This window comes from Simochromis diagramma, unplaced genomic scaffold (genome assembly GCF_900408965.1).
Source record: "Simochromis diagramma unplaced genomic scaffold, fSimDia1.1 OVJJ01000150.1, whole genome shotgun sequence".
In the NCBI taxonomy this organism is placed as follows: Eukaryota; Metazoa; Chordata; class Actinopteri; order Cichliformes; family Cichlidae; genus Simochromis; species Simochromis diagramma.
Genome location: NW_024387083.1, coordinates 764,551 through 879,983, shown reverse-complemented (window position 1 = coordinate 879,983; position 115,433 = coordinate 764,551). Strand labels below are relative to the sequence as shown.

Here is a 115,433-nt window from a genome sequence, read left to right as displayed (position 1 = left end):
ACCGGTAGATACATTGGCTTTCGGTTGTCGGTACGCGGGGGGGTTATCATATTGTAATCTAAGGCTGAGGGTAACACATCAAATGGTTTGTTAATCTATTTATTCGAACTTTCCTGCTAGACGAGCGTGTGGGTCCGTGTGTTGCAGCCGCCTCAGTGAATCTGCGTTCGACTACTCCGCCTATGGCTGCACTGTCGAGCGCAAATCCGCTGAGCGCTCAAGCACAGGAATCAGCATAGGATATAAGGAAGAGTGCGGGCAACTAGCAAGACAGAAAGTTTAAGGCTCTCGTGGCAACATGGCCAAATCCCCCACCCTATTCAGATTCGGTGCGTTTGGAACTATTTTGGTTCATGTAACGTATGACCCGAAGGTAAGCGGTCATGGACAAAGTAAACAAGTTGTTTGGATGTGCCAACGCAATGCTCAATTACAGGGGTGGGAACTAGTGTTAGCGCAGTTTGCTCTTAACGGTGACCGTGTGGCGTCAGCCCCAAGCACGGGGCGATCCGCGGTAACTCTTACCGAGATTTGCCGTGTTGTGGGGCTTAGGTCATTTCAACGGGATTAACGCTGACAGCACTAGTGGGAACACAACGAATATGACTGGACATTTACCCTGACATCATCGCGAGTGCAGAAGACAAAAACAAACAAGCATCGCTACATACAAACGTACCGAGTCATTTAGACAGCCGTTTAGCACATGACGTCCCTCATGGCCTGATATGTTGAATATGCTGGCGAGAATGATGCCGCAGAAGAAGCGGGATAGTTAGAGATTTTATTTTGGAAAGAGCCATTTATCTCTGTAATAAGACCAAATCTCTTTTCCAAAGAGGAGGTATTTCCTCATCAGATACTAGAGGCGCTGGCAATAGACTCGACGAGCTCCCAGACGTCCTGGAGCTAGCGAGTTTTTCAGTCCGGCAACAACTGAGGCGGACCCAAAAACTCTATCTCTCCCTGGCGTCCAGTCGGGGGATTCTATTCGGAGGAACGAGCCGAAGTAGCAAGATCAAAATTCAAGTGAATAATAGCGCCAAGTATTGAGTTAAATCGCAACAGAAATATAACTGGCATGGGTCAGGAATGATTCTAACAACCTTCACGCAACAGGTCGGGGATGGGAAAAGGGGTTTAAAAACGTCGCCACCAATTGTTAACGGGAATAGGTCTCACAGTTCACAGCTGCCAATGTAAAGACAGGGGATAAAAAGACAAAAGAAAACCAGAAGGCGAAAAGTACAATTGAAAGTAAAGGACAACACTATACGGGGTGAAGAGTAGTTGTGTATTTTGAGTGGTAAAAAACGGTTCAAAGAATAAGTCGGACCATTTAACTGGTCCACAACCATAGCAAACTCACACACTTTATATGGCTCATATTTAATCATGCATCACAATGACAACTAAAAATTCCCCACAAAATGTTTGAAATTCCTTATATTTGACAAATTGCAGCACTCCTTTTTGTAGAAGATAAGAATGTACCGCTCACCGTATCGCTAGACCCTACAACCGAAGACCCGTGGACCCAACACACACGCTCGACCCCCCAAACGTGAACCCCCGTACAAAGCCCTTCTACTGTGATTTATCGAACATCGTAAATAAAATAAAGGCCAACAAGCCGCAATAAACGGCCCTGATTGACACCCAATCAACGGCGCCCCCCCGTCACCCGCCGCTCCAAATCAGCCTCTGTGCACCATATACACTACTTAGCCAATGCGGCTGGCAACTCCCCCCACCCCACAAAGAGCCACCCCTCCCAACCCAGCTTAGGGGAACCCCAACAATACCTCACCCATCCCTATGCTTAAACTCATACCGATTCCACCCGCCTTTGCCTGGCCAGAGTTCGCGGCTCACCGGTTCGACGTGCACTTCATAGCCTCAAGCACCCCCCGTTCGCCACGGGGAAATGACCAGCACAGGAGGAGAAAAAATTGACACAAATAGTACCTTTTGTATCAGCAAATGGGGAAGATAAACACGATAAAAACATCACACAAGGAGAATGCACAAACGCCCTACAGAAACAACACGAAAAACGTGCAAAACACAAACCACATCACAGAGTGTCCAAAAAAACAAATGCAACAACGAAAATTTTTTGCGAAAGAATGACGAAGTACCATCAGAAAAAGAGGAAAAACTCCAGACAAACACCTAACCACCACAAGATTGGAATATCATCAACAAAAAACAACCACAACCCAAGATGCTTCGCGTAAACATGTCAACCGACATGTATATTAAACACTGTGCCAACTCTTGAATGGAAAAAGCGGAAAGAAAAGCGAATTATTAGACGTCCATCAAAAAACAGTAAAGCGAGCAAGTAGAAAAAGAAAAAAATAAAAACTACAACATAGGGCGAAAAAGAACAGTATGATATAATAAAAACGTCAACTTCATAGACAAAATTTGGTACCATATACTAGAGAACATAATTAAGAATATCATTCAATTACATATTGAGTGTCGAGAAACGCCAATAGTAAACTACAATAATTATAACAAATAAGAGATACGGAAAGTGGGGGTGAAATCTACAGAGTGAACAGGTTACCAAGACATGCCATCTAGCGATTCTGACACACCCATGATGGCTACACCACACCGCCGCCCCACCAATTACAACCCACCTCGCCTTGACAACTGAATGTGCCAAAAAAAGTGAATCGTATGCCAATTACTTTTGCGTGTTTATTTTTATGTCTAAGATCTCTTTTTAATAGGTTTGTTATAAATAGTTGCTTATATGTGTTAAATACGGCCTGACAGAAACAGAGTTGTTAAAAATGAGGTTTATATGTTATATATCAAATTTTAAGCAGCTCTATGAATCTGCTTTATTGATACCTACATTATAAATCCAATCCAGTCCTTTTCGGCCACTTGAAGACACATCACATTTTTAAAGGACTGTGATTTTTTGTAACTTCTGCAGCCCTTCCAGGCCAGGACCTCGGTTTGAAATCCGACTTTTTAATGTCAGCGAACACTTTTTACCTGAATAAATGCAAAGCTGAATAAAAAGTCACATCTGATGGAAAGGAAGTTCTTTTTGGGATCAAAAATGAATTGATCTCAATTCCAGAGAAAGAAACTTTGACAGATTATATGACAGCAAGTCATTTACATCTGTTTACCATCAATTATCTTTTGGCAAATACCAGAAATCACTTTGGCAAACGATCACTTTTTGGCACAACACTGGGCACCGTTCATTCAGAGAACATGAATGATTATTGAATATTTAGTATGCAACAGAAGGACATAATCTCTAGCATTCTACACTTTATTCAAGGAAGGTAAAGTAATGTGTTGTCTATTAAAAGCAACAAAGGTGCGAGTGAATTAAAGTTGGATGTTATGTTTTGTTCACAGTGCCTGAATATATTCATGGTCAAGAAGGACTTCAAATGAGCCTTTTTGAGTCAGATAAAATAATAATATTGTAGTGATTTTTCAAAATAAAAGTCCTATGAGGTTTTATGAATTTTCTCAGCAGTGACCTTAAACAGTTTGTCAAAACACAACAGTGGAGAATATTCTATACGCACACACAAAAACTTCTGTGCCAGAAATTACTTTTAATCATCAAAGTCCACATGTGAACTATTTACAGAAACATTTGTCATATATTTACAGTGCTTTTATCTACAGTTGATTTGTGTGTTTCACAGTTTTTGATTGTATGTTTTGTAGCAGTGCTCCTGCTGCTCTACATTCACCTCTCCTTGGCTCTTTTGCTCGGTGGATGTTGAGGATTTGGCTAACTCGAAATGTCAAAATCATATTGTGGGATTTTGACTTTTTGCCCATACACAACGTCAATTTCTTCAAGTCCGTCCTCGTTTGTTGATGTCTCCCCATAGACGATTCAGTCTCTCCCACAGCTTTTTTTAATACTTCTCCCCAGCTCTAGACTGCAGGGACGTTTGCGGCCATTCTTGGACCTGCAAGAAGAAATTCAATCAAATGATGCATGTGGTCAAAAACCATACTGTAACCATTTTAGAGCTGGCGATTTTAAAAGTGACAGGACATTTGGAGACAAACGTACGTCAGCATGCTATCTACCACCTCATGGTAGACTCGCTGATAATCTTCCACTGAAAGGTTGTAGATTTTTAAAGTGCTGTCACTGGAGCTGGTTGGCTGGTGGTCAGTACTGCATGGCTCGGGTCTGGGGGGCAATTTTTTTGCCACTGGCAGGTCATCATGTGAGACTGCAGAGGGAGTCTTTGGAGGTCGGGAGAACTGGATGCTGGGCTTCGCTTCCTTTTCCGGGGCTGACTGACTTTTCTGTCACGGCGCCGGGGCCTCTGGGTTGAATTAACAACCTGGGGAAAGGTCAGAGCACACAAGGGAATGTCAGTAGTTAATAGCGACCTCATTTTATTCAAACAAAGACAAAAAACTAAATTTGGTGAACCACAATGAAGTCCAAACTCCAAACACCTCAAATGATTCTGAGCTCCTGCAAATTTTACACAACTCAACCTGGACCTATGCTAGCAACACACGTTGTTTTCTGCTGGCTGGGTTCCGTTGCATTCACGAGGCCCGGGCATTGCCAGTGTTTCTTCTCTACAAAATTAATGGTCTTTGAAGGTGATTGGGCAACCGTAAGTCTGCAGTATAACGGCAAAAATGACCAGTAATAGCAGACATCAGTTAGTAGTTCATGAAAATTTAAAAATACAACACCCTTCATATGATCACATAAACTACTTAAACCACTCCGCCATGGATTGATAACGTTGTTCCACAGTGATTGTAACAGACAAAAAATATGCCCAACATGTAATCCACATCAAAATCATGACGAACTAAAAACCAAGGACAATGCATCACAGAGTCGTGTCAATAAAAGACGTGTCACTTAGGGGCTCAGCGTTGTTAGAGCTTCACTGCTGCATACCCCCAATGACATGTCAAATAATAATTTTGCATTAGCTAAACAAACACCAAAGTCCATGTTGTATTAAACTCTAATTTCTGTTATAATCATTGCTGCTTTTTGCCGTTTTTGAACAATGCAGATGCACAAAAATACCTTTGTAACTGGCTAAGCTTGGTCACGTGTGGCACTTATATGGTTTAAAATTACGTGTAGGATATAAAGAAAAGCAAGCTGCAATAATAGGAGAGCCCTGCCTTGTGTGGGGGGGGGGGGGGTAATGAGTTCAAGATCATCATTAGGCTGTGGTGTAATGAGGGGACCTCTACCCAGAGGTGACTGTCTTATCAGGTGAATAATTGTAGCATAAGCCACAATGAAGAAGGAGATTAAAACTTTAGTTTAAAAAGCCCAAAAGCAGAAGCTTTGAGGATTTTAAAGATGATCACAGTTACATGTGGCTCCTGTAACATGTGACAGTGTGTGTACAGTTGAAAATTCAGATGATGCTGCAGAACATTGCTTGCAAATTTGTAAATAAACATTTTGGGGATTAGCTTTTCTACAGTGAATAAAGTCTCAGTGTTTACTTGTTTTATTCCCTGATTTTAGTTTTAAATACAAAATAAAGGCCCCCAATCAGGAACATGCACAGCCCACCCCCCCCAAAAAAGCTAGAAACAGGCCTGGTGATCATTATGCACTTGAGTTAATTGGAGATGTAAGATACTCTACTTATTAGCAAAAACTGAACATTTTTATCCCAGCTGCAAACTTTGGTGACATGTCTGCCCAAGATCATTTAATACACACAAAAGAAAACATTATTATAGGTAACATACTAGTTTAAATGACTTTATGCACAGTTTACCCGTTTACAGCTACAGTGCAACAGTCTAACATGCAGGTATAACTCCCAACGTGCACAGGCCTAAGTTTTTAATGCTTTTTATCCACATTTATGTCGTCTATATTTTTCATGTTGCCCTGTTGCAAGTGAACTCTTTCTGGCCGTCGAGTAAATATTCAAAACTTATTGAAAACGGTCATAAAATCTCACATTTTCCATGATGGATGATGGTGCTGGGTCGCTTTCCTCCGTGACATGGGAGTTGGACACTTGTAAGGCTGCAAGAAGTCTTGAGCAGAAAGTTGTCTTACTTTTGCAGAAATTTGCAGAAATCCCTTGTAGCTTTGCACAACACGCCGAGTGAAATCTGTCTGAACTATACCAAAAGATGCAATGCAAATCGAACCTGGAGACGCATAGCAACCACGCAACCTGTCATGTTAAATCACGCATTTTTGTACCTACTGTTAAAATCACTGTACTAATTGTTTTTAGTGAGTTTTTCCCTCAGTTCAACCTCAGTTATGGCGGCTTTTTTAATATTTAGGCATCCACATAATTACTCCATCAAAGTGGTGCGTAATGATCATACGAAAATACGTCAAAACAGAGCAAAAGTGGTTTTATTTGCCACAGCATATCACATTGTATTTGAAAACTACAGGATTTCATAAATTGTGCTTATTTTATAAATGGCCCGGAGAGTAGCAAATTCTCTCTTTCTACTCACTGTACTGAACCCGCTGCACTACCCACTTTCACCAATAGGTGTCCCCCTTTTACCGTGGAACCAGCTATGTACAGCTCCAAAGTCAATCGCTAGAGAGATCTGTTGCAGTAATAACTTCTTTCCAAAAGGTGTCTGTATAAAAATCTCTGTTATGCTCTGTCAGTTTGCAGTGCCTTAGTCTGTGGTGACATTTTTGTTGGCTCATGCTCATGAATCCACATGCAACGCACTGTCTGTCCCAGCCTCAGAAATGGATTTAAGACGTTTTAGTTTGATATATCGCCCTGTGGTCAGTTTTTGACATTCGTTTTGTTGCAGTCTTGAAAACAGAAAACAGTTACATCTGAAGAAGATTTTAAATAAAACAAAAAGGGACAATTATATAATACATAATAATACATAAATGTAAATTGTCTGTTTTTTATACAGCACTTTTCTGCTCCACTTGCACACTCAGAGCACTTTATGAAACATGCCTCATTCACCCATTCACACACACATTCATACCCTTTTATAGTGTTTTTTTAAATAACATTGACATGCATTCTCACTCTATACTGTTTATGGCATACAGTATCTGCTTTGTTGTTGTATCACTAAAGAACTTTTGCTTAAGCAACATGAACCCAGATGGTTTAAAAAACAAAAACAAAAAATCGAATGGCATTACATAACAAGAGAGAACAATGACTGGACTGTGCAATGTGGATTTCGGTAAGTGTATAAAGAGGCAACATTTCCTTGTTCCATGTGGTCATAAACAGGTTGCTCTTCATTCTAAGAAAGAGCTGGATGTTTACAAAAGATGTGACGGTGTCACCATTTAGTTAGAAAGTATTGGGCCAAACTCTTTGAATCTTTGAATTTAGATGTTTTCAGTCCTGTGGCCATAGGTGTGTAAAATGTAGTACCAAGCCATGCAGTCTGCCTTTATAACATATTGTTTGTGAATGAACGGGTTGTTCTTAAGAGCTCACTGAATTTGAGTGTGATAGTGTGATAGGATGCAACAGTTGCAACAAGTTAGTTTGTGAAATTTCTTTGGTCCTACATGTACAACAATCAGCTGTTAGTGCTATTGTTGCAAAGTGGAACCACAGCAACTTAGCCATGAACTTTTAGAACGTGTTCTCGCTGAGTGCTGAGTCTATAGTGTGTAAAAATCACCACGCTCTGTCAACTCAAAGCTGCAGAGTTCCAAACCTTCTGTTAGATTCCCAAAAGGTTGAAGAAGTCCCTTGGATGAGTGATGAAACGTTTCTCCCACTGAAAACGCTACGTCCAGTAGAGCAGAATCAACCTTTTGGGATTTACTTACCTGGATTATTGAGCAGGCATCAAGGCTCCTGTGAGATTAACATCAGCAGAGAAAATGTGTGCTGGGAGCTTCATTTATAGGTTTTCTGAGTTCCTACGTATGACTGAAATATAATGTGAAGTTTTTAGATGACATTACAGTGGTGGGTTTGATCACTGGGAAAAATGAGGTGGTTTACAGCAAGGAGCTGGAACATTAGGCTGCTTAGTGTGGAGATAACAATGTCACCCTTAACTCCATGAAGACCAAGCAGTTTATTGTGGACATCAGACAACAGAGGGAAAGCTCCATACTCCACTTAACATCAGAGGGAGAGAGGTGGAGTGTGTCTGTAGCTTTAAGCTTCTATGAGTCCACATCACAGAGAGCTGGGCATCTTGTATGCCCAGCTCTCCTCCACTCTCAACATACCCTGGAATAGCAGCTCGAAGAAGGCTCACAACACCATAAATGACTCCTCCCATCCAGACTACAAACTGGATCTAAACCAGGGATGTCAAACTTATACTACACTGTGGGTCACATACAGCGTACCTGATCTCAAAGGGCTCAGACTCTTTCTGTCAGCTTAAAGAAAGTTACCACCTTTAACTTAACATTTAATCCCAGAGATATTTTAATACAAGGAAACTGCATTAAATTGGCGGGCCTAATTATACGATGAAACACAGGTGAGAGTAATGACGATGGGGCTTTCAGTCAAAAATGAGAGGAACAAAGCAGGAAAAAGGCTTGAAAAAGACAGAAAAAAACCTAACCTACAGACTAAAACAGGAAATGACAAAAACATGAAAAACTAACACATGAAGACAAACGTTCAGGCCGGAGGCTGGAAAAACCATAAACACAGCCAATGTAACAAGGATCAAACAGAACAAATACACTGCAGAAACCTGAAACGATGACATGTTATGACATGACAGAGCGCTTTGAGTCCATTTATCATTTATCATTTAATCATTGTTGGCTCGCAGACAGACAGGCCTTCAGGCTGGTAGCAGAAGGGTAGAAAAACACATCTTCTCTCACAGGATGGTCACATAAATCAGTCAACCTCAAAGAGCAATTAATATTACTCCCCAACATTATCATATCTGCTATACATAATAATAATAATGATAATAATTAAAAGAATGCCAAATATATCCAAGATACTGACAGGTGAGGGGATAAACTTTCAACAGTTAAAGCAGCACATCATCTGCCAAAGCCAGTGGCATATTTTTCATATTTCAAGTAAGCAGTCTGAATCTGTACCAAGATGTCATTTCCTCATGCTCCACCTCTTCACCCACTTTCAGGAAATTCGCTGACAGATATACAAACAGACAAATAGCTCTATGTGTCTGATCATATTGTAATTAAAGCATGGGAAGCCCCAAGCATCCCGACAATATGGTAATTTTACTTTTGAACACTAGGTGTTCTAGTCTTTGTGGCTGTACTTCTATTAAACTTCTCAAAAGGGATTCATGTATTTTTTCTTAAACCAACAAGTATTTATTTGTACTTCATGCTCTGTGTTGATCAGTATATCAGTACTAGTGCTGGTATTAAATGGGTTCTGTGGAAACCATTCCACATGACTGAGCGAGAAGCAGTTTGCCTCTCAGTCTAATAAACCCTTCACTGCACAAGGAGCCATTTTTGGTAACTTAAACGGACATCAACATTGACCTCGTTATGACTCACTGTGATTTCGTAGAACCAGGTGAATTTCTTCCAGTCAATCAGCAAAGATCAGGTTATGTGGCAGATAATGCAGTGAGATCACTGCATCAGCTCGATCAGCCTGAAGTATTTCAAACGTCAGCGTTCTTCAAGAATTCAGGAAACTGGGTGTTTTTGGCCTTAGCTACTCACACACTTGTCATCATCAGAGATGGGCTGTAACACGTTACAAGTAATGTATCATTGTAATCCGATTACTTTTTTCAAGTAATGAGTAAAGTAAGGGAGTGTTTTACTTGCATCTATTTGAAAGAGTGAGTGTAAACAGAAAAAAATATATCTTGTTTTATATTCTAGAATATGCAGAAAATAGGTTTAATTGTCAACGACTGTTGCATATAATTTAATTTTTGCTTGATGCAATGTGCACAAAGTTAAAAGATTAAAACTAATAAAACAAGTTTTGAAAAGAGACTTTTTTTATTTGATTACATTTTGTATGATGGATTATGCAGAAAAAGTAGAATTGGGCTGAAAGGTCTGTATCATGTTTTTAAAAAGTAACTAAGTAACTGAGTAACTAACTACTTTTGAAAATAAGCAGTCAGTAAAGTAACGGCATTACGTTTTTTTGGAGAAGTAATCAGTAATTAGTTATCAATTTTTTTTTTCAAGTAACTTGACCAACACTGGTCATCATAACATCAAACAGGGGTAACTTAATGAAACCCTTGCATTAGAAAAACTTAAAAGATTGTTTAATTTTTAGAAATTAGTGAAATGTGTAGTATAAAGATGGTGACCTGTTTACTTAAAATTAGCAGCAGGTATTAGACATTGACCAGACGGATCTAAGGAGCCATGATATCTCCAAAACAAAAGAAAAGAAAAGAAAAGAAAACAAAACAAAACAAAACAAAACAAAACAAAACAAAACAAACAAACAAAAAAAACCTGCAGAAAAACAAAAAAACCTCCTAATAAATAAATAAATAAATAAATAAATAAACATAGAACATAGGTAAACAGGATATTTGATGTTGCCAGAACTTTGCATATCACTGCACAGTGATCCAGTGACAGATTTGACCCATTTATACATCATTTTCTTTATTCATTTATTTTTTGTGACCTTATAATAGTTTTATTATACTTAAATCACATATATTGGTGTTTACTTTTACTGTAAGTCTTATTACTGCTAAAATTAACGGAATAATTCAATATTTATAATTTATTTAGTTTTAATTGAGTTGCATACAAAAAATGTATGTACATTCTGTTATTACCGCATTATTAGAGCAGCGTCATCAAGTACTGTAACACTAGGACGTGCTACAGTTTGATACGTATGTTTGTATGTTATATTTATGAAAAATGCCAGTGAGAAGAAAAATGATGATAAATCAATGGTGCTGTAAAGGTTCTGTGTGTTTTCCCGAATGGTTTTTATACGTTTGGATGTTCTGCAATCGGAAGCCCTTAGAGTATGCTGTGGAGCTTTTAAGACGTCTCCAGTTGGTGCCCTACAGGTGGAGATGGGAGAAATGCCCCTAGATCTTAGGAGGAAGCAAGTGTCGGTGAATTACTGGGTTCATCTTGGTGGTCATGGTGACGCACATCCCACAAAGGAGGTACTTTTGGAATGCTGGGAGTATGGAAGAAGTCAGAAGGCTCATTTTGGAAAGGTGGGGAATCAGTGGGCTAAGGAGTGTCAGGTGTATGAACTTAAAATATGTCCTGTAGTAGTGTTCTCTGTGGTTCCCCCATGGTTATTGGAGACCCCTCCTGTGGACTGGTACTTGCTGGATCTGAAGAGAACATTGAAAGGCAGAGTCGATCTTGTTTCAGCATTTCATTTTCACAGCTTGACTGCATACCCTGAGTGTATTCATGTGTTCACGGATGGTGCTAAAAGTCCAGTTACTGGAAGTACAGGGTTTGGACAGTTCCGTCAAAAAATATTGGAATACACAGACACACTTCGGATGGACTGGCAGTATACACGGTTGAAATGGTAGCAATTTTGGTAGCATTGAAATGGGTAGAGTGTTCGAAAATCAGGCAGGTGGTAGTGTGTTCTGACTCGGCAGCTGTTCTTTCAAGTCTACAATCATTTTGTTCAAAGACAAGGCAGGGCGTGCTGTATGCTATTCTGGAGACTGTCAGCAGAATAAGGTGTTGTGGTGGCAATATTCACTTTCTTGTAGGGATCAGTAGAAATGAAAAGGTGGATAGGTTGGCGAAAAGAGCGTTGACTAAAAATAGGACTGAGATGGAAATTACAAGCAGTGGATCTGAAGCGAAAGGTGTTGTTTGGAGGCAGGTTGTTCAGGAGTGGCAGAAGCGGTGGGATTCAGGGAGTACGGGCAGGCAATTCTATCATCTTACGAAGGAGGTGGCAGTGAGTAGGTTGTATAGGGGTAATAGGAGAGATGAGGTGGTCATTAGCTTAGACTGAGACATTGTGCATTAAATAAAACACTACAGATGATAGGAGAACATGAGACGGGGCTTTGTGGAGTGTGCCAGGAGGAGGTGGAGATAGTAGAGCATGTAATACTGCAGTGCAAGGGTTATGATGTGGAGAGGTCAGTTCTGCAGAATAGATTGAAGGAGAAGGGAATTGGGGTCTTTAATCTGAAGAGTGTGTTGGAGGGTAGTAGGGCACATGTGAGGGAACTGGTGGGGTTTCTGAAGGCTATAGGTGTTTATGAAAGAGTGTAGGGTTTTGTTTTGGTTTTTTTGATACAGCTTGTGAACTCACTGTCTGACCCATACTCCAGAACAGTAGGAGGCGGTAATGCTCCTTTACGTTGGTTGCCAACCGCCGTTAAACACAAAGAAGAAGAAGAAGTCCACGAGGGCCGGTGACCCTGCAGGTTTTAGATCTCACCTTGGGTCAACACACCTGAATCACATGATTAGTTCGTTACCAGGCCTCTGGAGAACTTCAGGACATGTTGGGGAGCTAATTTAGCCATTTAAATTAGCTGTGTTGGTTCGAGGACACCGGCCCTCGTGGACTGAGATTGCCCACCCACCCCCAACCGATGGCAGCAGATGGCCGCCCCTTCTTGAGCCTGGTTCTGCTGGAGGTTTCTTCCTAAAGGGAGTTTTTCCTCCCCACTGTCGCCCAGTGCTTGCTCACAGGGGATCATTGGATTGTTGGGGTTTTCTGGCTTTTACTGTAGTATTTTCACCTTACAGTATAAAGCAGCTTGAGGAGACTGTTGTTTTGCCATGATGCAATATAGTATTAAATATTACTAAATTTTAAAAACATCTATTATAGCATCAAAGTAAAACAAAAAAACTAAAGTATACTTCAATGAAATTAATCAAAATGTCTAATCTGTTCAAAAAAAGAAAAAAAAAGGTTTCACCTTTAAATAAAAATCCAAATCACAAACACATTATGATTTTTGTTGTGTGTGGTGTTTTTTGTGTGTGTTGTCAAATATAAAATTTTTGCACTCTGTCATGGTCTCGGTGTCTGCCCGGCCGGCTCCGCAAGGCTACATATGTTTATTGTGTTGCTGCTTTCTTCCACTCGTCATTCTGCCTGGGTGGAGCTGAGGCCCACTCACCTGTCTGCAATTACGCTGCAACGTGTCCTGTCTGTATGGAGACTGAGAGCTGCCAGAGTAATAATGTAGAACATGTATGTTCCGTGTGAGACAAAGGTATCTTTACGAAAACAGCAACGTACAAGCTTCTTATGTTCGACACTTTTAATAATTTTAGCTACTTTTGATTAGTGTTTAGATGAAGTAGTTTATCTGTGCAATAGAAATTAGAAATTAGAAATGTGCAGTTTACACGAAATAAACACACACACACGTAGGATGACCATATTTTGATTTCCAAAAAAAAGAGGACACTCGGCCCAGTCATGATAAACTTTAATAATACTGTTTTCTTGAAGAAAATAAGATAATTTTAACACATTTAAACGATGCCTTCTCGGTGTGGTTAGTGAATGGTGAAACAAAAAAATGTCATATAGGCTTTTACAAGTCAACAAGGGCAAAAAAATAATAATAATAACTTAAAGCCAGTGGAATTAAATAATGGTAGAGAAATAAGGCCTAATCTGAATGAGAAAAACGACCAGTACCGGGACGGTACGAGGGAAATTTCTTTTGCAGCTCTGTCCCGTCTGTGAGCGCAGAACAACAACTCACAAAGCAGCAGCTCAGGGATGACGTCACACATATGGGTCCTCTGTAGGAAAACCCGGACATCTATCATCTATCTCGAAAATCTCGAAAAGAGGACGCTATATCAATAAAGCTGAATTGAATGCAGTACGTGCAGAGAGCTGTGCTACAGAGCAGAGGTTTAGTGAGACATCCTGAGGGTTGACCTGGATTTCCAGGTTTGCAGATGGGGTTCACATCAACACGGTTATGTGCCCCACACCTAATCTGTGTTTTAGCAGGTTATGGTCAGGATAAGTAATGATGTGTACAAAACTGCCACCTACTGGCCAGTCATTTGTATGGAAAAAAGTATCACCAATTATTATTGTGTCCCTTTCAGTTGTGTGCATATAACAGGTTACATGAAGACATTTCTTGTTTTATTGGTGTCAATAGAACAAACAATTTCTGTCTCTTTAATCTGTGTCACTAGTTGAAATTCCAATGATGACCAGGAGATGGAGACATTACAAAAGGAACACTGTTTGCTAAGTGTCAGCTCATATGTTTCCTTTTATTGCAGAATAAGAAGAACAAATTGTTACCCTTGTACTCGTTAGTGTGAGCTCCCCCGTTGATGTAGTGCAAGTCAGTCTGTTCATCAGTGGCGTGTTTTGTGTGTCTCTTCACAGTGGAGAAGTACAAAAACTGTCAGCCCCTGGCAGCTTCCAGTAACTGTGATAAAGCCTTGGACCCTCTGGTTAACCTCAAGAGTAAGTAAAACTCTGACTTGAGCTTCCTCTGTTCTGGAATTCTTTCTTCTTTCTCTCTTTAAATCTTCACAGGATAAGAGTTAAAACCACAATGTGTTTTTTTTCAGGTTTCTCCAGATTTCAAAGCAGGAGTTACAGCTTTGTCAAACATCCCCAACATACAGCGTCATGACGACTATCTGGTTATGCTTAAGGTGAGAGCGCTCTAAAGGGCGCTTTACTACTGTAGCAAAGCTCAGCTTGGCACAGAGAAAGAAAAAGTTGGTCAATAATCGGTATAGTTGGTGAAGTTTGTGTTTGCTTCACAATAAAAGCCCTTAAAATGCCTTTCATGTGAGCTGGCAACACGAGTAAAGCCCTAATTTGTTCTTTGAATGCAGATTAATGGTCAGATTGATAACAGAGACAAAAGTTGGTATTCTGATCCAAGAGAGACTTTCTCCAGAAGCCACCGCTAAAGCAACAATAGAGAGGTAAACTCAAAACATCCATCCATCCATCCATCCATCCTCTTCCACTTATCCAGGACCAGGGGCAGCAGCTTAAGCAGAGAAGCCCAGACCACCCACTCCTAAGCCACCTCCACAAAGGTGTTTTCAGGCCAGCCGAGAGATATAATCGCTTCAGCGTGTCCTTAAATACACTGGGAAATAACGAGAGGAATGAGACACAGAAGGGGAGCACAGGTAGGAGAAATCAGACATAACGAGAGCCAAGGGAATCGAAACACAATATATTCACGTAGGACACAGACCTTTAAAGTAAAACAGGAAATGTAACACAGAGACGCAGACTGGACTAGGAGATACAGCTGACAGGAGAGACAGAGCAACAAAGAAACACAGAGATCAACATAAAGGAGCACAGAGGGCAGCTACTAAATACTCAGAAAACTAAACAGAATACAAGAAACCCAAGACACTAGACTCTATAGAATAAACTGGGGCAACAAAGAGAACTTAGAACATACATCATAGTACAAAAACACTGAGATACAAGAAACTCAACACTGGGTCAGGAGACCCAGGATCCTGACACTTCAAAGTGAATAATACTAAGCGATCACCCTTCATGACACCATTTAAACAATTAGAATTCCAACTGTGCGTCTAAGAGGGCACTGCCAAATGTGGGTGTGCTTGGTGAACATCAAAACACATCTTTACCACGTCGTCCTACGCTGAAAGCTTTGTTAATCAAACGTGACATGTTTCTTGTGATCGGTTCAGTGGAAAATTTCATATTTCCTTCTGTGATCCATCCATCCATTTAGAGTTAAACTGTTCTAGTGAGCCTGTTGCATTTGTCAGAAATCAGCAGTTGTCATGAGGCATCTAACTGGTGAAAAATTTGAGGCATACTGCTAGAATGTATGTACATCTGCCCCAGATAATCCAAAAAAAATTCAAAGATTAGACAAAGATACTGGCAGAGTCAATACAAAATATGCTAGGCCACTCTAAAACTTCCATTTCATGAACTCTGACCTTAAATGAGGCAAGTGGAACCTGAAATGTTGTTGTGGGGGTTTTTGTCACCTCCTGAATGAATCTTCAATGAAGTCTTGATGCTGTAGATGCACTTGTGGTTGTTCATTGTTCATTGGGTAGTTTGGCGAGAGCAGTATCCCTTCATTATTTATGACTGAAGAACGACACTCTGCTGAAGACAGAGGATAGAAAGGAGACAATTAAAAAATGCACAATATTGAGACATTAGTTTAATTCTTAAGAGGCTTATAAGGATGTGGAGTGGTCATGTGAACCGGTTTTTGTTGTGCCACAAATTGACCTGCATTTAAAGCTTTAATGATAAACAAAAGCTGTGTTCTGCAGCTTACTAAAGAGGCTTGTGGCTTTTTAAAGTCCCTGGTCCTACCAGATAAAAGTTTTTGCCCATTTTCTGTGCAGCTAGGGGGAACGCAGGCTGTCCTCAGAGTAATAATCAGTGAAATTCCTTTGTTCTTAATATAAATGAAAAATGAGTCTCATGAGTCTCATTAGGGTTGTTTTTTATGTTTCTGTGTTCAACCGATGTAATAAAATATAACTGTAAAGCTTCTACAGCTTTTAAAACCTTAGTTGCTCCACTTTTTTTTACATGAGCAGTGTTACAAAAACTACAATACAAAAAATACAAAAACTATTTACATTTTAACTTTTAACTATTTAAATTTTCAGCTTTCTGTCACGGGTTGCCGGGGCAAGCCGTGTGAGAATTATTTAGGACCCAAAATGCGGCAGCTGTGGTGCAAGTGAGTTTTTTAAACCAAAAGAGGATACAAAAGGAATGGCGAGGGTGAACATGAAACTAAGCTAAACCTAAACTGGGAAAAACTAACAGAAACTAACCAGAAACAGATATGCAGGGAGGTACGGGGAAATTCACTTCAAAGATCTGGCTCTAAGATTTGTTTCGTTCGCGACCGACACATCACTAGTGCAGATAGTGGCAATGAGCTCTCCCTTGCAGGGCCCTTTCTAAGAAATTTGACATCATAATCTTACAAGTTTCATTGTAGGTTCAAAGTTATTTCCCCCAGTAAAAAGTTACAGTCAGTCAAAAAACTTTTTTTTTTTTATGCAGGAGTGGCACATGCTCAGCAGAACAGAGCTAGAGATATAACAAGTAGACAATTGTAAAAGGGAATTTTTTAATCAACGTGAGACCTAGCCAGGTTTTTGTATCTGTATTAAGTGGTGTCTTAAACTTTCTTGATTAATTTCTTTTCTAAAAGAATGAAAATACAGTTGAGATTTGAGCTTTCTCAGCAGAGACATGGAATAGACTACAAAACAGTTCATTTGATGCCAGTCCCACTCTCTCTCTGTATGTCACTCACTCGCTGATACTAACTGTCAACTCATTACTTTTTTTTCTCTGTCTTGCAACCCCCCCCCCCCTCCACACACACACACACACAACACACACACACACCACACACACACACACACACACACACACCACCACACACACACAAATTTAAATTTAATCATGTTTCAAATTTAATTTCAATCTGCATGTGTTTCAATATAAACTATTGGAAGTAAAACAGAATTTTAAAACAAAAAACCATAAAGAGAACTTAAAAGTATTCCAGCTGCCAATTTGTACACTAATGAGTCTAGTGTATTTCTCTCTCTCTCTCTCAGACACAGACACATTCAGACAAATGCGCGCTCACCCGTTATCATTTTATAACTCAAATTTCCGAGCACCTCCTGAACACCTCATCTTTCGCCGCGCCAACCGCCCTCATTCCACTTAGCTGACTACTGTGGTGAGTAAAAAACTCTCAGTGCTGTACTGTTTTATTTTTATGACCATAAAAATACAAGTTTGACATTTAAATTCACATGACAAGTCTTTTTAAAGTTAAACTGATTTCAAAGACAAAAGAGAGGGAAAAAAGAATAACCTTGCTTTTACCTTAGTAGTTTTATGAAAGATTACTGTTAGCTGCAGTGCTAACTTTAGCACTTTAAAAAAGTCGCTCCCTTGATGCTCGCTACTCCCTTGTAGGACTAGCTAGATGCTGAAGTAGCACAACCGCAACTTATGGTAACCTGCACTTCCAGCTCGTCTTGTAATCGGAAGGTTGCGGGTTCAAGCCCCAGCTCGGACAGTCTCGGTCGTTGTGTCCTTGGGCAAGACACTTCACCTACTGCCTACTGGTGTTGGCCAGAGGGGCCGATGGCGCGATATGGCAGCCTCGCTTCTGTCAGTCTGCCCCAGGGCAGCTGTGGCTACAACTGTAGCTTGCCTCCACCAGTGAGTGAATGAATAGTGGAATTGTAAAGCGCTTTGAGGATCTCGAAAAGCGTTATATAAATGCAATCCATTATTATTATTATTACCTGCACTTCCGTTCTGGTGTTGTGGCAAAAACAAAATGAAGAAACAAACATCAACAAAACACTGCTCCACTTTAACCCCTTACTTTGGCAGAAATCATCTCTCATTATCCTATAATATAGGCTGCTGCATAATAAACAAAGATTTTTGGAGGCTAATAGTAACGTGAAACAATAACTCCTCCGAAATGCATTAAAACAAAAGAGGCGCCTCTTTGAAAATGTAAGGAGCAGAAAGTACAAATATTTGTTTAAAAATGTATGGAGTAAGAGTAAAAAGTAGTGAGAAAAAACTACTCAAGTAAAATACAGATGTCTTTAAATTCTGCTAAGTGTGAAGAAATCGACCCAACACACACAATCTTTGCGTGCTCAGTGTGGCTTTTATTGAATACTCAGCAGCTGATACTGTTGTTTTCGGTACTCAGACGCAGGAAACAGGCACACCTTAGCTGCTGCAACCAATCCGCTCCTCCGGCTCCACCGTTACTAAATACACAGAAGGGGAAGAAAGATCACACACCCCGGCCACATTAAGTAAGTTACTTTAAGTAAGTACAGTAACAAAATATTTGCATTTCGTCACTTCCCACCTCTGCACTTAAGAGAATCAAGTACAGTAGCAGGCTCTTCTGTGTTTTCATGGCAGCATGGAAAACACTTATGCTTACTCCAAGCACTGCTGCGAGTTTGGCCGTCAGTGTCAGTTTTCGGATTCGCCTGCTGAGCTGCTGGTGGACATCCACCCGGACCCAAGCCTGGCCCTCAACTTCAGCCAGAAGAGCCACCGGGACCTGGCCACGCAGACAGGTGTGGAGATGTCAGAGCATGAGGTGAGCCTCACTCCCAAGAGATCATGGGATAATTATCAACTAAATTATCAAAATCAAATAATAAAATAATTATTACAGAAAAAGTTAAAAACAAAATTGTATGAATCTGAAGGGTCTTGATGCATGCAGACTGAAATGACTTATGTCAGTCTGAAATTACCTGCCACTTAAGTAACTTATTACTTAAACTTCATTCCAAAAAGTTTGAATAGAGGTACAAGACCACAATATGTTACCGTGATCTGCCAGAACTTCCCAGTCCCAGTTTGTTATGTGGCCCCTTGGGAGAATTAATTTCCTGCCCCATCATAGACTGTGAGCCTGAGGAGCCATGCTGATGGTTTTCTCCAATTTTCTACTGCAGTGTTTCTTTGTAGGTTGCAAAAATGGAGATGTTCTATTTTTCTGAAAACATCTCAGGCTATTGATGAGTTTTAGAAATTATTTATGAGTCGTGGACACTGTCAGATCAGCCGCCTTTACACAGAGAAATGTGAATACTCTAGAGCAGGGGTGCCCAATCCCGGTCCTCGAGAGCTACCGTCCTGCAGCTTTTAGATGCATCCTTGTTCCCACACACCCGAATCAAATGAATGGCTTGTTATCAGGCCTTTGCCAAACATGATGGCATGCTGAAGAGGTAATCAAACCATTTGATTCAGCTGTGTTGGAGTAGGGATGCATCTAAAAGCTGCAGGACGGTAGCTCTCGAGGACCGGGATTGGGCACCCCTGCTCTAGAGTTATGGGCAGGGATAGCTCAGTAGGTACAGTGGTGGCCCTATGATTGGAAGGTTGGGGGTTCAAATCCACTGAACGGCTCCCCCGAGGTACCCCTGAGCAAGGTGCTGTCTCTACGCACTGCTCTTTGGGTGCCCAGTGGCTTCCCACTCCTTCTCTGAGTGAATGGGTTAAATGCAGAGAGGGATTTTCCCTCGGGGATCAATACAGTATTCATTATTATTATCTTATTAGTATTGGGCTAGGATAAATCAAGCTAGAAGCAGTCCATGAGCTAAAATGAGTGTGACGCTCCTGCAGTAACTGATCACCTACACACATCTTGAACTGGATTGCCAGATGGGTTGAAATTACATACATAGTAAAGAGACTGGTTCTTATATACAGAACATGCCTCATTCACCCATTCATAAAAGCAACTTTTCTGTGTTTTTTATCACACTCTGATGAATGCATCAGAAAGCAATTCAGGGTTCAGTATCTTGCCCAAGGGATGCAGCCAAGGACTGAACCACCAACCTTCTGATTAGTGACCTGATTAACAGTGCACTGTGTGAATTACCTGTCTGTGTGAAGCTCAGGTGTTACTTGTTGTTTTCAGGTGAACACAAAACTTCATGAGACAAGAAGCTGTAGAGTAAACCAAGTGGTGGGGGGGTGGCCCAAGGACATCGACCCTGCTGAGAAGGAACAAACAAGCCTTTTCAGGAATAAGGTGGAAAAGGACGAGAGCTTCATCAACAGTGTTCTGCAGCTGGGCAGCGTAAGTTTCAAATGAATCCACAGCAGTCCACCTCGTCTTACTATGATGCATGCTGTCTGGTTGGAGTTTTGGGTTGATGCATGTTGGCGGGATGGTTGCTGGCTTTATGGATGTTTGGGTTGATGCATGTTGGTTGGCTGGATCGATATTGAATGGATGCATGTTGTTTATGGATGTTGTGTAGCCCACTGTAACAAACAGATAAAAGTAGAAGCCTTTTGTTGGAATTATTACTCAAGTAGTAAATGCATTTAAGTTAAAACATTCAAAGCTAAAAGAGCAACACTGGTTACGCTGGTGAGGCTGCTTAGCTCTACACTTGCTGTAGCTGTGCCTCTGACGTAAGAGGAACATTGTTGCTGTTGAAGCAGAGAAGCAGGTGAAAGCGTAACGTGTCTTTTGTTAGCTAGTAGATCTGGAGACCTGAAGCTCTTTCCTTATAAATACACAGTGTTTGCACTAACAGTTGCAGCTGCTTAAATGTTAAAGCTGTTCACTTGGTAAACAAATGTCAAAGATTACAGTTCTATGTGATTAGCTAACTGGTGCTGTCTAAACTCACACTCCTTTGTGTTAGTGTTTTGGTTTGGAAGTTGAGTTGTTGTTGTGAGTTGAAAGAAAATGAACATGCATGCCTATTTGCACTGAGTTGTTTTAAAGTAGTGTTTTTGTTTACCACTGGTGTTATTAATTGGTATAATGAATAGAATATAGCGAGTTTGCTGCCTTAAAGGAGCAGTATGGATTAGATCTATGAAACTAATTAATTTAGTTTCACAATTGGTAAGGACCATATTACTATGTAACATAAAAAAATGAATTTGATAGTTGTACAACACATTAGAAAAAAGAACTTGCATTTAAAATTTTCCGTTAGTCCTTAGTTCCTTAAGCAGCAATTTATGGATAATTGGTAGCATGCGTGTGAAGTAATCAAGTGGTGTCGTTATAGCAATGTGGCCAAATATTGCATCAATCACAGCAATCACATCAATCTGTTCCCAAAGTCAAGGTGTGTGTCACGCAGGAGCTAACCGCAGCCTTAGGCTGTATATTTTGCCCCTTTGTTTAATTTCCACTAGTCTTTGGCCAGTGTTATAGAAAGTTTGAGGCTCGCTTGCTGATGGTAGTGGACCCACTCCGCTGTTCCTGCCGGGAGCCCCTTCACAAATTGTTGCAGTACAAGGAGGTTTAGCAGTGGAGCTTCTTCCTTGTTGGCCCAGGCTGCATCTCTGGCTATTGCATTGTGCATTAGCATATGCAAAGGGCCTGTCCCCCGGCTCCATCCGTCCTCCTCAGAAACGGCGGTAGTGGCCCTCTGATGCCCTCTACCCAGTCGGTGTAGAATTACCTGGCAGACATTGTAAAAACAGCCCCTTGCTGATGCTGAAGGTTGAATGGCACTATTTGGGCCTCCCCCAACAGAAAAAGCAAGAACTGCGACTGTTCTCGCTCCCATCGGCTGCTCATGGTGCATGGCAGTCCGCAGCTCTCTCCTCCAGGCCCCAGCGTTCCAACTGAAGTAGGGGAGGCATGATTGAACAATGGCTGCCAGCCATGCTGAACCCACAGCACCACCCCTGGATGTTGCCTTGCATGGAGGGAGAATAAATAACAGACTGTGACACTTGCACTTCGATTAGTTGATTAGTAGTGTATGATGATAGCAATAAATCAACAAAAGGATCAATGAGTGCATTTCTGGCTCTGGTCACACCCCTCATTCTGTGATCTCATTCTAATGGTATGATGTTGTCCAGGTCATGGAGCACTGCATCAGACAGAACAAGGCTGTGGACATCTATCAGGAGTGTTTCGAGGATGAGGAGGTGGTGGAGGAAATTCAGGAGCCACCATCAGAATATAGCGTCAGCCACCATCAATGTCTTCAGGTATGGCTGACATGAGGGGTGTTTAGCATCATAGTCATTAATGTAAAGCATTCTGTCCTCCTCGTTTATGACATGCGGATGATGGATAACCTGAAGCTTCTTGTTTTTTGCCCAGAAAATTATGTACATATTGAGTTAATAAGCATCACTGTACCATGTCAACCAATCAAACAATTGCATGCATTTTTAGGTAAAAGATTGCATGTAACTTTGTTGTTTGCAAAACTTGTGGATACATTTTTAAATTAAAAATTTCTATTTGCATTTCAAGTTATGAAGATATTTTGTTAAAAATGTTTGTGGTGTTACAGTAAAAACGTAACTTTTTTCTACTGGTCTGACATTACCTCAAACTCTGACAGGCGATAACTTCCAGTTCAGGTTAGACCCAATCTCTCTGATTGGTCAAAGCAAGAGTCTGCCTATCTGAAATTGCTCTATTGATCACTGTTGTTTTTTTCAATGGTAAAGGGTAGGGCCACCTCTAGTTTAAATTGCTTTATCGCTGGATCGGGAGGAGGAGCCACAGCTCAGGGTTTGCTTCATGAGTCAACGAGATTGTCATTTTTACCTACACTGGCCGATGTGTGAAGACGCACCTGACTCTCTTGGGTATTCTCGCTCCAATACAATCACCTCACAATGTGTTGGAGCATGTGTAGACTGACTAATTCAGATTTTGTCATGGTCCGGGTGAGTTCTGGATTTTTCCAGCGTGCCGGTGGTCTCAAACATTCAGTGCCAGGATGTCGACTAACCCTCGTTAGTGAAGGCTTCACAGTCGTAGAACCTCGTCATAGTTAAACTCTGTTTTAATTCTGTTTTTCCCTCTGCTCTCAGCAGCCCGCTGGATGCCAGCTCTTCACCTCCATATTCCTGACCTCAGTCCGACGCCGGTCTGCTCGCAGCTTCTTTGTTCCACGCGCCTGCCTCTCTGCCCAGCTTGCAACAGTTTTTGTGTTTTCGGACTCCGTTCACGCCTCACCCGGACCCCTCTCCTTTCCCATCTACGTCTCGCCTCCGCCTGCACAACTAAGACTGTTACTAATCACTGCCCATCACATTTTAATACCTGACCCCACTTGCATTCCACTTGCATTCCTCCCTTCCCCTGCAGCATAGGGTTCACGCTCGGGATTTTACCCAGTGTCGGGTTCCTTAGCTGCTCCCCTTACAGCATGAGACTAATTCCCAGGACCTTTTTCACGGCACATAAAGCGTACGTCTAGTTCATGGTCATGTTTTTGTTGTGTGATTCTTTTAGTGATGTCTAGCTGTGCCATAGTGTGTATATAAGCTCATAACTTAACACAGAAACTTTAGCTTGTTTCATTGACCGAGTGTTTGATACTGTTCAAGAAGTTTTGTATGAATTAACTCATAGTGTACTTTTGTGGCCTGTGCCCACTAGTATTGCTTTAGTTAATACTTCTTTCTTAGTGGTTGTTTCCCTTCCAGAGGATTTTTCTACTTCTCGCCCTTAGTTCATAGTTTTAGGTCATTTGCATTTTGTTGTTCACCCCACAGTTTGTGTCACTCTATTTGCAGTAATAAACAGTTGCGTAACATCCACACCTTGCAACTCTGAGTGTTGTCTGCACCTGAGTCCATTTACCTGTTTTTGGCTGCTCGGCAGTGACAGATTTTCCTTTTTTGAATCAAAAAAACACAAGTAAAATGAATTAAAGCCTTCCAATGCCAGTGCGGCATGCAGCCTCCAGCTCCCTCCATCCTCACAGGCCTCTGTTGTTACAAAAGCACCGATTTAATTAAGAAAAACCTTTTTATTGTCGTTCAACACATTTTCACACATACACACAGCCCCCCAAAAGCAGTTGTCTTAATTTATTATTTTATTTATTATTTTTGGACATATGATTATTGATTAGTACCAAGTTCAGAAATATCATAATGTGATGATTTTCATAAAACGTTATAACTGTTATTAACTCTTACTACTTCCTTTATTATTTCCTCAGTTATAAACCAGGGTTATAAATCACTGGGTTGACATAAGGTACATAATATCCCTCCTGATGTGCCATCTCATGCAGTGTCCGGGGTTATCTGGGGAAGTAGCTGAAAACTAAATGAATCTTAACTAAAAGAGACACACAAGCCCCTTTCATCATCAAGAGAAAAAGGCAAAACTTAGAAGCTAAACAAATGTCAAGAAGATTAGATGAAAGCAGATACACTCCTCTCCACAGAGCATGAGTAAATCATCAAAACATATACAGCCACCACACTGCAAAGGGACGCTAACACTGGAGTTCTGCTGTCTCTTCCTAACTGCATAGGACAAACAGCTGCGCACAACAGCAGGAGAGGGAGCAAAAAAACTGGAGCAAAATCACAGTGTTTCATGCTAGGCCTGTACGCCACACACAAAATGACCAATGGGTCTAAAAACTACTGGTTATGGAATTGACCCGTCAGCGATGGTCAGTATACTCCTCTAATTCTCAACCCTGGTCCGATCTCTAGCCAATCAGCATCCTGACTGGTAATTGTTGTACTTTCTGTGTCCTCAGAGATCCTAATGAGATCAAACGTACTGTCACCAGCCTGTCCACAGGCTGACTTAACACCACATCAGGATCAATATGTTCACTGCACAATGTTTTGTGTTACAGGGAATCCGAACAGGAGTTGCCTGTCTGGAGTTTGAGTTTGAGGCCACCGTGGTGAGAGGTATTTCCGTTTTTAGGATTTAGAAAACAGTTCTCTGTTATGTGGCTTCAACTACATCATTATTACTGAACGTGTTTGATTCAGTTTGGTAAGCTCCAACAGTAGACTTATGAGTATCCCCACTGCTGCCTGCTGCCTTTCATTCTGGGAGTTTGGTTTTTGTGCTGGAGCTGTATGTAGGGTCATCCTGGGCACATCCAGTCTGGATCACTCCACTTCCTGCACCATGAAAACATTGAAAATGATGTGAGGAATCCTATTACTATTTAAACAAAGTAAAAGGTCTGATGACTGATTTTAGAAAATGTTTTGTATAGTCACTTTCACTTATTCTGGACAAAATCCCAGAGTATGGAAGAACAAGCGTTAGAAACAGTTTGGGTTCAGCAGCATCATTCTGCTGGACAAACCACAGCTTTCGTATCCTACATGACGCTGTGTGGAGCTTCAATGTAGTGAAGCTCCACACAGGACAGGACTGCTCGCATTTGGTCTGAGGACATCAAAGAGTCATCCATCATGTGTACCAAGTAGGAATCAGTGATGGCAAACCTCTGATTAAAATTAAAAACATACTTCCCAAAAAGGGGATTTTGTTCATCTGGACATGGTGTTTTGAGTGGGAGAACTGTTTCATCACTCATCTAAGTGACTTTTTCAGTTACTTATTTTTTCAGAGGTTACTTGGATATCACAATGATGCCATAAAGTTTAACAAAATACTATACTGACTGAATAATTCTTAAAATCTTAGGTTTTTATTGCTTGCTCAAAATTCTGCTCCAGTCATATGTGTAAAGGTAATAAAGTACAGCTGCCATGGGTTAAAAAAAGGATGAGGTGTTCAGGAGGTGCTTGGAAATTTGAGCATCAGTTTGAACAGCAAGCTATATAATGACAACGGTGGTGTCTGAGTGTGTCTGTGTCTGAGAGAGAGAGACAGAGAGAAAAATATACTAGACTCATGAGTGTAAAAATTGGCAGCTGAAATACTTGAAATTCTGGCGAGCACTCCCAGAAGTTTTGGACGCCGGGTGATCATTCGAGCTGGAAGTGTTCCCACGCTGGAGACAGCCTCAACTGCCGCTCATAAGCCGTCACCAGCTGCAGCTGATTGTTTATTAGAGACACAGATTAGAGCACAGATATGGAAACTGTTTATTCACTGTCACAAACACTCGCACTGTGTGGGGAGAATCGAGAAGATCACCTTGGAAAGCCACAATGCTGAAGATTTGTATATATTTGTTGTCATCACTGTTAATAAATTCACTGCTTTGTCTCGGAAGAGTCTTGCGTTGGGGTCTGCTTCCTGAACCCACACCCTGACAGCGATACATGTTAACAAAGAATATGCTTCGATTCCCTGTAGTGAACAACAGTTGTAACTCTAAATTTGCTTTAACAAGTAGGTCTTTCTATAAGGCTTAATTCTCCAAAGTGTGGATAAAAGAAAAAGTAGAAAAGATTAAAGTAATTCCTTGCTTGTATGTTTGCTTTTCAATCATGAACTGTGCTCCTTTCTGTGTGGTAGGAAATTTGTGATGGCAATTGGTCACGCTTCTCACACCTGACAAGCTTCCAGAAAGGTCAAAAGGTCAAAGGCAAAGTCCTGAGATCAAGGGTCACCATCAATCACACTCAGATTCTTGAGTGACATAATGTACCCACCTGTTTAAATGTTTAAATGCATTGAAATGCTGCCATGTGACTGGCTACGCAGGTACTCGTGTTAACAAACAGTTGAACAGATGTACCTAATAAAGTGGCCAGTGAGTGTAGCTGGAGATCTGCAAATAAACTATGCCTACTACTACCCTCAGCAAGTGACATCAATATAGAATAAATAGCAGTAGGCAGGAATCAGACAAAGTCAAATAAAAAACTCTGTTAAATGAGTAACGAATCCTCCTCCTGAAATGCCCTGTGACCTCTTAACCAGCTGGATTAAACACAGGTGAGGTGCAGGATTTACGGCTCAAGTATTTTTAGTTATTTTTTCTGTTGGTTGGTCACTGTAAACATTTCCTCACATCAGCAACTGTATTTGATAAGTGTTACTTTTTGTATGAATTATATAACATCAAAGCCCGGTAGTCAGGATGAAAGCGGTTTCCTATCGGACTCTTTGTGACTGAAGACCCACAAGGGGGCGCAACAACATTAAGAAACACGACTGTGCTGTGAAGCGTTGCTTAAAAACCGAAAGTGGAAAGGCCGGTTTTGGGCTCCTTTGATTGATTGATTTGTTTAATCCCCCCCTTTAGGCCTTTGGCTATTAGCTGCGTGTTTTCATTTATGTGGTTATGTAAGTTTCCTTTTTGTAAATATTGGAGGCGTATTTTGCTACAAAACTGTTACAATGGGAGTAGCTGACTCCCAATAAAAATAACTAACTAAATAAATAAATAAAAAATAATAATAATCATGTGTTGTTCAAAAGCAAAATGTGGCTTTTGTGTTTTCGAGATATTTCATTAATATTTATATATTTTACTATTATTCATTATTATTATTATGTATTTTCTGCTTAACATTTTAGGTAATTTTAGGCGCAAATAATAATAATTTTTGGGCATCGTCACGACCTGCAAAATAGTGCATTTTTTATATTAACTGGGAAAAAATAAATAAATAACTGAGGGTTGAGGAGGAGGGAGCTCTGAGGTGGTGGGATCAGGAGGGAAAAAAGGAGGAGAAGGAGACCGAGGAAAGGCAGACCTCAGACCAGCCCGCCTTACCTCACTCCCCCTGTCCGCGAGCCCGGTGTTCACGGGCAAATCTGACCGCAGATCAGCGCACTCGGGCTCCCTACACACTACGAGTTACACCAACTGGGACTGAGACCAGAGGAAATCGTGTTCGTCGGTAGCCAAGGTACGCACGCCAAGACTCATCCACAGCAGACCGAGGCGAGGGAACGGACAAGAAGGGAGAGAATTCAAGGGGAAAGCTGGTAGGAACCACAGAGGAGTTCACTGCAAAAGAAAAAATCCCCACGCGTTTAGGGGCGAGAGGAGAGGGTGACTGGCTGGCCCCGCAGAAGGAATAGTATTACGCGAAGCTAATTTCCAACATTTTCTATTCTTGGCAGCGAGAGTGTGCTCTCCGAGCCACATTTATAAAGAGAGCTAGCGGAATGTAATGCTAGCAGGCTAGCCGATGTTAGCTAGCTAATTAGCTTGTCAGGCATCCGAGAGTCGGACGTGTGATCTTTATTAAAATAGGACACTGTCGTCGTTTTTCTTTTTTCAGGGGGAAAAAAGAAAGAGAGGGACAACTGTACTTAATGTGCTTTGTGTTGGATTCTGCCATGGTTTTAAAGGGGTGTCTCGCATAGCTAAGGCTAAGTTAGACAATAAACAGTGCAAGCTTGTGTATATTGATGAAAATCCGTTCAATATTATCTGTCTGGGAAAAGCCAAATCCATTGTGAATATCGAGCCGTGGACAAACCAAAAGGAGAAGGCAAAGGTAACAAAAGAAAAGAAAAAGCCAAAGAGACTTTTGACTGGTGACTGTCTCCCGTCCAATGTTAATGTCGACCGACGTTGCATCTATTATGCTACCCGTTAGTCGGGGAATAATGGACCGGGAAAGGGACATTGATACAGCAGCCGGACCCCATGCAAACGCGGCCGGGGGTCCAGCCGTGGTCCGAGGGATGAAGAGAGGAGATCCGGAGCCCGACGCTCAGACTGCCGCTGCCCTCACTGACTTGTCCGGGGCGGAGTGCAAAAGACCAAGGATAGACGGGACCGGGAGTGTTGTCGGTGACATTGGCCAGGTATGAATGCAGTGTAAACACAAAAGATATGTTTCTCACATCTGTGTCTTTTTTGTTTCCATCTGTTACAAATGCTGCTCACTGAACTCAGTATCATCCGCCCTCCTTTTCCTTCTTCGCTGTTTTTTCTGTTTGTTTCTAAGCATCAGCTAGGAAGGATGATGATGTTTTTGACAGCCCCCCCCCTCCACGCGCGCATTTTCCCCTCTTGATAATCATGCATCGTTGCAACAGCAAATCCTTTAATTATAACAAGCGAAACGCAGGAAAAGTGTCTCAGTAGTAAACGCGTTGCTTGCTGTGATTATCGAGGCTTGCTGTTTGTTCCTCTTGGTGCTGCTCTTACCAAACCAGACAAAGGTAATATGATCCAGGCTCCATTGCTATGACAGTCCCAGACACCACGGCAAAGATCAGAGCCATTCATCATGCCTGCCTCACAGAAGGTAAACCAGTGCTTTGTCACATGTTGCGAGGGATTTTGTATTTTTATACTTATGTGGATGAAATTACTTTGAACTGTGCGGATAATTTGTCAGTGAGTCTTCAGAAATCCTGACACACACATGCAGGGCATTTAATGGCTCCGTGCCCCCCCATGATTGTCGCTAGGTGTTAAAAGAGAGAGGCAGACAAGGATTGGGGGAGGGGTCACCACAGAGAAAGACAAAGAACAGAGCCTTTTTTTTTTTTTTTGAGCTTGAAGGAGCGAAGGGTCTCTGGGGGCCCCTCCTTAACACGGGTCTTCCCTTGCTTTTATGACTCGACTGCTGAGACAGCAAAGCATCAGCGTCCGTTCCTGCCTCCCCGGACCAACCTGTGTACGTTACAGTAAACTAGAGAACTGCCGAGGCGCAGGGTGCACCTCTCACTTGTTCTGCCTGGATCTCTTGCTATTTATTTCTCTCTTGCAAACACACAGCACGCATCATTCCTACACCTACACACACATGCTTTGAAGTGCCCCTGTAATGCAATAGTACAAGAGAAAAATTTCAGCTGACGTCTGGTGGTTTTTTTTTTTTTTTTTCTTTTTCAAAGACCAGGGAAACTGCTCTAACGGTAGTCGAAGGGCAGGCGGACACGACTTGAGGTCGTCTGCAGGTAATTGAATCCTGGGGAAACTGGTAAAATGCTTCAATGGGCTGTGCAGCTGACCCGCTGCAAAGACAGAAAGGTCCAAGTGTGATGCTGTGATGCTCAGTGAGCCTCACAGAGGATGGATGTTGATGATGGGAAAAGGTTATAGCCCGCTGGCAAAGATGATGTGACAATGAGCAGGGCGGCATGTGATGGATTCTCGCTGCCCATCGGTTGTATTGATTGTTGGGGTCGGGGTGGGGTCGTGTAAATGGAATAAAAGGGAGGATGAGGCTACAGCAAGAGAAAGAGAGTGCGCCGAAGGTTGCACGTGGAGGATAAAGAGGGGAAAGCGAGGATCGTGGTTTAATTGGGCACAATGTGCGAGTGGATTAGAGGAGAGAGAGAGAGAGGTGTGACTGGGGACTGATAGATGGATAGATGTGGGGATTTTGGGGTGGGGGGGGGGAGGTGGGATAAAGGAGACTGATGGCAGAGTGAAAATCTGAGCGGTTAGTTTGCATCCATCAGGCGGCATGATAAAGTATGCGAGGGAAGTGATGGATGGCAGGCATGACACCATCAGTTGTGGGAGAGATAAGCATGAGGACAGGGCCTGAATGACGATAATCAGCTCAGTGACACTTTATGCAAAGGATAAATAAATCGGAAAATGACATTGAGGGGATGTATCGAGTAGCTCTCGGGCGCTGCATGGCTGCTCGCGATGGAGATGATGACTCCAGTGGATGTTCCTTGAACTAAATGCACCCAGCAATTACTGTAGGGCTCCCGCAGTGAGCTCGAGCTGGTATACTTCTGACCTTCCAGGCTGACTGTAAATCAGGACTGTAATAATAAACGAGAGTGCAGCCTCCCCTCTTTTGTTGTTGCTGCTCTCCTCCCCCGCTCCACCTCATACAAACTGCACCCCTTCCCACCCCCACCCTTATCTGTCCTCTGATTTGTCCCCCTCCTGCCTCCCCCCAGGCATATTTCCAGATTGCTAATTGACTCCTGGTTCACAGGCTTTCAGCGTGCCACTGAGGCAAGCCCCCCCCCCCCGGATTCACTCTTTCCTCTGTGCCGCCCCATCTATCTCCCCCACTGCCATCTTTGATAATGTCTTCATTTCTCAGCCCGTCTCCCATCACTCAAATCGGTGGAATATCCATTTCTTTTTCCCAGCTGTGTTGTCTTATTTTTCTCTCTCCTTTTCCCCCCTTCCCCCTCCGCTTCATCTCCCCCTATGCGCTCTTTCTTTGTATGTTTGGTACGCTCTGTTGGTCTTATTGATGCTTCCCCTTGAGGCAGCACTGTTGTCTGCGCTGAGGTAGTGGGAGTACAGTATCCAACTCTCCCTCTTTCCGCGTTTCTCGGAGAGCCGATTTGTCCTATCGTTGGTAGTAAAGAGGCTTTGTGTCGCGCTAACGAGATCAAAGCTCATTTAGGAGAGGGCATTAACCAGAGCGATCGCTTTAATGGGGCCAGGGTGGAGTTGGGGTGGGGGGTGTGGGCGGTATGTATGAACAGATCACTGAAAAAGATTATCAAGGATAGCGCACGTTTTTATTTTTTATTTTTTTATTCATAGTGTTCACCACAAGCAGCAGCCATAGCACTGAGAATCATTACTTCTCGTGGAACAAGTGAAGTTAAAGTTTAGTCTGCTGAGCAGCTTCAGAACTTATTGTGCTGCGAACATGAGAGCTGATGGTTGCCTGAGAAAAGAGACGTTAAAGAATACCCCCGAAGCCCAGGCAAGAAAGTAAATTGCAACAAGAACTTTAAAGTCTCATGAACCTTGGATATCACAACAATATTACATGTACCCACCGTAATTGCACCTCCTTTTTTTGTCCCCTTAGGCCCTCAAAGCCACAGGACAAAAACAATAAAAATGCATAAATATTTTAAAAATATGTAAAACTGAACATTTAACAATTTGTTTAAATAGTTTATATGCCCTTGTTTCATTTTAGTGCAGTGTAAAATTTTACTGCGTCTGTTATTTCTGCCGGCGGTAGTTTCTGTGCTTCTCTCTGCATGTGTGAGGAGTTTTGATTGGAGCTTACTGTAAGACCTGCGTTAGACTGCTGCGGGGGGTCTTTGTCAAACCTACAATGTAAACCATGTAAGTGGCTAATGTTGTTGCTCGCATTTATGCTTGTGTTGGTTCATTATGTGTTTAAAGTGTGGTTGTGGACTTTATTCCCTCCAGAGTCCCCGTGCTTGTTGTTTTTCTTTTTCTTTTTTTTGTGCATCATGGGCATGTGCATATTGGTCTTTGTGTATTTCCCTCATGTCCATTCCAATAGTTTTGGTGATCTTCTTTCCTTTGCTGACATTTGTGAGTCCATATATTATCATGTGTTATGATTATTATTCCTTATAGTGAGAGGATGATTGTTATTTTCTCACTGAAAAATTCATCAACTGCAGCAAAAGACGAGTCGAAAATGCACACGATGAATCAATTGTGCTGAACAGGCCAATCACAATAATGGGCCAATCCAACCTATAGTGACATTTCTGGGCAGGTACGCTTCAGATTATGCTGTAGGTTATGGAGGGGTTTGTGGTTGTGACGTAGCTACAGCAAAATTTTCCAGCTGAAGCATTCCCCAGCGAGATGTGTAAAAGCTGATCAACCCCAAATCCTTTAGCTATTAAAATCAATTATAAGTGTTGCCAAGTTACATGTGTGTTGCATGTATCCAAAGGTCTGCCTGGGTCCATGTGATTGCATTGTTGTCATAATGTGGTAAACACGAGGCTCCATGTGCACATCTGCATGCCCTCAATTTTGTCGCATACACTCTGCAGGCACTACTAAGACACCCTCTGTGCATGTATCCCCAAAGTGTGTAATAACTATTCATCCCTGCGTGTTTGCACGTGAGCGTAATCCCTGGATTTAACACTGACTTCGTTTGACTGGCACAGCTAGACTTATTAGTGGTTAGTAAAAGTGATGAAAAAAGAAATGCAAAGACAGGGAAAAGTGTCATTGAGGTAACAGGAAACCCTGTGTGGAAGAAACAAAATGATTTGTTGGCAAGTAATAAGTGAAGAGAAGATTAATCTGCATTTTTGTTTGATCATGATTTATCAGTAGTTTTCTCTTTTTTTCCATCCACCCCAATTGGGTTGATTTACTGCCTTTCTCCTTCATACATTATTGTAAACTGAAAGGGACAGAGGGTTTTTGTTTAGCTGCGATGCACATTTTTCAATTTTAAGACTATTAAAGCCTTAAAAGATGACTTGAGATAACAATAACACTCAGATTCAATGATAATGAAAAAAATCATTAGTCACAAGCAGCCAGAAGTCAGCAGCTGCCATTATGCTAAGAAGAAATATCCCCAGAAGTGGAAAGTGTTAGGAGGACGGGGAGGTGTGGGACCAGTTGTGTGTTCGGCACATACTAATGTGCTAACATGTGTTGCAGAGGGTCACACAGTCCCAACCTGGTCTCACATTAGGTGCTGTGCAGCTGTTAATGATTGCTGTTAAACTTTGAGCCACAGCACAGTGGACTCACCCTTGACTTTTGAACCAGCAACGATAAGCTAAAATTCCCCATATGCAGTTGCTCAACTCCTCTTTTCTCCCTCCCTTCTTGTGTTCAGCTCAGCTCACTACGCAACAGCATTATTACCCAAGCATCGACAGCAGACAAAAGAAGGACGCCACCATTCATAAAGAGATCAGAATAGGTTTGAGATCCCTTTCTCTCTCACTTGATTTCCTGGTTTCAGCTCCTTCAGATGGCACTTTCATGCTAGCACTCCCTTTATAGTCATCATGCCACTGCTCCCCCACCCAGCATAGCTCCTCCCCAAGGCTGCCCCCAAACTGTCACATGTGCTCCCATCTCCTCCCACACATACAGCCAAATGTCAATTCAGTGCTTCCCTTACATGGGGGTCATCTGCGATGTGCTGCCACAATACCCATCACAGCTGTCTATGAATGATACCCTGGTTTGCTATGTGAGTTTTCCCAACTTCAGCTGAATGCACTGCGATAGTTTTGTATTTCTTTGATTTTTATTTAGTTCTTTTAAAGCTTTTATTAATGAGGCCTTACAGCATAAAGCATGTCCACAGTGCACTAAGAGCTCTGCCTCGGCAGACTGAAACAATAATTAGATCTGACAGAGAAGAGTGAAGCAACCTGTGCAGGTTATTGGTGGAATTTATGGTGAATTTATGAATTGCGTTTAACGTGGTGGCTTAGTCCAGTACCAGTTAATTTACAGTTTGACCTTTGAAGTTGTGCCACATTAACAGTTGGATCCTTTTGCTATTGTGTTGTGTTATTTACAACATTCATCAAATCTTTTTTAAATTCTCGGCTTTACTTTGTGATAAAGGCAACAAAGAGTTCACATCTGTTAAATCACTAACTGGACATTTGTCCAGTAAACACTTTTGGCACTTGCAATATTTAGATAGTTACACAACTGCCTTGTCTGTCCAAACTTGACATGTGACCTTTTCAAATAAATTGTAAATGCCTTTAGAAGGTTATTTTAAACACCACCATTTTGACCTAATAGATGTTTGATTGTAATCTCAACATTATTTGGAATGAATGGACAAACAGTTGTGAGATACAGGGGTGTAGGACCATTGAGCGGTAAAATTAAATCGCTTCATCCTTGAGTTCAAAGGTGACGCTTGTTCTAGATGTAGTGAAATTTCCTTCACGTGTTCTTGATACTGTGCAAAAGTCTTGGGCCATTTCTTTATATTTCACTTCCAAAGGGCCAGACTTTTTTGTAATTAAAAAAAAAAAAAAAAAAAAAGGTAGTCTTGAGTAGTTAGCATGGGTCTATACACTTACATGAAAAGTCCTGAGCCCCCCCTACTTATGGATTCCAAATCCAAAAAAAGAAAAGTTGAAGAGGAAAATGGAGAATTTAACAGTATGTGCACAGATTTGTTTGTTTTCACCACCAACGCTGCTGGCTTAGAATAGAATAGAATAGCTTACCGGTATACTCAAACTGTGGCTGGTCTTTAGCCAAAATTAAACTGAAACTGGCCTCTCTCGCTTAACTTTTGCTATTCTTAAAACTTTGAGGCTCCTAAATGTTTTGTTTATTATCAAGGTAGCCCACTTTTGTGATTCATTTGCATAAAAACAGGATAATGAATCATACGTTCTCAGTCTGGTTTTGAAAGCTGACTCAAAGCTGGCCTGCAGAGCTTTAGAGCTGCTCTGTTTCAAAGGAGGCTTAAACATGCTAATTGAATTTTTCTTCCTCCACTTTTTAGTAGTTGCATTTTATGTTTCTTATTTAGACAGTTTTATAATTGAAAAAAGGACTGGAATTCTTTATAGTATTGTAATGAGTACCAAATAATGATAAGATTTTTCTTTGGTCAAAAATGTGGTGGTAAAGTTTGCAGATGCTTTCTTAAACTTTAACCACCCAAATCTGACTGGTTTCTCCTTGAGTTTAAGTGAGCAGGTGTGATCTCGTTTACAAGATTAGGACAGGTTTATCGACAGATGGGCAAACAGATAATATAACTCAGTGAAATAACAATATGGTCCAGCTATAGATGAGTGCTTTCTTGTGCAGGAACCTTCATCCGGAGACGTACAGGGACCTGCATAATTCCCAATTCCTAGGTCATCTGTTTTTATTAGCAATCCACACAGTCGGTACAGAGGAAACAGTCATCAATAAATCCACCCAGTAAAGTGCCCTCGAGCTTTATATTTTATTAAAGTCGGAACCACCACCAAAAAAAACCAAAAAAAAAAAAGTGTCCAGTTCACATCAGAGGTGTTGAAGACTCCTACTCTTTTAGAAAATACATCGCTTAAAAGAGAGAAACTCGGGTAGTTGTAGCGGTGCCATTGTGTGGGCACAGTTTGGTCTGTAAAGTGAAAAAGATGCCGTTGTGATAAATGAGCCTTCAGTTCTCGGGAAAGCTTGTGTTTCATCTTGTCTTTCTGCGCTTCCTCTCGGTCTTTGTCCTTATGTCCTCACATATTGACTACCTCCAATGCATTTGTCATTCTGAGCGTCGTCTCTCGGCTTTAATACACCCGTCTCGAGTCCACCATATCCATCACTTTGTGGCTCTTCTGCACTTTTCTCCATAGCTATAATACGGTACGCTGGTGTCTACGTTTCCTCCTCCATGGTTGGGTTTTGTTGACTTGATAGAGCTGGTTGTGGAGCTGATCAGATGTTAGCATAGCTGTGATTTGACATTAGTCAAATCACCCCTCCTAGATTATTTTGCCACACCTCAGACATAGGCATGCAGCAGCAGATATATCAAAAAAGTCTTTTTCATGATGATTTGGAGGGAGCAGGTGTGTTTTTTATTTCCCCCCCCCCTAACATTTGGTGATATGAGACCACAAAGCCACCTCCTCGGGCTGTTCTGTTTGGGACCGCTGGAAGCCTGCAGCGGCCTGCCTAATTACCGTCTCCCCTCCTCCCTTAGTCTCCCTCCCCTCTCACCATCTGTTGACCTCATGTCATTTTGTCTTCCTTCACCACTGCTGCTCCATTTTTTTTTCCCTTCCTCCCTTGCTTCTACCCATTTGCTCCAGCAACTTCCCAACTTCTTTCCTTCTCCTCTTAAAATAGCAAGTCAGAGACAGAGAGAGAGAGAAAATAAACAAGAGAGACGCCCTTTAGTTTTTACCCTCTGTCGAGTCAGTGTTTATGAGCGTGTGACTGGTTTTTCTGTGCTTTTGCTGATCCCTGCCAGCGCAGACTGAAGCCCTCCACAGTCAGCCGGCCGGCGCCTTCAAAGGCTCCTCCTCGCTCGCAAACTATATGGAATTAACTTAATGGAAAGTTACAGAAGTGAGGCATGAAAGCACAGCTCTGAACCTGCACGGGCTCAGACCGAGCGAAGCAACACAGCTGCGTTCATTTTTATTTATTTTATAAAAAGCTGTCGGGAATAAACTTTTGTATACCTTTCAGCAGCCACGTGATGTAAAGCCATATGGCAAAGGCAGTGTGTGCTTGTGTGTGCCTGGGTTTGTGTGGGGGTAGGTAAACGAGTCTGTAAAAACTAGGTATCAAATTCAACCCCTCGAGCTCCTTCCCCCACCCTGCTTTAAGAAAATATAAATCACATGGCATTCTTCACTTATGACTCATCGTCTCCATTTTGCGAATACTTTACTGCTTTATTTCTCTCCCCTTTCTTGGCTTTGGCTCTCTTATTACCCACATTCCTCTTTCTCCTGTGTGTCTGTCCTTATTTTCATCTGGTTCTTTTCTTCTTCTTCTGCTTCTTTCTTTCCTCCCCATCCGTCTCTTCCAGTCCCTCCTCTCTTGCAGACAGATTGATTCCAGATGTTGCTAAACTTCCTCCCCCTCTTCTCCCCTCCTTCTGTTCTTCTACGTAAACTCCTTCTCCTCCTCTTTCTCTTTCTCTCTCGCTTTTTTTCTTCTTCCCAAAGTAGAACCAGCAGCGACTCTGCAATTTGATGGTCACGGGTAATTTTGGTTTGGATTTCAGTGGCATTCCAGTTGTCCTCCTTGGTAGTGCAGTGCCTACACCCTTACTTTGACTGGGAGTGTGATGAGAATGCACATTTACGTCATTAATCACCAGTAGTTGGGTGTAATTTTTTTTTTTTCTCATATGGCTAAATTACCACCATTTAAAGAATAAATAAGCAGTGCAGCTCCAGTTTTAAACCGCATCGTCACTTCAGGCCTTTTTTGAAACACACTGCAGTGTGGGTTGTTGTTTTTTTTTGTTTGTTTTTTTTAAATTCAAAAAAGGAAAGTTTTGTCATTCCCACCGACATCGCCTGGGGCTTTGTGGACTTTAAATTCTGCTCTGAACGGGCCTCCTTTACTGCATTTCCATATGCGCTGCATCGAGCACCAGCAGCTCGCCACGCGGTCAGTATGTCGTTCGATGTAAGCCTGCCCATTCCCACTGTAAGCGCGGCGCACCAAGGAGAGTGATCCCCCTGGGGACAAGGCACGAGGGGGAAATTGGTTCCAGATGAAACAGGAAGTGGGGAGAGGAGACAAAGAAAGGGCTGTTTCAAGCAAGGGGGGGACGGGCCCCGAGTCTGGACAGACCCGCCCAGAGTTAAGAGTTTACAGCTCATGCATCAAAAGAAAAAAAGAAATGGTTTCTTATTTCCATTCTTTACATCTGGTCCATATTTTTTTTTTTTTTTTTTTTTTAAACCAAAACATCATACTCACTTTTCCCCATTTGGCTTCCCTCTATCCCCCTCTCTGTCTAGACACTACTTCTTTCCATTTCTTCATTCTCTCGTGTATCATCATCATCATCCCATCTGTGTTTTGGTCTTAGCCTTCATATCTCTAACCTCTTCAGATTAAAAGCTGTTTGTCTTTCTGTTTACGCAATCTGCTGCGGTCCTACCGGCCCCTTCTTCCTCACGAAGGCTTGCCCTCGATTGGCCGAATGAACGTTTGAAGCGATGGAGCAATTCCCGCGGCAGGCAGCATCGGGGTCAGGGCCGGGAGGTTAACTCTGTTGACACTCTTCAGAAGCCAAATCTGCCCCTTCTCATTGCTGCGGCATTACGGGGCCCACCCTCGAAGTGCTGGCCGAACTGAGGGGCGCGTTCATGCCAAAGTGTAGGGGGTTGATGACCAGCACATGGATTTGGAATATTTTGCTGATTAAATGTAATGAAAACATCAGCAGTTCTAAAAAAGATTTCAAACTCACCCCCACCCTCTAACATGTACACATACACATCTTTCTTTCTTTTCCCCCCTCGGAGGCCTTTCCCCTTATCCTCCTCCCTTCCCGCTTTCTCCCTCCAGTGAGACTCATGCCTCAGCTCCTTATCGAGAGCAGAGGCATGAGTCTCGCTAGGCGGTCATGTTTTCTCTTCGAGGCATGCCAGCAGGCTAGACTGTACCGGAGTGATCTCTCTCACTGCTGTCAAAATATCATCATTTAGTTAACTTTCCCCATTGTTCCAGTCCTCCCCCATCTCCCGCCTCCTTTTTGTCTTTTCATTTTTGCCCCTTCCTCTTCACCGAGCTCTGTAGCAAACAATGGCTCTTCTTGCCGGGGCAAAATGACACAGAGGGGGGAAAATAATAGTCACAGAGAAAATGGAGCGAAAGAGACAGAAATAATCTAATTAAAAGTAATTACAGAGCAATTAACCACAACACTGGTTTCTGAGCAGGGGCGATGAGGGATGGGCTCGGTGGATTTTGATTGGTTGGTGGGACTGGATAGAAAAGTTTGCGAAGTTGCAGTGATGGTTCATCAGTCACGGCATCCACAAGAATGTTAACTGTTAACTTCATTCACTCATCAGTTGTTTTCCCACGCAAGAACGTCGTCTTTGCTCGTTTGAACTTTAGTCCCCTGCTAGTGTTCGGGTGTCATTTAAGGTCTCAAAATGCTTGAAGTACTTTGACTTGTGCTTTTAGATTACAGAAAAGGGTTGTGACAGTATAAATCCTCCTGCTTTCACAAGTTAGGATGAGATTTTTTTGTCATCTAAAACGCACAAGTTTCTTTGGAGCGCCATTGCTGCATCCACTCACTTCTCAAAAGCACAGCCACTTACGCTGCTCTCATCCCTCCTGTTGTCTCTTGCAGAACAATGAGCCTTTAAATCCCGGTTTCCATGGATACCAACCTCACAGTCAGGTAAGAGACGAGTGACTGCTCGCAAATCTCTGTTACAATAAATTGCCAAAAAAAAAAAAAAAAAAATTAATGAAATACAAAACCTTGACTTACTCAACAGTACGCCTGCTTTCAGTCGTCTGATGGTAAAAAGCTGGAAGTGAGTTTGTAAAGTCCACTTGAATCAAACACTGTTTGTTCATGGGATAAATAAAACATTTTGGTATTCTTCAAATGGGACCTGTTATGTTTATGTTGACCTCCATATTCTTGTTCACTGCTAAAATAGTTTTGTTTACAGTTTAATAATCCCTGATCGTCGGTGCAGCTCCTTTAAAACAAGCTGATCTCCATTTTAAACCAGCCTTATTCTGATTGGCTGCACCTCACAGGCACAAGGTTGGACACGACTGTGCGCCTTTGGTGTCCCTATGAGCGATAGCCGCTCTCACTGACGTCACACAGAGCAAGAGTTGAAAACACTGTCTGAGTAGGATGATGCCTGATCTTACTTTTAAACTTCTTTTATCAATTTATACTATACGTGGCATATGATAAGGATAGATGGACTGGCTCAGCCCCCTTTTAAATTGAAAGTTACACTTGTGATAGTCCACTTTCATGTCATTCTTCTTGCACAGTAAAAACTAGCAGTGTTGTTCTCACCATCCTCACATATGTAGCAGGATTCAGTCTGTTTTTACGACCACATTATTATCTAGACGGTAATGAAAGCCTTGCCTCACCTTTGGTAGCTCATCTCTCTTCGAGGAATCGATGGAAGAGAAACCAGTGATGACTGAGCTTCTCTTTCAAAGACTTGATTCTTAGAAAGTGGAGAGAAATTATGCTATCACCTTCTTCGCTTTGCACGCTCTGTATGCGGAGCTTTTCTCACAACGCCGTTCACATCCCCTTCGCACTTCTCTCTCTGTCTTTATGCCTCTCTCTCATATTCTCTGTTTCGTTCTCATTCTGAATGTCTCACCAGCATATTGCTCTCAGTAATTAGTGACTTATATGTGCAGCGGCAGGGTTGCTGACTATTTTCTTATCTACCTCCAAGCAGCAGAGCGCATTGAGCAGCTCAAACCAGCTCAGTGCCCGTGTGTGTGCATGCACACGTGCCATTTGAGTATGTTTATGGGTGTGTGTGTGTGTGTGCGCGCTTTTTGTCTTCGTGCGAGCGTTTGTGCATCTGAGGGCTGTGTTTTGGGACGTGCAGCTCTCTGGCAGTGCCACAGGAGGGAAGTGTTGGCCTGTGAGCTTTCTCGCCCCCCAGCCTCCCTCCTCGCATCACAATATGGAGATTCTCACAGACCTCATCCTCTCATTTAGTCTCCTCTCCCTCCTCTGCTCCCTGCACTCCACTCCTGCTCTACCCCTGGTAACATCTCTCGTGGGAGTGCAGCTCTCTGAGAACGCGAGGGGAGACACCAAAAGAATTTCAGGCTTTCGTGCTTCAAATCAAATTTATTACAATTTCTGGGTGGATGTCAACCTGACGATTAAAAACAAATGTTGTGCAAGAGATTAAAGGCGAGACAGGAAGACGAGAAATAAAGCAGGGAAGTGGCACAGAGCTAAAACTGAAATGGAAGCAAGTTATTTAAGATGGCTTGCCCGCAGGGGCACACAATCAGTTTCTTAGTTAGAGCAAGCTTGTATTCCAGTCTCGGCTCTCCTCTGCCCGAGTCCATCTGTTTGTAAGACAAACACCTGGGCAGAGAGATCACTTCTGATCTGCAGCGTGTGTGAACTCTCGCCCGGTGTTAAATTCAGAGCCACGGCATACCTCTGCATTTGTTTTATAAATGATTTAAAAAGTCGTCCCTGCTAATGTATTCTGCCCTTGAGCACACACATTAGGAGTCTCCAGCACACTGCTGGTTATCATGCAAATGGAGTTAGCCAAGCCTAGCTTTGCAAGATTGGCTTGTTCACCGCTGCAGTGCATTTGTCTCTGTAATGCGTCTGTCTTATGTTATTTATGCACATTTGAACTGCCTGCAGGTCTGCCCGCGTCAACACGAATGCGTTTAACTGGGGACGCCGCTGCCATAGGTCTCCTGTTCTCTAAGGGGGGGGGGGCGGTCAGTCCTCTGGGGCCGCGGTTTCCTGATGTTTAGAGTTGATGATCAGAGTTAAAGACACACATACAAACAAGACAGAACCAGCACACCTAAGCGTTTCTTTGGCATTTAGAAGTAGATGTAATAACCTGCACACACGAGGTGCAGTTGTTGTGAACATGTCCTGCAGAGTAGTTGAGCAGGGCTGCTGATCATCTGTAGATACCGTGTTTGGAGAACAGGCCTTTGTTTGGACGAGCTGGTGAGCGCTGGATGGATATAGCCCTTTGTTTGAATCCATGTGTGTCTGTTTTCCAGCCAAGGTGCAGCAGCATGGATATGATCAGAGCGCATCTGCGTGTGTACGTTCGGTGCATGTGTTTGTGTGTGACTGCATGTGTTTATCGCAGTGTTTCAGCCTGTGTACTTAATCCCAGGATCATCCCCTATTCATCCTCTCATCCTCCTCACTTACAGCCCTAATCCTGTCATCCCTCGCTCTTTTTTTTTTTTTCCCCCTCCACCCAACGTTTTTATCCATTTATCTCCCAATCCTGTTATCTCTCGCTCACATCCATTGCCCCCTTCAGTCCCTGTCCCCCTCTACTTCATCCCAGCTCCTTTTCCGTCTCACCCCCTCTCTCTGCCATCACCACCACCACCTCCGTCCATTCACTTTATCTTTCCTTCCCAACATCCCTCCATCCCTCTGGACCCAGTTCTAGCCAGACTCAGCAGATGTCTGAATGCTTGGCATCAGGGCTTTTTTTTTTTTTTTCTTTTTTTTTTCCCCCTGCAGAGTTCAGTCCCTCCCATATGAAAATGCAGCGCAAGGAACTGCACTCTCATCCCTGCAAATTAAACGCCTCCTAACAATACAGTGTTGGAAAGTGACGGAACTGAGCCAAGAAGAAAAAGGTGCAATGCAGCGTAATGTTCAGGTTGAGGTTTAGGTAGTGGAATCGGGGCTGGCGCTTGCTCAGTTTTGTGAGACTTCCATCTGTGTGAGGAAGACAGCTGCAGCAGAGAGATGGTGATCTAGGAGCCTACCCACGCAGCTAGCTACCTAGCTGTCTACCGGCTGGCCTACCTACCACTGCTTTTTTGGAGCTGACAGGCTGCCACGCAATAAATAAATCATCAAAAAAAAGCTGCAATGCAGTGGGGGTCGCATTCGTGTTCTGTACTCTCAGGCAGCCAGTGCGTGGATAGAAGGCAGCATCTTCTTCCTTTCCCGTTTCTTGTCTCTCTCCGGGGGCTTTAGGAGACGGCAACAACATCAGCTTTCTGACTCCATCCAGACACAGGGTTAGATTGCTATATGGAAGGATGGATAGGAGGGATTGAGACTGAAAGGGAGGGAAAGTTTTAAAAAGAGGGGCGGGAACAAGAGGAAGCAAGGGGGGGAGAAGAGCAGGAGGACGTGTAAGGCGAGTGTGTGAATGACAGACGCAGAGCAAAGAGAGAAGAAGAGAAGAGACTCGGGCTGGCAGGAGGAGAGAGACGGAAAGGCCCGAGGGGGATCAGAGCAGCAGGGCCGGAGAGACGAGCAAAAGCGAGGCAGAGAGTGACAGGCTGACGAGGCTCGCGTGCTGGAGAAGTAGAAGAAGCAACACCGGCAGGAGGAGGAGGAGGAAGAGGGAGTGAACGAGGGAGAATTTGAATGTGTGAGGCAGACGTGGACTGAAGCCATCGTCAGCTCATGGTCCTCGAGCACAGACACGGGAGAGGAGGAATAGGAGGAGAACGAGAGACACAGACGGAAAAGGAGAGGAGAAGGAACGGGAAAGTGGAAAGCTGGTCAGCAGTTGTTCCTTTAGATCAGACAATGATGGGGCTGTACTACCAAGCTATGCTACCGGTGAGTTCGCATCTCAAGCAAGAGCTTCTTTCTCTCAAGTAGCTTTTTAGTATCGCGAGGGCCAAACTAACAAAACAAGATACAATGTAAATGATTTTTTTGTTGTTATTTATTTATTTTAATTTGACGTGATGAAGCAGTAATTGCTTTGCTGTTCATGGTGTGGCCTGCTCTGGTTAGCTGTGTCTTGGCCCAGGTAAGGCCTTTTTCAGATAGTTGGCAGAGCATCAGGCCGACAGCAGGGCTTGTCCCTGCAGCTCTGCTCATTTCACTTTTTTTAACTCTTTGCACCCATCTGTGATTGTTTTGATAGAAACGAAATAATTTTTTTTTTCTTTCTGTTAACCATACAGCATTTTGTCCTGGTGACACTGAAGTGCCGACGATACACAGGAGCAAAGCGTGTGCTTGCAGGGTATCAGCGCACTTGCATTAATAGTTACTTAACACCACAGATTATAATGTTTATACAGTTGATGTGTTGTGCGCAAGGCTGCTCTTAACATATGGTGGGCGTGTCTGTGCTACTTTAGCTCAAAGACAGCCTCAGGATGAGAGCTGTTCTCTGGCTCTGTTCTAGCATGTCCTGCTCTCTGGTCTTGGGTTCCTTTGGGCCTCAAGGCGGGTGTCGGGAATTGGGGGAGATGTCTGTGAGGCACACGCGTGCAGACGCGAAGTAGCAACTGCTGCTTGGATTGCCTGTGCTGACATGTATGTACATTGGGCACTGCGAGCCTTCTCCATGCTGACTGCACACAGTGTCAGATTATATTCCATATGGATGTGTGTCTGTGTGTGCGTCGTGTCGTGTTGTGTCATGTCACTTGCAGAGGGGTGGAGGCTGAGATTTTCTTCAAGCTGTCCATGCGGTTTAAACTTCATCTTTGGATTGAGGAAGACAGGTGCTGAAGCACAGTTGTTACTTTATACACACACACACACACACACACACACACACACACACACACACACACACACACACACACACACACACACACACACTCTCTCTGCAGTTCCTGGAGTACTTTACTAGCACCCCCTCCTTTTCTAATGGCAAAACTCAACTCTATGCATTTTAACCCTTCATAGGTCCACAGCATAATCTGTATATTCTTAATAGCTACAGTAACAGTAGCTACTACAGAGTTAATACTGTCAACTTCATAGAGTAGGACGACATTTGTAGTGTGGGGAAAAAGCAGCATTTCTTTTGTTTTTAAACACAGAGGAAGTCGTTTTGCATTATGAGAATAACAATGGAGATGTTAAGAATGAGGTCAACTTGTTTGAGGTGACTTTAGTTTGAAAATGTCAACTTTTTATTTTGACATTTCTTCTTTCTGTTGTTTCAAAATGAAAAAAAAAACTTTAGTAATTTTTTTTCCAGTTCAACTTCAGTCTGCAAATGTCAAATTAAATTTTTGACATTTCAACTTAATTCTCAAAATTCAAAATAAAGATAAACTCCTTCCTAAACTTCCTTCCCTTGCTTTTCCCTGACCTTTTCTCAGTTAATATGTCATTTGTACTCCTGTAAAATTCAGTACTGACGTTGTAGTTTTTTTTACATTTATTTTTCAAAATTTATTCAGTGACTGCAAAGTTGTGCTAACCTATACATTTTTCTTTAAAAGCTCTTAAAAAAACCATTACAGTAAAGACGCTACTACTAACCCTGCTGCTGTTCACACCAAGGCAGTGCGAGAGCCAACCTTTTATGGTCATTGAGGCTGAATGTAAATACAGACCTCTGCTGTGTTACTGTGCACATATGATGACACAGTGACTGCATATAAGACTCCCAAAAACCAGTGAAGGTTCTTCTCCCTCCAGACCTCCAAAACGTCATGATCAACTCTCATTTTCCCACATGAGCCGTCTCTTTCTCCCCCCCCGTGTTTCTGCTGTTTTTTTTCTTTCCCCCCCTCCTCTGTAAATCTTTGCTTTGCAAGCTTGCGCAGCTGTGAGGCAAACACGTTATTCGTCTTTTAAAGAGAGTATTGCCAAATGGAGAATTGAGGTAATGACTTGAAGGGTGTGAGAGCAGGGGGGGCCGTGCCTTAGTCCCATGTGGGAATGCACTTTGAAGGTGACACATCACCAGTCACACCGGCTTCTGCAAAATTTATGGCAATGCTCTCTATTTTTGGTGACACGTCTCTATAGCATACTGTGGATAAACATCAGCTAGTGACCGCAGTGCAGTTGATGAAATACTAAAGGTTTGCCATAGCAAGACTTAGCTTCAGTTAGAACTTGTCACTGACTGGATCTGACTAGCTTGATGGTGCATTTGGTGGAAAATACGCTTCATTTCTCGGATTCTGTTTTGCCAGCGGGGCACCTTATCTGGTGATGGTGGTTCGAGCCACGAGAGTCAACTGATCAGCGTGTGGATTAGACTTTGTTCAGTCTGTTCGTTCCCTACACGCTGGGCAGCTAACGCGAGCTAGCCAGCAGGTATCTGCAGATATGAGGCTGATGTCAACAAACACAAACAGCAGGAGCAGATGAATTAGGCAGCAGACTTTGTTCTTACTGTGTCAAAACTAGACTGGTCTATAGTTGTACGAGCCTGCATTTGAAAACTGTGCAAAATGATGAAAAGCTTCCAAGCTCTCCAGCTGTTTTGCTCATGTAGGCCCAAAAATATGTTTATGTCTTAGTTTATTGAGCATGCAGGGAAAAAGATCAAACTTGAATCAAAATTTAAATTTGGTGATGATTTGTTTGCAGCTGTATTGCCCGGCCGTGCGTCGTGTTAGTCGAGGCATTTAATTGGCAGCCCGTTTTTGCATTGCACACTGGACACGATCATGTGACTGTGCAGGCTCTGTCACAGCAGCACATGGTCCCCCAACTTGGCTGCTTATGTGCCAGTCCTAAAACATCTTCTGTTTGCAAGAGAGTACTCAGTTAGTGCCATGCAGCGACAGATCTTCAGGGAAACTGGAGGGGATTCACACCCAAGTCTTTAATCCTCTGGGTTCTGTGTGCATGTTTGTCTGTGGGAGACAGCTGCCTGTGTGTGTGCTGAGAGTATTACAGTACAACAGCAGACAGTTTATTCTAGGTAGCTGCATGCTTAGCTTTATTCATTATTGTTATCATTTTTGATTATGGGTGTTTCTTTGTGCTTTGCAAGTCTCAAAATAGAAACTTCCAGAGAAAACTAATTTCCCAATTTTACAGAGGGATACACATCGTGCATGTTACCAAAATAAACACTGAGCCAGAGTCCTCCATATTGGTGGTCTAATGCACTGTGTGAAACTGCTCCACCTGAGGGTTAACTGTTCTCCCACCGCCTGTAAAAGCCACCGTGATGCTGTCCGACACTAATGCTGCTGCTCTAAATGCCATTGCCCGAGGCCTGTGCGATGCGGGTTGAGGTGTGAAAGCACTCCGCATGTTACCTCACAGCAAATACGTGCACACAGAACACCACGAGTGTCGTTGTGCAGAAGAAGCCGAAATGTATGCGGTACTGTATCTCCTAGGTTACCTTCCCCTGCATGATAAACAGCAGTGTAACACTGGGTGTCTGCACACACACCATACCCTAGCTTACACTGCAGCAGGAAGTCAGTGCTGCTGGGCTTTTACATTTCATCATCTTCTGCAAAAGGTATGGCAGCAGGGAACGAATGGTCCATCTTGTAGCATTTTTTAGTGTTTGCAATCTAAGATTTATCCAAGAGTAGATTAAGATTTTCGATTTCTGAACTTATGTGATTTTTAGATTTTTATTGGTCCTTTTAATGTTTGTAAATTGTCAGTGATCGAGGTTTAACAGATGATTTTACTGCTGAATGCTCTGTAAATCGGTTGAAATGAACGAGTCGGGAGGCTTTAATTTTTTAAGTGTTAAGTGCAGCGATGAGATGAGTGCCATAATGACATAAAAGTCAGCATACTTCTTAGAAATATTGTTATTATGATTTGGAAATTGGTGAAATGCATAATGCAGCAGATCACATGTCAGGCTGAGAAATGGGCAGATTAAGTGTTTGGACTGAATTATCATGCAGTAGAAAGATTGCAGACAGTGTGCAGCGAATTTGGACACATTAACCTGAAATTGGCATCCAAGTTCCTCACTGAAATATATCAGTGTTGTTCTCCATTTTTGGCTTCTTTCTTAAGGGTCCACACAGTAAATTATCTGCTTTCATCTCAGCCTGTTCTTCCATCCTTTGTCTTTTCCCAACAGTGGCATATTTTCCACTGACCTGCTGCTTCAACCGATTTGATACGGAAAGGTCATTTTTCACGATCCGCATTTTTGATCTGGCACAGATTTTTAAGCTGGACGCACGCCCTGATGCAACCCTCCCAATTTATCTGAGCTTGGGACCAACGCTGGCTCGAGGCCTCCATGGCTGGGTTTCACTGGAATATCTCAATGAGGGATTTAATGAAATTTTATGGTTTATATTTTAATTTAAACTGCTCTTGAAATTGCTCATAATATTAAATATTTTTGGAAAAATATTATTAAATCATTATAAAATCATATTATAGCCTCAGTCGCTGCTGTGGGACTTTAACATAGCTTTCATCATTAATTATTCTGCAGTTCTGTTGATGCTTTGTTTAAAAAAAAAAAAAAAAAATGAAATCCCTGTTATAATTTCATCCGAGCCAAAAGTTGTTTTGCAAATGTATTTTTTTCTGATCAATAGTTTAAACCCTTTAATATCAACTCACTGTCATTATTGACAATTAAAACATCAAATCCAGTCATCTAAATAAATGGAACCTAATAACGTGTTATTACTATTATTGAGGAGTAATTGATTATCACGATAATTATTGTGATTCATTTTTCGACCTTCATATAATTGACCAAATACTCAGACGGTGATGGTTTTACTTCAGCACAGCGATGGTGCTCCAGCTGCTCTTTATCAACTGTCATAAAAACACTGACAGTCTTGCACGTGATGCATTATTGTATGCGCAGGCCAACTTACTGCACAACACACTGCCGATATTGACTGTTGCAGTTTTTCTAAAGGAAAACAATTTTGGTTGGTTATTTTTAGGACACATCGCCCAAAGTGAGTGCGAGTGTTTGAGAGAAGTCTGTGTGATTATGGTAATGATACTGATGGTGATGTTGATCAGAGCTGTCAAAAACCGACAGGCTGCATGTCACAGATCTCAGCGGAGCTGCGGAGCCGCTGACACTGACAGACAGCGTGGGGTTAGTCTGTAGTTCATACAGCGGGTTAGGTATTTGGTTTATGTTAATTTTTTATTTTAAACGAGTGGAAATCGACACCACCTCAGCTTGGATATCTCCCTGATCCCCAACCGTCATCGTTACTCAGTTACTTAGCTTAGTTTTTCCCAACTTGACAACTCTTTGGAGTTTGTTATTTTTTCCTCCTTAGCAACAACTAGCCATCGAACATGGGGTCACTCTCTGCACCTCTCTGTTAGTCATCTCTGTGCAGTTTTTGGAAGAGAAAAGCAAAAAGGCACATGTGCAATGTTGTTCTAGTAGTTTGTTACCAAAATGGAGGCAGTGCAATTTGTGATATTAATAAAAAATAAAATACTTTTTTTTTTTTTAGGCTGTGTCTAATTTTAAAACAGTTGTAAAAATAGCAAAGCTGCGTGTGGTCATTTTTGTCAGATGACGTTGTGGTTATAAAACCAGAGTCCTTAAGAGAAAATGCCTTTTAATTAAATATAAAGTTGTGTGTCCTGCTTTCATCGTCTTCAGCAGCACCCCACCCACTGCTCTCCCACTCAAGAGCTCCAACCAAAGCATTAAATATTCGCCGTTGATCACTCCGGAAGCTCCTGAAAGCCTTAACAGGAGTCGGTGGTTACGGCTAACCTACGAGCTGCTTCTGATTACAGTTATAGCTGCAGCATATGGAACGGGAGCTTCGACTTAAGGTTCTGTGTTGAGGCACTTTTGTTGCCAGATATCTATCTATGTGTCCTCTGGATGTGAGCCAGTGCACTATGGATGTACCTCTAAATGACAACTGGCGCACATTCAAGAGAGAGAGGCAGTGTCTGCATAGAGGCAGCTGTATAAGGAGATGGGGCTGTGGCCTGTTTGATGGACATATCAGTGCAGTTGGGGCTTTGAGTGACTGGAGAGGAGAGAGAGCCAGTGGGTTTGAAAGAAGGCGAAAAAATATGGCCCTCTTGCTTTCATCAAGCGTGGCAGGCAAGAATGAAGGGAGGGAAGAGAGGGAAGGGTGGGTGGACGGGGGAGATAAACACAGGCACACTGACTTCAGCTGAAGGGAAAGGAAAAATAGATGGACTGCAGTTGGAGAAGAATCTGTGAGTAGTATTTCTGCCTTCAGCCAGACAACTTAGTAGATAGTTGCAATAGACAAATTGTCATGAATTTTTCAGCATCATCGCAATTTGGGTGTTGACTCTGTGGCTGGTGTCAACACCTAAGCTGACCCCCCCCCCCCCCCCGCCAGAATCCTCTGTGTGTATGTAAAAACACAGTCTCAGGTCTCTCAAGTAAATCGCCCACTGTGTGTTTTGGGATGAATATGTCGTGGTTTCTTATTTGCGATATCAGGTTTTAATTTTGCGAGCTTTTCAGCTGATACTTGAAGCTACTCTGTTTTCACCTTTGCTCAGATTGCTTTTCATGACACTTTAATAAGAAGCATATCCTGTTTAATCTTATCTTACAGCGTCAAAATTCTTCCTTTGGAAAGTTTTTCTTGAAACCAGACGTAACTCTAATGCAGTGTCTCATTATTTCCTATAATTCCTCTCTCCCCACTAAGTCCCCCTTTCATTTTTCCACGGTTTTCTTTTTCCTTTCCCCCCTCTCTCCTTTTTTCAGTATGTGACGCTGCCATGTAGGGCAGCACTGCTCCTTAGTCAGCGGGTCGGGAATGCCTGTGTCACCCTAACACTGTAGTCTTATCCAGTCTGATCTGGATCCAGTGACAGCTTTATTCCTTGTCCTGTTTATTAGTTCATTTATTTATCCAACAATTCATTTAAAAAAACTGTATCTTTTAATTTGGTATCTGAGTCCACAAACATGGTCATAAGTACTCTGTTTGTTTTGTTAAGCCTCAGCAGCAGGATGATGAATGGTACAATACTTCAAGATGCTTTTTTTTGTATGACTAATTATGCTACAAGCAGGCGGCGGCATTAGAAGAGGTCAGCTGGTCCATTGTTTGGTTGATATGCTCTCATCCGACCAAATTAATATTGGTCTGCCATTACCGTGGATTTATGCTTCAGCCGGAAATCTACGCCGTGGCTACTGCTGGAAATAGTCAGTGTGGCTGTGTTTTGTGAGAACAGATGACCAGAAAGTCAAGTGTAAACTTTTGCACATCACAGCTCAGCAAACAACAAAACCTATCATGCAAAAGCACTCAGCTAACCCGTCAGTGTTGTTCTACCAATGTTTGTGTGAAAGGCTCAAGGCTTTCAGTGTAAACGCACCAGGATTGGTTTATTTGAATGTTTGGATTCTCGCATGCAGCCACAGCTTCACCGAGCCCCGCTGTCTGTTAGTAGCAGCAGGTCCACAGCAGCCCAAACTGGATGTGAAGCTTGGTTTCTCAACAACATGGAAAAATAGTTAGGGATTCCCTTTAAAATAACAATAGCTTTTATGAGTATTTATAGTAATGTAGACTAAAAAGAATTACTCCCCCTCTCACAAAAGCAGTTCATTGGTTGCCGAGTAGGTGTGACCGTCTTTGGCTGACTACGGCAGCTTGAGTTGTTAGCATTGCATAAATGCACGTAGTCCAGTTTTTTCAGGCCCGATCTAATTCCCCTTTCCTCCTTGCTATGTTGTCACTCTTTCCTTTCTCCACTCAGTCTTCCTCCTTTCTGCACTATGAGTGTGTTTTTGTGACTCAGCCATGGGTCGGGATATGCCTGAGGAACACACCCTTTGGTGGCTTAACACAGGCTACTGCACGTTTATGAGCTCACATGCCCTAACAAGAACGCTTAAGCTTTGATTTAACATAGCCAGGCTAAGGCCCAGCTAATGAATTTTAATGGCGCGTTATCTCTTTTTGAACAGGTTTTTGATGGGCCGTCTTTATCACAAGGTGACAAAGACCGTAGTTGGATGCAAAACACAGTTTTCTTTTTTCCTTTTCCCCTAACATGCATTTCCTGCAGTCAGAACAGTAGTGGACGAGTTCCCCAGATTTTTCCAGCCTGTTTGTGGATTACGCAGTCTCCTCTGATTCCTCCACTATCAGCTGGGCTCAGACTCCAGGAAGCTGCTTGTGTTGCAGATGGGCCTTTTAGCCTCGGTTGACTGTTTACAGCCACTGCGGCTGTGACTGCAGAAGAACAGTAAGCAGTCGGGCTATAGGATTAGAGAAAGGGAAAGAGCCCATTTGCTTTGCGGCATCTTAGTTACTCTGCCTAATTAAAAAGGCTGTCTGGAGACAGAGTGTCTCTAGGCGTCACCCAGCCCAGATACAGCCCATGGCAGAGACCAGACCAGTGGTTAATGGTGTTGGATGCGGTGTGTCATCCTGCCTAGCTTGGTAGAAAAAAAGCAGCCCTGACCCCAAACTTGATGGCCTTTTTTTTTTTTTTTTTTTTTTTAAATAAATCCATCTTTTCTTTCAGCCTACCTACTCATTCTGCTTCTCCCCGTCCATCCTCTACCTTTCTTTTACTCTGGCTTTGCTGTAAATGCCCTTGAGTGTGTGAAATGATTGAAGCAAGCAATAGTGCAGAGTCACCACACACCCAAACACACACAACATAAAGATATATATGTGTGTGTATTTGTGAGCGTGCTGGAGCAGCAGCAGCAGCTTTAAAGAATCTGTAGGTGATCCTGCTGCTGATACAGAGCCATAGGCAGTGAAGCTCCCGCATCTAATCTGAAGTACAGCTTATCTTCCCAAGTAGTCACACAATGCAGCAGTGTATGTAAATATGTCACAGTTTACATGCCGCTGTTAGTATTTATCTACCGACTTGTCGGTCCATCCTAGAAGCATCTTTGTATCTCAAACCTTGTATCAAATTTCGCAACTTAATAATAGATGATCCCCTCCTTATCGGGGTCGCTATTCCAGCTGGCACAGGGCGAGAGGCAGGTCACCAGTCTATTGGGGAGACAACCATTCGCACTCACATTCATACTTAGATTAATCTAACCCCAGTAATAATGACTTGGGACTGTGGAAGGAAGCAGGGCTACCCACAGTCCACATAGAAAGGCTGCAGCTAGATGTTGGGAGTCAAACACAGGACGTTGTTGCTGTGAGGCAGCAGTGCTAACCACTGCGCCACCATACTGCCCTAATAATAGATCTGTTTGCTGTAAATATTTCATGGTCGGCTGACTGAAAACACATGCCTGTCAGAGATATGGAGGTAAAGCGAGGCAGGGAATGAAGTAGTGACTGCGTGGTAAAGGAGAGAGAGAGAGAGAGAGGAAGAGAGAGTGAAATTTGATAGGCAGGATTTTAACCCCCTCATTCTCTCTCCGTCAGGGAGCTGCAGTCGCTGTAAAAAGCTCACTGAGAATATATGTTAAGTTGTCTCTGTCTCCCCCCTCCCCCTCCTTCCCCCGCTCCCGCAGGGCTCTCAGGATTCGACAGGAGGACAGGAGGGTTTGGTGGCCCCACCCTTTACAGCATTCCCACCTCCACCCCCTCCTCAAAACGGTCTACCGGGAACAGAGTTTGGCCCTGGGGCCATGTTTGGTGCTGGAGGCCAAGGTGCAGCAGAGGTAGGGGCTGGTGCAAATGGAGCCCCCACCTCCACCAACAACAACAGCAGCAATGTAAGCACCACGATTTCATTTCCCTTTGTTTTTATATATATATATGTATATATACTTGATACCTTGTAGAGGTGGGCGGACGGATTCAAATATGAATAGTTTGTATAGCAAAAACTGGTATTGGTATCAGATCGATTGATACTATCCTCTAAGTTCAGTGTGTAGTCCACTGAACTGTATTACAACATTTTTGGAAATGAAACCGTATACCTTAAATATCCATGGAAAATGTCTGAACCTATTTTTTCTATGTTGTCTATTTTTTTAATACCCTAAAGCACATTTAAACAACAGACGTTGACCCAGAGTGCTTTAGAGACGGGCACATTTATACTTCACGTCTCCAAAACAAACCCAGTTTCAAAATACATGAATACATGAAAAGCTGAGAGGTGTGTTTTGTTGACTAATTATTATAGAAAATTAAAAACACAGTGATTTAGTGATCATTAAAATGTGTTCAGAATTTACAAGTTGATAATGATTCATCTCATAAACCACGACACGCTGTGCTGCCACAATAATATTAACTCTCTCAAATCTGAGGTAACAGTGGCTGCCTGCTCAGTTTTTGGCATTCCTCAGCAGACTTCATTACCGACACCTGACGGTTAGTTGACTTTCCTCTAACAGCAGTAAAGTAATCGTCAGGTGATTTTAGTTTTAATAGCAAGGAGCTACGGATCTAAATTCCCATGTTGTGTTTATATTAGCTTAGCTTGAATGTCAACAGCCAAATCTAATAAAATAAAAACATCTCACTGCATTTGCTAAAAGTCAATATGATCACATTGCCTCCCTAAAGATACTGGCATGAAATGAGCATTCATCTCATCTTCATCTGATCAAACTGAGACATTTCTGTTGTAATCTTTTTCGCTTTATATGCAGATGCAAAAAACTGTGCTTTTACTTGGAGTCTAAACTTTTAGACTGCAGGATATGTGAATTTGGGTGACCCCTTTCTACAAACATTTAATTACGAACAAACCTGAACACATCCTGTGTAGACAGGCATAAGAGCGAGGCTGCCGGCAAAACTGTGTGGACGCACCTCTTCTCATTTCTCAGCTTGTTTCATTGTTTATTCCTAGTCCCTCCCATCTGGGTTACTAGCTGAGGCTAAAAAACCCCAAACGCCTGATCAAAACGAGAAACCGCCAGTCAAGTTGGACTCACGATCCCCACGGGCTTTTACTTTGAAGGATTTTGCGTGTATCTTATCAGAAAACAGGGCATAAAATGCAACGGGCGCTCTTTATTTTCGCTATAGTTGACTTGTTATTTTAAGAAACTTTGATCAGTTATTTTGTTTCTTCTTCTTATTTTTTTTAGAAGTAGGAGGAGCTTTTCACACTGATCACATCAGTGCCTCTGAACATAGCCGCTGCCTCTTTGAGGAACACGCTTTCTTATGATGATGTCTGGCATTTTGACCCCTCAGTTAAATTTAACTTTAAATACATAATGTTAAGTACACCTATTGATATGATGATCAAATAACAGCGGTCTAACATGTCGCTACTGAGCTAATGAGTAGATTTTAATCTAAATATAAGAATGTATTAAGACTCACATTGAATCTTTATTTCATTATTCAAATTCATGTCTTCTTTTTTGTTTACCAATGTGTTAAAAACATAAAAAATTGAGTATTATATAAATAAAAAAAGCTCAAGTCACCATGCAGCTCACACCTGGATAGGAGGGCAGTATTTTCTGGTTACCACAGCTTGACCAGATACGTAGTGTCATATCTTTATTTTAATTTTTTTTGTAACTTTTGAGTTCTTTGACTTGCTGTACTGAAGAGGAAAGGAGAGAGGAGTTGAGGCAACAGGCATTTAAATAAAATAAAAATAAATTGCTTGTCTTTTTTTCCATTTCGGTTTATTCTCCATTGTTTCTTCTTCACTGCTATCTATACAGCGCTATAACTTGACTCCATCTGTCTCGCTCTCCTCTTCTTCCCACAAACAGGTAAAGACAGAGGAGACGTCTCAGGGTGAGGCGGGTGTACAGTGCGGCGCAGGAGGCACAGGAGCGGGAGGCTCAGCAGGAGACTCGACAGAGGCCAAAGGGACCCCCAAACGCCTCCATGTTTCAAACATCCCCTTCCGCTTCCGGGACCCAGACCTCAGGCAGATGTTTGGGGTAAGAACTGTTGGAGCCTCATTTTTAAGGTGGGGATCAATAAATCAGTCTAGACACCCTGCGTCCTCCATATAAGGGGCTGCCTCAGAGCGAATGACAAAAGAGTGAAACGCTCATAAAGAAAGGAGACTGATGGGTGTTCTCTTATCTGTGTCATCATGTTTGTATGAGTGTCAAAGTAGGAGGAAAGAAATGGAGCAGAGTTCAACGCAAAGAAATGCACATTAAAATGCAAATGTTGTCTTTTGTGTAACAGTGACCCCTAGTGTAAAGTAGCTTTAATTCAAATAGCTTTACATGGCCCTGAATGACTTTTATTAATTAAGCACAGAATCGTGAGATCCCTTATTGATATAAGATTGTTGGCTAATATTTCTTTCCTCAAATTTCTTCGCAGCAATTTGGGAAGATCCTGGATGTTGAGATTATTTTCAATGAGAGGGGTTCAAAGGTAAGTGCGCATCAAGCATCTGATACTCAATGCTGTGACCGGCTTACTGCTGAATGATTTCCTGTGTAACTGTGACTGTTTGTCATGTGGTATTAGCAGTCCGCGTGAGAAATCGCTGTTCCAGAACTAAAGTCATCTGTTTAACAGTGTCAGAATGAGTCCCGCAGATTGTCCTCTACCGGTCGGCAATCCCTTCTGACATGCCCCTCACTCACCATCAACCTCTCTAACCTCTGCTGCGTACCACAGGGTTTTGGCTTTGTGACATTTGAGAACAGCGCAGACGCAGAGAAAGCCAGGGAAAAGCTCCACGGCACACTGGTGGAAGGTCGTAAGATTGAGGTAATTTTGCTCTCTCCCTTTCTCTTCCTTCTTTTCTTGTCTCCTCTCTCTACTCCCACCATAATTCTGCTTGATCACTGACGTGCTAGCTAGCTCCCATCCTCCCTTTAGTGATATGCTCTGATGCAGCCCAGTGGTATCCCACACCGGTCCTCTGCAATATGTTTCTTGTTTTTAAAACCCAAAAGACTTGATTTATTATTTTGATGTTTTGTTTTTGTGGTGGGAATGATTAGGGGTGCAAGAACACTACACTAAGGCATGCTGGGTACTTTTCCTCTGAAGTGTTTCCCCCCCTGCCCTCTGTATATTAACCTGTTGTCTTTTTACCTGCCCCCCCTCAACCGATGCACAACTTGCAGCCACGCTAACGTTACAACTTCTCGTGCAACAATTGGAATGAGATTTGTGCATTTTGCACCGGAGGGCACAAGTGGAACGCAGTGAAAGGACGATGCATGGCAGATTGCTGTCAGATGCTCTTATTTTTCTCCCCCAGCATAGAGAAATCCTTCTGTATTCCCCTCTCCCGGTGCTGTGGCTAAGTGGTTGTGACAGCTTTTGGCTCCTGATGCAACAGCAGCATGCTGGGAATCACAGCAACACTGACGCATGCTCACTTTATGGAAGTCTGGGTTCTTTCTGATGAAATGTACACTTGATTTTATTTATTTTTTGGTTTTTGTGGTTTGAGGTTGTGTGTTTTTTGTGTGACATATTCTTTCCCATGTTTTACCTGAAGCATGTGCTTAGTTTTTGAATTGAGTTTTTCTTTTTTTTCCCCTTCCCTCTTTATTTTAATTGGGGTTTCAATCAGCCAGTTATCCATATTGGATCACTTGACTTGTGCCATCGTAAGCCAGGATTTGTGCATGGGCTTACTGTGGTGATTTCCTTGTGACGAGTATGTATGTGTGTGTCTGTCTGTGTGTGGGTGTGTGCAAGGCAGTTCCTGCATGATGGATGAGGCTGGAACCTTTTTAGTTATGTACTCTCAGTTCTGCTGCAGTGTGGTGGAGAATGAGAAACATCCACCTGCATCCACTGGTACAACATTATATTCCCCTCCGCCACCTCCACCTTCAGTCAGTCAGCAAGCTGAATGGATACTGATGGAGCCAGTTTACCATGCATCAGTTTTTCCTTTTGTATATCAACAACCTGTGCCATTCCTGGCATCACTTTAACCTGATTCTGTGACTCTTCCCAGATTTTTGCATGATGTAAGTCACTTGTCAAACAGCAAGACATCTTTGTTTTCAGTCGTCACTCTGCATGTGTTTTGTTGAACTCCAGTAGCAGCGATGGCCTCGTAGTGAGTCACGTATCAGCCGCATGGTGGGTCAGCAGCAGGAGTCTGTAGAGCAGCCTCTCTCTTTCTGTCTGTTTATGGTGCATGGGCTTGAAGACAAAAGGCTGGCGCAGGACAAACAGTGGATTTGTGTTTATACATTCTTCCAGCCAAGGAAAAACGGCCGGACATTTCTATTTCAGGCAATGCTCTCTGGCAGTTCTCCTTTCTCGCAGATGTCGCTGCAGTAACTCACGCTTCAACCGGTCGTATGATTTCAGAGTTTGTTGAAGTTTGTTTTCAGAGACAAATATGGTAAAAGAGCAACAGTGAAATCTCACATTTCTTTTATAATTCAGAAACTCTGAAATATAGGCCTGTGCGACTGTTTAGACATAAATATTTCACTATTACGTGTGTGACTAGAGTTTACTGCTATCCAGTGGCCTGGGTTTAGCTGATGTAGATTTAGTTGTGCATGATTTATATTTTAATCTGGTAATTTGGAGCCTCGCTGAGGCAGTACTGCTGACAGCTGGATGTTTATTCTTGCATGTTTATTATGTATGGCTATTTTGTTGAATTAGTTGTGGTGACGGGCTGTTAATTTACTTGTTCGGTTGGCATGAACTGAGTTACACCTGAGTGCTTATAGCTTGTTTCACTTACTGGGGGAAAAAGGCTTGATAGCTGAACTCCTAGACTGATTTTGACTCAATGATTGATAAAGGAATGCTGTACTGTACTCGAGTGCTGGCTTGTTTTTATTCTTGGTGCATGCAAGTGGAATTGGGTAGTCTTATTTTATTTCCTTTTTGTTTTCCTACTAGCTCCCCATAGTGTGCATGTATGTGGATTAAATGAAAGAGAGTAGAAACAGAGTTGTTGTACTTAAAGTTACACTGTACTTCTCTTTGTCTGGAATAAAACTCTGCGCTTTGAAGAAGTCAGTTTCCTGTATGCTTCCAATGTATCCATGTAAGTGGCCCAACTACAGTTCTCTTTGTCTATACCTGCTTCTTCCCATCTCATCACCATTTACTCTATATATAGACCATTGAGTGCTATAGGCCTATATATAGTTGTGACAATGTGGATCTTGTACACACTTTCAAACATGCGCATCTTCATCTATCCATGGCTGTCTTTCTGATTGTGTGTATGCCCTGACATAAAGCAGCCCACACTCCAAGCATCTGTCTGACTGTACCATTTTGGCTGTCATTAACGTGTTGTTTTATCTACATTTTAGTCACATGTTGTATGTGCTATCACAGGTTTATTCTACTTGTAGTTAGTGGCTGTAAGCGGAGTTGATTCGGGTCCAATCATAGTCTCAGTTCCAGTTACAGAAAAATTAAAGGGAGTCTTTTTCTTATTTTCTTATTTTCTGTCTCTAAAGGTGGATGCTTATGTTAAACATAGCTAAAATTTCAAATAATAAGGTTTAGTGTCATCCCTGCACATACAAGTCCTCTCAATGCTCACTGTTCAGATATTTGTTTGTTTTTTAATTGTCTTTGATTTGTATGTTGTCAGCCAGGAGCTTATATCCTTATATGGTCATCTCAAGCAGACCACTGCTGTTTGGGAGGGGCAGCCAATCAGATGAAAGTCAGTTTACAGGGATAGGATGAATAAAGATAGGGCTGGAATAAAATAAATAAAAATATATATTTTTTTAATGTAAATCACACAGCCACTCTGGTAGAGCTTGGAATGAACATAATGGGTCCACTTTATTTTTAGGCTGGTGTACACATCTGGTGTGCGCCTCGCACATTTTGAAACAATGCAGCTGTCGTAACTGTGCTTCTGGCTGATGATTGGATTCTGCTCTGTGTGAATAACAGCTGCTGGTCACACAGAGCAATTTTCATTTGTTCAGGGAGCTAAGTTTTAATGTTTCCTTCTTTGTTTATTTATACGGGACCGTCTGAAGGTGAAGATGTATGATGCTAGGCTATTAACTTTTTGATTAATCCTAATAATCATGATCGAAGCACACTTTGATCGCACACGCAAAATTAAGTTGTTGCAAGTATCATATTTTACAGGTCTTCACACATCCATAGAAGAAATGGTATTGAGACAGAGACCATGTTGGACCCTGCAAACTCCCATTCACTAACCCTCGCTCTAGAATTGTGCGTTTGCGATCGATCTGTGTTGCTGGAGTGTTATGGGAAGTGAAGGCTCCTCCGCGGCGCAGAGTTTTAGTCAGATATAACACAAGAGCACAGAATGGCTGACACGTGTGTGTCTCTCTGTGCCACGAACGGTGCAGCTTTGCATGCAAAGTAGGGACTCGAGTCGGGGGTGCAAGCGAGCCCGAGGAGTGTCGTCATCGCTGCATGGATGTGTGCGGGTGAAAAGGGAGGAGAAGCAGTTGTGTCTGTTTCTGCATGCCTGACAACGCATATTCTCACCAAACGGTGCTGCTGCCACACGCTCCTCTAACAGACACAGTTGGGCCTTCAATCAGTCGTTTCCCCGTGAGAATTTCATTTGAATGAACTCGAATGCGAGTCACAGGATCAGCCACGGTCTGATTCGAAGGCTCACCTGTCATAGATGACCACGGCCCCCCACCCCGCACGTACACACACACACACACACACACACACACACACACACACACACACACACACACACACACACAGTATTTGATCTGTTATTTAAGCTTTCTGTTACTGCATGAGTCACCACGGCCAAGATTAATGAATGAAATGTGAGCGTGTCCGTGTGTGTTTACGAAGAAAGTGCTTGAAAGAAACGGGGAAAGAGAGTTTGCACTTTGCCCTTTTCAACCCTTGATCTGTCGCTGTGTGTCTGCTCTGTTCTTTCTCTTCAATATCCCTTCATTCTCTTTTCGCCAGTCACGTTTGTCTTTCTGTCATTTCGTATTGATTAGTTTGGAATAGACGAAAAGATGTTTGGTCGGTTTTCTTTGTTTTTTTTGCCTTATTTTATTTTATTTTATTTTATCATCCATCTAGTTTTTCTTGTTTGACTGGCCTTCAGTGTGCTCTTTTGTGGTGACTGGATAAAAGTGGAAATTATAGTCACTCAGTGTCCAAACACACATTTCTTCCTTCTGTGGCGTAACTTTGCTACACAAGAATCAGTCCATTTCTATCCAAAAATGTCCCTGCTTGCCCTTTTGACTGGAAATAGACCCAGGCAGCAATAAACTGACTTTTGCTATTCTGCTCTAACGATGGAGGGTGGTGTTATTTGGTGTCTTCTTTTCTTTTCCTTGGAGGTGTTCCATTTGCTCCTTAGTTATTTTGTGGCTAAGGTCCCCCTCCCCAGTTACCTCCATTCTTCTGGACCATGTTCTCTAGAGCGCCGAACACCTTGCTGCCACGTGTTTGTTGTTACAATGGTGAGAGCATCGAGAGCTAGCATCCTCTCTCCTTTCTCTTCCTCTTTCTCTCGTACTCTGCTCTGAGCTCTAACTATGCTGCTATCAGGTTTGGGGCAAAAACAGGTGGTGGTTGGTGGGGAGGGCGGGGAGGGGCATTTAGGTTTCTTTTGTTCCTGGGATTATTTGTTCCTTTATTTATTATATTTTTTCTGTTTCCCTGACGACTTCTGTGTGTTGTTGTCAGTCTCCACGGTAACCACTCGCTGTTTCTACGGTAACGGTAAGTTGTGTACAAACATCTATCACTAAAATTGATCCCCTTTCCCACCCACCCTTCAAATGGGTATTTATCTATTGTTACATTAACACTATTAATCTTTACATTTCTCTATACCGATGCTTTTAATGCGATAGGCCCATGCAGTGTGAGGCCTTATTGGTATTGTCATTTTTCAGTGCACACTGCAATATCACAAACACACACACACACTCTCACACACACACACACACACACACACACACACTCACACAAACAGACTGACACAGCATCTTCCAACAGACCTGATCTTTTTTAGCAGTAATATTTCCTCCACATGGCCGTCCCCCACCCCCTCGCTCCCTCCTCCACCACGTCATTAACACCTCACTGGGAATGACCGAATGTAATCACCCTCCTCTTTTATTGCAATGACACGGCTATCTACAATCCCATCTTATTAATTCTCCATTGGACTCAATGCATATAGCATCCATTTCTTGATTAATAAAAAAGAAATCAGCAGAAATGAAACAAAGCTTTGCTCCCTGTGCTGCCTACGATCGCTTTGACTGAATGCAGAACTTGCAGGGCAATTTAAGGCTACCCTGGTTTTCAAGTTTTTGTTTCTTTTTCTTTAATTTCTTTTTTTTAATTTCACCGGTCTGTCTGATTTTCGGGGAGAGCACATTTATCAGATATTTGCCAATTGGACGCGGTGTTTTGAAAAATGATTTGCCGCTCACACAGGCCGAGGCCTAATGCTGAACATGTGGCGAGGCAGGATCTTGGCATATCATACTGCAGACAGTCGCTATGCCAGGAGAGCCCTTTCTGTGTTTACTGCCAAGGCAAAGATTTCACAAATGTACATACCGAGGCTAGCACACTGGCTTTGCCTTGACGTTAAAAAAACAATTGGAACAATAAACATATATATATATTGGGATGTTTTCTTCAATTGATGTACAAGTAAAACCATTAGGAACCATCCAGACACAGTTGCACCAGTTTTTCATACAAGTTTGGCTGGAAAGTTTCTTATTTCCAGTCCAGCAGTTGAATAAAATGGGTTGCACCATTAAAACTTGTTACTATCCAATTAAGACCTGTTAGCCTTTTTCAACAGGAACTTCACAGATGTTTGTGATATACCTTTTAAAGTTTGCAGTATGTTGTTTTTCTTGTAAACACTTCACACACGAGGTAGCTGGAAGGGGTTTTTGCAGTTAAACTATATATCAGATGATGCCACAGCAGCAACTGGATCAGACTGAAAAACTGAGGACATTCCACACCATTCTGTATAAACCCTAGAGATGCTTGGGTTGTAAAATCCCAGTAGATCAGCAGTTTTTGTGAATTCCTCAGCCTGCCTGGCACTAACAAGCATGTCACATTTGAAGACACTTATATCACATTTCTACCTCATTGTGATGCTCAGTTTGAACCAGCAGGTAACCGTGACTATGCCTAAATACATTAAGGCCAAATAGGGCCATAAGTGAATTATTTCTTAATAATTAAGTAAGCTTAATTTCCTCATATTAAATTCTGACCGGAGGCATCGCCCCCTGCTGGCCACTGGAAAGATGCACTTGGTTTCACTTTTTTGGTTGGTTCTGTTACACAACAGCAATGCCTGGGAGTGTTTAGCTGTGAATGTAGTGTTTTATTCTGTTTAGATTTTAAATGAAACCTAAATAAGAAGTAGTTTATTTGGTGCAACTCATTTTAAAGTGACTGCCTTCAATAAACTAACAACAACAAGTTTGAGTGAATGAAAAGCTGATGCAGCCCCCAGCTTGTTATCACTTACTGAATCAGCGAGTTTTGTGTAACCATATGCATCTCTAAACCGATATGGGGTTTACCTTGCTGTTTTTTGGGTCTCTATTATGCTGCCTTTTCTTTTACTTTTCTTTTTTGTTCCTTTGGTTTGGTTTTCTTGTAGTGGACTGTCTGTGTGTTAGTAGTTGTAGTAGTAGTTGTAGTGTACTGGTCTTTCAGTTTGTGACACACAGTTTTAATGCCTGGCATAGTGTCTCGTGTTTATTTTATTTCTCTCCTTTTTTGGGAATGAGGATTGCTCTCTCTACTCTCTCTCTCTCTCTCTCTCTCTCTCTCTCTCTCTCTCTCTCTCTCTCTCTCTCTCTCTCTCTCTCTCTCTCTCTCTCTCTCTCTCTCTCTCTCTCTCTCTCTCTCTCCTCTCTCTCTCTCTCTCTCTCTCTCTCTCTCCTCCCTCCATCCTTTGGTGCTCTGTTTCTCAACCCACCACATACAGTGAGATTTTTCAGGAGAATGGTCACCAAAACTGATTGCTTTTTTTGAATGATGCACCTTGGTATATATATATATATATGTTTTATTTTAAAGAGTAATTGTTTTTAGTTTGTTTTTTTTCTGTGTGTGTGTTGCTCATGTAAAAATTTCTCCCTTGTTCTCGTTTTTCTTCACTCCATCTTTTCGTTCTCCTGTTTATTTCGTACATGGACTGGCTCTGTCTCTTTACTTCTCACTTTTGCATCCCGTACTCTTAACCTCCATCCTTGTCTCGTACGTGTTTGGTGTGGGAGTGCTGCGATTGTTTTGATTGGTCTCTATGCTGCATCCGACGCTTGCTGATTGGCTGAAATTTTCCTTTTTTAAAATGTTTTTTTTTTTTTTTTTTTTTAAATTTTGTTCATTCTTTTCTTTTTTTTTAGTTTGTTACTCACTCTTGGTCATGTGATGCGCCCGTATTTGGCTGCGTGTAATTTCTGTGTTATATGATTATTAATTTTGTCGAACAAATGTTTTTTACCCCACTCTTTCTCCCCCTCTCTTTTGAATTTTATTTTTAAAACTATTTTCTTTTTAGGTACGTAAACCCCACAAGTTTGGTTTCATATGGAAATGTGACTTTGTTTTTGTCTGGTTTTACTGTCCGGGTCCGACTGGGAGGGCAAAAGTGGGCTGAGAAAGGATGAATGTTTGATTAATCATTAACACTTAAGATTTGCCTTCCGTATTGGTCTCTGCTGATTTGCATGTGTTTCTGCCGATCGTTTACCCAGTTTCATTAATTGCGCATGACACAAACCACACAAACACACACACAAAATAGCTATATATTTAGATTTCTCATGCAATGTCATGCACATAATGGAAAAACGAAGATTTGTCTGCCCTATTGGATGTGATACAACCAGTATTTGTATTCCCCGACTGATTTGGCTGTGCTTCCTTTATGTTTCAGATGCAAACACCTTGTGATTGCTTTGGTTGCTAAGAGATTGATGCATTTCTCGGCGGGTTTTCATGGTTGTCTGCAAATGCTGGCTAACCACCAGCTACGTGGTAGTTAAACTTGAAAAAGTGCTAATCGGAAATGGCAAAGTTTTTGCCTTCATGCAGCAACAAACACGTTTCAAAAGGTGTTCAAAACTTTTTGAACTGGGAAATGCTCATTTGTCTCCTGTGAGTTGTGGCTGTGAGACGGTTGTGGATCTAACTCTAGGCCTTATTGGCCTGATCCTACACTGCCAACGTGATTGTCACACGTCCAAAATGGCAGACAAGTTAACGTCACATGGTTAGAGGTCACATTTCTTGCAAAACCTCAGTAAACAAATAGATTATTAGAGTAGCTTAAATGTTCCGTTGCTACAGGGTAAAGGCCTTTGCACACAGCATATCCATCCAAATATATTGTGCTAGATATCTTTTAGACTCGTCTATTCATAATTGAAACGTTCACACCGACTGCGTGATTTCACTGGATGAATTTGAAGCATTTTTCTAACAGTGACCAATCAGATCACTGTATTTGGCAAAAAGTGCACTGTAGGTCAAAAAGCACACTGATACTGAATATACATATAGTAAAAAGTTTTGTGTCGCTTTTTTTTTGCAGTGCGCTCGCTATATAATGGCCTTAAGTGTAGTGTTACCTTCAAGCTTAAAGCCTCTGGGAAATTTTCCCTCTTGTAACACAACGTTTGCATAAATTTGATTCATTGACTAAACTGAGATTTCAGAATGTTTCCACTCAGACACCAGCACACAGTTGTGTGAGAGAGGTAGCCGGGCCCGGCTAATTGAATCATTTGCCACTGACCTTGTCATTTGCAATGAGGGAAAAATGAGGTAAACCTCATTTCCATTTGAATGAAGCTCTGCAGATAAAGAACATGACTCACTGAGAGGGGCGATGCGAAAGGCAGCCTTAATGGTCTTATAAATTGGAGTGAAGCGTGCATGCGCACACAAGCACTCTCATTCCTCAAGCTCTCTCGCTCTCTCTCTCTCACACACACAAGCAGAGGCTCTTCGCTGGGCAAAAGGTCATTAATCTTTAGCTTGCCACACAGTCAAATGTGCAACTTCAACAGCACACTTGGACAGTATGGGTTATTACAGGGAGCTACAATCTCCCTCTCTTAAAGCCCATCAAAGGAAGATGAGGATAGATCAAGGGACCGGAGTAGAAGCCTTTGAAGCTCAGAGAGGAGATTATCAGCCGTCTTGGATTGAAAGGCCGGAGCATTAGTCTGAAATGTCAGCGAGCATGCACAGAACACGCACGCCCCTTTAAAAAAAAAAAAGAAGAAGAAGAAGAAAAAGCCACAGTACTTGCCAAAAATTAAGTACAGCTCAGTTTCCTTTGCTGTATCCCCACCCCTGTTTATGCGCACATCAACAATACAACCAGTGTCACCAGTGGCACTCCTTGTATCTGTTCATAGCGAATCACTAAATCTCTACTGGGCAACCTGCTTTTTATTGCATGATGACTAAAAAGTCCCCTAACAATCTCCATCCAGTTATACACACAGACACACACGTGCTACATAAACAAGAGTCAGCAGCCTCGTCGCTGATGAAATGCAGCAGCACTCACTTTTATTTTCCAGCCTGTGATGTTGTGTTTCATTATTCTGCAGAGGCAGATTTCTCTATAATGTGCACAATATTTAACATGTGGTGCCAGCAGAAGAAAATATTGTTTGACCTTCAAGGGTGCATTTTGATGATAATTATTATAATAAAGAAATGTGGCAGACTAGGAAAGGCTGATTGGGGGAAGAAGATAAGCTACAATGTTGGCACAACTAAATTGCTTAACCATAATCCCAAATGACACCGCTATTTCCTTTTTAATAACAAAGTCAGCCACATGATGAGCAGAGACTATTATAATAACTCAACACAGCAGCAGGCTTTTTCAATCTACTGTACAAAACACCACGCATATCAGCCCTGGCCTTGAGATTTACATTTCAGACTATGTGCTACTTTTCCTCTGCTGAGCTGTTGTGTCTGTGCCTCTGACTGTTGGCTCCTCCATCCCCCAGGTGAATAACGCCACCGCCAGAGTGATGACTAACAAGAAGATGGTCAGCCCTTATCCTAATGGAGAAGCTCTCAGCACACTACCCTATGGTAACACACACTGTGATGTGCACAAACAATGAACCCAAGCCTGTCTAAAAATACAAACATCATAGGTACATGCGGAGAATAGTTTATAGCTTCGCAGTCCATTAAGTTCATTTCCAGCTCTGCGTTCTTATTCTTCTTATTCTTATTCTGGTTTTTAGTCCATTTGAATCGGACTCTGGCACAGTTTTCTTACTTGTTGCGGGGTCGTTTGAGCAGATGCAAACAAATTGGCACTCGGGTGTAGACCAAAACAACTGCACCGAGACACATCAGAGGTGGTGGTCTGTATGGTTTGTTTACAGTGTGAAAGCGAGCTGAACCAGCAACCTGCAAGTTTGAGTGATAGCGAGGTATGCTTTGCATTCTGGGATGCAGCAGCTACCATCAATGCATAGAGTGTATAAACGGTCATTGCGAGCTAGCAACAAGCTGTAAAATGAATCCATATTCCCCACGTTTACTTTTGTTTCTCCTGCCTCAGACACACCTGATAATCTGACTGAACGTGGTTTGTAATGATGCATTTTTTGTAAAAGAAACCAAACTAAAGGGAAAAGCTACAAACTCATTAACTGATTCAGATCAAACTAAACAAACTGCAGGTGTGAAAACACTCTGAGCTCTGCGTCATTCACAGTTCACAAAAGAAACTTTAATAATCAAAATGTATTTTATAATCGGTCCTGGTGCAGTCGGTCAATTCATCCAAAAAAACGAATAACACAAGAATTGTATTCTTTATGTTTTGATTGGTTGCCGTTGCAAACAGGAGGTTTGAATAGCAGCTTCTTCTCGTAGATTTACCAGCAACTGATCTTTATAGCAAGCAACTGATGACAGCAGTAAAAGGGAATATCAGAACATATCCACAGTACACCATATGTAATATACTGGATAAACCATTTTTGCTGTAAAAACAGATGGGGTACTGTTATCATACCGTAAGTGCTTCTACAAGGACGCTGAGGGGTAGCACTATGCATGCGACAGGCATTAACACTTTAAAGACGGCTCCTGTTTATCATTTGCTCTTTCCCTTCTCTGTGTGACTATTAGCAGGGTGGAAGTTGAGTCCTGTGGTGGGAGCTATGTATGGACCAGAGATCTACGCAGGTAAGGCCCATCTCTGTCTCTTCAAGCCACACTAAAAATGGTCTGTCTGGCTGTAGAGTGACAGCCCCACTTTACATTTTAGTCACACTGTGATTGTTAATCTGTATTAATGCACTGCTCACCCAGCATTCTTCCTCACTGACAGTTTTATTGATACAGTCCTCTGTGTTATAGTTGGAATGTTCCTCTGCCTTTCTTTCAATTTATTCCGAGTGTCACTTTGTTTTATATACTGTCATCCCATTTCCTACCTGGGTTGTCATCTTTCCTCCTTTAATCCTCTCCTGTCCTCTTTATCTGCTTCCTCGCCTACAGTTCCAGGGTTTCCCTACCCTACAGCAGCAGCAGCAGCCACAACAGCGGCAGCAGCATTTCGCGGTGCCCACCTCCGGGGCCGAGGCCGGCCCGTCTACAGTGCTGTGCGGGCCGCTGTGCCGCAGCCTGCCATCCCTGCCTATCCTGGGTGAGGATAACCTGCCTCTTTATAAACAAGAGCTGTTGCTGTTGAAGCTCATTCTGGATATAGAAAAAGAAACCAGGATCTGTTTTGTTTAGTGCTTCGGTAAATCCGCCGAGCATCACCTCATGAGTCATTTTCCAAATTCTGTTTGACCAGGTCTCTGCTTAACACAGCTGTGCTCATTCACTCCTCATGCTCAAACATTATTCACACTTCACTCTCTTCAGCAGTCCAACTGGCACATTGTCAGTCCGTTTACAAGCTATTCAGTGGAGTGTGACACACTGATGGGATTGCACCATTGAAGCCTCATTTGAATAAACACATAGATCCTACCGTCAGCAGATTTGCATAAACACACACGGACCACATGCAGACATTATACAGCAGCAGTCACCTTGCGCACAGATTTGCTTTAGATTATTCATGTTTACCATGATTTGTTTTTGCGTTTTTTGTTCCCTCGGTGTGTGTGCACTGTGCATGTTGTTGCTGTGCTGCGATGATTGGCTAATGGGGGTTGCGACTGCGAACGTATTCAGTTCAAAGCCAAATTGACCGGTGGCTTGTCTGTACATGACATTTAAATAAAGCGAAACGAGATGAAATTGTGCGTGGGGTGGGTGAGGGATGCAGGAAATACCTTCTCCATACGTGCTCCACTGAAAACTACACCTCCCAGACATCGTTCCTCATAAAACGATCTATTCAAAATGGCCTTTATTGGCCAGATTTTCTACTCGCTGGGGAGCAATAGCCGTTTATGGTCTCATTTCAGTTCAATAACCTTTATGTATTAGCCCCACGAGTGTATTGTTTAATGTTTTTGAGATGCAGTTGTGGAGCTTAAATGGAACTTGTATTTCCTCTGCATGCTGCATGGGTGTGAAATAACTACTTTTCTCTCTCTCTCTCTCTCCCTCTTTCTTCCTTTTTCTCCCTCTCTCTACCTGGTCCCTCTTTTTCTCTATTTTGCTGTGTTGTGACCTCCATCCACCCTGGGTTTCTGGGACCGTGCACCACTCTGTTCGCACTGCACCCTCCACTTCCTGCTCTTCTTCCGCTCTGTCCCCCTCTCTCTCTCTCCCCCTCCCATGTTCTCCTCCTCCTCCTCCTCTCAGCGTGGTGTATCAGGATGGGTTTTACGGAGCCGCAGACTTATATGTAAGTAAATTCACCTCCAACCGACACACCATCTCTGTCCCTCCCCTCACGGCTTTCTCCTGCTCTTTTTTTTTTTTCCTTCTTGGGGTGATTCTGCATGTGTGTCCGGTCATGCGCTGCACAGAGCTGCCTCCATAATGGTGAATGGTGAGAACTCTTTAGAAGCACGACATGCCACATACCTGCACAAGGTCCTTTGTCTTTTGTGCATGAGCGTTGTTTTTCGTCGACAAACGTGCTGGTTATCACACAACTGAGCACCAGCTGTGTTCATTTAAAAATGAAATAAAACTGAATAAATGACATCATGTGATGGGATCCACAACACCACTACAAAGGCTGCTCTGTAGGCGGATGCGGCAGCGTGCGTCAGTGAATGAGTGTGTGCGTGCGTGTGTGCATCCAGGTTGACAACGGTTGTTTCTGTTCTCTCTATAGACTAGTGTTTCAGGACTCAGTCCTTAGTCCCAGATTGCCTCAGGTAGGGTCAACTCAACACCAAACCCTGAGTGTGCATTGTTTTACTGTACTACCTCCTCTGATCTTATGAATCATCTTCTGATCTGATCTGGAACATGTTGTCTTTTAGTTGTTTTAAAAATTACCGCTGCTTTGAATTTTGCTTTATTCTTTTACTAACTCACTGATTTTTCTTTTTTGTTCTTGCTTTTCCAGTTGTGGGAAAGAGCTTTGTTTTTGTTTTGTTTTTTAACTAAAAGTACTAAATTGTATGGAGTGCTTTTCTTCCTGCTCAAAAGAGAACCTGGTCTCTTTTGTCTGGTTGGCTAGTTTTGGTGGAAAATGACACCTGCTCTTATTTTGTTCTCGTGTTGGAAAAGATGGCAGTATGCATACAGTTGTAAAAGTTCTGGTCAAATGTTTGCATTCACTTGTCAGACACACTTATATCACTGCAGTTTGGGCTCCTTAATTATTTCTACAGCTGCTCTTTATTTGAGACGGCAGGAAATCGACTTTTTATGTCACTTGAAAAACAAGTGAGGGTTTTTTTTTTAACGTTCTTTTTTAGATCCCTCAGTAGATACAAGGAAAACTCAGACTGGTCAAAAATAAGCTACAAAAGCTGACTGTATTTTTAGTAAGTATCAGTGGCCTACAGTCATGTAGAAAAGAGAAGTTTTCACTCGGTGCAGTCCTCTGAAGAAATCCGCCAACTTTAGCAATAACTGGATCGTTTTCTGTTTCCCTCGGCTGTTTACTGAGATCAGGCTCTCACATCGTCGTGGAGGAATTTTGGCCTGTTTTTCTTCACAACGTTGCTTTTATTCATCTAGATTTGCAGGCATTTTGCTCATACTTCTCTTTTTTTTCAGCCATTCTGCTGATTTGCTCCTTTTCCTGCTGAGTGATGAGTGACTCTGTGACTCCACGGTGCAAAGAAACCCAATTCACAAAACGTGGTGCTGTGGATTATGGCCAAAAATCTATATGGAGACAAAGTTGCCTCAAAAGGTTTACAAACGTGCACAAATGAGTGATTTGTGTTTAACTGTTGAGGACTCACAAGCACGTCTCAATCCACACACAAATACAAAGCAATCTAACTGGGATGTAACACTATTTCACAAATGCATAGACCCAAACTTTGAATATCATCACATGATTGGCGTGAGGGCCTGTGCAGACTCATCCATGGATAATTTATAATGGATTGGATTTATATAGCGCTTTTCAAGGCACCCAAAGCGCTTTACAATGCCACTATTCCTTCACTCTCACATTCACACACTGGTGGAGGCAAGCTACGGTTGTAGCCACAGCTGCCCTGGGGCAGACTGACAGAAGCGAGGCTGCCATATCGCGCCATCGGCCCCTCTGGCCAACACCAGTAGGCGGTAGGGTAAAGTGTCTTGCCCAAGGACACAACGACCAGGACAGAGAGCCCGGGGATCGAACCGGCGACCTTCCGGTTACAGATACGCTTCCCAACCCCCTCAGCCACGGTCGCCCCATAACTAATTTACATCGCAACACACCAACTACACGTGCGCCCAGAAACATAACAGGTATAACTACTCGGCCAGCGGCTTATAATCCAGGCTTTAATGGAAGCATAACACTGAACATTTCACAGCACTGCATAGAGTCCAGTAAACAACGCTGCTTTTCACATGACTGTACAGTACAGGTTAACCTCATGAGACTGACTCGTGCTATTTTGAAACCAGAGGTAAGGGATGAGGCGTGCACTGAGCATGCTCATATGGTAGCAATGTCCCTTTTTATTTATTGTTTATTTTAATCTACTGAGGCCTCTAATTTACTCAGTGAAAATCATGCTGAATCTAGTGATTCAGATCATAACTCAGCAGGAAGTGGTTTGCTGAGATTTCCCCCTCCACATCACCACCAAGCAGACATCTGGTTGTCCTGTGCTTCTGTTTTTTGACCTGTCATCACTCGTTTTTTTTTTAAAGAAAGTTTGACCTAAAATGCAAATAAGAGTGCAATGATTTGTAAATGATTTAAAAGGAAACAGAAATGTAGTTTGAAAAGTTTGTAGTTTTGAATTTTAGGCAAGAAACCTTTCTGTTTTGTTTTGGAGCAGGTACAACAAGTGATTGGAAAAATTGTGTAACGCTAGAAAACCAACTAAAGGAATATCTCACAGCTAACGAGGTAGATTAGTGGCTTAGTAAGTACAACATCTGTCGAGTAATTACTCAGTATATGGTGCAAAATGTAGTTGAAAGCATACTCGGAGCTCGACGTGGCCCACTAAGCCACTAATTATGGTTCATAGTACACCCCTCTGGTGCTAAACTGACCTCCCTGCAGTCCAGACACAAAACAGTTTTTTTACAGGACAAGGTGATGCAGCATGGTGCAACATTCCCCAGTTTCAGTATTTCATGTTTTGTATCGAAAATAAGCCGTAAATGATTTACAAATCATTGTATTTTGCACCTTTTCCATAAGGCGGTGAATGCAGATACTCTAGTGCTACTTTGTTTCAGAAATGTTGTTTTAATATATGCTTTCACATAATCCGGTTTATTTAAACTTGGCTGCAGAAATAATTGTCCCCAATACTGCTTTAATATACCATAGATGTCTTTTACAAGTATATCTAAACCTTTGACTGTACTGCGTTTTCCAAAAACTAAAACACAAACTATATTTCCAATTGGATGCCACCATATTATTATTATCAGATTATCATAAACTCGAAGTTCCTTGTGTTGTAAACTTTTTGTTTCTAAATCTGAGGCTGTGATTTTACAGCAGTGTCCCGTGAACGTTAGTCAGTGCCCTGAAAGCCTTCTGCCCAGAGGGGGCTCAAGCTGAAATGGAGAACATGGTCTCTTCCTGAATTAACTGCACACCCCCAGGATGATTATTGAAGCATGTGCTGATCAGCTGCTGCATGCCGGCGTGCTGTTTTACTGCTCCTTCTTTCCCTCCACTTACCCAGAAAGCCTTGCTCTCTCCCACTAATAAACATTTTGTACCCCACCTGCCTCCCTCTGGTCCGTGTCTCGTAGCCATCGCTGAGAATGCTGGGATGTTTCTGTTGTGCTTGGATATTCTCCATTCTGATCAGGTCCAAATGCAGTGGGATTGTTTTGTTTCTTTTTATTTGGTTTTCTTTTTTTAAGGAGGTCTGGATTGTAATTTTGGGTCATGCATGCAGTCTCAGTGCAAGGAGATGATTTTAGTGTCAGTCTAGGCTTGTGTGGGTGTGTCAGTGTGTGTGACCTTTTTGTTTCCTTCTTTTTTTCAGTCTTTCTCTCTGTTGTCTTTGTTCTAAATCCATGCAAAAGAAACACTTCTAATAACAAATATTGTTTTTGTCATAAGCAAATACTCTCCATCACCACTGGAAATGCAACACTAGCATCCGTTAGTGTCCTTAGAGCTGTAGGAGTCCTCTTGATGTATCTGTTCATTACTTTAATCTTCCCAAGACACTGAGGTTTCTATACGGCCTCAGATGTGTGAGCATTTTATCTTCCACTACTTGTTTTTTTTTTTTTTGTTTTTTTTACCTCCCCCTCTCCCGTAGCGGTAATAATACAATCTAACTCTACTTCGACAGTCCAATTTCCTCTCCCTGTCTCACTGATAAAACATTTCCTCCATCACGCCCCACCACCTCCTCCTTTTCCCCCTATGCATATGCAATATACTGACACAAACTGTATGTTTATCGTAGACGATAAGAAAGTAATTGTGCTCTGAATACACAGAAGAAAGTATTCGTAACTTCTGAACCAAATGTCAGTTTGTTGCATCTCTCCCGCCCCTCCTCCTTGACACACCGTAGCTCAGGTATCTTCCTCCTCAGAGGCGTGCGAGTTAGCTCTGCTGTATGTGTCTTTCTCAGGGAGGCTACCCGGCTGCTGCTGCAGCCGCCGCCGCCGCTTATCGCTACGCCCAGCCTGCGGCTGTAACCGGGGCAACCGCTGCAGCTGCTGCCTACAGTGACAGGTGAGGTCAAGGCAGGACACAAATATACACGTAGACACGCTAAACTGTACGGCAGAGCTCCCGAGGTGAAGCGTTAATACTCTGAAAGGCTCTGATCCTTCATTGTGTTTTAGGGGCTTTTTATTTATTTTTTATTTTTTGGATAAGAGAGAAAACTTTTAATCGAGTTTGGGGATTTAAGGTTCACTTATGTTGGATAACAGTTTGATAAGATAACAGTAAGAGTTGTATGTAATCTTGTATCTGAGGGTTTTTGTCATTGGGACGCAGTGGGGGGAGCATTTGCACTTTCAAGCCAATGTTTGCACAATGTGTGGCTCCTTATGTGCGCAGGAGAGCCAGAAAAGATGAAAGAGGGGAAAGAATAAAATGTTGACATGAAGAATTATCATTTGACTGTACTAGGACTTTCCCCTCATCCGCTTTTCATTCATTTAATTTTATTAGAGTTAATCGAATTCTGCAGGCTGGTTAATGTCAGGCAGCGCACAGGTATTGCATGGCAGGACGTTGATTTGCATTAGCTGACGTGCTGTTGGCCTATGCGAAGCTTTTAACTGGATAGAAATAAAATATATTTTAAAGTGTGTGATGGATTAATGCTGCAGTTGCCTGGGTTGTAGCACAATGAGGAAATAACTTTGATATATGACTGAAAATGGGCTCTTCTACAGATGCTCATCAACCAGTTTTATTTTTGTGCGTAAAAAAAGTAATCGTCCACTTCTATTTGTGCTGAAGCAACTGCAAAAGATGCATTTATTCTTTCTGTGGATTTTAAACCTGCGTTTAAGTTTCAAAATTAGGCCGCCTGCTAGGGTTCAAAGGGAGACTAGAAAGGAAGCTCTCCAAAACAGGACAACAGCAAAGTTCATAGTTGCCAGACTTATTTTGACCTTGTTAAGTAATCTCTTGTGTTTTTGTTCCCAGTTATGGCCGGGTGTACACTACAGATCCATACCATGCTTTAGCTCCGGCGGCTGCTGCTTACGGAGTGGGAGCCATGGTGAGTAAACGGACACAAGCTCTACAACATAAGTAGAACAGTAGGGAGGGAATAATGGAATAAGTGGGTGTGCGACACATTATGTTCAGTTTAGTTCAGTTTTGTTTATGTAGCACCAGCTCATAACAATCTATTGATGAGGTGACTGTTGGAACGAAGAACTCCCTGTTTAAAGGAAGTGGAGGGAGCGTGAAGTCAGTCAGCCAGCAGTCTGAGCCTACAGCAGTATGACCCTGATGGTTCAGGGTCACCTGATCCACCATGGCTGAAAGTTTGAAGACTAATCTTAACAAGAGTCTACCAACTCCAAAATAGGAGCTGGTTCAGCAGCAGAGGGGCCTGAAAGCTGAAGCTTTGCCTCAAATTCTACTTTTAGAAACTCTAGAAACACCAAGTTAGCCTGCAGCATGAAGGTCATGTGGTGTACTGGGAAAATGTGATAGTATATGGCGTTATTTTTGTGCCACTATTCTGAGCGCACGTAAAAAAAAAAGTTTGCAGGTGCAAGTGTTGCATTTTGAGGAGAAATTTATTTTAAGCGAAGAAAAGCTGAATTTGAGTGAACAAAATTCATTGCTGCGTGCAAAAGATGCATTTCAGTGTTTGCTATTATCCACACACACACACACACACACACACACACACACACACACACACACACACACAATAGCAGCTCCTCTTGCTCAGTTTTTGTATTTGCGCTCGCTCGCAATGTGTTGCTCGCGCTCTCAACATTTCTGCCCGTGCGCGTTCAACTCTTTCTGAACACTGTTATATTTGTGCCACAAAAACCAGCCAATCACAGACTTGGATGCAAAAATATCTGATTGGCTGTTCTGGTCTCCAATCAGCTCGAAATGACGAAATGCAATATCCCAGAATGCATTTTGTCCAAAACTCAGGCAGTGGCGGAGGAACACAAAGTGGCGGAGTTTGAAATATTACTCTTTCTGGGTCACAAAATAAACTTTAAAGATATTTTCATGTGAGAATGTTGCTGTGTAAACTTCTAATATCTGCTCGATTTATCAAGACATATTTGCTCTAAACGTTTTCAGAGATGCCTGAGTTTTGGACGAAATACAATAAATTTCTCCTCAAAATGCAACACTTGCACCTGCAAACTTTTTTTTTTTACGTGCGCTCAGAATAGTGGCACAAAAATAACGCCATAATAGTATGATGTCTTTAAAATAAGATGGGTCCTGACTGTTAAAGACTTTGTGTGTCAGGAGAAGGACAAATATTATGTGCCTTTTCTTGTCACTGCAGTGTTTTGGATCAACTGAAGGGTTTTGGATAAGATAACGAAGTTATCACGATGCAGTGATTCTGAGATATTTGACAAACATCTGTGTAAGTGAACAAGAAAAACTCTTGGGGAAAAAATGAGGAGTTAGATATTTAATCTGCACGTTGTGGCGTCATTGTGGACTTTTCTTTTTTTTTTTAATAAAAATTTTGCAATTCAATTTATTAGCTATTTCACTTTGTGAGTTTGATAAAAGCCTCCATGAGGAAGCTAGAATCAGGGACTCTGAGGTGTGATTGGTTGGGAGAATCATCAGCTGTATTTTTTAAATAAAATATTTTGATATTTGAAACCAGCTATAAAATGTGTTGCCCCCCCATCAAGACCATAAATGGGTTTTATTTTTAAAGAGAGCATCAAAATGTGTAAGTGTTGACAGTGACATATTGTAGTTTTGATGATAGCATTGTGTGTTTTTTTTTTTTTTGACCGTGTTAATCATGAATTGAAAATCCTACGTCGTGACCTCACTCGACTTTTTTCTCGTCCATCTTTTTGCAAGATGTTGCGCCGCATTTATGTCACTGAATTTTTCTGAAGAACAAATAAATGGAGGCGTTTGCGGTCTTGGGTGAATTCTAGTTCAGTCAGTACGTTTCTTGTAAGCGGTGTAATAGCAGCTTTTTATAGATGCATTCAGCACCTTTTTTCTTCTTCTTAAATTATGTGTATATCTCTACTTTCATGACTCTGTTGTCCCTTCTGTGTCTTTCAGGCCAGTTTATACCGGGCGGGATACAGTAGGTTTGCTCCTTACTAAAACCACAAATCACATCCAAGGAATTTCACTTTGGTCCAAAACCCTTTTTCAGGCTCTTTGCTTGGCAGGAGCTCCCCTACATTTTTTTCTGCAGGCAGATTATAGCAACAACCCCTTTTATTATTTTCTTTTCCCTTTTTTTGTCTTGTGGCGAGAGAAGTCATTGCCACATCATCAACTGAAACTCAGTTCCTGTACTTTTGTGTCCGTCACTGACATGGAAAAGATGACAAAAACCCCCAAAACAAAAAAACTGCCAGGAGTGTATCCCTTGTATAAAGAGCTGGAGCAACAGGACACAGTTTGGGATGCTTTTTTGTTAGATTTGTTTTTGTTTTTTTTAAGAAAAAACACTACAGGACCTGGAAGGAGACAGACTGCTGTTGTTCCTATGACATCCTGCACACTACAAAATCTTTTTTTTTTTTTAAATTTTTTTGTCCCTAAAAATATCCAGACTTCCAGTTTATCCACTGCCCTGTCAGACCTAACCACACACACACTCTTACATTAAACACCAAGTATAGATTCCTCTACACTTTCCTTTAGTGTCAGACTTCACTAAATGATACTAGAAAAAGGTACTTCTGTTTTTAAACACTACGTTGACATAGAGCTGCTCCCCCCTACATCCTTCTGATGTTAGTATCATGTAATACTGAAAAAAAAAAAGAATCAAATGCAGAGGATGTAGGAGCTATTCTTGTTTTTGCCACGCTGGAACATCCAACTTTCAGCTGGAGGAAACTTCTGACAGAAACCACTTTTTTTGTTCTCTTAATAACTTCGAACTTATATGGCATGTCTTTTGGGGGGGGGTCATTTTTCTAACGTTTAAAACGTCCTGGCCAAATGTAAAAGGAAACACAAAGACACTGTTTAAAAAAGACAAGGAAAAAAAGGTCTTTTTTTTTTCTGCAGTACCTCGTTTGTTTTGCCTGCCGCAGACGTGTCATCATGTCGGAAAAAACAAACAAAAAACACCACGTGGCTCAGTGATTTTGAGTTTTTGTCCTTAATGCTCGCCTGCACATACTCCAGTCATTACTGCAAGTGCAACTCCAACATGGAGACATCACGACCGTCTTTTTAAAGGCCTCGTCCTCAAGTCTGCTTCTTCCAAAAGGAGAAATAAAGGACTCGTTTCTATCTCCTAAACCGTCAGACGTTCCTGCCGATCACATCAAAAAGATCCACAGGACACGAGTGGAACTAGCTTCAGCACCCGCACCACCCGCGTTGGGAAACAAATAACCTGTCAGTCGAACGGACGCCGATCCCCCCTGGCCGTCGTTCGGGAAATGGTGTGTGATCTCGACTCGGCAGAGCAGAGAGAGTGCAGGGAAGCACAGAGACGGGATTCATTATCGGTTTTGTTTCTATTTATATGCAGTGTTTTCACTAGGTTTTCACATCATTATGTAACTCTTAGGCCCCTCATCATGCTCTCTGGGATGGTTCACTCTGAATACTTTCAAAGCTTTCCTGGTGCACCTGAAGGCACAGCAGGACCTGTATGTGTTGCATCTGCATTTACTCTCACGTGGTTGTTGTCGTTATTGCTATTATTTGCCTTTTTTTCAGTTCCAAAGATTTTCAGAGGAAAGCACATTTCTTTTTTTTGTGTGTCCTTGTGTATTTTGTTTTTATTTTTGTGTTTTTCTGCCTTTATTCTTTAGCTGTAATTTTTATTTTTTTTAATGTGTGGGTTGAAGCTGTACAGCGTCGTAGCAGCACCCCTGGGAAATGTCATAAAAGCAATGTCTGCAAGACAGGGAATACACCTTTAATCCAGCCTGCAGAATATAATGACACTGCTGGGTTTAATTTGGTCTTAAGTGTCATTTATTAGCTTTTCTTTTTTCTTTTTTTCTTTTTTTTGCACTAACACATGAGCACACAGTGCAGATGCAGAGGTGTTTGCTGCAGACAAGGGAAATCAGAGCAGATGGAGTCATGAGGGATGCACGGAGAGGCAGGTAGACCGAGAGGATATTTCAAAGTGCATTTTCCTGAAGGGCCAAATTAAAAAGTAAATTAGGAGGGGAGGGTGGGGGGCGGCACGATGTCAAAAGGGGTCCAGAGGCCCAGCAGTGTTCACCTTTTTTTTGAACAATGAAACAATGTGTGGGCGGTCAGTGAAGGGACTTTGTGGCAGTGTTGGTGAAGGTGAGAAGCTGAGCCATTAATCATCAGCTGACAGAATCACAGCGTCCCCCACTGTCTCTCCCTCTCACTCTGCTCCTTTCTTTGGGGGGAAGGCGGGGTAGTACAGTGCAAGGACAGGGTGGGTGGGGGGAGTATTTTGTTTTTGTATGATTGTGAAACTGTGTGCAGTGGGTCCAATGAGTATTTTTGATGAGCATTACCTCCTTGTTTTTTTTGTTTTTCTTATTATTCCTTACAAGTATTACCACAAGTGTTGCTATGCATGCATGCTTTTTGCGAGAGAGGAAGGGTGTCGAGTCTTTCTTTTCTTTTTTGTGCATGAACTCAAATCGCAGTGCTGGAGGAGGAAGACGAGGTGGGGAGTACACAGCGGGGGGAGTAAGAAAGAGAGAGAACCTGGGATGATGTGTGATGCGGGGTGACAGCAGTGACGGCTGCTCTCGGTTCAGGCCCTGCACAGTGTCTGGATTGTGGGGGAGGGTTGGGGGGGGGGGGCAGTCCAGTCCAGTCCACTTCAGTCCACCTGGGTTATCTATGCTCTCTGCTGTGTGGTCCTCATGGTAATCACCTGTCTGTCCCCCCTGTGGGTTTTTTTTTTTTTTTTTTTTTTTTTTTTAGATTAAAACCCTTAAAATGTTAAGAGTAACAGCATTAGTCCACCCCGGTGAAAAGCTTCTGCGCAGAGCCGTGTTAGTGTTGTTATTATGAACCTGCCCACAGAGATGCTCATTTAGAAAGCTCTCCGCCTCGCTCATCCAGCTGGCAACAAGCTGCAGTCACGGCGCCGTTGTTGAGCAGCGACCGCGGCGCAGCTGCTTTCGCTCGCTTTTTTTTGGTTTGTTTGTTTGTTTGTTGTTGTTGTTTTTGGTTTTTTGCCTCCTCTAATTGGGAGTTAATCTTATTTTGAAAAGCTGCGAAGTAACCGCACAGGTGCGCTCGAGGAACACGGACTGAAAACAAAAGTCATCCTCAGCTGCTGGCTGCCGATGCCCCCCACCCCACACCCCGACTCCCTGCACTGCACTCAAGAAGTCAGCCCAGTGGGAGTTTTTGTACAGCAGTTTAATAAATGGGTTTAAATTGCATGTGAAGTTTTTTTCCCTTTCCTCCTCCCTGTCACATGCTCTCAAAGGCTCATTTATCCAAGTGATTTTTTTTTAAAAATTAAGTAAGTGACTTGTATTTTCTCACAATGTTTTATTTTGCCATTCTTGTGTCTGCCTTCTGTTTATTCTCTTCATCATTATTGAATGTATATAATAATAAACTGTTTGGTTTTTATACCCGTCTTTGATTTGTTATTAGCTTTTCTGGCCTTTAGTGTCGCAGGCCCTCACACTCATACCTGCCTCTCGCTCCGTAAACGATCACCCAGTTCTGCTCCCACATGACCTCCAGTAAATTTAGTGTATTTAATGAAACTAAGCAAATCCTGAGTAATTTCCGAGCTGCAGTTCCTTAAAGCGCACAGAGGTGGGTTGGAAACTGGAGATGCTTGCTGTGCATTATTTCTGAAGTGCAGGAGAAAGCTGCGTGAAGCTGAGGGTTGAAAACACATTTAAGCTCTGTTTAAAAACTGCAACCGAATCAACTTTACATCCACTCTGCATCACAATCTGAAGCCAGGAACTTTTTCTTCCCCAAACATCCAAATTTGAGAATTGCATATAGTACTGTGCAAAAGTTTTGAGCTGTCCTTCATTCCTTTTTTTTTTTTTTTTTTTTTAAATATTTTGCTAGGAAATTCAAAATAGGTGCAGTGACTTGTGAAAACATACATGTAACTACAGTCTATAAGGCAAAAACAGAGTTTGTACGATTCTAACAAGCTTGAAAGTCGATATTTGGTGTGACCACCTTTATTCAACACTTTCTTGTCATTTCTTTAAGTAGTCTTCAGGAATAGTTCTCCAGGCTTCTGGAAGGATATTCAAAGGTCGTCTTGGGATGTTGGCTTTGTTCTGTTCTCTGTCAACATGAGCCCACACTGCTTCAGTAATGTTGAGGTCCGGGCTCTGGGGGAGGCCAATCCATGACTGACGGTGCTCCACTGTGTTTTTCTCTATCCAGGTCTGCTTTTACTGCATTGGCAGTCTGTTTGGGTTCATTGTCGTGCTTTAAAATGAAGCCGTTGCCAATCAGACATTTTGATCTAAATCTCGTGGCACTTTTCTGCATCCACAGTTTCCTTCAGCTTTGATAAGCTCCAACACCACTGGCTGAAATGCAACCCAACCATGTCAGAGCCACGGCCGGCTGTAGACACTCTGTTATACATTCGTCCTGACGACCTCTCTGCATATAAACAATTTGGACCAGTGATGTCAAATTTGGATCCATCACTCCATCAGACCAGTTGCCACTGATTTCCAGTCAGGTTCTTGTGTATTTTGGCGACCTCAGCTTTTTCTCCCTCGTTTCACAAACAGCAGACTGATCAACTGAAGGGCTAGATGCATCTCTCAGGTCCTGCATCATGTCTGGATCTTTTTTCATATGTCTCAAGGACCTGACTTTCACATACTGCTCATCTGGCGTATATATTTTTACAAGCCTTGCCACTTCTTTGGTCCTCCACTTGTCCATTTTTAAGGACACTGTTATCTATGTTATCTATTTTTCATAGATTCAACTAAACAAGTTCTGTTTTTTAAAAGGACTGAGCTGAGAATGAGTGAAGAAGGCAGGCATTGTCTAAGGAAACACTTTGAAGGATCCTCAGAAATTGAAGGCACTCACTGACTCCCTTTTCTTGATGCAGTGACCCTCTTACCTCACAGTTATCAGGAGGTGATAGAGCACATTCTCAGATAGGGTTCTGGATTTGTTGAGCTGGCAGCCATTATGCTATTTCCTTCCCATGATTGTGTCAGTCTTATCATTTTCTTTGCAGTGTTTGTCTAAAGTGAAGTTATCCAATCAGGAGCGAGCTTGCTTTAAATAGAACAAAACCCTATACCAAGCAGAGATAAGGGAGTTTCTCATTAGACATGAGAAGTTGGGGAGTCAACTGAATGCTGCAATATTTAGATAACAAGCTTCCAAAGAATCCCTGCTCAGACAGTCCAGAAACGTGGCCTCCTCTGTGGGGCGCGAGCCGGGTGATTGATGGAGGCGCCACATGCCCACCGTTTAACGCAGCTCAGCGGTGCTACGTTGCAGTTAACTCTTGACTTTTCTTTTCTTTTTGTTTTTACTCCTCCAGACCAAATTTACTGTGTGATAAGCTCTTCCACCACCTCCAAACTTGCTCATCACTGCCAAGGGGGAAACAAACTGGAACAATCTTTAATTGCATCTAGAGTTAATGGCCGTAAATGGGTTGGATGTGGCAGGAAACCTCATATCCCTGCTAATTGCACTAATGCACAAGAGGCCAATTGCCAATTTGATGGCATGCTCTCGCTGAGTAATTGAAGTTGGGCTAATTGGAAGAATAGGCAGAAGCCTGACAGAGGAGGAGGTGTGTGAGAGATTGCATCTTTTGAAGTGGGGGACTGACCTTTTGTGGATGGCAAATCACTACAGGCCATCGGAGGGAGGAAGGGAGGGGGCAAGAAAATAAATGGCACACTGAATCATCTTCTCTCCCGTGTATTACAGAGGGACGAATTTCTTATTGCACATTCTGCCTCTTGTAAATGAAACCGTGACTATGATAGTTGCTACTAAAAAGGTTTTACATCTACCTAGTCATCTACTATGACTTGTTACGACGTTGCCCCCTGGTGGCTGCTCCCTGTACACAAGTGTTTGTTTACTGCAAGGAGGCATTCAAATTATTAAGTGGACATAAAAAAAAACTGAGCTCTGACAGAATGAAATCCTTTATGTAGAAGTCTTTTTTTTTATTGAGCACATTATGCAAGCATTTGTAAAATAAAGGTTACACTTTATAATAAGTGACTAAGAGCGTAATTCTCCTGTAATTGAATGGACTTTTAGTGCATTTTTTTTTAAAAGTTACAGTGTAATTACATTTAGTTACAAATACTTAGAGGTAGGCACACTAGAATAAGGTGAGAACAAGTTGGGTTTTTACAGAAAAAAACAAAAATCACATGTCATAAACACACTGTAGTTTTCAGCACAGGCTGTATTATGGAGTGGATTAATCTTGCTTTTCTTGCCTGTTTATTTAATATTCATTATGTTGATTTGCAGGATGGATGTTCTGTTATTCAACTGTGCTATTCCTGTGTGCCTACCTTTAAGTATTTGTAGGTAAATATAATTACGTTATAATAAAGTATTGACATTCCGTTTAATCACAGAGGAATTACGCACTTGGCCTCAGGCCGTATTCTAAAGTGTTACGGGGTAAAAAAAGATGCCTATGTTGTATCTTTCTACATCACTCCAGTTGTTTTGCAGAAACGTGTAACTGTGACGTAACTTTGAATATGAAGATGCTGATCAGTGATGGCACGAGCCCTCCCACAGCGCTGACGGATCTCCTGTCCTATCTCCTCCTGTCTTGTCTCATTTCGTCTGATCCCACCTTCCTTTCCTTTCTCACCTCGTTCTCTCTTCTCGTTCCTCTCAGTTGTCCTCTCGCTCCTTCGTGGATGTCTCTGCTCAGCAGTTTGGCACCTTCAAAGCGACACTTTCACGCCTCCTGTCACCTCAGGGCTATTATCTGCCATCTCCGAGTAGCAACACACACACCGTGACTGAGACGCCCCACTGTTGAGAATTCGCCCCGTGGATTTGCCAGAACAAAGCTGGACTATCTGAACCCGTCCAGCCTCGATGATGAAACTCAAGCAGATGAGTCATGCTGCTGAGCCTGCTCTCTTTGGGGGCGACATATGATTTTAAATCCTACTAACACACTTAAAACACCATTTCTTATAATACTAAAAATATTTACATTTTGCACATTAAAGTACAAATTAGGCCATGAGGTGTGTAAGGCCTTATTCAGATAAGGTTTTATTCACGTCCATAATATTCATCGTAGGGTTCATTGTAGTTGGTGGTCTGAGGGCGAGGAATGGTGTAATCTTTGTCGGTGTCGATTTCCTGAAACACAAAACATCGCTGCAATTAATACCCTCGATAAAGTCCAATTAATCCTACAATATAGCTCAGTCACGTAGTTAAAAGGTCACACTGTTGAATGTTGGACCAGCAGGAGTCGGATGGTTTATCCTTCAGTACTCACCGTCATGGAGAATCCCGACTCGTAGGGCGATCGCAGCGATTGCTCAGCTCTCCGGCCTGAAGGGAGACGCGTTACACAGTCAGCTAATTATATACATTATATGCGTTCATCGTAAAGGCGCACAGTGAGAGCTGAGCTGACAGATAGCAGGAGTCATTTTCTAAGGTTGGGTTCATTTTTACCTCATGTTTGAGGAAAGCCATTTGGCTAATGTGTCCTTATTGATCATAGTTAGTCTATTCTGTTTTTTTCCTGGTTTTGCGCCTTTAAAATGAGAATGAAACAACATCCTTTATGGATCTGTGGTGCACGCAAACTTTAGATAGATGATGTAGATTTGGCTCCTAATCTAAGGAGTCGTAGTAAACTAATGAGGAAGTAATAAGGAACCAGTGAGATTTTGATTAGGACACATCACGTTACTTAAGGAGACATAATGAAGTACTTACACCTAACACTAAGTAATGAGTAATGCTAACTGGTGCAGTTGATTTTGAATGAGTAGTTCCTGCTTCGTGGCCCTTTGTGTTTGGATCAGAGGAAGCCTGATGAGGAGTGCAAAAAAGTGGGGCATTAAATTGATTAAAAAGAAATAATCATTGCCGATTAGAGTGGATCCCAGGTGGTCTTTTATTAAATAATCATCATATCCTATAAAGTCCTGAGAGTAATAGGCTTGTACTGATGAACATCTTTTAAACTTTCAGGTCGATCCTGAATTCTTCCGTACACGTGACTTAGTATAAATCCTTAAATGCGAAAATTCTAGTTTACCAGCTCTATTGTACATATGTGAATATTTACTGGTATTTTTAGGTCTTTGTCAAAGAAAATGAGATATCTCTTGGATTGCTAGTCAACCAGGTGTGGTTAGGAATGCGGTGAGGATTTAAATAGTCAATTTCAAAAGATAATTTCAATAATCATATTATCTTTATGTCCCAAATCATCTAACTGTAAGTCACACTTTTTTTAATCAACACAACAGCATCTCACCTCTCTTGTTCTCCAAGTCATTCTCAAAACTTCCGTTGTCTCTCCCCTCCTTCTGGCTTCCTAGTCCTGGCATATCAGCATTGGGGCTGGTCCATCCTGCAAAGCTCAAAGGGAGATCCTTGGACTTCACCTCCCCATTGCAGAAGAAGGCGACCTGGGACAACCCATGCCCAATCAGTAACACCCAGCCATTTGCTACCAAGGCAATGCTAATTACTGGGTCATCCCAATTTGGCCGACGGCCCAGCTCCGGGTTCCCCTTGGTGAACATAGTGATCCACACCACCCAGATGCAGGCAGAGAGAAGCAGTGTGACGAAGACCAGCCCACTGTGCAGCTTCCCTTGCTGGTTGATGGGTCCTGTGTAGCTGTAGCTGTAAGTGCAATAATTGCGGCACAGGAGGTGCAGGGAAAGAATCAAGCTGATAGCCAGTAAGCACAGGACGTAGATCAGTAGCATGACGAATTCCCCCTGGCTGTACTCGCAGCGCTTGTTATCCCGGACCAACACGATGATCAGCCACTCTGTGGCAATGATAACTTGCACAGTGAAGAGCCCCAGAGCCACAGCAGGCTCTCCCCAGCCTCGAGCTGCTGCAAAGCCCAACAGAGCAAGGCAGCGAGCCAGCAGGCAGGAGAAGGCCAGCGAGAAGAGCACGCCAAAGAGGAACAGCCTAGTGGGGCATGTCTGCGGGGTGAGACTGATGATGAAAGAGAAGGTGATGCCAAAGATCCCCGCTGTGGCCAACAGGAACAGGGACATGGAGGCCACCATGCCTCCGATGTTGCTTTTTCGATAATGGCGGGATGAGATGCAGACACACAGGGACCAGATCAGCAGGGTTAAGAGGAGCCCTATACTTAGCAGGAAGCCCGCAGTGGCCAGGGTCTCCAGCACAATCCCCCATGCTGCCCGGCGGTCACACAGATACCTGTACATGGGATGCAGCCCATTGCCGCAGCCTCGGACTCCGATCAGGGATGTAACATTTGAGGAAACAGGTTGTGGTGGTGGTTGTGGTGGTGGTTGTGGTACTGGTTGAGGTGCTGTTGGCTGACTGGCACAGACAGGTGAGAGGGGCATAAAAGAGGAACAGGAGGGGAGAAAGGGATTTCAGGTTCTTGGATGAAAGGGCCATATTCATTATAGTAATCCACACGAGGATTCGGTCCTCCTTTGTTTAACCGTCCTTTGATGTGGCAGGTCTTTAATCCTGAAACAAAAAAGAGTAAAATACATTTCACGCATGTTTGACTGCAAAACTGTCAGTCGGGAGGAGAAGTTTGTCCGAAACGCATTAAAAGTCTGCAAATCAAGCATGGCGAAATGGAAGCTAATATGACAGAGGTCACAGCATGGAAGAGACAAAAGGAAGAAGAGGTTTGACAGTAGCTCGTGTGAAGAGCACAGGAGGAGAAGGGAGTGTATAAACATGCCAGAACAAAGCAGGGAAATGAATGAGCCGTTGCAAAGCTTGGAGGAAAAACCAGCTGCAACATGGAGGCGAGGCCGGGACAGAAAAGGAGACGTAGCGAGCGCCGTCACACAACACGATTGCCGGTTATAACCAGTTAAGATTAGAGGTGAGAGACAGTCAGATAGTCACTTGTGATAGCTGAGGAGCACTTCCCGCATTACACAGTGGAGTCTTTGTTCCAGCACCAGAGATTTAAATATGACCTTTTTGGCAGTTTTAGCACAGGATAAAAAGGCCTCGGGTCCTCAACTTTGCCCCATCACTTGCTCACAGGGGGTTACAGAGGTTTTTTACCAATTCCAAACATTATTTTGATGTCTATTATTAGACATCAAATCAAAATATAAATAGATTCACAAGCCTGACCCAACCTTTATCGAATACGCTTACCTTTTATCCTCTGGGATGCAAGTATAAGCAGATCCACCTCCTCTGAATTACACTCAACTAGTCTCAGTCTGACGTTCAAGCTGCGGTAAACTCTTGTTGATGTTCTGCACCTCTTATCTTGATGATGTGCTCATTTCTCTGCCAGCAAGAGAAATGAGCACAAGGGAGAAGAGGGGGAAAAAAGGACGAGGTCCAAAAGCACCACCAGAGAGGATTGTTTTCAACTTGCTTAGAAGGTTGGAAACCTGTACCTCCACAAATTCGTGGCTTTTAGATCCCTCCCGTCTGCTGTGCTTCGCTGCGTCCCTCCCTGTGATTAAGGTGGGGCTCCCGCACACCTGGAAGCGATGAGAAGTCACACCTCCCAGATTTATGAATCTCATTTCCCATAAGAATTTGCATCCCGTCTGTTGATAATGTGGTCATGTGTTTCACCTGAGGTGCAGGGTCACAGCTCAGCAGAAGTAAGAATCAAGGGCGTTAGGGCGAGCCCGCCTGACTCATCCCACCATCACCTGGATACAGAACAGGAGCAGCAGTCTCCTTGGTTACTAGTAAATCACAGCCATAACACTTGAAATTGGCGAGTTCGCCACAAGTAGGGTTGCATCAGGAACAGAGAACGCTTTTCACCGTTGCAAGCCCATACGTAACACCTCCACTCATGCCTGCACACGCACATTGTTTAAGGGTGTGTTCAGCTGAAGCTTAAGTCACTCTTCAACTAAAGTTTGCTCTAAAGCCCAGAGGGACTTTTTCCATTTGTAAGCTGGTTTGTTGCAGGAGCAGGGTGTGTGCACACGGATGTTGGCCAATGTAAACGTCTCCTTCGAATAAATGTTTCAAAGGCACCAATATGTTGTACATGGAGTGTCTGTGTGCATATTAGACACTCGGCAACCCCGCTGTCTGGGAAGCGCGACAGTGTTGAAGGATGCTGACAGAAAGTGTGTCTTTAAGACTTTTTGGGGCCTTTCTTGCTGCATTGAGAAGGTAAACTTGTATTTTAGGTGCTCCACCAACTTGGATCTGATTAAACTCTCTCGCACTGGATGGAGAGCAATGACGGAGCATATTCCCAGTTTTATTAGTCCAAGGAATCCGAATCCATGTTTAGCGACCCGATGGTTTCCTTGTACTGAGACCTTGTCGAGGTTTACATTGAGACTCTACACAACATCCTCAACAGTGTTTGTTTTGAGCACAGTTGTGTTTCGGTTGTTTTTCTCTCTCTCGGGTTTGCGAGTTTCACTTTAGAGTCTGTTGGGTGTAGCATTTTGATTTCTAATGTTTGCCAGGAGCAAGTTTGAAGACGTTTGGAGTACAACACAAACACAGTCAGAGCTGACTCACTGTCATGTGGTCATACCAGTCTCAATAAACATATTCACCAAAGCCTAAAACTAAAGTCTTTTAGTGTAGATAATTTTAATTTATTTTGATTAGTTTCTCTTTTTTTTTAATGTTTCATTTAGTTTTTTTTTTTTTTAAATCTAAATACAGTGAAATTTTGTGATGGCTGGTGGATTCGTGCCCCAGTTTTTTGTAATCTGCAGACTTTGATACGACTGTAACACCAGATTCAAAAATCTTCCTAGCTGTGCTAATGAGCACATTAAAACCTCAACACAAATAAAATAACCATTTTTCATGTGAGAGCACAAATATTTGCATTTAAATTGGGACTTGCTGTCTGTAAGCAAAACGTCATGAAGTCTTTTTAAAAGCCTGCAAAGAAGTTTCATTAGTTATACAGTGTATTTTGTATACTGTATAATGTTTAGCATATCAGTTGCTCTATGGGACATGAAGTGTTTAAGGGGGACACTAAAATAGTCTAATGAGTATTGTGATCATCTTCTCTGGCAAGGAGAGCAAATGAAGCGAGACGAAGGTTTTAGATTAATTTATCTTTCATCAATACATTTTTCTTTAACTTATATTAATTATTTATACAGCACCAACTCAAAGCAACAGTTGCATCAGGGTGCTTTACGTTGTAAGGTTAAGATCCTACAGAAGATCCCTATGGGCAAGCACTTGGAGACAGCGAGAAGGAAAAACTCAATTTGAACAGGAAAAAAACCTCCGGTAGAACCAGGCTCAGGGAGGGGGAGGGGCAGCCATCTGCTCCAACCAGTTACATTGGAGAAAAGGGATGAAAAAGGAGAGCATAGAGAGGCAAGAACAAACACAAACTAATGCATCAGTACTTCAATATTCTGGATCAACTAGAATCTTTTTAGCGAGCTTTTAGAACAGCCTGAAAATAAGGAAACAAAAAGTCCAGCCTAGAGGAAATGGGTGGACTAGCTTTTCAGCATCACTCTGAGACAAGATGTTTCTAATCTTAGAGATACTGCACAGATAAAAGAACACAGTCCTACATACCTGTTTATATGCACATTGTTGGGCATATCCTGATTAAAAATGACTCACAGCATTACTGGAGGCTGAGGTAGTGCCATCCAGAGTAAGTATCTGGTTAGACATCATTAAATTTTTAGGGCAGAGTAGAATAACCTCAGTTTTGTCATAATTTAGAAGCAGGGATTTCGAGGTAATCCAGACCTTTGTATCTTTAAGACATTCCTGTAGTTTGACTAATTAATTTGTGCCATCTGGATAGCAATAAAAATGTAAGCAACATTTCCTAATGATACTGTCTAAACAAAGCATGTATAATGTTAAAAAAAGAGCTGCCAGCACAGAACCCTGACTCCCTGTTTACATGAAAAAACTGGAGTCTGTCAGATAGGTCTGATTCAAACCGTATACCAGCAGCGTACTCTAGTTACTGTTGTAAAATGATGTGATCGACAGTGTTTGATATCTATACATAACAAAATTTAAGTACTACAGTGGTCCCTCGTTTATCGCGGGAGTTACGTTCTAAAAATAACCCGTGATAGGTGAAATCCATTAAGTAGCCAGCTTTATTTTTTTATAACTACTACTATTATTATTGTTATACGTTACACACTTTATACACTTTTCTCAGACAGGCATCAACATTTTCACATTTTCTCTCTTGTTTAAACTCTCAAAGTTCAAACCTTGGTAGAAAAATAAGTCCAGCATTATAGAATGAAACCAAAGCCCCCACGGTTGCCTTTGATGGTGCAAAATGTTTAATCGACATTGTTGTGTTTGTTGGGGAGAAAACTTACAAACATACAGTGCAGCACTTCAGAGTCACACTGCTAGCGGTCGAAGATTTATGTAAATTTGACAAGCTGAACTCATTCTGTACTGTACTGGAGACACGAGGAGATTGATTGACAGTGGTCTACAGCCAATCACGACGCAGAACACAATGCACTTCCCAAAAAAACAAAAAAAAAAAACCATGCAAAGTTGCACAAATAAAATCTGTGAAACAGGAAGGCCGCGAATGGTGAACCGCGTTATAGCGAGGGACCACCGTAACTGCTTTACACCGTTTAGCAGGAAGACATATCATTGACCTGTCAATCAGAAATCATCAGCCAATGGGTGCATGGTGTTTATAGTCAGATCCACCTTTCCTGTTTACCACAGTGTTTTTGTAACCAACATGGTGATAAAGAAATGTTCATCTCGAGGCTTCAAAGCAGGATGTCTCATTTTTTGCGTCCTTCTTTTGTAGTGTTTTAAATTGATGTAGCATTCTTTCTTATCGGCTGATAAAAAGAAGCCTGATTATCAAGTATAAAAGAGAAAAAAATCCCACTCCTCAATTGATCTCTTCAATGAATGCTTGTTTAAACCTTGTTTTATACAACATGTCATTCATTTTATAAATTGTTGCTCCCATTTAGCAGGAAATGGGTGATAAAGCAAGATACACTCAAAACAGTGGGTGATGTCATGCTGCCAGGTCCATCATTTATGTACAGTCTATGATTTAATAGTGATTTGATATTATTTTTCTTTTACTGATTTAAAAAAAATGCCATGTTACTCTGTTTATGTCTTTCAGAAAAAAAAGATGAGGGTAGTAAAAGTAGTGAAAATAAACTGATTTTTATTTCAGCTATTTGGACATACCAGTTCACAACACATCTTCCATAATATTGTGTTTGCAAACACAAAACTTATTTGCCTTTAACTTCTCTAAGGAGGGAAGTGCAGGTAGCAGCAAGGACAGAAAGAGATGGAAAGCAGGACAAAAAGGAATTCCTCCTCAATGATCGCGTGAAAGAGCATTGTAGTTTTTCACCATTACAGCATGTTGCACACCCACACTGCATCCCTTGGTGTTCACAACAACCTTGTGCACAAGGAGTAGAAAATACAATGCAAAACAAAAGAGGGAGGAAGTACAAAAGGAAGATGGAAGATAAGGTAAAAAGGTTTAACGCTTAGAACAAATTATTTACATTTCAACAGGCAGCTAGAAGCAAATACAAGCTAGTGTTGACAAGTGTTTTGCTTGCATCCATTGCCGTGGGTCGGGAGTGGCACAGGGAGGCAGGGAAGTCCACATGAGGAGGGGGGAGGAGTCAGGAGGAGACTACGCTAGGTGGGTGAAGGGGAAAGGAAAAAGGTAGGTGGAGATGGTTTTCTCGTCTTTTCATTTCAAGTATATATATATACTGTAAACAGTATCATATTATAATATAAAAATAACAACATCATTATGCTTTCCGTCCACTTAGTGGCGCAAAGCAAGAGGTAGATAGACGAGAGGGCATTAGGGGGTTTGCTGGCAGCCTTATCACGACGTGCCAAGCTGAGGTGGAGAGAAGGCCAGGTGGAAAGGATTAGACAGAGGAAGGGTGCAGGCAGGCGAGGAAGGCTGGAGGCAGTGGGTTTAAATGATGCCGTATTTGGCCAAGTCGCTGAGCTCCATGTCGCCGAAGGCTTCCCATGGGCACACCACTGTGAAGTCTGTGCCAAGACCCTCCATGCCAGGGATATCATCACCAAAGCTGGAGAAAGAGGAAACAAAGAGGTGAGCGTCCAAAGTCCTGATCTGTTCCCTAATCTATACATTTAAATATCACAAAAACTGTGTTTTACCCCTTCTGGCCTGGCTTTGGGGCCTTGCTCTTGAATGTGCGGGTCTGCCTCTGCTTGAACTTGGGTGGCCCCTTCTTGGGTGTAGTGGGGCCTGTGGCTCCACCGGGGGCCAGGGCGCTTCCTGCTGGGGGGCTGGCGTTCATTTCTACTGCGGATCTCTGAAGGCAGAAAGACATTGATAAAGCCTCGCATTGCCTCCTGCTGCCCTCGTGCTAATCCTGTTTGCTTCCAGCGCTCGGTGCCAATCCATGGAGATTACACAGATTATCTTTACAGACAGATTAGCTCTAATCCCACTGTAATCCACAGTGGACTAATTGCCCTTCTTGGACAGCAAGAATGACATGTGCAATAAGGGGAAGACCTTCATTCTTGACCTCCAACTTTTCCATTTGCTCTTTCATCCACCTGACAGTTTGGAAACCAGACTCGAAAACAAGTTTGTCTTAACTTTGATAATCTTGATATAAGGTTTTTTTCTTGTTGTTGTTTTGGCTGTTATTGTCAAATCACATCACGGCGTTGTCTTCACTGTATTGAAAACGCCTTGACCAAAACATCCCTGCCTGTTCCCTTTGCTCTCGTCTTAAGCCGTGTCCTTTCTGAGCCCCCCTTTCCTCTGACTGCTAACACTGTTAAGGCATTCTGACAGAGGTGGAAGAACACCCTGGCTTGTGATGTTATGCGCCACCTGCAGATACAGACAGCCTGCGGATGCAGAGGCTCTCCTGATCTTTCAGCTGAACGGTGATGCAGAGACGCTGCCCGGCAGGCTCACGACCATCTGTTTGCTTTGACTGAACGTTTTGCAAATCCAGTGCATCTTTGTTAGCCCAGAATAGATGTAGATTTTATTTTTTTATTGCCTTGTTGTCTTACCTACTTGTCTTTCTTCCTGCTTTCCTTGTATTCGTTTACAATTTTAGCAGATACATTATCATCACACTAAATTATCATTGTTATCTTTCCAGCTGTCAGTTATCCACGTACAATCTCTACTGCTACTTTTATCCTTATTATATGTTACATTGTAGCGCCACCCGGGTAGTTTCATCACTAAACAAAGTCAATAAAGTTGCAGCTGCAGAGTTTGCACTTACCTGCAGTCACAGATTTCCCAGTCGCTGCTCAGAGCTGCTTCTCTCTGCTCCTTGAGTAAGTGAAGTGTGTTGTCTGTGTTGCACTTTTATACTATTAATTCTAATCCCCACATCAGCCTTTTTCCAGTCACATGGTCACCAGAGAAGGTCAGCCAAACTTCTCCACCCATCCAGGATCTTCTGCTCCCCGCCCTCCCTGCCTCTGTCCCCGATTCTCAGCTCCCTTGTTCCCATTGGCCCCGCCCCACTGCTGTCCTACCTGCCATGGGATGGAGGTGGTGCAGCCTGCTGGAACAGATCAATCAAAGATCAATCTGGAAGGACTTTTATCTCACTTATCCCTCTAAACCCCAGCACGCCTGCATTTAGCTTTGTCGTGAGAAGACAGCCGGTCGCGTTTCAGGCCCATGTGAGACGTTGTTTTCACATGTGGGTCTGTGCAGCTACACCAGTAAACAAAGAGCAACCCGACCTTGAGGAAATTTAACCATACCAACAGCTCAAATACAATTAAAAGCAACTTTAATATGAGAGGTATGAAATTTGAAAAAACAAACAACAACAACACTCATTGACTCAGGTTCAGGCCCAAAGTCAAAGATCCAGCCTTTCTAGACTCTCCAATAATGCTTCTATGATACCAAGAAGTATCATAGTAAACTCGGCTATTTACCTTTAATTACACATGATATATGCATGAAGATTTAAGCAAAAAAAAAAAAGTGCATTTCAGTTTTATTGTGGGAATTTGATAATGTCACATTTGCAGCCTGGAAAATGACAACATGTTTACACATTAAGTTTCTGTAGCCATGTTTGGTTTAACAGGTATTCCTGGAATCAGCGTTAACTACGCAACCGTTTCGGTCCGAACCTTCACAGCGTGAGTTTGGCAGCTTCACTCTCAGAGACCTGCAGCAGCGTGGGAGGTCCACTTGAACAGTAAATGAACTCATTAACACCAATAAAAAACAAAAGACCTCCCTCCTGCCAGTTCCGTTCTTTTTAATGAACATAAAAAAAATCTAGAACTTGATGAAGAGCAAGATGAGCAACCTTCGACTTCATGCTTCTGAATATTTTTTCTACAGAGTGGAGATGAAATAAGAGGAAATGTTAAACTGAGCCTCGCTGGGGTACCTGATATCTTTTTTTTATTATTCAAATATCCCAAGGGAGGAAAATGACAGGAAAAACTGCAATTCTTAATCGACACTTCTCTAAGCCATTAACATTTAAATGCTTTATTAATTCAGCCTCACTCATCTGGAAAAGAACGTCCACAGTTGATTTAATACTTTAGATTTGCTCATGAAAACTTTCACATGAGAAACAACTTGCATGAATAAATCATAACACAAGATGTGTAAGTCTTGAGAGACTTATATATATAACATATAAATATTTACTGTTTGAGGGAGAGCGAAACTTTCTCGTCTTTTCCATACGGGCTGTGTGTGGAAAGTGTTGATCTAAAGGTCAGATCCCAGATTAGACTGCTTGGAAGCGGGATAAAATAAGAGAAAGACACAACACAACCACATAACGCTGACTCAAAACATAGGAAGACATCGTCTAATTTCTGCTAATTTAACATAAAGTCAAGAGGCATTTACTGCAAACTTAACCACACAGACATACACTCCTATATTTATCCAAAAACAAGTAAAAGTCTGATTTAATTGAAAATCTTTTCATTAAAAAAAGGAAAAAAGAGAGAGACCTGGAAAAGAGGGCAGTAGAAATTGTAACAAAGATACAACTATACACAATACAAGACAGTGAACACAGCATCCAGATCATAAGCAGTTTATTACAGAAATATTTCAAAGATGTTTTTAGGATTCTGTTAATCACAACAGTCACCATAACAAGTCACAAATATGAACCTCACAGGGTTGATGGCAGCGGGAAAAAGTACATTTTAACATGTAAACTGAGAGCCGGCTCAGCAGACCAGCCTTTCATCCTGTGCACTTACAGAGGAACCAGAGGAGCTCTCAATAAGAAATGAGAACATGATTTATGAAGTCTTGAGGCATGCTAAAATATTGACAATATGTTCTTTTGTATGGATGACCTCAAATCAACAATTAATGGAATTTTATGCGAACAGTGGCGCTCGCTCATTCTCTCGCTAACGGCTTCATCTTTTATCATATGCCTGTTATTAATAACACTAGTCATTTAATGCTAATGCTACAGTATTGTTTGGCCAGTTGAATGCTATTAGCAAACTGTTATACTTACTCACCCTGAGAAACATAGGTTTACCTGAACATATTAATAACATGCACCTCACAAAAAAGATTTTTGTGGTCTGGACTGTTTCACATGGTTTGAAATCCAAATACTTTTGCACATATACAGTTATACAGTTTCTTTTTATTTCACAAATGTGTCAAATGATGTAATTTAATATGGATACTATAAACCTGGTGTGTATATTTGTAGATTAAAAATAAGTATGTCCAATACTTTCTAAACCAGATGTTATTTTGGTGAAATTAAACTGATATGAGGCTTTTATAAACTTTTACAGTCGCAAAAACTACAAATGGGTCATTTTAGTCTCTAGTAGGTGGTTGCTCTGCAACACTATGACATTATATCTAGATAAGAACCAGGGGGGTGAGGTGTATTGGTGTGCCAGGTTTGATTGCTCAACTACTGATGAGGTAACTCACAGACAGACAGAGATTTCATGTATTAAAAGATTATAGATTACACTGTCCTTCATTTGTAAATAAAGAGCTCAGACACATTCATAGTTACTCATAGTTATTAAAGATTGGATTTAGTAACCAATGTAAAGGTCACGCTCAGATTTTTTTTTTAAATAGTCTGAATATGGGGGTGATCACATCCTGTGCAATGATCAGTTGCACCAGTGCATGCACCTGCTCCTAAAAGAGGACACGATAATGGCTAAGCCTCTTTAAATGTATGTAGGGTGTAGAAGGGAAGGAGGACAGACCTGTCCTCTTTACCACAGACTGCACGTCTGTGCTGTGTAATGTAAGTGTGGATCTTACTCTACAGGTGGGGAAACACGGGTTTGTTTCATTTAGGACATTAAAGATTGATTTTAGGGTCTTTTCATTTGTCTATGAAGCCATGCATTTCACACCTCTATTGCTCCACATTAGCTCTTTTAGATCCTCTGAAGGACTGATCAAAGACTCTGTAATATTCTAATATTCTTTAAAATCTTCCCCCTTTTGAGACACTTTTTACACATACATTCTGAGCATGTATTGGATGTTTCTTTTCAGTGCCCTTCGGTTATTCTTAGTGATAGTTTGGTAGTTATTTTATTTTACCAGTGACTTGATTTGCTTGGATTACACATCTGTTTCTGTGGTGTTGATTCATTTTTGTTTTTTATTTTTATTGCTTTTCAAACCTTATTTATTTTATTTTGATTTTTTTTTTGTTGATTTCCTTATTCCATTCCACCTTTTAAATGGTCTTCTACTACTTTTTATATTTGTATTTATAAATGATGATTTTTTTTCACTTTTTTCTTTTTAATTTTTCACAGTTTTTCATTCCACATTTTGATTTGATTTGTTTATTCTGTTTTATTTTTAAATAACCTAATTTACTAAAAAAAAATAGGTTAAAATATGAGAAATAATACTTATTTATTTCTCATAAAAGTTTTTGTTTTTTTCTCTTTTTTCATGCTCTGGTATTTCGTTGCACTTGTGATGTTTATCTTGAAAGGTCCTATAGAAATAAAGTTTTAATTTACCTACTGTTGGCTGCTGTATCATTTTAACTTTTAGGATAAATAATGACTTGACACTGTGTTGAGCGATCAGGTTTGTTTCTTAATTTAAAGACTTTTTATTTAACTTCTTCGGAAATTTAACATGAAAAGCTTCAAAATATGAAACCGTATCATCTGCATACAGAAGCCCAAAGAGTCTTAGATAGACCTCCACACCACCATCACTCGTGTCCACAGCAATGACAGCCCCTTATGATGTCCACTTATTGTATATTTAAAATAATTCCAGAAAGCAAAGGTGATAAAATCATCACCTTATCGAAACCCATTATTGTGATTCAGACAATCACATATTTTGTTATTTATAAATTATACACAACCTATTAATAAACCTATTTCCACTCAATTAAAAGCTCTTTTTGTAATAAATGAAAGCACAGTGCAGTCATTCTTACAGTGCACATACAAACCAGTTACATTATGTAAAACAAAGATTGTTGAGTAACCAGCCTGCTCTCCCAGAAAACCCACTGTGGTTAAAGTAGAAGTCAGACACTGATTATTTACATAAATAAACAAAAGACATAAGGAGTGCAATTCCTCTGTAATTTGCTATACAAGTTTAATTATTCCTAATGTCCATTTTGTTGGTGTGATCCCTGTTCTCCACACAAAGTTAAATAATTTGGTAACCAGCTCTTCAAGACTTGCCTTGCTGTGAGTACAGCTAATTCATCTAAGCTTGTTTACCTGTGGCCTCGTTATATTATCAGGGCAGGTATTAACAAGCCACTCCTCAGTTAAAGGCAATAACAGTGGCCCAGACTGAACCGCAGAGCAGCTACACGCAGTTTTGATTTCTTTTACAGGTCAGTGTGTCAAGTGTCCACACTTTTCTTGTCTGTATGCTAATACTCACTGCTAACACTTAATACCGAGACTACTAATTAAATTAGCATACAGGCTTGGAACTGAAAAGTAGCTCTGGGGCAGCATTATGACTCAATACTTCAGCGTGTGTGTGTGTGTGTGTGTGTGTGTGTGTGTGTGTGTGTGTGTGTGTGTCTTTGCAGTGCGTTAAACTTTACAGGCAGCGTTGTAAAGGTTGTCAAATTTATGGCTTCAGCAGACAGGTCAGCTCTTTCATGATCCGTCTGAATTCCCGTGTGTGTTCGGCTGCCTCGAGTTTGGATGTACACAGCGCAGATGTACAGTACATGCGATCTTTGGGATCTATGGAGGTTTGGTTCCCACCACACAGAAAGCTCCGAGACCATCAGTAACTATTCCAGGCGTGCATTTTTGTAATCAAAAATGTCTAGACGGGAATAAACCACAGTCTGAAATGCCACTGAAATGCTGAACTTACACTTTGTGTCCAGGACATATTTCTATGTTTAAATTCCAGACAAAAAAAAACAGTTTGAACCACCTCTACACTAAAAAAACCCAAAATATTATTTTTAATATGAGTTATTTTAAAAGACAGAATTAAAGAAATAGGGAAGAGACTCTATATTAAGATTCATTTGGCTTCCAGTCAACTCTCTCTGTCTGCTAGTGGCTGAAATATACCCGGCCTTGGTTGGCAGCTATGGTTTAGTTTTGTGGTTACAGATAGATGGAGAAAGTTAAATCTGCAGAATTTTATGTGGAGATGTTCCAAGAACCCACTCAGCAATGCAGCTAATGACAGACCCAACTGTAAGATTTAAGAAGCAGCGACCTTGAAGTGCAGAAGCTTCAGTTCATTGACTGGCAACAAGAGGCCGGCTCCAAACGCGAGTCAGTCGCTGGAAGTAAAAATGCCTAAAAATGCCTAACTTTATAGATACAAAAATTTCCTTCATAACAATTATTATACAGTGTTTTTTAAATATGTTTTTATTTGGAGGTTTTGGTTGTTTTTTTTTAACCCATCCATACGGTGGCCTTGAAAGGTCAAACACGCTGCAAATTAAGAAAATACCAGCAAATACAAAAATTCTGAAAAAACACACAAAACACAATAGAATTTAAATAAAACACAATAGAAGACAAAAACAAATCTCACTATATATTTTGATGTCTTTTTGATTACACAATACGTGACGGAACAGCTGTGAAAGATCACACTGAGACGCACTAAAAAGAAACAGACTGTATTGTAAGGAAGAAAAAAATCCAATTTTCTTTATAAAGCACTTTAAAATACCCAGCAGAGGACCAAAGTGCTGTACAGAAAACAAGTTAAAAACAATAGAATAAAGGAAAACAACAAAAATAAATAAATAAAACACATAATACATAAAAAAATAAAACAGCCTTATATTAAAAAAACAAGATAAAACAGCATAGAATCTACTTAAAACAACAAAACTAACACCAACATCTCACACGGTGTCAAAGGCCAGGGTAAAGAGGTGGGTTCAGGAGGGAAGAAGCCCGTCTAATCTCTGAAGAGATCGCTCCACAGCTTTGGAGCTGCAGCAGCAAAAGCTCGATCTCCTCTAAGTTTATGCTCAGTCCTGGGTACATTCAGCAGCTGATCAGCTGACTTGAGAGAGCGGGTGGGAGTATAACGCTGTAGCAGCTCAGAGGGATAAGATGGGGCTAGGCCCTGGGGGGCTTTAAAAGCAAATAAAAGAATTTTTAAATGAATCCTAAAAGGAATAGACAGCCAGTGAAGTGAAGCTAAAATAGGAGAAATCTGCTCAACCTTTTGAGTGCCAGTTTAAAGATGAGCTGCAGCATTTTGCACGCTCTGTAAATGAGTAATGTATGAAGCACTGACCCCTATATGAAGTGCATTACAATAATCCAGCCGAGTGCTAGCAAAGACGTGGATCACTGTCTCAAAGTGCTGCAGTGAAAGAATTGGCTTTATTTTAGCAGCTGCCTGAGCTGAAAGAAGCTAGATTTTACAACTGCCTTAATCTGACTGTCAAGCTTCAGTTCACAGTCCACTTTGACTCCCACGTTTTTGACAGTTGGCTTAACATACTGGGCCAAGGAATCTAAATACACATTGGGGGTCTCAGTGGGGCTACTAAAAACCATCACCTCTGTCTTTTTGTCATTGAATTTTAAAAGATTAAGAGACATCCAACCCTAATGTCATCAAGACACTGAAGTAAAGGCTGTGTGGAATATGTGCCTTTAAAAAATAGCTGGGCTGTCACATTATTGTCTCCCCAAATCACACTTCCTTTAGGTTGTGTGTGCTTTTGCAGCATTTTTCTACGGTGCAGTGCATTTGACCTTTCAAGGCCACCGTACGTCCATTTAGATTTTTTTAAGCCTTAAAGGTAGAGCAATCTAAGGCTCATCTGCACTAATTAGAGCAAGTAAACTGAGCTTGTATCATCGCAGGCATAAGGAGTGACAGAGCACAGGAGCAGCTCATTCAAAAAGTTTTTTCTTTTATTATAAAAACATGTCCTCACTGGCCTCGAAAACAGAAAGTGTAAAGAGCAGCCGTTGAAGCCCTGAAGGGGAGAGATATAAAAATAGGTTTAAACTTGTGTGTAATAGTTCTCCATGATAAATAACAGACTTATGCGTGAACCGCATCATAACAAGCATGAGCTCATGTGAAAAAGGGCAAAGAGCTGAGGCCGTGGTTTACTGGTGAATATGAGGTCACAGGATTGGTGTTGACACTTGCAGAGCAAGCCAAGGCGGCGATGCACAACCGATTCAGTATAACCTACTTTACACATGCACCACTTTTTAATCCCATCTCAGCACTTGCTCACGCTGATTATTGACAGCAGCAGCGCCCTCTGACCTCAATACCGCTGCACAGTGTTCACACATTCTGACTGGATCACTTGTATCTGGCGGGTGGGCAATCCTGACTATTTTTGGGGGGGGTTTGTACGGGTGGCTGAGCCATTACTTATTTTATGGGATCTTATAACCTTCCTGCATGTAACTATCAGTTGATATAGGTTGCTAAAGTTCATTTCTTTTGCAGAAATGGTTGCGCAAAACACTGTTAAACACCAGTCCTATGAGAGCATGCATACAATCCTGGACTTTAACTTTATTGTCTCTGTATTATATCTTTGCAAAACCTCGATGTTGGTACTTACATGTGCAGTAAGTTTGATTTCAGTTTTTAATCTGATTGATTCCAACTGTTAATCAATTATTCAATTATCGACCTGAAACCAGCGGTGCTTATCACTGTTTTCTCATTTTGAAATTACTTTCTCTGTTTTTTTTCCTTATTGTGTTCCCGTTTGATTTTATTCATGTTATTCAGTTTTATTTGTCACACCTTTGATATTTTCCATACACTGAAATCTATTCCCTCTGTTCTCTTGTTTTCATTTATTCTCATCAACCTTTGTGTTTTCTTTACCTATCGCCACATTTATCATTTTTGATTAAAGGCTGCTTTCACATGTGCCATTGGTTGGATTATTCATGAAAAAGGTCTCTTTGTTTTATTATTACTTATTAAAATGTTTCCAAATGTGCTTGCTCCTGTGTTTTTTGCATAATTCATTTAATTCCAGTTCAGTCTCCAGCTCTTTATAGATTAAAATTCCACGGCTTGGCTTACAGTAATTCATTTAAAACACAACCAAGGACTTTTCTTTTATGCAAACACATCATGCATTTCAATTTTCTATCTGCTATGCTCCAATAAGCTTTGAAGCAGAATCCCTCCAGTTTTAGCTAGTTTTTTTTTTTAAACATTCATTGCAAAAAAGAAATTTCTTTAGTACAAAGAATTGCCTATAGTGAATAAATAAATTCCTTTCTGCATAATTATCAGTTTCTTTTCATATTTCCATTTAAATGACTCCAACTGCTGAGTATCTCCTCCCAGATAAACGTTCAAAGAATATTTCAGTGTCCTTTGCAAGTCAAAGTATTTTAATGTCAACTTGTCTGTACTTATGTTTCGGTCTGCATGCTCTCTCCCTGTATTTTGATCACTTAGGGCCATTTTCAGAGCTTCGTTTCTGCTTTTTCAGTGAACATTCACGGGTTTTATTTCACTACTGAGCACAGAGTTCGACCTGTTGATTGTTAGAGTCTATTCCAAGGATACTGAGAAGTTTCCATTGTGTGTCACTCTTATGTAACGCTTTAAGAAGCCACTGTACTGAACTAATTGGACACTGTGAAGAAATCTCTGATGGGCAGATTGACCCGAATCTCATTACTCGGGCTTACGTCGGTTTGTCGTCATGAGAGCTTTCTGAAAACATTTTCCAGAGCTATTCCTGAAGTTTTCCGTTTCTCCCTTGTACGAATGAAGTACGAAACTCTTTAGTAACCCCTCATCTATTTATATTCTGCTAAAAACAAAAGGGAGTTGGGTGCAAACACACATGGTTTGTACAGTTTGTACAATTCTGACTAGCTTGAAAGTCAATATTTGGTAGGTCCACCTTTAATCTTCAGCACAGCCTGAACTCTTAGGCAGTTTTCTTGTCATGTAGTCTTTCTTCTCTCCTTGCCTCCCATTCAGATCATTTCTGATGAGACTTCAGTGAACAGTAGATGGACCAACTGAAGGGCCATTATTGGGCCTTTGGAACATGAATTTCAAATACTGCTGCTCTTGGTAGTTTTTTAGGCCTGACACTTCTTCTTTTGTCTTCCTGATGTCCATTGCACGCCATTCAGAGATTTGTCTCATAGCTTTTTGCACCTTGTTGGCACAAAAATGTTATTTTACGCCTGTCACACTGCAGTATCTTTGGCCTTTTTCATAGACTCAATTAAATGAGACAGGCTGCTGGTAACAGAATGACTTCTATTTGTGTGAAGAAAAAAGGCTTTACTCCATGAAGCAGTTTTATGATTTTATGACATCAACATACTGAAATTTGTTGTTTATAAATTGGTGCATGGTGTTACCGGCTTATGGGGAAAATCAGTGTTTCCTTTGACTCTCTGGTGCCCATGCATCGTACACACAATGAGAGAAGTCTTCTTGTTTTCCTCCTTCAGTGAGTCTTAAAATTGGAATGACGGTGCATAAATGCAGAACAGTTCACAGCTGAGTCAAGGTCCTTCCTGCCATAAACTCCTGTTATTTCTGTCTGCCAGGCTTAGCAGCTCTGACACGTGCAGGAGCAAGTATGTGGAGCTGCAATTATTAATGTGCCATATTTCATCTGAGGCAGTAATGAAAACATTTAGGGAAGAAAGAGGGCAGAGGACTTGGCTATCCTGCAGCCATTAGGGAGAAAGCAGAATGTAAAACAGATGAATAAACATTAAGATTCATGTTGCAATAAAATGTGCTGATTCCTGCTTTCTGAAGCAGGACCTCCAGTTTGTTACTTACAATAGAGCGCAAGAAAAAAAGGATGAATAGTTGATTTCATGTGTTTATGGTTATTTTCCCCTGCATTACTGTTGCTTCAAAAGCCATTCACGTGTTAATGGTTAATATTTTTTCTCCGTGTGCAGGCCCTCACTGTGAGATCTGACACTGAGGATGATTGGATTCAATCTTGGTGAAGGAAAAGCAAATTACTGGCAGAAACTGAACACAGAGTATCACATACTCTACCAGCAGAGTAGAGGAGACGAGTGCAGACAGGACCTCGGCTTTGATGTCAGATGAATTGGAAATAATTGACAGAAAAGAGAAAATACTGCAGTGGTGCTGTAAAAAGATGACGTTTTGCTTTGTTCTCTTCTCTTAAATGTTACAACATCTTTATGAGAAAGGAATTCACAGATACATGTGCATGCTGTACAGTTTTATTTTATCTGATAAAGGTACAACAAGTATCTGTAAAATACTTCAGGTACCTTCAGGTGAGTTACAGCAAATATCAATGGCATAAAAAGCCGTTTATCTATTTTATAGATACTGATGCCTTTCCAATATTGTGTCTGATAACGACAATAAGACCAACTTTCTGTTAATTTGCAGTGACCTTTCTAAGGGGTACTCTACAAGTGGATCAATACTGTATGAAGCCATATCATGCCACCACAATAACAGCCCTATGCAAACCCATGTAATTTGTCTTGAAAGCAAACTTTACAAAGATATTCTGAGAACACAGTATAAAGAACAATTAATGACAAATCTGACAGTGGTGCTCTGGTTCCTTTTCATAACTTACAGCACCTGTTGGGAAAGAAACAGTCATTAAGAGGAAGAAAAACACCCAAGGTCCAGCCTTACTGCTTCCACAGGAGTTAAAAGGGTTGCCAGCCAACTGATGCTAAAGGTTAGAAAATGATTGATTGCTTTGAAGAGTTGCCGGGAGAAAGCCTCTTCTCCAGAAAACACGTTTGTCAAAAAACATCTTGAGACTTTTTAGGAAAATATCCTGTGGACTAGCGAGACAAAAGTTGAACCTCTTTGAAGGTTTGAGTCCCGTTACATCTGGCCTAAAACTAAGGTGGCATGTCACCAAAAGATCATCATACCGACAGTGAAACGTGGTGGTGGTGGTGGTAGTGCAATGGACTGACGATGCTTTGCTTCTTCAGGACGACTTCCTGTAATTGATGGAGCCATGAATTCTGCTCTCTACCAGAAAATGCTGAAGGAGGATGTCTGACAATTAGTTTGTGTACTGCTCAAGTGTATTTGGGTTATGCAGCAGGACTTTGTTCTGACACAAAACAGCAAGTCCACCACTAAATTGCTTTTTTAAAAAAAAGTGTTTTGATGAGTGGTCCAGTCAACGTCTGGACTCAATAGTATTGAGGTGCTTTGGCATGACCTTAACAGGACGTTCATGCTAGAAAACCTTCCAAGTGTGAATTAAATAAAACAATTCTGCAAAGAAGACTGAGCCAAAATTCCTCCACGTTGATGGGAAACATGCTCGCCTCAATAACAACTAGTTATTAGGTTTAGAAAGCAGAGCCAGGCAGGACTGAATTCATTTTCCCCTTAAATAATGAGCTCATCATGTAAAAACTGCATTTTATATTTTCTTGTGTTATTTTTGCCTAATGTTAGAATTTGTTTGATGACCTGAAACATTTAACTACGACAAACATACAAATAAAACGAAGAAATATTGAGGGAGCCAAATACATTTTCACTGAACTGTATATACAACCTGCAAAACAACATGACACTGCAGAAAGCTGCAGTTTCACTCAGGAGGAAACAGAGTGGGAGAACGGGGCGAGCATGCAAAATTGAAGAAATGTTGAGTTTTACACTGACCTCTTCTTTATTTAAAGATAAATCTGAAATCATTATTACAGCAGAAGAAACGGGAATTAAAGAAATGCTTCGGTTACTGATGGACGGGCCTTAATTTGTGAGCACATACCAACGTCCTGTTTCATTTGTCTTCTTCAAAAGCTTTTCAGCCTCCTGTGCCATTTTCATCACTCTAAATCCATGTTGAATGCCTAATATTTCATCTTATTTCCTCATTACTTACATTTTAATTGATTACTCCCTCTGGGCACAGCAGAGTAACTCAGCTGTAGTGAGAAGCATATAAACCCATTTATATGTTATGCTTCACATCTGCACTGTGCACATGAGTCCTAAGAACAAAATTTGATGTGGATCCTGCAAAAGACAGATAACCACATGAGCTAAGAAGACACCCAACCTGATTTGGGAAACATTTGCTTTTTTCATCCTTCTGAAAAGCAAAAAGAAAAAAACAAATCTTCCTTCACGCGTTAGAATGCCCACGTACGTGATATTAATTGAGCCAAAATTAGCGTAGAGAAACAAGCGAGAGGTCCAGATAGAGAGACAAAAACGGTGACAGTGAGGCGCAGTAGGTTTGAAAGGGGAGGGACTAACAGAGGGAGCTGGGGCTGTAATCTGGGCTTTAAGGCTTCCACTGGTATTAAGAAAGGACGCTTATTAGATTGGAGCATTTTCTCCTCAGAGGGAGAGACTAATTGGATATCACCAAATGGGAGAGCATGACGTTGTCATGACAGAGGACAGGACAGTGTAGGTGGATGACGCCTCTATTGGCTCAGAAGCAATGGAAATTAGCATTAGTGGTAATTAACAGAGGCTACTGATGCTAAAGCAACCCAGCAACAGGAACACACACACACTGACACACACCTATACACGGTTAAATTACAGGAAAATGCTGGCATTCAGATTTACCAGCATGAAACTGTTACTTACAATGCCTAGTGTGATGTGTTCAATTCAGGTTCAGGTAGTGCCAAATCACACCAACAGTTGCCTCAAGGAACTGTATCGTGTAAGATAAAGATGCCACTGCTTACTGGAGAAAACTGCAACAATCTAACAAAAAGAAAAGAGAAAGCGAGCACAGGGAAATAGGGGAAAACACAAGGAGTGAAGACAATAGGAGTGAGAAGACAAAAAATTGAAATTGCATGCATGCTGCAGTGGTATATAAACACATTTTGACCCGAGTCTTAAAAGTAGAGTGGGTGTCTGTCGCCTGAATCCAAACTGGGAAGGATAACTGAAAACTCCTCCCATTCTTCTTTTAGAAACTCTGTCATGTAAAGATACAGACCAGGGTACCACATACCTGGCACACAATTTGTAAAAGCCATCTCTGTGTAGTAAGTTGAGTACTTTTGTCCATATAGAGTAATATGACTAAAATTTTCCAAAGGTTTAATGTGTTTTTCCAGTCTGATGCAAAAGGAGCAACTGTGTCCATAAAGTCAGCACCAAACGTTAAGGGTCAAGTCAGAGAGCTGTTATCCCGTAAACTTCTATGAGGACTTCTTGATGCATTATCAATCATCCGGGAAAGTAAATCCTCAGGGAGGAACGCTGGTTTGAGCGCGGAGTCAAGAAGGCCATTTACGTGAAAAGAGAAAGACCATCTCTGAATCGAGGAGGGGGCCTATGGGTACATATTTCGCCATCTTACAATGCTGTGATTGCAGCCATTCCCCAACTCTCTGTGAATGGTACTCATGCGCATTGATCAGTGGGTTTTGGTCAGTAGTTGTTGATCAATGGTCATGAGAATTTGCATAATTCAGATTAAGGAACTGACCTCCCATTGTTCCTTCAGTTGGCTGGTTTCAGTCATTATGCAAATGTACTGTTTATAAGATTGGGGAAGCCTGCAGTCAGCTGAGACTGAAGAAGTCACCTGGATGAGTGACGAAACGTTTCTCCCACAAAACGCTACGTCCAGATGAACAGAACCAACTTTTGGAGATTCTATGGGGACTGTGAGTGTGTTTGCACACCCTGGTGGCCATTAAAAAAGAATGGAGGTTTAACGTTCTACTGTGTAAAATCTCACTACTAGATGTCAGTATTTTGTTGACTGCAGCAAACTGAGTTCAATTCAATTCAATTCAATTTTATTTATATAGCGCCAAATCACAACAAAAGTCGCCTCAAGGCGCTTCATAGATACAGAGAAAAACCCAACAATCATATGGCCCCCTATGAGCAAGCACTTTGGCGACAGTGGGAAGGAAAAACTCCCTTTTAACAGGAAGAAACCTCCGGCAGAACCAGGCTCAGGGAGGGGCGGCCATCTGCTGCGACCGGTTGGGGTGAGAGAAGGAAGACAGGATAAAGACATGCTGTGGAAGAGAGACAGAGATTAATAACAGATATGATTCAATGCAGAGAGGTCTATTAATACATAGTGAGTGAGAATAGTTCTGTTTTTTTTCCTCTCCCAATTCAAATGCATAATCTTACCTATGGTGTCGGCTGTGGGACAAAGGACTGTGGTCAGCATTCAGCTATAGTGAGTGTGGGCTGTTTACCTCAGATGTTAATATAGCCTCTTTTCCATTAGTACCTACACGGCTCAACTTGACTTTGTTCAACTACAAAACAACAATAGATAATGTTGAGGCAATTACAGACCGAATAACAGGCAATAACAGTTTTTGCCAAACTGGAGTCGCTCTCATGATTCATTGAGTGACGACACTGACTGGGCAATCCGTGGCATGCACTCTGCTGACGTCACATTTTTGGATTGACTCAGACGGGCTAAGTAGGTACTAAAAAGGGCCTGGTACCAGGTACTACCACCCTAAAAACTGAGTCGAGCTAATTAGGTACATTTTTTACTCTGGAAGAGGCTAAAAACATTGTAAAAAGGAGTCCGATACAAGTCGATGAATCAGTGAAGCTCACTTTTCATCCACAACAGCAATACTAAGGTGAGATGTTGACGAAATCACGAATGTAATCAAACTGTTCATCGGTTTTAGGACTATTAGGACACTTGAGCCTAATGTGTGGTAGCTTATAACCAGCTGTTGTTGCTTAGCTGACTCCCAGGAGAAAGGAGGGTTGGATGTCTAATCTGCTGAAAATAAGTAATTGTGACAATATCAGGAATAAATGCAAGTTTATTAACATCTTAATGTGACTTCAATTCAGGAGATGGAGTTTCTTTGGTGAAGGCGACCAATTCTCAGACCATAAAACAAAGGTATGAACCTTGATATTTTGAGTCTGAAAGTACAATTACAAATGAATGTGTGCCTCCATGGCTTTTGAGTTCTCTCCTCCTCCACCTTTGTACTTCATATGTGGCTGATCTCTACCCTGATTATAAAATAAGATTAGGTGGAACAGCGATGTCCATTTTGGCCATTACCTTAATTTTTCAGCCCCCGCGGCTGTCCCTTGGTTAGATTCAGCGTCAGAACATCACCAAGAACAGTTTCTGCATTTTTTACAGCAGTCTGTTACAGTGAGTATGTAAGCTACCATACCTCAGCACAAACACATGATTTTTTTTTAAGGAAATGCAGACACCATGTGAGTCAATTTCAGTATGCACACATTGCACCCAGCAGAAATATAAGGGTTGCATTCAAGGAAACCGTGTGTCTCTGTGTGTTAGGAGGCCCAGCACATCAGGAGAACGAATGCCTTTGCTGTAATTGGATTCCTCACTGCCTGCATATCACACACATCTCAAACCGAAGATCAACACTGCCTGGAAAATCAATTCACGCGCTACAGAAAGCAACCGAGAGAAGGGGGGCAAGGTGGGAGCAAAAGGGCAGAACAGACAGAAAATGGATTGTGTGTGTTTGAATGTAGAATAAGAGATGAAAGTAGGAGAGGCGAGTTGAACAGGGGTCACTCAGTGTAGCAAGTGTTCAGAGGCTTCACACTACTATGGCAGTCCAACGGAGGGGAAATTAGCCCTCTGAGCTGACGTGATTTTACATTCTGCAGCGTCACGTGGTCGAGTTTATCACACACAATGTGAAGAGCTGTTTTCCTGCGGCTTCGTTTTACATCACATGCTTCCTGTGTTTCCTCTTTGCCTGCAGCCCTGATGAATGCGGCACTCATTTCTGGGTTGGAGTGAAAAGGAATTTATTAAAGCCACTTTTTTTTTATTGAATAGAAAAAAAATATGGAGGTTTTTTTTTTTTTGAGGGGGGTTCGTGAGTAAGCAGATGTCTGATTCATTAATAATCATTTCCACACACGTTTGCATGCATGAGCTTGCATCTGCCTTCTTGCTCTTGGTCACACATGAATGCTCAACAACCGTGCACGTTTGGATGGCTTACAGTGCTGCTTTCTGCCACATAGCTTGATGCACTGCTAATGAACGAGATTGAAGAGTATTTATATGTTTATGTCTTCAGTTGTATCCCATAAATTCACAATCTGTTCACTTTCATTATTCAGGCCCATGTGTGCGCAAGGCCGTATTCGCCCCCCGGCTAGCTAAACATCCCATTTCCAACCCACAGTGTGGTAATGTACTCATTAATACTTAACCGAATCTGCAACAATGTGATCGCCGTGATGGTTGCTTTTAGGCGGTAATTAAAACCCAGGAGGCTGAGGTATACGCATTATAGAGTCTATATGTTGTGAACCCCTGCAAGATTATAAAATCAACTCCATGCTGTGGCTCTAAAACAGAGCTGCAGGAAAATAAACCCAGTGACCCTGAAAAGCACATTTGGTATGGTCCTTCTCCAACTCAGCAGCTAAGATCTCTTGTTGTCAAGTCATAAAGCTGTTTAAAGTGGGGATCCTATCTGAAAACCAAATCCAGTCCAGTATTTTCTATCAATTACCCTTCTTATTACAGCTGAGGATACCTTAACGCTTCATTTACATACAGTATGGCTAATAAAATGTTTAACTTGAAACGCTCTGAAGGATTTCTTTGTGATATTTATTATAGCTGGCGTGTCACAGTACTACATTATCATGGCATGATTAATGTGACTGAAGGAAATCACAAAAACAATATTAGCACTATATACTAAAAAAAAAAAAACCCTAAAGGTGGTTAAAAAATTTGCCTTACATGTGAAAAATCGCCGGTTCAATATGGGGTAGAAATACAAAGAGCCTCAGGGGGTCCCAACCAATAGAAATAGGAGGGTTGCATCAGGAAGGGCATGTGGTATAAAGTCTGAGGCGAATCTAATATGTGGCTCCATCTGCTGTGGTGACCCCTTGGGAAATAATGGAGCAGCCAAAACTACCCTTATATTTAAAATAATAATACTACTACTACTCGTCATCACCCAGAAACTAAAACTAGAACACCGTCATACAAAAATAACAAAATTATATCATTTTATTTGGCTGGTGTAGAAAACACAAAATATTGAGACACTCCAACATAAAACAGTTTGTTCATCATTAAAGTTTGGTCCCAGTTTATGTCAGTGGTTCCCAAACTTTTTTCGCTGGGCCCACCTTTGTTTTACAGAAAAATGTTCGCGCCCCCCCCCCGCGCGCGCACACACACACACGCACGCACTAACACATCCTCCAACCACACACACACACATATTTTGCTCAATTGCGGTTTATTTCGCACCTCAAACATTTAGTAAACAATTAAGCAAATACAAGTAATCTGCAGGTAGTAATAAAATAAACTACTAACTCTTTTACGCTACGTCCACACCTACACAGGTATTTTTGAAAACGCAGCTGTTTCGTCCACACGCAAACGGCGTTTCGAATCACCGAAAACGGAGATTTTTTAAAACTAATTTTTTGCGTTTACGTGTGGACGAGGAATACAGAGTTCGTCATGCAATGTTAAAGCTATGTGCCTTTTTTCAGGTCAGCTGTGCACCACGTTATTGCTTACGTGAGAGGAATTGCAGAATGGCAGATAGTCAGATTAACAGTATTTTGTCTCTATCTTCAGGTTTTACACGCTTACATATAAACATGCAGTTACTGTCCCTCCATTTAGAAAGGCAGAGGCATCACGGTGTAATTATTTTACATGTAGTTGTTTTTTTCCTGTGTAACAATATTCAACATTGCTATCAATACATTTGTCAAAAAAATGCCTCTCTGTGCAAAATGGGTTTAAAAACATAAACAGCTGTGGGATACTGTTTGTCTGTGATTTGAACAGGGGGAACAAACCGTGGCAGGATCAGCCTGATGTTATTTGTATCCCGCTGTAACTTTACTGTATAAAGAGCTAACATCTCCAAAATATCAGGAGTAGTTAGTCATTACAACAACTGTTTGTGAACTAAAAATCAAGAATGTGGGATACTGTTTGTCCGTGATTTAAACAGCTCAGCGCGTGCTCCCCATGAAGGGAAAACCAATTCTGCAGGGGAGACCTACCTTTGCACTTGTGCAGGTGAAGCCAAAGGGAAGATATGCTTAGATAATGCCATATTTTCTAGTCTTTGGCTTAGAATGAAGTTGGTTTGGAAACATATTCAGCGATGCTTCATCTCCTGCTTTGCGTTTGTGTAGGCGCCCCGTGCTAGCAGTGTCCAAGCATTGTTTGTTTGTTTTTTTCCCTTTTCATGCTGCGCCCCCCCTGCAATGGCTCTGCCCCACACTTTGGGAAGGTCTGGCTTAGCATTTTGAGCCTTCTTGTTATATAACATCAGTTTGTTTTTATGGAGTTTGTCCGTCTACTTAGAGTTTAACTTCGCCCCCCTTTGCCTTGTCCTGATTGCCTTGATTACACCAGTGTCTCATTTCCACAGCTCTTTCCACTTCCCTGATTACCCCAAAGATTATATATAATTCTGCCTAACAGTCAGTGAATTCACTAATGCAATGAGGTTGTATTTCTGGGGTTCGCCGAGGCACCTTACCTTCAGTGAAAATAAATCTTAATGCTGCCTCTTAACCAAAGAGATTTTGGACTATTCTTTACTCCCAACTTAGAAGTAAGGGAGATAGTTTAGGGAAGTTAATTTTCCGTTCTAACATCCTTGTGCCCCACTGCACGAAACAAGGTCCATAAAGGCAAGATTGGATGAGGCTGATGGAAGAACTTGACACAGTCTTGACCTCAGCTCCATCAAAGATCTTTGTGAGGAAATAGAACTGAGATTGGATGAAGGGGGGGGGCCTCCCTCGGAAATCTAGTAGAAAGCCTTCTGAGAAGAGTAGAAGCTTTTATAGCTGCAACAGGAAGGGAGACCATATCTATATTAATACCAGTGGAGTGAGGATGTCATAAAAGCTGCTGCAGGTGTAATGTGTATGTGTCCGAATACTTGTGCCCATATGGTGTTTGTTACCTGAATTTAACTCTGTCATGCATGAATTACGACAACCTCAATCAGGACTTTTTTCTTAAGTATTTTTATTCAGCTTTTCATGCCTAAAGATGAATAAAAATACTTTAAAAAAATCCTGATTGAGGTTGTCATAATTCATGCATGACAGGGTTAAATAACAATAATTACAATGAAACACATCATACATCTACAGTAACATTAAACGACCAGTGGGTGGCAGGGTATGGAGTGACACATCAGAGTCCAATGTAGTGGTTTATGTGCAAGTACACTATCAACATTGACACAAATACAAGAAGACAGCATTTAAATAGCTGTCCACTGTAGTGACCACTATGCATGAAAGGGTTAATTTTCCATTTATTGATAGTGGGGGTGTGTTACTCTATGTTGGAGTGTCAACCAAAAATTTACTGACACTTGATTACCAGAGAATATTAACATGACACCAGATTTTTGAATCTCAGAGAAGGCAGGAAGACATCTGAGGCAGCTCTGCAGCCTGTTTTCTGCTATATATACTGACATTCAACAGCTGAGATTACTGTTGCACCTATAGAATGGCACTGAAAAGGTGGCTCCAAGCAGCCCTGTGTTTCCTTCAGTGTGGGCGTTTTGCTTATGGCTCTATCAAATCTGTTCCTGCCAACTCCCCACAGAGTACTTTTGGTCGTCTAAAGTGAAAAATGCAACTCCTAGAATCTAATATTAAATTATTTTTAAAATGCCGGGACCTTTTACATCAGGCCATCCATCCTGTGTTACTCTATTCCACAAATGTGTCCACTGGGGACATTTATTTGCATATTTACACCACACATCAAAGAGCCAGACACATTTTTGCTCCAGTATTTATGGTTACATATAGATTGGAACCTCTTCTTCACTCAAATTGCGGCAATACGCAGAAGGATGAGGGAAAAAAAGAATATATTGTGAGAAGCAAAGGAAAGACTGAACAAAGAAAAGAGGTGTAAAGAAAAAGATGAGAAAGAGATGCTGCGATTCCCTTTGACAGGGAGAGGTAAAAAACTTTTGCAATGGTGCTCCAGGAGAAGAGAAAAGAGAAGAGAAGAGGGAATAGCACTTTCCACCCCACCCCAGATACCGCTGTCAGTGCTAATATCTCATTACTAGCAGGCAGCTCTCAGGCAGTCAGGCGGAGGTCAGGAAAGCTCCGGAGAGACAGACTAACAGCGAGGCACTCATTGAGTCTAATAGCATAAAAGTCTAGAGACATGCAAAGACTCTGAGGAATAGTCTCAGAAGACAATTCAGAAGGAGAAACGTCCATATTGGCACTGTGTGGGAACTGGGTTTTTGCAGCACTCACACAAATCAGTCTAAAATAAAGGTTCTCGTGGTGATCACTTGGTGGCGTTCTTATTTTAAAAGAAATACTGGAGAGAGGACACAATAAGTAAATAAAGGTTTAACTGAGGATTTGCAGAACCAGCAGGTGAGAATGAAGAAAGTCTCTGAGCTCACTCACTCAGCTGCAGTTCAATCAACTAGCTCTCTGTATTACATCTGTTTTATTTATGTGCTCTGAAAATAAACAGGAAGATAAGAGTCACATTCGTGTACCGGTAATTACTCTCTTCCACCAGTAGGGGGCGTATGGACACACTCAGAGAGTCCCTCCGTTCAGCACAGCAGGCAGGTGAAAACCACTTCTAGTTTCAGGGGAGGTTAAAGAGGACAGATTACTAAAGTTTCTCACTGCTGCATTTTTGGTCAAAGCTCAGCATTATACATTTTTCATGCATACCACAGTCAGCTATGAATAAATAAAGTGGTTTCGTGGACAAGCTGAACTCGCACTCTTCTGCACAATAATATCTACACTTTGTAAACAGTGCACAGGGGATCTTCTGCTAAAACCTGATCTATGCTTACTTTACTTATAAATACATGCATAGATAAAACTGTGCATTGATCTGGATTATAATATGTACTGTAAATGGTAAATGGACTGGTGCTTATAAAAGTGTATTCTCTTCTTAAGGCTACAAGACCCCCAAGTACTTTTTTTTTACTATCACCCACACGCTGATAGATGCATCAGTGGTGATTATTTCATTATCAGTTATAGCACTTTATCATTTTATGTGCAACATTTCAGCTCCGTGTTAAAGCTTCTTGCAAAAGTTTGGTTTCTACGTGCTGCTGTTTATGGTTTGGCTGAGTACTGAACACTGCATGTGCCTTGGACAGAATAAATAAAGTGAAGTGCACACCGTCCACCCATGTTGGTGTTTATTATAAAAGAAGCCTAACATTCAGCCACAGCTCAGAGAGACCGGAGAGCGCTACCTAAACAGGAAACCAGGGGTATAGACCTCATGACTCATCTTGTAGCAATGTGAATAGTTAGATAGACAAATATTGCTCATGTTGACTACGATCCCAGTTTTCAAAAATGAATGTTTTCCATTCATTTTCTCTTTACATCAGAAAAGCTCAGACATATGTGTCACATAACTTTATTGCAGATTGATTCACATTAAAAAGTTCCACTTCTGTGCTTTAAATCATATTTTAATAACATGGTGCAAACGTGTTAATTTCATCTCTAATGTTCGTCGAGTCTGTGGGACTGAGCTCACTTTTGGATACGGCCTCAAGTGGCTGCAGGAGGAGCTGCATTTTTTTCCTGCAACTTCTGCAGTACAAAGCAAGTGTTACACACTCAGTGTGTATCGTCCTTTCCTGACTTTACCTTAATATCAGTAATCTGGCTCAGCAGTCACACGAAGGTTGTTCTCAAGTCAATAATTCAACCCAGAGTTTCCTGATCTATGAAGCTGCGACTGCATTCGTGTGAAAGAGGAGGCGTTGACAGCATGTGACCAATCACAGACACGGATAAATCTAAAGGCAGCACAGTGGCACTTTTTTTACAAAGAAATTCAAACCATAATAAAAAATAATATAAACAATTTGAAAAATGAGCAGGTCAAATTAAACCAAGCACTACTACTGCCAGTG

The 115,433-nt window shown here is 41.8% G+C and overlaps 4 protein-coding genes across 19 annotated transcripts; 2 read left to right on the top strand and 2 right to left on the bottom strand.

Moving 5' to 3' along the window:
• The first annotated feature begins 17,551 nt into the window (after nucleotides 1-17,551).
• Nucleotides 17,552-25,061, top strand: LOC120742593 (dynein intermediate chain 2, axonemal-like). 4 transcript variants are annotated; one of them, XM_040045992.1, is made up of 6 exons: nucleotides 17,552-17,685; nucleotides 18,688-18,796; nucleotides 18,909-19,092; nucleotides 20,434-20,595; nucleotides 22,356-22,487; nucleotides 23,328-24,306. In XM_040045992.1, exons 3-6 carry the CDS (start codon nucleotides 18,910-18,912, stop codon nucleotides 23,607-23,609), a joined length of 759 nt encoding a protein of 252 aa, XP_039901926.1. In that variant the 5' UTR covers nucleotides 17,552-17,685; nucleotides 18,688-18,796; nucleotide 18,909; the 3' UTR covers nucleotides 23,610-24,306. The 4 variants fall into 4 exon arrangements, with proteins under 4 accessions (XP_039901926.1, XP_039901927.1, XP_039901925.1 ...); XM_040045993.1 differs by lacking the exon at nucleotides 17,552-17,685 and having other exon boundaries at nucleotides 18,207-18,796; nucleotides 23,331-24,307; XM_040045991.1 differs by lacking the exon at nucleotides 17,552-17,685 and having other exon boundaries at nucleotides 18,208-18,796.
• A 2,829-nt stretch (nucleotides 25,062-27,890) lies between these two features.
• Nucleotides 27,891-80,414, top strand: LOC120742600 (RNA binding protein fox-1 homolog 2-like). Of its 13 annotated transcripts, none has more exons than XM_040046011.1 (14): nucleotides 27,892-28,968; nucleotides 39,660-39,710; nucleotides 53,206-53,409; nucleotides 55,390-55,563; nucleotides 55,961-56,014; nucleotides 56,264-56,356; nucleotides 66,610-66,697; nucleotides 67,754-67,810; nucleotides 68,126-68,273; nucleotides 69,392-69,434; nucleotides 73,783-73,886; nucleotides 74,817-74,892; nucleotides 76,165-76,248; nucleotides 76,920-80,414. In XM_040046011.1, exons 1-13 carry the CDS (start codon nucleotides 28,714-28,716, stop codon nucleotides 76,198-76,200), a joined length of 1,383 nt encoding a protein of 460 aa, XP_039901945.1. In that variant the 5' UTR covers nucleotides 27,892-28,713; the 3' UTR covers nucleotides 76,201-76,248; nucleotides 76,920-80,414. The 13 variants fall into 13 exon arrangements, with proteins under 13 accessions (XP_039901954.1, XP_039901943.1, XP_039901945.1 ...); XM_040046013.1 differs by lacking the exon at nucleotides 76,165-76,248 and having other exon boundaries at nucleotides 27,894-28,655; nucleotides 28,758-28,968; XM_040046020.1 differs by lacking the exons at nucleotides 69,392-69,434; nucleotides 76,165-76,248 and adding an exon at nucleotides 69,873-69,915 and having other exon boundaries at nucleotides 27,891-28,968; nucleotides 67,757-67,810.
• A 2,543-nt stretch (nucleotides 80,415-82,957) lies between these two features.
• On the bottom strand, nucleotides 82,958-87,745 carry LOC120742602 (retinoic acid-induced protein 3). The gene is made up of 4 exons (XM_040046021.1): nucleotides 87,165-87,745; nucleotides 85,297-86,510; nucleotides 84,301-84,356; nucleotides 82,958-84,158 (listed from the first exon to the last, which is right to left on the bottom strand). The coding sequence occupies exons 2-4, from the start codon at nucleotides 86,378-86,380 to the stop codon at nucleotides 84,069-84,071; spliced, it is 1,230 nt and encodes a 409-aa protein (XP_039901955.1). The 5' UTR covers nucleotides 86,381-86,510; nucleotides 87,165-87,745; the 3' UTR covers nucleotides 82,958-84,068.
• A 3,405-nt stretch (nucleotides 87,746-91,150) lies between these two features.
• On the bottom strand, nucleotides 91,151-93,370 carry LOC120742592 (retinal cone rhodopsin-sensitive cGMP 3',5'-cyclic phosphodiesterase subunit gamma-like). Its single transcript, XM_040045990.1, has 3 exons — nucleotides 93,269-93,370; nucleotides 92,169-92,326; nucleotides 91,151-92,077 (listed from the first exon to the last, which is right to left on the bottom strand). The coding sequence occupies exons 2-3, from the start codon at nucleotides 92,309-92,311 to the stop codon at nucleotides 91,960-91,962; spliced, it is 261 nt and encodes an 86-aa protein (XP_039901924.1). The 5' UTR covers nucleotides 92,312-92,326; nucleotides 93,269-93,370; the 3' UTR covers nucleotides 91,151-91,959.
• Between the last annotated feature and the right edge of the window lie 22,063 nt (nucleotides 93,371-115,433).

Coding starts and splice junctions, on each gene's coding strand:
- LOC120742592 (XM_040045990.1), bottom strand. CDS start 92,311: ATGAACGCCAGCCCCCCAGCAGGAAGCGCCCTGGCCCCCGGTGGAGCC. Junction 92,078..92,168: donor CCAAAGCCAGGCCAGAAGGG/GTAAAACACAGT, acceptor CTCTTTCTCCAG/CTTTGGTGATGATATCCCTG.
- LOC120742600 (XM_040046008.1), top strand. CDS start 28,714: ATGTTAATGTCGACCGACGTTGCATCTATTATGCTACCCGTTAGTCGG. Junction 53,410..55,389: donor CCAACAACAACAGCAGCAAT/GTAAGCACCACG, acceptor TCCCACAAACAG/GTAAAGACAGAGGAGACGTC. Junction 68,274..69,872: donor GCCATCCCTGCCTATCCTGG/GTGAGGATAACC, acceptor TTCTCTCTATAG/ACTAGTGTTTCAGGACTCAG.
- LOC120742602 (XM_040046021.1), bottom strand. CDS start 86,380: ATGCCCCTCTCACCTGTCTGTGCCAGTCAGCCAACAGCACCTCAACCA. Junction 84,357..85,296: donor TGACTTGGAGAACAAGAGAG/GTGAGATGCTGT, acceptor GTCTCCCTTCAG/GCCGGAGAGCTGAGCAATCG. Junction 84,159..84,300: donor AGTCGGGATTCTCCATGACG/GTGAGTACTGAA, acceptor TTTGTGTTTCAG/GAAATCGACACCGACAAAGA.
- LOC120742593 (XM_040045992.1), top strand. CDS start 18,910: ATGGAAAACACTTATGCTTACTCCAAGCACTGCTGCGAGTTTGGCCGT. Junction 20,596..22,355: donor GTGTTCTGCAGCTGGGCAGC/GTAAGTTTCAAA, acceptor GATGTTGTCCAG/GTCATGGAGCACTGCATCAG. Junction 22,488..23,327: donor GCCACCATCAATGTCTTCAG/GTATGGCTGACA, acceptor CTCTGCTCTCAG/CAGCCCGCTGGATGCCAGCT.